At 45.5% G+C, this 144,179-nt stretch overlaps 2 protein-coding genes across 3 annotated transcripts; one reads left to right on the forward strand and one right to left on the reverse strand.

The window, feature by feature from the left end:
• The first annotated feature begins 30,912 nt into the window (after window positions 1–30,912).
• On the forward strand, window positions 30,913–87,232 carry NRDE2 (NRDE-2, necessary for RNA interference, domain containing). Of its 2 annotated transcripts, XM_049612329.1 has the most exons (16): window positions 30,913–31,181; window positions 44,760–44,868; window positions 46,911–47,141; window positions 50,066–50,215; window positions 56,033–56,483; window positions 57,325–57,730; window positions 59,861–59,994; window positions 62,369–62,489; window positions 67,828–68,003; window positions 69,996–70,382; window positions 71,136–72,064; window positions 73,178–73,316; window positions 76,379–76,450; window positions 76,903–77,127; window positions 77,994–78,191; window positions 79,221–87,232. In XM_049612329.1, exons 1-14 carry the CDS (start codon window positions 31,118–31,120, stop codon window positions 77,026–77,028), a joined length of 3,495 nt encoding a protein of 1,164 aa, XP_049468286.1. In that variant the 5' UTR covers window positions 30,913–31,117; the 3' UTR covers window positions 77,029–77,127; window positions 77,994–78,191; window positions 79,221–87,232. The 2 variants fall into 2 exon arrangements, with proteins under 2 accessions (XP_049468286.1, XP_049468285.1); XM_049612328.1 differs by having other exon boundaries at window positions 76,903–78,191.
• Window positions 78,608–92,150, reverse strand: PSMC1 (proteasome 26S subunit, ATPase 1). Its single transcript, XM_049612330.1, has 11 exons — window positions 92,071–92,150; window positions 88,259–88,312; window positions 86,890–86,986; window positions 85,295–85,419; window positions 84,862–85,047; window positions 84,580–84,708; window positions 83,652–83,748; window positions 81,264–81,453; window positions 80,614–80,765; window positions 79,910–80,064; window positions 78,608–78,959 (listed from the first exon to the last, which is right to left on the reverse strand). Exons 1-11 carry the CDS (start codon window positions 92,071–92,073, stop codon window positions 78,825–78,827), a joined length of 1,323 nt encoding a protein of 440 aa, XP_049468287.1. The 5' UTR covers window positions 92,074–92,150; the 3' UTR covers window positions 78,608–78,824.
• Between the last annotated feature and the right edge of the window lie 52,029 nt (window positions 92,151–144,179).

Genomic DNA, 144,179 nt, shown 5'->3' on the forward strand with positions numbered 1-144,179 from the left:
TAATTCCAATGCCGAAACCTAGTTTTGGAGAAGGAATGCAAATGTATAATTTACATGTTGAAATATAAGTGTATGGTTATCTATTAAATTTCAAAATTTAGTTTACTTTCATTCCTGCCACAGGAGTATTACAGTGGCCATAAATCTAAAAATAAAATTATTACCAGGGCACCTGGCTGGTTCAGTCAGAAGAACATGTGACTCTCGATCTTGAGGTCATGAATTCAAGCCCCCTGTTGGGGGCAGAGATTACATAAAATGAATAAACAAATTAAAACTTATAACTGTTGCCAATCCTGTGCCTTTCACTTAAATGTGCAATTAAAATGTTTTTCTTTGGGCAATTATTTTTGGAGGAATAAGATACCAGTGTAAAATTTAAATTGATCCAATTGGTCTCATAGAGTTCCATGTCATAAAATTTAGCTGAAAAGCTTAAATAGTACTGCTTAATAATGACATAAGTTGGCTAGAAAAGAAGTAAACTAGATCACTGTTTCTGTGAAAACTCAAGCATGAGTTGGGGTCACTGTTGGAGATTTTATAGAATGTATTTTTTTTCACTGGAGGGAGATCGGGCCAGATAGTCTCAGAGATCCCTTCTAAACTCTGAAAATCTAAGATTTTAGTAAACTTCAATCTAATACTTTATGCAATTCACCTTAATTTCAGAATGGGAGGCATTTGGGCGATGTTTAATCATTATTCTGGAATTACCTCCTGAGTTGGGGCAATGGAGAAAAATCCGTCTCCCTTTTCATTGTCATTAAAGGCATGTTGACAGTAGAGGAAAAAAAAATTGAACTCCTGTAGCCCTGAAAGTGCTTTATAAAAGCAATTATCCATTTCAAGTTTCTCTTCTGTGTCTGCTGATCTTCAGCAAGTCTTTTTTAAATAGAATGTGAGGATCATTTCCTGTCATTATTGGGTTCTGGAGTTTGACCTCTCCCCAAAAATGACCGTTCTGTGATAATTGGCCATGTGTGGTGGCCTGTACCTTGTAGGATCTGGAGGCTGATCAATGGTGAAGATTCTTCCATTTTAATTCCTAAAGAAAAACCTTGTGATCAGAATCCTTTTGGGTGGGTGCCATCTGCACAGCCTCTCGCTGTCCCCCTGCATGCATCTGGTTGAAGAGGTAAATCGTTTCCTGGCTGCCAGCACCTGCCAAGTGTCCGTAAGCACGTTAGACCCCAGGGAAGGGGTCTCATTGACCCTCGGTAAGTTGTGATCTGGTGGATTGTTTCTGGCCGATGGAAGGTGACCCTCAGCAAAACTATGGCCTACGAAAGGTTACTTTTTAACACCATTCACCCTGGTTCCCATGTTTTTCCCTCACTGGTCACCACTTTCACCTTTAGATTTTCAGTGTCTTGATTTAGTATTCTCCTCAGCACACCCTCTACTCCAGCTTGCTTTCTGGAAAGGATGTGTTATTAATATGCTAATGCAAATTTAGGTTAATACCTGATCTCTCCCAGGGATATGTGCATTTCGAACCTTTCTTCTTGTGCAATGATAGCACCAGCTGATAGCAGAGGCATTTCCCTTGTGGAAAGTATGTCACATTAAACTGTCTCCTCGCCTGCCTTCTCTTAAGGCTTTAGTCTTCACCTCTCCAACATGCCCCCCTCACCCCTCTTCCTCTCATTCATGTATTCAATATATTTGCTATATTTTTTCAATATAGCAAATACCTGTGGATTGCCAATATGTGTCATGAACTGGTCTGGGCACAGGACATACCACGGTGAGCTAAAGGAGGCACAGTCCCTACTGTAAGAGGCTTTAGAGTCTAGTGAGAGAGTTGGACAATCAAAAAATTGCATAAATAAATGTCAAGGGGTAATGTGGTAAGTGCTACAGAGACGGTGGGGGGGGAACAGAGTGCCGTGTGTCTACAATAGGGGATTCCCCTGAGCCAGGAGGTCCAGGATACATTCCCCGAGAAAGTTTGGCTGAGTGGGAGTTAATGAGACAAACGGAATGACAGGATGCATTGGTTTCCTAGGGTGGCCGTGACACCACACCAAAAACTGGGTCTCCAGAAACCTCACAAATGTCTCACAGTTCTGGAGACTGGAAGTCCAAATCAAGATGTCAGGAGGGCCATGCTCCCTCTGATGGTTCTAGGGCATCTTGCCCTTGGTTCTTGCCTCTTCTCGCTTCTGGTATTTGCTGGCAATCCTTGGTGTCCCTTGGCTTGTAGAGGCACCCTTGAGGTTGTCTTCTCCCTTTGTGCCTTCACATCATCTTCCCTGTCTCTGTGCCCAAACTGCCCCTTAAAAAATTTTTTTTAAACATTTATTGTAGAGAGACAGAGAAAGACAGAGCGTGAGCAGGGGAGGGGCAGAGAGAGAGGGAGACACAGAATCCAAGGCAGGCTCCAAGCTCCGAGCTGTCAGCACAGAGCCCAATGCGGGGCTCAAACTCACGAACCATGAGATCGTGACCTGAGCCGAAGTCAGATGTTTAACGGACTCAGCCACCCGGGGGCCCCGGCCCATATTTAATAAGAACGTCAATCATACTGTATTAAGACCTGCCCTAATGACCTCATTTCAACTTGATGACTTCTGCAGGAGACCCTGTCTTCAGTAAGGTCACATTCTGAGGTACTGGGGGGTTGAGAATTTAGCATGTCTTTCTGGGGGCCACAATTCAACCCATAACAGCATAAAGAGGAGAAGAGTATTCTAGGCAAGGGAGACAGAACATGCCAAGGTCCTTTGGCAGGAGGAAACACGGCCTGTGTGCTGTGGAGAGGGAGCGGGAAGTGTGGTATGAGAGGAAGCTGGAAAGGAAGTGAGATTAGTTGTGAGGCCTACGTAAGGGATTCTAGTCATAATGTAAAAGCAACGAAGAGTTACGGAGAATTGCAGCAGGAATAAGGCGTGGTCATATCTGCGCTCTGAAAAAAACCACCCTGGCTCCATACAGGGTGCAGAATGAGTTGACGAAGCAAGGGTGGATGTGGATGTACCAGTTAGGAATCCACGCGATAGCAGGTAGGAGAGGAGCGGACATAGAAGGGATTGGTCATAGAAAGTCACATCAGTGAGTCTCAGTGATAGATCAGATAGAGGATGGAGGAGGGAATGGTCAAGGATGATTCATCCCTAGGTTTCCAATTCATTTGCTGAATCCATGGACCGGAACACCAAGAAAGAGCCAGGTTAGGGGGCAAAATTGCAAGTTTATTTTGGACATAAGCTTGAGTGCACCTTGTGGAACTGTCCAGTAGGCATCTGTAGGTCTGGAGCTTAGAGGAAAGGTCCCAGCTGAAGATGAGAGTCCAAATCATTGTCACGGGAGTGATATTGGAGGTGCGTACCTTGAGTGAGAGTCCAGAGGGAGCAAAGAAGAGGGCCTGAGGCCCCAGCAGAAAGCTGGCCTGCACGGAAGGTGGAGGCAGAACAGCCAGAGAGAAGAGGAAAATTAGGAGAAGACAGAGTGGTCAGATCCAAAGCAGGTCCACTGAGTGTAGCAATATGGAGGTGATGGTGACCTAGAGAAAGGGGCTCTGGCTTAGTCAAGTGGAGGGGTTTGCAGACTGGAGGGGTTTGAGGAATGAGTGGTGAAGGGATGGGGGCCACAAAGAAATGAAGACGGTCTGCATAGACACTGCCATTCCAGAAACTTGGCTGTGAAATGGTGGAAGAGTGGCTGCTGAAAGCAGGGTGTGGGCGGGACTGTCTTAGCTCGGGCTTCGATAACAGTGCCATAGACATTCATTTTCTCACAGTTCCGGAGGCTGGAAGTCTAAAATCAAGGTGCCAACACGGCTGGTTTCTGGTGAGAGCTCTGCCCCTGGCCTGTTTCCTGGCTTGTAGCAGTCACCTTCTCACTGTGTCCTCACACACTGGGAAGTGAGAGAGCACAGTTTCTCTGCGTCCCTCATTATAAGGGCACTAATCCCATGATGAAGGCTTCACCCTCATGACTTTGTCTAAACGCTCTTTTTTAAATACTTTTTTTTAAGTCTTAATTTATTTTAAGTAATCTCTACACCCATCATGGGGCTCGAACTCCTGACGCTGAGATCAGGATTCGCGTGCTCTTGCAACTAAGTCAGCCAAGCACCCGTGACTTCATCTAGACTTAGTCACCTCCAAAGGCCCCGTCTCCAAACCACTGCACTGGGGGTTAGGGCTTCAATATATGAATTGCGGGGGGACAAAATTCAGTCCATAACAAGAGAAGGTTTGTTTTTTGTTTTTGTTTTGTTTTTTTTAAATGAGAGGCCTCAGCATGCTGAAAGTTGTGGCTGAGGAGGTAAGAGAATATTTGAGTGAGGGAAGGGTAGTCGAGGAGACCCTTTCTCACCTAACAGGACTCTTTAGGATTTTCCCTCCCTGGCTTTCCTGTGTTACAAAGCAAAGTGGGCTTCCCCCTCCTGTCACAGACAGTCCTCAGCACTTGGCTGACACTCCGTGCTGGGGCAGGTGTTTTTACTTCTGTGTTTGAGTCTTATCTGACAGTTGCTATAAATGCAGGAGGAAACAAAGGCCGGGTCTTGGGTAATTCAGTTTGGGTATACTCTCAGTAAGTCCTAAGAGATGTCACAGTATCAAAATAGATGGTCATTTCCATTTTTAAAAATAAAACTGTGGTTTTCGGGCATACCTTTTCTATTTTTCTTCTGAGGCAGTAAAAAAAGATATATATATTATATATATAATATATATTATATATTTTATATATATTGTATATATTATATTATATTATATTATATTTATTATATGAATGCCATGCTGTAGGCAAGTCCAACCCAGAACAAAGTCCATTTAGTCCTTTCCATCTGGATGATAATTTGTTTTGCTGTATTCATCATTTCTGGCTTCTTTTGTTTTTTAAATTCTGGATTCAATTGGTCCTTATTATAAGCATTTCTGAGATGCCTCTATGTTTTCCTGTTCTAATGTATTCCATTCTGCATTTCCTATATTAAACGTTGGGTCCCAGGTATGCATTCGTGGGCTGGCCTTCACCCGCGCCTGCCTGGGCTTGTTGAAATTGCTGATAAGGAAATGCTGAGCCCCAGCCGGTAGGCAACTCGGGAACACTCTAGTTCATACTGGTGTAAGCGGGTTTAGGACTGACTTCCATGAAAGTCTTCATTTTTGCATGCTTATTTTTGTCTTTTAAAAAGATTGCCCAAGTTGGGGTGCCTGGGTGGCTGAATCAGTTAAGCATCTGCCTCTTGGTTTCGACTCAGATCATGATCTCGTGGTTTGTGAGTTCAAGCCCCATGTTGGGCTCTGTGCTGATAGTGTGGAGCCTGCTTGGGATTCTCTGTCTCCTTCTCTTCCCCTCCCGCACGCATGCTCTCTCTGTCTCAAAAATAAAGAAACTTAAAAAAATTGCACAAGAATTTCCTGAAAATATTCTTATTGTGAAGGATTTTTGAAAATACAGAAGTATTTAGAGCAAGAAGTATTTTTTAAAAATTATCTGTATCCCTCGTCCCAGCACTCTCCCTATCAATGCCATTTGTTATTTCCTAAGTGGGATTTGCCCATTTAATATGTTTTTGCAGTCTTTCTCTTGCCCCTCCCTTCTTCCCTCCCTCTTATTCTTTTTTTTTTTTTTAACATTTATTTATTTTTGAGAGACAGAGACAGAGCGTGAGTGGAGGAGGGGCAGAGAGAGAGGGAGACACAGAATCCGAAGCAGGCTCCAGGTTCTGAGCTGTCAGCACAGAGCCCGACGCGGGGCTCGAACTCACTGACCGCGAGATCGTGACCTGAGCCGAAGTCGGCCGCTTAATCAACTGAGCCACCCATGTGCTCCCCTTTATTCTTTCTAATCACTGCAAAATATTCCATAATACAGATGTATCACTATGTAATCAATTTTCTGTTGTTTTTTTGCCGTAATTGATGGTGTTGCAGCGGACAGTGTTATCCTTGCATTTTTCTCCACATGTGAATGTATTTCTTTAGGCTAGATTCAAAGAAGTGGTGTCCTGAGTATATGCATTTAAAATTTTGGAAAATATCTCTGGTGCCCTTTCTTCCCAGTCCCCCCCCTCCCCACCCCCCCTCTAAGCATGCTGGCCTGGAACACTCCCTGTTCTGGTTTGACTAGTTTTCCCAGCTTCAGGAATGGGGCATCAGTGGTGCTGGGCGTTGGGGGGGTGGCGGTGGGGCAGCGTGGCAACCACCACTGGCATATTCCTTTCCATCAGAGAACCAAGAAAGTTGGCAAAATGTGGCAAAAGCAAAGGATCTCAGGAGAAGCACCAACACCTGTGCTGCTCCAGGAACAGGTGCTCTGGAAAGCAGAAACCCAAAATTCCGGGCTTTGAAGGAGGGCACGGCACCTGCTGCCGGCTCAGTTTGTTTAAATGGAAACTAACAAACGGCTAAAGCTTTGCCCCATGATGTAAATTGAGACAATTGGCTAACTTGTATTTGGAGAATAAACAAAATTTTATTTCTGCTCTGCATCATATGTCAACATAAGATTTCAGAGAAATTAAAAATTTAGATGTAAGTGATGGAACTGGAATGTACTAGAAGAAAGCTTTGGTGACTGTATATGCTAGAGTTTGGCCTTCATTTTTCTAAACATGACGACACCAAAGCTAGAAACCACAAAGCAAAATGAATGGATTTGACTAAAAGGAAATTACAAAAACTTTCCCATGACAAGAAAGTCTAATGTAAGCAAAAATTTAAGGCAAACAAAAAACCTGAGACAATATACTTATTAAATTTTTTAATGTTTTTTAAATTATTTATTTACTTATTTTGAGAGAGAGAGAGAGAGAGCGAGAGCATGAGCAGGAGAGGTGCAGAGAGAGAGAGGGAGAGAGAGAGAGAGAAAGAATCCTAAGCAGGCTCCACGCTGCCAGCACAGAGCCTGATGCGGGACTTGAACTCACAAACCATGAGATCATGACCTGAACTGAGGTCAAGAGTCGAACACTTAACCAAGTAAGCCACCCAGGTGCCCTGTAAGACGATATATTTAATATATTTGTCTAATATATTATGTAAGATCCCATATACATACTTATAAAGAATTCTTACAGTAAGAAAAAGACGAACTCTGCAGTAATAACAAGGGCAAAAGGTCATGATTAAGCAATGTACCAAAGAGGAAATGAGAAGAGCCATAAATATTTGTACATTAAATGGCATAATATTTCTGGAGCTGCTCAGCCTTATATATTAAACCATGTATATTAACATTTTTTTACTCCCTCTGACCCAGAAATTCCGCTTCCTAGAATTTATCCTAAGGAAATAATGATGAATGTGCACAAAGATTTAATTTATAGATGTTAATGTCAGCCTTATTTATAGTACTTTAAAAGTGGGATATAATCTACCAGCGAGAAGTGATCATGAATCATGGTACAAGATAATTTTAATGGATTTGTAGAATGTCATTGATGTCGTAGAAATGATTAACAGGCAAAGATCCTCATGGTATACTGTTAAATGAAAAAATCAGATTCTGAAGTATCGTGAACATTATGACGGCCCTACTTTGTGCTCCCTAAAATGTGCTCATTGGTGGGGGGAAAGGCCAACACTTTAATAGTAGTTATCTGGTTTGGCAGGATTTTGACTGATGTTCATTTTATTATTTTTGCTTGTCTATGGTTTCTAAACATTTCATGTGTTGTCAAAATTATTCTTGAAGAATTTCATATTTTCAATGTACTATTTCTAACTCATTAATCTTCACCTCTTTATGTCTACATATTAAATATTACCCTCTTGTGTAGAATCTTCCATTTGGGGGTAATTTTCTGGAAATCTTTAGTGATTAGAGGTCCCTTAAAAATATGAAAGAACAGGGGCTCCTGGGTGGCCCAGCTGAATAAGCGTCTGACTCTTGATTTCAGTGTCTCACTGTTTGTGAGAACAAGCCCCGTGGGCTCTGTGCTGAGAGCTTGGAGCCTGCTTGAGATTCTCTGACTCCCTGTCCTCCAATGCACGCACTCTCTCTCTCAAAATAAACATTTAAAGAATATATGAAAGGGCCCCTGGGTAGCTCAGTCAGTTAAGCAGTTAAACTTCCTACTTCGGCTCAGGTCATGATCTCACGGTTCATGAGCTCTAGTCCCGCATCAGGCTCACTGCTCTCAGGACAGAGCCTGCTTGAGACCCTCTGTCCGCCCCCCCTCTCTGCCTCTTCCTCACATTCTCTTGCCCTCAAAAAAAAAAAATATATATATATACATATATATATGTATGTGTATGTATATATATATATATACATATATATATGTATGTGTGTATATATATATATATATATATATATATATATATATATATGAAAGAACAGACTTAGAGGTAATAAAATAAACTAAAATACCTCAGACTTTGTAACAAAATTTTATTATGATTTAAGACATGAGACACACTGTATAATAAATGGTTCACAAACTTGCCCCTAGAAATACATTTTGAGAATATTTCTGGTTCATTTCTTTTTATTTTAATTTTTGAGAGAGAGAGAGAGCATGAACAGGGAGAGAGGCAGAGGGAGGGAGGGAGGGAGAGAGAGAGAGAGAGGGAGAGAGAGAATCTTAAGCAGTGTCCATGCTCAGCATGGAGCTTATGTGGGGCTCGATCCCATGACCCTGGATTGTGACCTGAGCCAAAATCAAAAATCAGGCGCTCAACTGACTGAGCCATCCAGGCACCCTGTGGCTCATTTTTAATTATGTGTGGATGAGTACTCATGTAGATATGTTAACGTTACTGTTTTAACTGCCCCAAATATTTATGGATTATATAGTAAATTAAGAAAAATGATATCACTTTCAGTTGTTAGCGCCTTTTGAACTAGGTATTAGTGTACTCACGCAGTGTATTTTTAATTCGCTTGATTCTATTTTTAATTCACCTTATTTTACTCAGAACTCTTTTCCTGCAAATTAAAATAGAACTCCCCTTGCACAATGATATTACTCAGATACCCTGAACATGATGGTTCGCTTCACATCTGATTCTCATTCTTTGGTCATAGATGCAGAACACGGTTTCCAGTGAAGACGCATTTGCCTATCAAGACTTCCAAAGAAAAAGTGCCGTACCCATAAAGGTGAATAGTCAGTTTAATTAGTTCATCACCTTGGGTTTGGTGACACTAATGGATATTTCAGATAACTAAGCTCAGGAGGATGGTTGGATACTCGCTTATTCTTTCATTCAGCGAGCTTTTATATGGCGCCTACTGTGTGCCAGGCACCGTGCAGCTTGCTACCTGCATTCCTTTCTTCCTTCATACCTCCCATGTGCTGAGTATGGTGTGGACTCTGTCAAGACAACCTGGAGAGAGGCAAATTTGCTGTCTGTTCCCGTAGGACTTGCAGTCAGGCAGAGAGAAAGACGTCTGTAGAGCTGCATGAGACAAGCTACCTGAGGGAGCAGAGGAAGGGAAAAGAATACAGTCAGAAATGGCTTATAGAGGGGAGTCTTGCTGAGTCATAGAAGATGAGGAAATAATCATCACGAAGGGGAATTCATCACTCAGCAACACAGGACACAGAGGACAGAAACGCTCGACTGGGGCAGGGGGACCATGTGAGTGATGGATGATAGGACCCTGGAGGAAAGGGATAGCAGTGGAGGAAGAGAGAAAGAATAGACAGACTGTGTAAGAAAGAGACACAGACGCAGTCTTGATGTCTGGCTTTGAGACACGGAAGAAATAAAAGGGGCAAGGAAGACTCCCAAGTCAGGACGCCTTGGAAGTCACCCGGGAGGGTGGATGTTGGCATTGTCCCTGGCCACAGGACCGGCTTGATAGGGATGAACAAACATGTGGAGGCACCCTTGAGCCCTTGGCTGAGTGTATATAGGGGGGAATCTGGACCAGAAATAGATTTGAGAGGCATCTGTATCTAAGACAGACACTTAAACGACAGCCAGAAAAGAGCCTGATGTTTTAGGCCCTTCGATGCTTATCTTAATAAATCAGTATGTTGACAGAACCACTCTTTTTTCCATTATTTCAAATTACTTATCCCATAAAGGGATATCGCCCAGAGCAGATAATCATGGTGCTACGACTTTGAATCGTATCACCAGGGGAGTCTGAAAACATAGAGTCCTGGATCCCACCCCGGGGACTGATTGAGGAGGTAGGTGAGACAGAGACATTTAATGTTCACCAGATATCCACCTGCTTAGCCCCTGGAGATAGGTGGGATCATGTGACAGGTTATGGCCAATGGATTGTGAGTAGGTCCCTGGCCAGGGATCACCTTGACTGTCTTCACCTGCCTCATCACCATCGCGGAGCCACAGAGCAGAAATAGCCTGTACCCCTGAGCCCCTGCGTAAAGTGAGATTCCCCGGAGGGTGCTCAGAGCCACAGTGGACTTTGCACGAGTGACAAACCTCTCAAGGTTAAATCACTAAGCTTTTAGGGTGTGTCTGTTACACGGCATAGCCTCGCCAGTCCTGACCAATACAGCCTGCCTTCTCTGGAACCCAGAAACCAGTTTTATAATGACGTACTCTTAGCGATTCTGCTGCAGGGGGCCACTGACCACAGTTTGTGATCAGTGACCAGAATGACCTTTTGGGATAGCCTATGTCTCATGGGTCCCTTAGAATTTTCTTTAATGAGGGGCCCCTAGGTGGCTCAGTGGGTTGAACATTCTACTCTTGATTTCAGATCAGGTCATGGTCTCATGGTTACTGGGTTTGAGCCCCTCATTGGGCTCCATGCTGACAGTGCAGAGCCTGCTTGGGATTCTTTCTCTCCTTCTCTCTCTGCCCCTCCCCCACTCCTTCCCTCTCTCTCTCCCTCCCTCTCTCTCTCTCTGAAAATCAATAAATAAACTTAAAAAAAAGATTTTTCTGGGGTGCCTGGGTGGGTCAGTTGGTTAAGCATCTGACCTCAGCTCAGGTCATGATCTCAAGGTTCATGAGTTTAAGCCCTGTGTCGGGCTCTGTGCTGACAGCTCAGAGCCTGGAGCCTGCTTCCGGTTCTGTATCTCCCTCTGTCTCTACCCCTCCCCACTCATGCTCTGTCTCTCTCTCTCAAAAATAAATACAAAGATTTTTAAAAAATTAAAAAAAAAATTTCCTTCCACAAAGGAGGCTTGGCTGGCAAACGGTGCATCTTTTGTTCAGAAATGTTACTGGTATGTGTCATTGAAGGAAGTGTGATTCATCAGTATCATTAATGTGTTGATCACGGTTTTCTGAGCATTTACTATGTGCCAGGCACATAGTACTAAGTGCTTCACATACATTATCTCATCACCCTTACCCTTGCAAGGTAGATATGATTGTACACAGGTAGGAAGTGATAGAGCAGGATTTGAACCCAGTTTTGTCCAATTCCAAACTTGTACTTAAAAAAATTTTTTTTTTTAGTAATCTCTGCATTCAACGTGGGGCTCGAACTCATGACCCCAAGATCAAGAGTCACATGCTCTTCTCACTGAGCCAGCCAGGCGCCCCTAATTCTAAACTTGTTCTTTGATTCCTATACTCTCATTTACAAATTTTACTCTCCTGATATTTTAGAGCTGGGGTCCTACAGTTGGTGGGGGGACTTCAGTGTCTCCACCAGAACAACTCGCAAAGGTTGCGGTAATGCTAAAGGCTGTGTGATATTGAACAGTAAACATTTTCTTAAGCTTCCTTTACAATTTCAGCTAAGCACTTTTCAGGCCTTGAGGACAGCTCTCTAGCATACTTTCAGCTTGCCTAACAATAAGTGAAGATTTTCAATTTCTAAGGGCTGTGAAGGAAGTTTGCTGCAGGGTTACAGTTCCTTCTCCGGGGATCCCAGAATCTAATGAATTTGAGTGTCAGTAGACCAAACTGATAGCACAAGTTACTTGTAATAAAATTTATTCGCAAGTTCCTATGCATTGACTATATGTCCAAACCCTTAAAACATAATCTCTACAGAGAAAAACAAATACCGTATGATCTCACTTATATGTGGATTCCCAAAAAGCAAAGCTGATACAAATAGAGAGTAGATAGCACGGGTTGCCAGGGGGTGGGGGGTGGAGGTGGGGGAAAAGAGATGTTGGTTCAGGGGGACAAACTTCCAGTTATAAGATGGATACGTTTTGGGGATCTAATGGACAGCATGATGACTATGGTTTGCAATGTTGCATGTGTACTTGAAAGTTGCCGAGACTAGTTCTTTTTGGTAAGTTTGTGTACTTAATTTAAGAGAAAGAGAGGGAGGGAAGTGGGGAGGGGCAGAGAGGGAAGGACAGAGAAGATCCCAAGCAGGCTCTGTGCTTTCAGTGCGGAGCCCGATGCGGAGCTCGAACTCGCTGACGGCGAGATCGTGACCTGAGCCGAAATCCAGAGTCACATGCTTAACTGACCGAGCCAGCCAGGCGCTCCCGTGTGGCGGTTATTTTTCAAGAAAGCTACAAGGGAGATAGTCTCCACGCCGTCAGTCTGTACAGTTCATCGCCTCTTGATTCGCCACAACTCGGTGTTCTTATTTGCTTGAAAGCAGAGCTGTTCTGGAGATGCTGGCCTTCAGTTAGGCCCCGTCTTGTCCCAGTCATGCAATTTTGCGTTTGCTGCCTCTCCTGGACAGACTAGCTCATGGACACAACACGTATGACCCGCTCAAGACCAGCATCCCACTGATCAGTGGATGGCAGTGCAGGATGAGAATGTTTAATCCCAACAATGACAACAACAGTAGCAAAAATACCTCAAACTCCTCAGTAAAAGAAACCGTTGTCCCAACAGACCGTGGATGTGCTGCTGAAGCTCTGTTAAGTGTCAAACGATGTGGTAGGGACGAATGTTGACAAGCATTCAAAAGGCCTTTTTCTTACCAAATAGAAAACCTTGTTGTAAAATCACTATCTACAAGGCACACAGAGGGTAATTGTGTTAGAAACCTTGTCTAAAATGCTGTCTGGGTCAGTTTTTTCCCCTTAATTTCCCTTCAGAAATGGGCAGCATGGAGGGAGAAGTTACCCCGACCTGCCATGACTGGGAAAGGGATTTACCCTGCTGTGGCCAAAAGGGTTGGTTGGTTGATACAATTTAATGCCAAGTCTCAGAGCAGTTGAAAATTATGTGCAAGCTCGTGAAACATCTCCAAGCATGATTTGCTCAGGTCCCATTTTCAAACAAAGGAGGCTGGAAGAAAAATGTCCTGCAGTTCCAAAGTGCCCCATGGAAGAACCCACGCCTGGCCTTCCGTGGGGAGCCACAGAGGAAGGAATTTACCCTGGGTGGAAAGTTCGCTGAACATGCCGCACTGACTACTTGAAAATTACTTGTTCCAAAAGCCCTTCAGAAACCAGTAATCCTATTAGCTTGGCTTCTGGAACAGTTACCTACCTGCAGCAAAAAGTAATTACAACTGTCAGCCAGCAAATAATTGCTCCGGTGTCTAAATGAATGGAGAATCTTCTCTGGAAGGAATTACTGTTCCTAAATGAGTCAGCTCAGCCATCGTCTCTGCTTTGGTTGCTGACAAATTGGGCCATCTTCCTACACCAGTGAGGAAAGGTGAAAGGGGTGAGGTAGCTTTAATTGGTAGAAACAGGAAGCTCAGAGATGTCTCAAAGCTGATCAGGTGAAGGGCTTTTCTGAGCTGTGCGAAGCCTTTCCTGAGGACATGGGCACCCTACGCAGGTTGCAGATCTGAGGATTTGGCCACTGGCTGCCCCATAAAAGCTCTGGAGCTCTGACCTTTTCCTCCTGTTCTTTGCCAGTGCTCATTAATATACAACGGAGTCCAGGAGACAGGAATCCCCGTGCTCACCTCAGCTGCGTACTAACGTCAAGAGTTGGCAAAAGTAGACTTGTTTCCAAAGGAATGAGTGGGAAGAGTCTGGCAAGGGCAGGGAGTCAATTTGTAAAAAGAAAAAAAAAAAAATCCAGTAAGTTGGAACAATGCCTTTCTGATAAGACTCAAAATCCCCAGGTGCTCAGGACTCCTAAAGGACCCACTTTTCGCCTCCTAAAAACGCAGCCTTACTTTGGTCGGTATCCCCCAGGCCACCAACAGCTGGAAGAAGTGGGGTGCGGCAGAGACTCCCCCGGACCGGCCCCAGCCATGCCATGAGCCAGCTGCACAGTCTCGGGCCAGCTCTTGGGTTTTTCAGTCCCCCATTTGGTCACGTGTAAAATGGAAGAAGCAGTTATGGTTGGGGGCTCTCCTGCTTGCAAATCCTCCTCTAGATTCGGGGCACGGTCGGGCCGTGTGGTCCGAACCCTGGCAGAATGCTGCAGGCAGCCAGCTTTGGGGAGGAGGGTTTTGAGGAGCTGTCAGGAGCTCAGCTGCAAAGGTTTTTAAAAACGCTCCTGCATGCCGAGGACCAAAGGAACTTAAGCCGGAGAGGAACTTACAGATAGATCGCTGCCAGTTCCGGAAGGAGTCGATCGTCAGGTAGAGGCCTGGCTCCACGGTGACCGTGTGCCTACAGGCTGGGACCTTGTGCAGGTGACCTGAACTTGCCTGACCTTGCCTGACCTTGATATTGTCCATCATCCTCTGCAAACGGAGAAGATGACACCCTATAGGAACATCAGACTGGGGAGCACCGTTGCTGCGAAGGGTGAAGGAGGAGCCCGCGTGCTGAGACACCGGCCTCCTGCTGGGACTGCCACCTCCCTCCCACCTAAACTGGCAGCTCACAGCCGCCTGCCTAAGTCGCAGACCATCCGTGGTTACCTAGCTGCGCACTGACCTGGTTTTTGTTCTCTCTTCAGCCCTGAGTTTAATATTAATATTGACTCATAATATCAAACACGTAACTTAACCTGCGGACCCATTTGCACCTTAGAGACCGACGATATCGGTGTAGAGTGTGTTGCTAAAGAAGACACGAATTCTTTCCTAAATAATTATGACCGGGGTTAGTTGCATACGTAACAGTAATTGAGCAAATACCAGAGATAGCTGTTTACTGATTCCTAATCCTGTGTATTTTCTGTCTCTCCACTTTAGATTTACTTTCTTATCTTGTCTTGGAAAATTGTTCATGAAAGATGTGTATTTAACCTGCCCCTATTCGGGACTGTCATTTGACGTGCATTGCTTAAAACTGCTTATCAACTCCAATATGCTTTTATAAATAATTTGTGACTCAAAGACTAGGGAAATAATTCACCTGGGTTTTTTTGTTTTGTTTTGTTTTGTTTTTTTTACAAAGCAGTTTGTTAGAAATATTTTGCAGGCAAATTCGGACCTCATAATCCCCCACCCGCTTAGATATGTTTTGTTTTGAACAAGACATCTCACGTTCATTCTGTAAGCATTCGAGTGCTGCTCTTTGCTGAGCACTGATCCCAGCACCTAAGTGCTGTAGAAACTGAGGATAAGCCCTTGACTGTTTTCTGTTTTTATTTCCCTTGGAGAGCTTGCCCTTTTTCAAGATTTTTAAAAACTTTCCAATTGACATTTCCAGCCCTGTGGACCTCCAGGCCTACACCCCCACTCAGGTAGTCTGCATCTGAAACCGAACTCCACCTCGGGGCTGGTCCTAGTCTGGGAGGCGACTTTTGCTGGGCCTGGAAGCGCGGGGTGTGGGCGAGGGTTGCGGAGAGCGGGGGAGGTGTTGCAGATGGGAGAGCTGCAGAGAATTGGGAATAAAAGCGGTGTGGTGGCGCCACCACCAGGCTTCTGTGGGCACTGCATGCAGAGGGAGAAAACCAAAGCAATTAAACCTCGTGTTGGGCAGATGAGACAGTGGGGCGACATCAGCGTCCAGAAGGGACTGGAAGGAGACTGGAGGTAGGGGGATCAGCCAGGAGGGTGATTTAATATTGCAAGTATAGTGTAATGATAGTTTTGATTAAAATGACAGACAATTGCTGTTCTTTTGGAGGAAGAGGGGGTCATGGACCCTTGAGAATAGAACGAAAGCTATGGATCTACTCCCCAGAGAAATGTGCACACGTGGACAGGGGATTATGTGTCATTTTGGGGGGTTCATGAGTCCCAGTGGGTGATGAAACAGGTAGATTTGAGACCCCCAAAGGAAATGAGAATAGCACAGTGTAGCTGGTGGAAGCCAGCAGGGAGACTTGGAAAAGGAAAGAGTTTGGAAATAAGGGAGCAGGACATGTGTCCAGAGCTGTGCAAGGCCCAGCAGTGTGGCTGGAGGGGGAGACGTGAGTCATTTCATTTGATTGCAAGAGTTTTCCTTTTGAGGGGCTCCTTGCTGGCTGAATTGGCGGAGCATGTGACTCTTGATCTTGGGGTTGTAAGTTCGAGCCCCACGTTGGGTGTGGAGATTACTTTAAAAAAAAAAAGAGTTTTCCTTTTGAAAATCAGTGAGTTTCTCAAGTTAACAAAAAAACAGAAATCAATCAAGTATTTCCCAATGTGAGTAATGGGGGCCATAAATATGCTGGTAACATTCCTAGAGGAGTTTGGGGTTGCTGTTATAAAAACTGTACGTGAAGAAATAGACACCAGGTAAATTCCCAAGTAAATTGTTTTATTAATAATGATTGTAGGGGTGGCTGGGCGTCTCAGTCAGTTAAGTCTCCGACTCTTGATTTCGGTTCAGGTCCGTGAGGTCCTGAGATGGAGCCCTGGGTCAGGCTCTGCGCTGATAGCCTGGAGCTTGCTTGGGATTCTCTCTCTGCTGCTCCCCTGCTCGCATTCTCTCTCTCTCTCTCTCTCTCAAAATAAATAAACATTAAATAACAGTCATTATAAAGCTTAAAAATGAAACATAAGTTGTAAGAATCAAGATCAGGATAGAAGCTATTTAAAATTATAGTTATTAAGGGGCACCTGGGTGACCTTAAGCTGGGTTAAGCATCCGACTTCGGCTCAGGTCATGATCTCATGGTTCGGGGGTTTGAGCCCCGAGTCGGGCCCTGTGCTGACAGCTCCTGTGCCTGGAGCCTGCTTCGGATTCTGTGTCTCCCTCTCTCTCTGCCCCTGCCCCACTTACACTCTGTCTCTCTCTCCCCCCAAGATAAATAAACATTAAGATTTTTTAAAAATTATAGTTATTAAAGTACGCTTCAGATGAGCAGATACATCAAGATGTCTAAAGTTTTCAAAGTCATTTTAATGGTGTCTTTATGCTGCGGTAGGAGAAATGTAGATCAAAATAGCACATCCCACCTGTTCCCAGTTCTCTGCCTACATCACCTTGAGCTGGCAGCTGAAGCAGCATCTTCTGACCCTGTGACCTGCACTGGAACGGGAGCTCCTTGGGGTCTGACCTCCTGGGAGCGGACGTGTAGAAGTAGACAGCTCTCCCCGAAGAGATTAGGGGAGACAATATGGTTAGTTTCCAAAATATCGAGGGCCGTGATCCATTCCATTTAGGAAATCATGACTGACATTTGGATTTGGGAAATTCACCAGTTCTCCTGACTGGGTCCAAAGTAACACACCTATTCCAGAGGCGAAGGTGGGGCCTAGCCCTGAATCTTCCCTCAGTCCCCCTCCTGTGCTGGTGCCACCTTCCCACAGGGTCTGGTGGTCGTTGGACAATCTACGCAGAGCCTCGCGTGGGTCCAGGCTGGGACCGGCCATCCTGTCTGTACCCATGAACCACCATGGAGGTGAGCACTGTTGGTGACTTTCTCCGAACCCACACCCTTTATTCACTATCACCTATGCTATGCCTATATTTTTCAAGTAACCTGATAGCTGCTACTGTAAATGAATTATCTGGGTGTTTCTGGAGACAGTGATTTATTTATCAAGGTAATTGTGGCGATTTTGGAGGCCCAAGATAACCTTTACTGCACAGAGGCTACCTAGTTTTCAGAATCCACTTGGATATTACAGGGTAACAAGTTGGAAAGAACTCCACTCCTCAGAACTTGCAGCCACTAGAATCTATTGCTTATTTGTTTTTGTAGTATTCATCTCTTATCAGAAAACATCGAATGACAGGAGAGGTGACTTCAGGATCCCAGTGTCTAGTTTTTTTTTAAATTTTTAAACATTTATTGATTATTGAGAGACAGAGAGAGACAAAGCATGAGCATAGGAGGGGCAGAGAGAGGGGAGACACAGAATCTGAAGCAGGCTCCAGGCTCTGAGCTGTCAGCACAGAGCCCGACATGGGCCTTGAACTCACAGACCACAAGATCACGACCTGAACCGAAGTCGGATGCGTAACCGACGGGACCACCGAGGTGCCCCCCAATGTCTAGTTCTATTAGCTGATGAACCATATTACTGGGTGAACCATGGCCCTGTGTAGCCTTCACTGATGTTGGTAATGAGGATGCTGAGATTCACACCATCCCTCATCATGGAGGAAGGATCAGACAATAAATTCACGAGGTCTTTAGAAGCACTATTTACAGTAAGAGTTGGAGCAAAAGAAGATTTTTTCCCCCTTGGCCCCCAAAAACAAATCCTACAGAACTGCCTTGGTCTGTTCAGCTGGAGGAACCAGGGCTGGCTTGGTGGGGACCTGTCCTGGGCGAGGGGCTCCTAGAGGGGCTCATCCAGGCGTCAGCAAAGGGATGTGTTTAAATCAAGGAAGAAGCATGGTGACAGGGTTAAGAGCCAGAGAGGCCATCCTGAACGTCAGGTCAGAGGGTCAGGAGAGGCTGTGGGCAGGGAACAGTTTGGAGGACAAGAAGCGAGGGGTCAGGCCAGACAGACGCTTGTACGACAGACGAGTGAACTGGGACCAGCCCCGTGACTGAAGAGGCAATGGGACTGGTGTTGTTTTCACTGGGGATGACCATAGGGGTGAGGGCAGACTGGCCAACTAAGATACGCCAGAACAGACTAACCAGGAAAGTTCTAGAAAACTGAGGTTCCATTATATTTCTGATACAGAAATAAAATTCTTAAAATTAGAGTTTGAAGTCTCCTCACGCTGTATTTTGTGTAACTTTGCAAAAGACTAATGAGCACGTATTAGTTACATGGCTACTACCCCCCTCGTCCCAAGCACGGGCTTCCTTCTGGTGTTTTGTGTGGTCTGATCTCAAGCGGCCTGAGTAGCTACTCAGCTCCTGGGGGTACTCAGCTTCTCGGTGTCCTGTCAACAGGCTTCCCCCCGCCCCCCATGCAGGTAACAAGCATTTCTTTCTTGCCTTCATCCTATGAATAGTATGAGTTACTGTACCTTTGAATAGTAAATCCCTTGTGTCAGATGAAAAGCTTCCCTCTCTGTGGGCACATCTGAAATACATGTAGATTTAGGGTCACGGGGCAGAGCGGGTCGAGCTAACTGGAAGAAACCTGGGCCTCGGTGGTTGTGTGTTTACCACCCCCCCCCCGCCCCCTTGCTGGTGCTGAGTCTGGACTCCCTCTGAGCCCGTCAGCTGCCTCTGTCCCCTTGCCAACAGCTTCCCCTCACTCCCCACTGTTCCTCTAGCTCTTCTGTGATTGTGGGAGCGGTTCGGCGAGGCTCCCTCTAACCTTTCCTTGCCTCAGCCTCACCTCCCTGGGAGTTTTCCAGCAGGGACCATGTTTTACATGCAGCGCCCCTCCTGGAAAGGACACAGGGTATCTAAGAGTTGAAGAAAACCCCGAGGGAGTGTGCCAGGAATCATGTCAGAGCTTACCAAAAGAGACACTGAAAAAAATCCGACACATGCACACATTTCAATCTTAGCGCAAAACATAATGATGAAGTTTTGGGGGTGGTGGTGGGATGGTCCAGAGCCGATGACCGAGAAAGAATTCTTGAAGACGTCTTCGGTGCAAAAGGTGACTTTATTAAAGCATGGGGACAGGACCCATGGGCAGGAAGAGCTGCACTGGGGTCCTGATGGGGAGCTCATTATATACCCTCGGGTTGGGAGGGGGTCAGGGATAGAGTAAGTCTCTAAGGAATTTTGGAAGCAAGGTTTCCAGGACCTTGAGGGGCTGGCTGTTGCTAGGGAAATGCCGCTTACTACTGTTTAATAAAACCTCAGTCATGAGACCCTTCAGATGTGTGGGGGGTGGGGCATAAGCTTGGAGTAGGATTGCCAGCATCTATCTTGGGGCAGGTGAGATGAGGGAAGTCGACTTACAGGATCCTCGAGGTTGGGATAATGTTAAGCCAAGGTTGTCTTTTGCCCCCAGCAAAGCGTCATCCTGGAGGCAGCTGAGCTCCTAGAGGGAGGTCACTGCCAGTTTCAAGGACTTGTCAATGGGTTGTAGGCAGTAAGGGAATTTCAGTTTTTATTTGCCTTAGTGTCCCACATCACCATGGCAAGCACTTAAACACTTTCTCTGTTCTTGGGTAGCCAGGCGTGTCCCAGTCACATCACACATATCCCACGTGGGGGGGCGGGGTGCCAGCCCGTATTTTGCCCTCAGCTTGCCCCACCCTCCCTCATCACGTAACAATCACTTCTGGCCTTTCTAAGAGTTTGTAGGGTGGTATGTCAGTACTTTCAAATCACGCCTGCCTCTTGCTAATACGCTGCATCCTAGAGATTCTTGTTTTGAGTTCTGTGGACAAAGATGGTTCACCAGGACTTTTACTCAAGGGCAGGAGAGCAGATTTTCCCCGAGCATTCTGATTCTGAAAGATTCACTTCTGGAAGGTTATTCACAAGCCTATTCATGGCACCCAGTGTCTCTGGCTGGCATATCAGAGATGCTAATTTAGTCTTCTGTCTTTATTACATGATCCTATTTAAAAGAAAAACTCTCCAGTACTGTTCATCTGATTGCTTAGGGGCTCATGCCATGTTATATAAAGTTTTACAGTAATTGAAAAACTAATGAACAGCACCCCAGGCAGTAAATAAATCACAAAGTTCATTAATTCAAAGCACCGAACATCAATTTGTAGAACACTACAGCACAGTGTAAAATAACATTACCTACAGTGTAAGAATGGGAAAGTGGGAATTAATTTTATTTTAATTTTTCATGCACTTTTGACTGCTCAAAAAAGATATTAGACATTAACATAATTTAATATATACACTGGCATTTATCAAACCACGGATTCATGAACAAATTAAGCACCGTGTGTTTTTTAAGTATTAAAGATTCAATAGTGATAATTAACTTGAATGTCAAAGAGGAAGCTATTCCCAGCATATTCAGCAGAATCGGCCATGGGTCATGCAACCCATATGCTGAAGGCTGTGGAAAGTTGCAATCAGCTGCTTGATCATCGGAAGGGAGGTTGGAAGACATAGCGCTTTCATTTGTTCTGATCAATCAGTTAGCCAGACCTGTGGGAAGCTGAAAAATCCGGCGATGAATTTGCACCCCTGATGCCACCGCTCGGTCCCACAGGGAAAGATCTGTTTCTCAGGTGTAGGCAAATGGGGAGCGTCAATCAGGAACTCCCAGGGGCAGGGTCACTCAGTCTGAACAACCTTCAGCGCCATGTGACCTTGCGCTGCTGAGGTCTTTGAATTTGACAAACCCTAATTCAAACTAAGTAGCAAGTTGGGATGATTTTTCACTAAAGGGAATGTTGTCACTCCAGGGACCGAATTCATTGATAAACCAATCGAGAACTAAAGCAGCATACTGTATACTGTGGTGTTGGGTTTTTTTCCTACTTGTAGAAGTGGATTTGTCTGAGAAATTCCATTGGGTTGGTGTTGACATTGCCCATAGGATTCCAAGTTGCTAGAAAAAGAATGTATTGTCTTTGAAATTTGTCAGTGTATTTGTGTACTCTCAGGGACTTTTGCCTTATATTATCTAGTTTAACTGGCTAAAATGATCAAATTAACAAAGGATTGCCAAATATCCACTAAGCATCCCCATAGATTCTATTGTTAATTAATATTTACTTAGGTTCATAATTTTCCTGTAGATGGATAGCTTCTGCTCAAGATTGTAACCTGCCTCACGTCAGCGGCCTCTTTCCTGGTGTACCCGGTAGAACCACTTTGGCTTATAGGTTGTAATTATTTATGCAACAAATTAGTAATCAGAAATGGAAATTTATTTAAATGATCCTCAAAGAAATAAATTTGGGATTGAACTGTCCTTTGGGAAATAGCTTTTTTCACACTTACCCGGGTGAGCCCTGAATAACCAACTGAGTACAAGTTCAGGGGATCCCTCAACCACCTAAGGTATGATAATTTGCTACAACGAAGAACTCTCAGAAAAGTGCTATAGCTATGATTATAATTTTATTGTAAAAGATATAAATCAGGACCAGCCAAATGAAGCACACATAGATGAGGTCTGGGAGCATCCTGAATGTAGAGCTTCTGTGCCCTTTCTTCATGGTACCAGGATGCACCACCCTCCCAGCACACTGATGTATTCATCAACCAGGATGTTCTATGGAGAATTGGTATCTCAAGTTTTACTGGGTTTCATTACATAGCCATGATTGATTGCATTATTGGCTATGTGATTGAACTCAACCTCCCACCCCACTCCATTCCCTAGAGGTCAGCTGGTTCAAAGCCCAGCCCTCTAATCATGTAGTTAGTCTTTCCAGCCTGTCCCCCTCCTGCCTGTGAATAACAAAGAATCTTGGAAAATTCCAAGGATTTAGTATTAGCCTCTGAGGAAGAACCAGGGACAAGGACCAAATGTTTTATTGTACACCACAAGGCATCAGGGTCCATAAGGACCTGCCCAAAGCCTCTCTCACTTCACAGCAGCCACATAGCCCTGGTTGAGGGTCCTTGAACACACCTTGCTGTTTCATAATTTAGACTTCTGCACTTGTTATCTCCTCTGCCTACATTTGTTTTCTCCTTGGTCTATCCAGGGAACTCTTCCTTCATCATTTTTCAAGACTCGGGTAAGCAGCTTTACCTCTGTGGAGCCAGGCAGAGTTAACCCCCACCTCCCCAGTCTTGTTAGTGCCCCTTGTTCATTCATGGATTATCTTCGCACTTACTCCTACAGGCCAGAATTATTTGTTGAGATGTAGTGTTGGCACTTAGTATAGTGACTTTGCTCAATAAATGTTTTGTGGAGCTTTGTCTTTATTATTTGAAATTATATTTGCCTTTTTGTTTATAAAATTTTTTTTAGGATTTTAAATTTATTTTGATAGAGAGAGCATGCAAGCAGGGGAGGGGCAGAGAAACAGAGAAAGAGAATCCCAAGCAGGCTCTGAGCTGTCAGTGCAGAGCCCTACATGGGGCTCAAACTCACACTGGGAGATCATGACCTGAGCTGAAATCAAGAGTCAGATGCTTAAGCGACTGAGCCACCCAGGCACTCTGATATCTGTCTTTTTATTTTTATTTATTTTATTTTTTTAATGTTTATTTATTTTTGAGAGACAGAGAGAGAGAGAGAGAGAGTATGAACAGGAGAGGGGCAGAGAGAGACGGAGACACAGAATCTGAAGCAGGCTTCAGGCTCTGAGCTGTCAGCACAGAGCCTGACGTGGGGCTTGGGCTCGTGAACTGCGAGACCATGACCTGGGCCAAAGTCGGAGGCTCAACCAACTGAGCCACCGAGGCGCTCCTATATTTGTCTTTTTAGAAAGTGTCCTCTTGCCCTCCTTCACTGCCATTTTGCCACCTCACTCCTCACGCTCCAGCACAAGGCAGGTCATCATTACAAACACCTCTCTTGGCCACTGGTGGGACTACCATTTACGATCTTGTGACTCACAGTCCCATCTGGTCATTCATGTTTTGGAGATCTCACGGATAAAATCAACGAGATGACAGAAGCGAGATTTGCTAAATGTCTAGAAATGGGAATGGTTAAGTATATTGTGATCCCATCCATTGGATGAAATATTATACATCTAATACATGTTTATGACATTTGTAATAAAGCAGAGAGATGCTTGCATAGAATATTAGGAGGAAAAATAATCATAACTATGATGAAAACATATGCTCATAACCTAAGACATCAGAAAAGCAGAAAAGGAAGAAAGAAAAGCCCTGTATACAAATACTCTGAAATAGTATTTGTCTTCGGGCAATGGGAATATGGGTGATTATTCTGCGTTTGCTTCATACTTCCCTGTGTTTAAAACTTTTTCTGTATCAGGCGGGTATTGCATACTCAAAATGGACAGGATAGTTCCTCTCTGGACTCCTAAATAGATGGGCAAAAGGCGAAACCGATTTAATTTAGACACTTTCACTTGCAACTAGAAATTTACAGGGGAAAAAAATCCACGCTTTTGCTCCTTGGGCAGTGATGGGAGGCAGTGAAAAGAGAGGCGTAGATGGGAACAAAGTGGAAAGGCGTAAACACCCCACTCCTGCCTCGCCCTTAAAAGATATGGGACCACAAGCCAGAGAGACAAATCATCAAGGTAAAGAAGTTGTTAAATGGAGACAAACCAGTTCTTAAAATGTCACTTTTCTAGACCAAGAAAGGCAGCTTGGCCAGGGGGGATTTAACCATTTGCTTATGTAAAACTTATTGAAAAACAGAAGGCTTATCGTTGATTTCTTTCATTATCAATATAGCTATAAAACATATACCACTTTTGGGGCGCCTGGGTGGCTTCAGTCGGTTAAGCGTTCGACTCTCGGTGTGGGCTCAGGTCACGATCTCATGGTTTCGTGGGTTTGAGACCTGCGTTGGGCTCTGCGCTGACAGTGGAGAACTTGTTTGGGATCCTCTCTCTTCCTCTCTCTCTGCCCCTGCCTTGCTCCCGTGCTGTCTCTGTCTCTCTCAAGATAAAACAAAACAAAACAAAACAAAACAAAACAAAACAAAACAACCACATTCCACTTCCTGGAAGAGCTTGCATGACAACAAAAGTAGAAAATTCTTTCAGGGCATATTGGGAAGAGGTGCTAGTTTAGAGTAAGCTACCCAAGGAAATGCATTTAACCTTTTGAAACTGGTTAAAATCACTTTTTCCCCCCTCAGGGGGCCTGACTGGCTCAGTCAGTAGAGCATACGACTCTTGATCTTGGGTTGTGAGTTCAAGCCCCACATTGGGAGTAGAGCTCACACTAAAAAGAACAAAATCACCTTTTCCCCAAGGCTCTTAGGAAATGCCCTCAGCCTGACCACGCAACCCTCCTTATAGGAGAATAAATCCAAGTGAGCTTCCTTCTAAAGGGTGTTCTAAATGGTAGCATCATTAGCACCTGTTGCTGACATCCTTCTCTAATTTTCAAAACCTCTCAAAACCCTGGGGCGCCTGGGTGGCTCAGTCGGTTAAGTGTCCGATTTCAGCTCAGGTTAGGATCTCACGGTCTGTGGGTTTGAGCCCCGCGTCGGGCTCTGTGCTGACAGTTCAGAGCCTGGAGCCTGCTTCGGATTCTGTGTTTTCCTCTCTCTCTCTGCCCCCCCCCCCAATTCACTCTCTGTCTCTCTGTCTCTCTCCCTCTCAAAAATAAATAAACATTAAGAAGAAGAAGATGAAAGGAGTTTGCTCTTACAGGTTCTAGGTAGACCAGTTTAAAAGTCTCATTCATCACTCCAACGAATTGGAACACCTCCAGACCGTGAGGTTATGACCTTGAGTGTGGAAATGATGTCATGCACTCATTCATTCTGTATTGCTTAGGGCCCGTGGTTGTGAAAGCCAGTCAACTTGAATCCATTTAACTGAAATGGAGAAGGTATTATAAGGATATTAGGTTGTTTCCCAGAATCCAAGCATAGGAATGAGGCTCCAGGGGCAACTGGAATGAGCTTCCCCAAATTTCTGGGACTCTCTTCTCCAACTCAATCTGCTTTCATCTTTCTCTACTAACAGGCAGGTATCCTCTGCCCCTCCTCCAGCTCCTGGGCTATTACATCATATGGTCTAGACACACAGAGGCCAGTTTCTTTGCTCAGCTCTAGTTCCCAAATCCCTGGGAAAGAATTTTGCTGGGCCTGGCTTGGGTCAGATCTGGGTTGAGCCCTTACCAACCGAAGCCTTGACTGAGTTGGGTCACATACCTACCGGGAAAACTCAGGTGGGGCCAAGACACCCGGCCTTATTGCACACACATGACCACTTCCCGGATTCAGGAAAAGGGCTGTGAATTAGGCAAAACAATAGGAGTCTACTACTTTTCCTATAATGTTTTTCTCCAAAAGTAGATGGAAATTACATAGGCATTATTTCACCAACAAACAAGAACTAGGCACCTACCTACTTTGTGTCCAAGTGCCTCCTGGCAGTCTATTTCTTCATATTGTGTCTCCTATGACATTGTTTCAAGACTGTTTTCTATAGCTCTCTATAGCCTCTACTCATTTTTCATTCTTCGTGGCCAGACTGGCTGCCTACTCCACTGGGATCCAATGGAACAGCATCTCTCTTCCAACTCCTGCAACTAAAACAGAGCCCCTTTCTGCAGATCTCTCCTGCACAATTCCCACCGCTCCTCCTTCACGTATCTTCTCCTCCCGCCAGCCTCAGAGAAAAGATTCGTTCTTGTCAGTGTCTGGAGGTGATCAAAATCCATGAGGCAACGCAGGCTAAACGAGAACACACTGGAACGTAAGATAGATCTAGAACAGCAACGTGCCCAGCTAGAGGGAGCAATCCCTGCCACAAAGAATAGAAGTACAAGGGGTCGAGTGGTGCACTCTCACCGTTTAGTCAAACTACATGTGAAGCCAAATCAGAATTTGAACCCATTTTTGGCTTATTCTAAGAAATCCCTGCTATAGGCACTGGAAATGCCCGAAGTCTGTAGGGCAAAATAAATAACAACAACAACAACAACAACAGTTAAAGTGAGCTGTGTCCACGTACTGTGGGGTGGAATTTCCCATGTAGAAAAGACCTTTCAAAAATTTACTTTTACGGGCACTTGGGTGGCTCAGTGAGTTGGGCATCTGACTCTTGATCTCAGCTCAGGTTAAGATCCCAGGGTCGTGGGATCAAGCCCCGCATTGGACTCTGCACTGACAGCGTGCAGCCTGCTTGGGATTCTCTCTCTCTCTGCCCCTCCCCTGCTCATAAACTCTCTCTTTATCAAAATAAGTAAAATAAACTTTAAAAAAATTAGTTTTTGGGGCGCCTGGGTGGCTCAGTCGGTTAAGCGGCCGACTTCGGCTCAGGTCATGATCTCGCGGTCTGTGAGTTCAAGCCCCGCGTCGGGCTCTGTGCTGACAGCTCAGAGCCTGGAGCCTGTTTCAGATTCTGTGTCTCCCTCTCTCTGACCCTCCCCTGTTCATGCTCTGTCTCTCTCTGTCTCAAAAATAAATAAACATTAAAAAAAATTTAAAAAAAAATTAGTTTTGTTTAATGATATAGAGTTTGCAACCATCCAGCAAACTGTGGCCAGGGGTCAAATTGACCCACTGCTGATTTTTATGGCCCATGGGTTAGGAATACTTTTTACATTTATAAGTGTTGCAAAAAAGAGAAGAATATTTTGTGACCTGTGAAAACTATATGAAATTCAAATTTCAATGTAGTTGACACAGAGACCCTAGGTCCTGCTATGTCTAATATATTTACTCTGCAACTTTTTTCAGAAAAAGTTTGGTGACCCCTGGTTTAAAAGGTGTTTAATTTATTGAAACAATGCATTCCACACCTTAGTGTGGTCTTAAACTTTTAAAAAGCCAGGTGGTGGTTACACTTCCATGAAACCACCACCACCGTGATCGAGATACAGAACATTTCCATCACCCCCAAGAGATTCTGCGTGCCTCCCATAGAATATCCCTCCGTGTGCTCCCATAGCCCTACGAAACCATTGATCTGCTACTATATATTCTGTTACTATATATTAATTTGCATTTCCTAGAATTTTGCATAAGTAGAACCATATGGTAAGTACTCCTGTGTCTGCCTGTTTTTGCACAGCATACAGATTTTGAGATTCATTCATGTTGTTGTGCCTATCAGTAATTTGTTCCCTCTTATTGTTACACATTTTAAAAAAGTAAGCTTTTTGATGTTTAGTTTAAAACTTTTGTATTATAGAACATTTCAACATTTTACCAGAAAAAAGGCCAAAATAATAGTACATGTATACGTTACTACAACAGTTATCAACTCAGGGCTAATCTTGCTTCAACCATACCTCGTCCCTTAACTTCCTCCCATATTGGAAGCCAATTTTTGGCAATGTACCATTTCACCTTTTGGTATGTATATCTAAAAGACACAGACGCTTTTAAAAATCTGTAATCACAGCACATTTATCATGCCTATACAATTTTAACAATAATTCCTTAATTTTATGAATTATCCAGCCAGTGTTCAAATTTCCAACCAATGGTTTCATAAGTGTCATGATTTTGATTTACACAGTTTGTATGAATCTGAATCCAAATAGGATATGTGCATTACTGTTGGTCAATATGCCTCTCAAGTCTCTTTTAATGTATGTCGCTCTATTTTTTTATTTTAAAGATTTTAAGTAATCTCCACACCCAACCCGGGGCCCAAACCCACAATTCTGAGATTCAGTTACACGTTCCACTGACTGAGCCAGCTAGGCACCCCTCTTTTTTTTTTTAAGTTTATTTATTTATTTTGAGAGAGAGAGAGAGAAAACAGGTGGGTGGGGAGGGGCAGAGAGAGGGAGAATCTGAAGCAGGCTCTGTACCCTGTCAGCACAGAGCCTGATGTGGGACTCAGTCTCCCAAAACTGAGATCATGAGCTGAGCCAAAATCAAGAGTTGGATGCTTAACCAACCGAGTCACCCAGGTGCCCCAGCCCCTCTTTTTTTTTTTTTAGTATTTGTTTATTTAAGTAATTACACCCAACATGGGACTCAAACTTATAACCCTGAGATCAAGAGTCACAGCCTCTTCCAACTAAGTTAGCTAGGTGCTCCCGTATGTCTCTTTGACTTGATTTTTTTCCCTTGTATTTTCTTTGTTCTAAGAACCGGATGGTTTGTTTTTATACAGTTTCAGGGTTTTGCTGATTGTGTCCCCTGGTGTTTTAACATTTTCCTCTTTTTCATTTCCTGAAAACTGGCTATTGACTATAAAGGAATAAATGTTTTTTAAGATAGATAGATAGAGAGAGAGAGAGAGAGAGAGAGAGAACTTGAATGGGGGAGGGGCAGAGAGAGACTGAGACAGAATGTGAAGCAGGCTCTAGGCTTTGAGTTGTCAGCACAGAGCCTGATATGGAGCTCAAACTGATGAACCACGAGATCATGACCTGAGCTGAAGTCTGTCACTTAACCAACTGAGCCACCCAGGTGCCCAGGAATCAATGTTTTAGTTGAAGAACAATGTTCTTAAATGTTCAAGTTCAGCTTACAAATTTTATTTGATTTATAAGCCTAGTAAATTTTAGCAATACCTTGAAGGGGTCTTGAATAATGTTTGTTTCAATTTATAAAGATAGTTAATCAAACACTGCCCAATGTAATACAGAACACTTTCCAAGTCCACTGTGGCTCACTGTTTTTGTAACCACAGTTTTGTTAGAACACAGCCGCTCCCATTTGTTTATGTGTTTATTACCTATGGCTGCTTTCCCGATACAACGGCAGAACTGAGTAATTGTGACAGAGACCCTCTGGCTCACAAAGCCCAAAATATTTACTTTCTCGCCCTTTAGGAAAAAGCTTGCTGACCTTTGCTCCGTATTTATATATTTCATATAAATTTATAAATTTAATATATTTCATTTCCTTTTCAGGTACTTCAATTACCTGTCAGGTATTAATTTTTATAAAGCTAAGCAATTACACTTACACATATAGTAAACTTTATATTCTCTTTGATGTTCTGAAACTCTGCCTAAACTTCATAAAGTTTCGACTTAAAATCAGGGGTTTGTATCAGTTACTCAATTATACACTTTGTTTTTGTTAATTAATTGCTTTTAGTAATCTCTACACCCAATGGGGGGGGTCAAACTGCAAAGCCACGCGCCCTTTGATTATACACTTTAAAGTGTTTTTTTTAGGGGCGCCTGGGTGGCTCAGTTGGTTAAGCATCCAACTCCAGATTTCAGCTCAGGTCGTGATCTCACAGTTTGTGAGTTTGAGCCCCGCATCGGGCTCCACACTAGCAGTGCAGAGCCTTCTCGGGATCCATTCTCTCTCCCTCTTCCTGACCTGCCCAGCTTCCTCTCTCTCTCTCTCTCTTTCTCAGCAAATAAATAACCCCCCCCAATTTTACATTGTTTTTTAATTTTTTTCATTAATTATTTTGAGAGAGCACGAGCAGGGGAGAGAGGCAGAGGAAGAAAGAAAGAGAGAGAGAGAGAGGGAGAATCTTAAGCAGGCTCCAGGCTCAGCATGGACTCTGGGATCATGACCTGTGCCAAAATCAAGAGTCCCGGATGTTCAACCAAGTAATCAACCCAGGCGCCCCTTTAAATTGTTCCTATAAGAGTGCTCTCTTAAGCCCAATTCTCCTATGCATTTGTAGCACCGAAAATATCTAACATGCCCAGATTCCTTCTGATTACAGAAACGTTACTATTAAGGTTTGATTTTCCTAAACCTTCCATATAACTTATCTTTCTGGAGTAGAAAGACATGGAGCACAGGGGAGGACTATCAGCATCCCGGCTCTGCAGTCATCTGCTAAGGAGGCAGATGCTGCTCCAACTAATTGAGATACCTTAGAGCCAGAGGTTTTGGTAGAACCTGAGGTGTTTTTTTATTAAAAAAATTTTTTTTAATGTTTATTTATTTTTTGAGAGAGAGAGAGAGAGAGCGCACGCAAGCAGGGGAGGGGCAGAGAGGGAGACAGAATCCGAAGCAGGTTCCAGGCTCTGGGCTGTCAGCACAGGGCCCAGTGCGGGGCTTGAACTCACAAACTGGGAGATCATGACCTGAGCCGAAGTCGCACGCTCAACCGACTGAGCCACCCAGGCACCCCAAGATGTTTTAAACGGTAAACGGAATTCTGGATATCTCACGTGGCTTTGAGTTGGATTTGCAGTCACAACTCACATAATAGCTAACTTTCATCAAGTGCTTTCCATGGGCCAGTCACAATGCCAACCAAGCACCTTACTTAAGGCTCATTTAATCTAACGAACATTTTACAGATGAGGAAACCGAACCTCAGAGTTTGATTAATTTGACCCACTGGGTGACGGTGCGAGTTCAGGGGTCAACCGGAATCCCAGCTCCTACTACTTTCTGCTCCGAACAATTCCACATCCGGTCTCTGCACTTCCGGGTTCTAACAGAAGCCTTCCAGTATCAATTACGGCGATGTGGCTCCGCCCCACCCCGCCCCGCCCCGCCCCTCCTCGCCCTGCCAGGTCCCCGGGTCAAGCCCCAGGGAGTGCGAGTGGGAAAAACCACACTTCCCAGAGTGCACCGCAACCGCGAAGGCCTCACTACCGGCGTCCGCTCGCCGGCGCCATTTCTGGAGAGGGGAACGGCGGTGCGGCCTGCAGTCATGGCGCTGTTCCCGGCCTTTGCAGGCATTGGTGAGACTTCCGGTAGCGGCAGCGCCAGGAAAGGTAAGGAAACAAAAGGGGTGAAGAAGTCACCCGGCGAGATTACAAAGAAGTTTCTCGGTCTTAGGTCTCGGTCCTTGCCTTGGATTTGTTTATCCCTTTGTATCCCAGAGTTCTCAGCGGCGCTGCAAAGCCTTCTGGGAAGGGCTCTTGGTCTCGTCCTGGCTTCTGGGTTTGAGTTGCAGAGTAATGGATGGAGAAAAAGAGACCCAGGAGAGGCCCTGGAGCTGGGACTTGCATGTTGTCATGCTTTTGGACCTCATTCTTGCACTGAGCCTCAGTTGCTTCATGTATAAAACGTAGATAATAGTACCCTACATTTCAAGGAGATTCCTGATGTAGATGCTGGGTGTTCTTACCACATCTTTCTTCCTTTCCCGTGTTACTGATTTCTGAAATGCTTATTGGGTTCATATCTTTTGTCAGACTCAGAGCTAGGGATTAGGACCCAAAGCCTAATCAAAAAAAGCCAAGTTCTTTCCACAAGGGCGCAGGTGCTGGGAGTCAGAACTGTTTATTGAGGGTCTCCTGGGTGCCAGGTGATGGTATTACATATTCGTTCTAAGCCTTAAGCATTCCCAGGAAATCTGCATTATTAACAAGTGAGGCACAGTGAATTGTAATGTAAAGTATTTAATCCTAAATCGTACACTTACGTGGCAGAGTCCAGTTGTGTCTGGCACCTCTTTTTATATCCTTTCTAGTTCACACGCTTCTTTTTTGGTAATGCTTCTCATAATTGTGAGTCATTTCTTATATAGTTAGTGTAGTTTTTGGCTAGCCTTCGCTAGACCCTAACCTCCATGTGGTCAGGGACAGTGTCTATACATGATAGCATACTTAGCCCCTAGCACAGGTCCAAAACGTGGTAGGGTATTCAATAAATGTTTGCTGAATATACAGACCAGTAATAAGTATTTCACAAAGTAACAGAAAAGGTAAGATGTTATAGATGGCACAGGTGAGCTACTGCAACATGGGAATTTCAAAGAAGGCTTTATATAGGAGCTAACTTTTGCGAGGGGTCTTCAAGAGGGTAGGATTTGAACAAATGGAGATAGTGGAAGGGCATTCCAGGGCCTTCAAAGACATGCAGGAAGGAAATCATGGGACCTATGCAGAAAACGGCAAATAGCCCAGTTTGGAAATACAGAGGCATGAAGAGGAGCCTTGGGAAAGGTGATTGAGACTGGTGGTGAGGAAGGGTAGTGACTTCAGTAACTGCCAAGGGGTTATCCTTTACTGGGGGAAGGTGAAATAGAAGGTTTAAAGGGGAGTGTCGCTCTTGTCATTTATCTTAAGATATTTATCGAATGTCTTCTGGGGGTCTTCAGCATCAGGATAATGTTTGTAAAAGAGCATTTTATGAAAAAAAGATCTAAGCATCACTTAATGAAATTAAGTGTAATTCTTTAATGTCGTCTAATTTCTAGTCTGTTCAGATTTCCCAACTTGTCTTGCAAATGGTCTTTTAATGTTGGTTCAAGTCAGGATCCAAAAAAGATACAACAGTGTATTTTTTAGATATATCTCTTAAGTCTCTTTTTAATATAAAACAGTCTCTCCTTCCCCTCTATTTTCCCTTGTGATTTCTTTGTTGAGGACACTGAGTCATCTGTCCTGTAGACATTTCCCACCAAATCCTCCTGGTGTCCTTTAGCATGCTTCTCTATCCCAGTATTTCCTGTGAGCTGGCAATTAGATCTAGAGAGTTAATTAGATTCAGGTATAGTTTTTTTAACTGAAAATACTTCGTTGGGGTATTTGCTATTGACCGAGGTGACAATTATTCTATAAACTTCCTGTCAACACTATTGGGATACCCTGAAATACAGTTCAGGCAGGAACGACAATGCTTGATGTGTTCTCTTTGCCAATTTTCAGAAAATGAGTTGGGGTCCTTACAATTTTTAGAGGTGACCAATTAGGTGTTTCTTTTTTTCCCTGCTTTCGTTACAAACTATTGAATTTTTAACACTTATATTTCAATCCATTGCAGATATTTTTTCTATTGCTCACATTGTCCCATCCGTGCTAATGGGAGTCTAATTAAGTTGGTATGTGTTTTTTTTGACATGACCCAGGTGTCTTTAATTGCTTTCTTGCTTTCTGGTCTAAAGGATGCCCAGAGCTCATCACTTATATGTTCCATTATGGCCTGGAACTGGCTGTTTCTCTACAAACCATTGTTTCTTTTAGTGGAAAATGGTTCAGGGAGGTTGAAAACACAAATTGGTGTTCGGAGTGCTAGTTGCACTGGGTTGCCACTATTTCTAGACATTTTGAGTGGTCAAAACCAGGAAGAGAAAAATACATCATGAATTCACAGTGATATTTCCGGGCCAAATTGAAGATCGTGAGATTTTTACTTAATTTCTTTTTATTATATAATATGTAATTTGTATATAAATTTGTAATTTAATATTTATATTTCTTCTTACACTGAAAATCTTAGTTCCTAATGCCATCAATACAATTATGTATATGTTAAAAATAACACTAGTATTGTGATTAATACTAAATAGTTTGGGGCGCCTGGATGGCTCAGTAGGTTAAGTGTCCACCTTTTGATTTTGGCTCAGGTCATGATCTCTGGTTCGTGGGTTCGAACCCCATGTCAGCTCCGTGCTGATGGTGCAGAGCCTTCTCTCTCCTTCTCTCTCCCTCTCTCTCACCCCATGACAGCATGCTGTCATGCTCTGTCTCTCCCTCTCTCAAGATAAATAAGCTTAAAAAATAGTTTAGTATTTCTTTGTGATTCTTTTTGTGCTTAGGACCTATCCTGCAGCAGATGTGTGGTCAAATTACTGTGTTTTAAGATCACTTGAAATAATTCTCTGTGGTGTTATCAACAGTTTGTTATACAGTTAGGTATATTTTTAATTTTTAGCGATTGCTTTTTTATTCTTTTTGAACCGATCCTGTTTTATAGTGTTGTGAAACATTTACATGGTTCTGAGGTTGAAAATGTAAACCAGGTATGTCCAGAGAAATAAAGGCTTCCATCTTTGTTCCTCCAGCCTGTTACTTTCCTTACTCTGCAAGTTAGAATTTTAATTAGTCAATGATATCCTTCCATTTTTTTTCTCCCTTAATATGAGTGACTATATTCCCTTCTCTTTCTTTAATGCCTACTGGTCTGCATTTTAGCTTGAATCCCAGAGATCACCGTACAGCATAGTATGAGATCTTCCTCATTTCTTTTGATGCACAGAACATCATAGTGTGATGTCACATGGTTTATTCAAACAATCCTCTATTAAGGACATTTAGACTGTTCTGGTCTTCTTTTGCACATAGAAGCACTGGACTTCCTTTTATATTTGGATTTCAGTTGACACACAGTGTTACCTTAGTTTCAGATGTACAACATGGTGATTCAACAACTCCATACCTTACGCTATGCTCACTGCACGTGTAGCCATCATCTGTCACAGTGCAACACTATGACGATCCCATTGACTACATTCTCTATGCTGTGCCTTTTCTTGCTGTGATTTATTCATCCCAAAACTGTAAGCCTGTATCTCCCACTCCCCTTCACCCATTTTGCCCATCCTCCCATCTCCCCTTTGGCAACATCAGATCTTTGTATTTAGAAGCTTGATTCTGCTTTTTGTTTGTTTTCTTTTTATTTTTTAAAAAAATTTTAAAAATGTTTTGTTTAGAGAGAGTGCAAGCAGGGGAGGGGCAGAGAGAGAGAGGCAGACAGAGGATCCAAAGCAAGCTCCGTGCTGACAGTAGCGAGCCCGATGTGGGGCTCGAACTCACAAATGGCGAGATCACGACCTGAGCCAAAGTCTGACGCTCCACTGACTGAGCCACCCAGGAGCCCCTGCTTTTTGTTTGTTTATTCATTTGTTTTGTAGATTCTACATAGAAGTGAAATCGTGTGGTATTTTTGTTTCTCTGACTTCACTTAGCATGATAGCCCTTTCGGTCCATTTATGTTGTCCCAAATGGCAAGATCTCATCCTTCTTTATGGCCATCCTTTTTTAAGCCTCAGAACCAGGATCTGAGCTCAGGCAGTCTAGCTTCAAAACCCGTGCTCTTTTTTTCTTAATTTATTCTTCTATTTTTGAGAGAGAAAGCGGAAGTGGGGCAGGGGCAGAGAGATGGGGGGACAGAGGATCCGAAGCGGGCTCTGCACTGACAGCAGCGAGCCCGATGCAGGGCTCAAACTCATGAACCGTGAGATCATGGCTTGAGCCACCCAGGCACCCCCAAAACACGTGCTCTTAAATACTCCTCTTGGCTGCTGCTCTTTAGAATCCTAGCTCTGACTTCGTCACTCTTGTTCGGAGCTCTCTACTGTTTGTCTGTGGCTGTTAGGAGAAGCCCAAACTCTGACACCTTTTGAAGGCCCCTAACCTCTCCAGCTTCCTTTTGCCCCCACTTGCTCTCCTCCCAGGGGTCCAGACATAATAGCTTGCTGTTTCCCAGAGCCCTGTGTTTGCACTTTCGGGCCTTTGTAGCAGCCATTTCCTCTGCCCAGACTCTCCCTAGAAGATTACCCTCATCCTTCAGGTCTTGACGGACATGTTCTCCCAGGCAGCTTTCTCTGACCCATACCTGGTTGGGACCATGTGCTCTCCTTGTACCCCGTGTATTTTCTTTATCTTGACATTTGTCACAGTGTGTGTGACTGCCAGTGTGTCAGTACCCTGAGAGTCGGGTTGGTTTTGTCTTGTTTGCTTTGTGTTCCTAGCTTCTAGAAATAAAAAATAAAAATAAAATATGCTGAATGAAAGGAAAGAGAGACTTAGAGATTAAGTATTTTGTTAAGAGTTGCCCAACCGGTAAACGGTAAGGCCAGTATTTGAACACAGCTCCTTCTGACTCAAAACCTTGTGTTCTGAGTCACACTGTGATACTAGAATGTTGGGGGTTGAGTTGTTTAAACATTACTTTTGGGATCCCTGGGTTCTCTTCAAATTGTAGGTTAACTCTGTAGAAGGGCTGACTTTGGTTAGGTTCTCTGTAATCACCTTAAACTCAGTGCTTAGCCATGTTTGCTGGAGCTTTCTGAACAAATGTTTCCTCCCTCAGTTTCCTTGTCAGAAAATAAAGGTTTCGATCAAAATGAAGAGCTTGACTCAGTCTTACTAAAGGGACAATCCCCTTCCCTAATATATATGTTCGTTTGTTATACTCAGCCTTAGAAATGCCTTTTTGAATGATTCCTGGAGGGGTGGTGCTCACCTGAGTTCACTTAAACCAGTGAATCAGTGCTATTTTATTACAATAGAATGGGGAGGGGGTGAACTTGGATATTTCATCCAGTTGTGATTCAAAAAATGTTAAAAAAAATTTTAAATCTTTTCGTGGTGATTTCCTCATCCCTGTATCCAGTGGAATTGAATTAAAGCATTTTCACTAGTGATGGAGAGATACCATTATATAATAAACTTGTGATAAAAAGAATGTCAACTTAGTGATGATTCATTATATAATTTTCTGTAAAATTACACATGCTGTGGTTCTTCTAGATACCTGCCTGGGTTTTGTTCGGCAATAGTTGTTGTTTTTTTTTTTTTTTTTTTTTTTTAATTTGTTTATCTGGGGGGAGAGAGTGCGTGCATTTGATTAGGGTAGAGTCACAGAGAGGAAGAGAGAGAGAATCCCAAGCAGGCTCTGTGATGTCGGTGCAGAGCCGGACACGGGGCTCAAACTCACAAACTGTGAGAACATGACCTGAGCTGAAATCAAGAGTCAGATGCTTTACCGACTGAGCCAGCCAGGCTCTAAAGCTCCTAAAGTGGTTTTTTGCCTGATGCTTCCATGCTTCCTTTCTTAGGAGAGAGAGAGAGAGTGTGTGTGTGTGTGTGTGTGTGTGTGTGTGTGTGTGTGTATGTATGTATGTATAGCAGAGTGCTCATTTCCAGGCAGGTTCAACCTATGCTTATTTACTAGCCTGCAGGGACAAAAGGTTGGTCAGCCAGTCAGCTTCTCCATTTAAACCCGAGCATGTTGTATCCTGCTCAACCTGTCCGTAATATGTTACATCCTGCATGGTGTTGATGTAACTATCTAAATACATAATATTTGTTGATATAATTATCTAAATACATATTTGACTTCTGTCAAAGGAACTTGTAAATTGTGAGGATGTAAGTAAATATAGAAAAAGACTGCATTCTGATTAATAAAGCATTGTTTAATCTCAGATAACTTTCTCCAGGATTCCATATAACCAAAATTTAATTTCACAATGCACATGTGTTATGTGAACAGTAAGGTTATGATTAAGTATAAATACCATATGAGCAGAGAGACCTGGCCTGCCTTAGTCACACTCTACCCCGAAAGCCTAGGACTGTGCCTGGCCACATAGTGGGTATTCGGTACTTTATTCTTTAATGATTCAATCTCCATTTGCAGTGAAGACTGGAAGAATTAAAATGGTTGTACTTTATACCTAGATAATGGCATGCTTTTGACAATCTCAAATTGCTTCAGTTCAGTATATTAGGTGCTGGGGATACAAAGATAGGAAGATACGGCTCAGATCCTCACTCATTTTGTTTTTTCAACAAATATTTATTGATCCCAGTTGCTTTGTGCCAAGGCCCTGTGCTAGGGGTTGGGAATACAGGAGTGAGTAGTCATGACCTCTGCCCTCATGTTGCATTTAGCTTGGAAAGGAAGGAATAGGAGGAGGGTGGGAGCTGAAAACTCAGATGTAAGAGTTGTAAACCAATTTCCTTATTTGGCAAAATATTTTTGTCTTTTTCTTTTTTTCATTCTCTGTACTATCACAGGAATCATTACCAATCCAGTCTCTGTAAAGATTTTCTTTAGACAGCCTTTTTTTTTTTTCTTTTAATGTTTGTTTATTTGGGGGGGGGCGGGAAGAGCAGAGAGAGAGGGGGGGACTAGAGGATTCAAAATGGGCTCAGTGCTGACAGCAGAGAGCGCGTTGCGGGGCTCCAACTTCGAACTGTGAGATCATGACCCGAGCTGGAGTCAGGTGCTTAACCAACTGAGCCACCCAGGCGCCCCTGGTCCCTGTAAGGATTTGAGCTGTGGACCTTAGAATGAAGTGGGAAGATGGCCCCGCAGGTAATGAGATCACAGGATGAAAATCGCCACGGTAGCCCCGTGTACCAGTTGCAGGGAGACTTCAGGAAAGCCAGCTCCTTCGTTGAGGAAGTGAAGAGTTGCACCACGGTGCATGGTGGAGAGAACTGGGCAGAGTGCAGGTCGAGGCTTGGGTGTGTGCCTTTGGCCAGAGGACTGGACTTCTTCGGACCTCCCATGTTGTTCTGTAAATGAGGGAGTGGTGCCCGGGCTGTGCTCTGGAGAGCTTTCTCAGACCTGCCCCCTCCCTCTGAACCCCAGGAAGCATCCCTGCTTTTGCTGTTCTGCAGGTTGGGCTTCTCGGGAAGATTTTGTTTGAGTGGCGTTTTCTTTAGCTAAAAAAAAGTTTTAAAATCCCTCAACTGATAATCTCCAAAATTCCTGCATGCCTAACATCCAGTGATGATTACTTCTAATATTCCATGCATGTTCACTGCTAATGTGCTACCAGGACCAAAAAAAAAAAAAAAAAAAAAAAAAAAAAAAAAAAAAGCAGTAGCAGTAACTTGTCAGGTAGAAATACCATTTGCCCCAACAAAAGGTCATTTGATTGAGATGAAGGTCACAGAGAAGGTCAGTTATGATTTGGGTTAGAACCCCAAGCGTTTTAGTTCTGTAAACATTACTTTTTTTTCCCACAGTGGTCTCATTTGGCAAAGCCTTGATTGTTTCCTTAAAAACCCTTTTTCTTATTTTTGGAGGACTTCTGAAGGACTTTGGAGAGTTACACACTTTATGTTGTTTTGACCTCTGTGTTTCTTTACATTTCCTCCACGCTGTCCTCACTGTCTCAAATATTTATGTAAAATATGTAATATGTATATGTATGTAAAATATATGTTGAGAGCATCTCTCTTTGCATATTGCTTGTTCCGTCTTTTCTTGCTTTTCCTTTGTTCATGACACAATGCGGTTGTTTTGGCAATAATCATGATCTCAGTGAGCTACAGAAACTTTTCGCATACCTCTTGCCAGGGATCAGATCCAGACCGCAGAAGGAAAAGGAAACAGTAGGAAAGAGACTGCACGAACAGCTGTGTAGCCCTCAGTGGGTATGACCTTACAAATTACCTAATTCCTTTGAGCTTTAGTTTCCTTCTGTACAATATAGATTGTAATACCTCCCAAAGAAGATTGTTTTGATGCTTAAAAGGTATAACAAGAATGTAAAGTGCTTTACCTGGTGTTTAGCCTACAGTAGGCACTTAAAGAGTTACAATCCTTCTCTTTCCATTTTGTTTTAATGTCCCTTTCCTCCTTAGGAATTTTCCTCCCTCCCTCCCTGTCTCCCCTCTTTTCCACAAATATTTATTAAACGCCTCCTGATGTTATGCGAGGCATTGCTCATGGTCCCATGGATACAGCAGTTGAGTAAAACAAAGTACCTGTCATCACGGGGCACACATTCTGTTCCTTCTTCCTAAGATGCAGTAACCATCAGGGACTAGAACAAAGAATATGTAAAGCACTCTGCCAACCCAATACTAAAAAGACAACCCAATTAAAAAATGGGCAAAGTATTTGACTATTTCTGTTCAAATATTAGCCAATAAACACATGAAAAGATGCTTAACATCATTAGTCACCAGAGAAATGGAAACCAGCAGCACAATGAGAAAAGACATCACACCTACTAGGATGACTATAATCTAAAACACAGACGGTAACAAGTTGCCAAGGATTTGGAGAAATTAGAATCCTTCTACATTGTTAATGGGAACGTAAACTGGTGCAGCCAATTTGGAAACCAGTCTGGCATTTCCTTAAAATGCTAAGCATGAGTTACCACATGACCCGGCAATTCTGGGTGTCTAGCCAAGAGAAATGAAAACATATGTCCATATAAAAACTTGTACATGAATGTTTATAGCTGCATTGTTCATAATAACCAAAAAAGGGAAACAACCCAAGTGTCCATTAGCTGATCAGTGGACAAAATGTGATCTACCCATAAAATGGAATATTATTTGGCGATAAAAAGGAATGGGTACTAATACATGCTACAGTATGGATGAACCTTGAAAACATTATGCAAAGTAGAAGAAGCCAGTTACAAAAGACTGTATGCTGTATGATCTCATATTAAATGTCTTGGGGGCGCCTGGGTGACTCAGTCGGTTAAGCATCTGACTCTTAATTTCAGCTTGGGTCATGATCTCGTAGTCGTGAGATCGAGCCCTGTGTTGGACTCTGTGCTGAGTGTGGAGCCTGCTTAAGATTCTCTCCCTCCCTCTCCCCCTCCCCCTCCCTTTCCCCCTCTGTTTGTCTCAAATTAAAAAAAAAAAAAATCATATTGTCTCAAACAGGCAAATTTGTAGAGACAGATTAGTGGTTGCCTGGGGGTGGGAGAGCCAGAGATGAGTGATGGTGACTGCCAATAGGTCTGGGGTTTCTTTTTGGGATGATGAAAATGTTCTAAAATTATGGTGATAATTGAACAATTTATATATATATATATACACACACATACACACACACACATATATATGTGTATATACATGTATATATGTGTGTGTGTATATACATATATACATAATACATATCTATGTGTATATATGTACATATATATGCATATACATGTATACACATACACAAGCATATATATATACACATATATATACACACATATATATGTATATATATATATAAAATCTAAAACACAGATATTTTTTACTTAAAATATATAAGTAAACCCTATGCCCAACACGGAGCTGGAATTCATGACCCTGGGATTAAGAGTTGCACACTCCAGGGGCACCTGGGCGGCTCAGTCAGTTAAGTGTCTGACTTTGGCTCAGGTCATGATCTCACGGTTTGTGAGTTTGAGCCCCGCGTTGGACTCTGTGCTGACAGCTCAGAGCCTGGAGCCTGCTTCGGATTCTGTGTCTCCCCCTTTCTTTGTCCCTCCCATGCTCATGCTCTGTCTCCCTCTGTCTCTCAATAATAAATAAATGTTAAAAAAAATTTTTTTTAAAAAGAGTTGCACACTCCACCGACTCAGCCAGCCAGGTGCCCTGCACAGTTCTAAATATAGTAAAACCTTGGTTTGCAAGTATAATTTGTTCCGGAAACATGGTTGTAATCCAAAGCACTTGTGTAGCAAAGTGAATCTCTTCATGAGAAATCATGGAAACTCAGATGATTCCACAACCCCAAAATATTCACATAAATGATACAGTACCATAATATAATACAAAATAATAAAGAAAACATATAAAGAAAAATAAGTTAACCTGTACTTACCTTTGAAAACCTTTGTGGCTGGTGTGAGGGAGACAAGAGAGGAGGATTATTGTGTAGGACGACTTTCACTATCACTAATGGAATCACTGCTGTCTGTTGGCTCAGTGGAATCTTTTTCTGCATGGGGCCATTGTATACACTCACACGGAAGTTGACTACGGTATTAATAAACTCTTGTCATATACTGTATTTAATGTAACTGGCAATAAAGCAGCAGAGGAAAGCATCTATATCTGCAAGGAGCCTGACCTAGAATGAAGCTAAGCACTCCTAGGCTTACTCTTGAATGGAAAAGCAGAGGACTGTCCGTAGGTGCTTTGAAGTGACAAAAAATACACTAGTACCAGTCGTGGGCACCTTCCAACGTTCTGAAAAATCACTGATTTCTTCCAGACACCATGGCCTGAGACTGAGCGTGGGAGATCACCCACAATCCCTCAGTGAGAGAGAGAGAGAGAGAGGAACCATTGGCTCAGTTGTGATCATGTGACATTCTGAATCACGTACTACTTGTATTGCAAGACACCGTTTGTTTATCAGGTTAAAATTTACTAGAAATGTTTGCTTGTAGGAAACAACCAACAAAACTAAAAGGCAACCAATGGAATGGGAAAAGATATTTGCAAATGACATATCGGACAAAGGGCTAGTATCCAAAATCTATAAAGCGCTCACCAAACTCCACACCCGAAAAACGAATAATCCAGTGAAGAAATGGGCAGAAAACATGAATAGACACTTCTCTAAAGAAGACATCCGGATGGCCAACAGGCACATGAAAAGATGCTCAACGTCGCTCCTCATCAGGGAAATACAAATCAAAACCACACTCAGATATCACCTCACGCCAGTCAGAGTGGCCAAAATGAACAAATCAGGAGACTATAGATGCTGGAGAGGATGTGGAGAAACGGGAACCCTCTTGCACTGTTGGTGGGAATGCAAATTGGTGCAGCCACTCTGGAAAATGGTGTGGAGGTTCCTCAGAAAATTACAAATAGACCTACCCTAAGACCCAGCAGTAGCACTGCTAGGAATTTACCCAAGGAATACAGGAGTACTGATGCAGAGGGGCACTTGTACCCCAATGTTTATAGCAGCACTCTCAACAATAGCCAAATTGTGGAAAGAGCCTAAATGTCCATCAACTGATGAATGGATAAAGAAATTGTGGTTTATATACACAATGGAGTACTATGTAGCAATGAGAAAGAATGAAATACGGCCCTTTGTAGCAACGTGGATGGAACTGGAGAGTGTGATGCTAAGTGAAATAAGCCATACAGAGAAAGACAGATACCATATGTTTTCACTCTTATGTGGATCCTGAGAAACTTAACAGAAACCCATGGGGGAGGGGAAGGAAAAAAAAAAAAAAAGGTTAGAGTGGGAGAGAGCCAAAGCATAAGAGACTCTTAAAAACTGAGAACAAACTGAGGGCTGATGGGGGGTGGGAGGGAGGGGAGGGTGGGTGATGGGTATTGAGGAGGGCACCTTTTGGGATGAGCACTGGGTGTTGTATGGAAACCAACAGTTTATTCCAATTTATTTTTTTTGACAATAAATTTCAAAAAAAAAATGTTTGCTTGTCTTGCGGAACACTCGCACAAGTAACTTGCAATCCAATATTTTACTGTATACTAAAAACCATTGAATTGTACATTTAAAAAGAATATTTATTTTGAGAGAGAGAATGTGAGCTGGGGGAGGGGCAGAGAGACAGAACCCCAAGCAGGCTCCCCACTGTCAGCGCAGAGCCCGACACAGGGCTTGGATCCACGAACCATGAGATCATGACCTGAGCCGAAATCAAGAATCAGACGCTTAACTGACCGAGCCACCCAGGCGCCCCTTGCATTGTACATTTTAAATGGTGACCCTTATGGTATATAGATGATGTTATATCTATATGTATGACTGTTAGGAAGTGCATCTCCTAACTTAGCCATCTCACGGGTTCTTTCTCCTGAGCGCATGAACATGCTCTGGCCTTGTCCTAGAACAAAACAGGACAAAATACAAACCCCCCCAGGAGCCCCCTTGCTGCCACCACCCCAGGGTTTTTTTTTTTTTTTTTTTTTCCTTCACAGCTAAGGCTCCTAAAAGGTTAGAAAATTAGTAATTAAGAAATAGTTCATTCCAGAGGACTTCAAAATTAATGGAGAAAAAATTTTGGACATTTAATCTCACCACCCCCAGAGATAATCATTATTAACATTTTATTTAATTTTAGCATTGGAAAAGTTGACACCTTGTGTTTTTATTTTCAAAGAGGAGTACTGTTTTTTTGTTTTGTTTTTGTTTTTTAAATGTTTATTTTTGAGAGAGGGACAGAGAGAGTGTGAGTGGGGAAGGGGCAGAGAGGGGGACACAGAATCCGAAGCAGGCTTCAGGCTCCCAGCTGTCAGCACAGACCCCGATGCGGGGCTCGAACCCACGAGCGGTGAGATCATGACCTGAGCCGAAGCCAGACGCTTAACCAACTGAGCCACCCAGGTACCCCAAAGAGGAGTACTGTTTTAAGGAAAGGTTTATAAGTTAACTTACTAAGAGCAGAATATATTTATTTTTATTTGTATTAAAAAATTTTTTTTAACGTTTATTTATTTTTGAGAGAAAGAAAGAGACAGAGTATGAGCCGGGGAGGGGCCAAGAGAGAGGGAGACACAGAATCCGAAGCCGGCTCCAGGCTCTGAGCTGTCAGCACAGAGCCGAAGCGGGGCTCGAACTCGCAAACTGTGGATCATGACCTGAGCCAGAGTCGGACGCTTAACCGACTGAGCCACCCAGGTGCCCCAAAAACAGAATGTTTTTTAAAGAAAAATATCTTAATCTTCTGTAACAGTATTAAGCATGGCAGGCTTTTGTGCATGCTTTGATTTTTAAACTTTTTGGAATTGTCTGAATCAAATGCCAGGTCATTAAAACCCAGTGCTTTGGAAGCGTTCCTGCTCATTGAAGTGTGGATGGAATCCATAAAGCCTTGTTGCTTTTTAAGCCACGCTTGTTATGTGGCTTTTGCTTAAGCCACAGCCTGCTATCACAAGAGGATTTCAGTCTTAAATATTTTAGAGTGTGTTAAAGCCCCATGCCCTGGGAAATAAAAATTTCATGGATTCCCTTCGGCTTCTGAGGACTGTTCACAATGTCTGGCTGACACTGGCTGTGAATTAGGACGTCAGCTGGTAAGATGGATTGCCTGCTCTAGAAATCCCATCGAGCTCATTTCATTGATCTTTTTTCTTTCGCCTGTGCAGAATTAGACTGGCTGAGCAACCCAAGCTTTTGTGCTGGAGCCATAACCTCTCTGAGCCAACAAACTGAAGGGGCCACAGCCCTGGTTTCTGAAGGGTCACCTCTGACAAGGTAGGTTTTTATGAAAGATGGATTTTCAGTTTTTGTCAGTGTGTAGTCTGTAGCTTAGTTTGAATAATGCTTCTCCGTAAACCCTGTGATAAAAGAGCGAATTAGAACTCTTTTCACTTCAATGAGGTGATCTTTGACTGTTTTTCCTTACCTCATTCCTAAATTCTTTCTATTTTTCCCCCTGCGTTACAGTGGCAAGTGCGTGACAGTTACTGCCAATAATTAAGCCCCAAGGGAAACGGCATCATTGTGATTCTTTAAGTAACTTGACTAACCTCATTAGTAACCTTTAGAATATTGTCACTCAGATATCTCTTCAGTTGCATTTTTAGCAGTTTTGGAAAAACAGAAGATGCTGGTGTGGTAGAATGTAGGATAAAATCTCCTGGAAACTTTGGGGAAAGCAGAATGGCACATATCTGGACTAAGCTTTGAAAGAAATTGTTGAGGTGTCTGGGTGGCTCAGTCGGTTAAGCGTCCGACTTCAGCTGAGGTAATGATCTTACAGTACGTGGGTTCGAGCCCTGCGTCGGACTCTGTGCTGACAGCTCAGAGCCTGGAGCCTGCTTTGGATTCTCTCTCTGTCTCTCACTCTGTCTCTGTCTCTGTCTCTCTCTGCCCCTCCCCCGTTTGCTCGTGCTCCCTCTCTCTCTCCCCCTCAAAAATAAACATTAAAAAAAGTTTTAAATTTAAAAAAAAAGAAAGAAATTGTTGTAGATCATTGAATTGAGAAATGAGTTCTCTTGCAAATATGGACTAGATGGTCTCATTAATTAAGATGATGAACCCTGGGAAGCCAGGACTCTAAAAGTACAAGAAGCCTTTGGAAATTGAGAATAGTTGATGCATGAGGCAGTTGTTTGTAGGTGTTTCAGTAATGCAGAAGAACTCCTTGGAGCTTTTAAACGCAAGGACCAGAATGAAATCTTTTTTTTTGGCATTAAGTGATGAAGTTTTGGGGTGATGGTGGGGTGGTCTGGAGCTGACAGCCAAGAACGAACTCTTGAAGACATCTTTGGTGCATAAAGCTGATTTTATTAAAGCATGGGGACAGGACCCACGGGCAGGAAGAGCTGCACTGGGGTCCTGATGGGGAGCTCATTGTATACCCTCGGGTTGGGAGGGGGTCAGGGATAGAGTAAGTCTCTAAGGAATTTTGGAAGCAAGGTTTCCAGGACCTTGAGGGGCTGGCTGTTGCTAGGGAAATGCCGCTTACTACCGTTTAATAAAACCTCAGTCATGAGACCCTTCAGATGTATGGGGGTGGGGCATAAGCTTGGAGTAGGATTGCCAGCATCTATCTTGGGGCAGGTGGGATGAGGGAAGTCGACTTACAGGATCCTCGAGGTTGGGATAATGTTAAGCCAAGGTTGTCTTTTGCCCCCAGCAAAGCGTCATCCTGGAGGCAGCTGAGCTCCTAGAGGGAGGTCACCCTGCCAGTTTCAAGGACTTGTCAATGGGTTGCAGGCAGTAAGGGAATTTCAGTTTTCATTTGCCTTAGTGTCCCACATCACCATGGCAAGCACTTAAACACTTTCTCTGTTCTTGGGTAGCCAGGCGTGTCCCAGGCACATCACACATATCCCACGTGGGGGGGCGGGGTGCCAGCCCGTATTCTGCCCTCAGCTTGCCCCACCCTCCCTCATCATTAAGGACATATTGCCTTAATATGTAGGACTGAAAATAAACCTTTTGTAATGTCATTTAAAAAATACTATATTTGATAAAATGACTGGTAGATTACTTTCCTTTAAAAATGTATAGATGTGGGGCACCTGGGTGGCTCCATCAGTTGAGCGTCCAGCTGCGGCTCAGGTCATGATCTTGCGGTTCATGAGTTTGAGCCCCACATCTAGGTTTAGAAACTGTTGAAATTAGAATTTCTTCACCTACTGTTGTTTTAGGTCCAACTCTTAAGTCCTTAAGGGGAGCTGTGACCCAGGAAGGCACTGCAGAGTTCCCTTTTACATATTTGCTTATTGACATAGTCTTCTTTCTAACTCTCTTTTGAAAATTATTCTGATGTTGATTTTCCCCAACAGGAGCCCTCTGAAATCAGAGCCTTCGGATGAAAGTGACACTAACAAAAAGCCCAAACAAACAAGCAGAAAAAAGAAGAAAGAGAAAAAGAAGAAAAGGAAGCATCACCACAAGAAAACTAGGAGAAAACACGGGCAGTCCAGTAGCAGTGGGTCTGAGCCAGATAGTGATTCTGAAAAGGATAAAACTTCCAGAAGCATTAGAGACGGTAAAAAGGAATCCGAGAAACCAAAGTAGGTTTTCTGTTCGTAAATACCTATGACTTCAAAGTTTGAATTTTTCCCTTCAGTTGTTGCCACAAATTAGACGTTTGAATGCCTGGTTAGCCACTTAGTCAAATGGAGTCCAAAAGACTCCAAAGAGAGCTCTACCATTAGGTTAGCATTTAGAAGAAAAGTTTCATTAAAAAAAATTAGAGTCGTGATTTTATTTGAGAAAAGTTATTGAGACACAGTAATGGTTGTGTCAAAATCTGATTCAGACAAAAAGTCTTTGGGGTTTTTGAAAGATGGCGGAGGGGCCACGCACAGCCTGGGAATATGAGCCACTTTCCTGCGTCGCGTAGGGTCCCATCTGGGAGGGGCTGTTGGCCCCCACACTTCCGATCGCTCGCATCACCCCCACGTGTGCTCGCACACACACACACACACACACACACACACACACACACACACACTCTTTGGTTGAGGTTAATGTAGCACTTCATCGCTGCCTTTGTCCTTTTCTCCACATTTATTTAGAACCCCTGTTGAAAGTGTGGACCAGCTCGTGACCACAGTGTCTCCCTTCCTGGGGGCTTTACTCCTCCCCACATTTTGCTCCACTGTCTGCCGTGAGCGTGTTGCTCACATTGTCCCACAGCGCGGCGGCTGCACAGGTGCTCACAGCTCCTCTCTGCCTTGTCTCCTGGCCTCCCGCACAGGGAGGTACTTTTCCCTGTGGTGCCTGCGACAGGTGGCGTGTGGTGAAACTACCTGAATGATTTCTCACTTCACTTTTTTCTTTCCTTTGTTCATATGGGCTAGAAGAGAGAAAATTTAAGACATACTTAAAAAAAAAAAATGCAGTGCTCTTAAGAAGTTTTGACTCTTAGGATGATTTGCTTTCATCATATGCTTAGAAGTCTCACTGATGGTCAGTGAGAGCTCTGTGTTGGAGTAAGTCTGGACTCTGGCCCATAGAGTTGCCATCAGACAGGCAGACGCTGCCATCTTCCTGGGTCCTTCTGCCATCAGACCGTGGAGAACGTTGCAGGCCTCCGTGGCTCAGAAGACACAGATTGATTTAGCTCTCTCTGTGTCTCAGGTGCTATACCTGTAATCCACGTTTGCTCTAGGAGGGAAGAATAAGGGAATCCAGCAAAAGGGCTCTGAATTTGACTGAATTTCTGTGGGCAGGAATCACTCCCGTCTTGCTTGCCATTGTGTTCTCTCAGCGCTTGGCACAGGGCCTGGTACGTAGTAAGCGCTCAATACAGTTTTGTTACGTGAATGAGTGAATTACTGATATTTTTGCTTTCAGTATGTCTTCAAAGAAAAATACATTAATCATCGTTTCTTCTGAAAACTCACCGTTAGCTACCTGTCCTTTTTTTTCCTACCATCGAGGAAAGTGAATTTTAAAGGATTTCTTGAACCCACACAGGAACTACTGTTCGAACTTGAAAGGTAGTTATTTTCAGCCTGTGCTTAATCACATCGGAGGTGATCTTTACAGCCTCTTGATACTTCTGTGATCCAAATGGCATTTTTAAGTTCACTGATACTTTGCAGAATATCCCCATTAAGATCAAAATCGATTGTTGCTCTCTTATTTTCTCCATCTGAACTTCTGTAGCTTCTCCCTGGGAAGATGGCCTGGAGGAACTGTTTCCATAGAGACAAGGAATAAGATACTGATGCGTTGTGAGAGTATTTCCAGGATGTGGGGAAAGTAGCTTCTCAGGGGTATAGTATACCACACGGGACTCTATTTCGGGGTGATCAAGGGGCCACTTCCCCCAAGGCGACAGCTTCGCCTGGACCTTTGTTTCCTAGGGTGACCTCTTCATCTTCAGGTGAGGCAGACCCTTCCCTGCTCACAGCCGAGTCCTCATCCTCCTTCTTGACCTCAGTACCTGATAGGGGATGGATCAGACCTTGTCTCCTCCCCGGGAGTGGTCTGCAGCACCCCCCCCCCCCCCTTTCCATTTCTTTCTGGAATGCATACACCTCATTCCTTCCCTTTGCTGCCCCTTCCGGTGTTTGTCAACAGAAAACCCTCCGGGTGTTCCAGAGGGGACTATGTTAAAAATCGCTGTGTGTTGTGACCCGAGATGCTGTCATTCAGGAAATACTGATTGAAACCTACTCTGTGTCCCTGAAATGCCATTCCTTTGTATTCCCAGCCAAGAATGATTTAGAAGCCTTTAGAGTCGTTATTTCTCTCTGGGCAGAGCCAGACAGCAAAGAGAGCAAAGGTAATGCTGTTGCGACTCTGCCCTGGCAGCCTCTTGTGTGTCAGCAGCATTATGAGCTGATCTTCAGAGCAGGGAGGATGTTAGATGCCAGAAAGACTTGCCCTCGCTCTCATTTGATTCCATGCGCATCTTGGCAGGAAGTCTGCCCACTCTCTAGTTGGTTCTGGGGGTACCGAAGGGTCTCGTCTCACAGTGGACTCTCTCTGCCCTTTTGTAAGGGGGGTCAGCACACAAGGCCGAGGCACCGTCCACAGAGCCCAGCTGTCCAAACAAGACAGCCCGAGCCTCAGTGATGTCTGAGACTGACCCATTGAGAGCTGCAGCTTTGCTGTTGTTGCCAAGATTCGGCTAGAATAACCGGAGCGCTTTTGGATGAGTTAGGCTAAGCAAGGGCAGCCCACTTGTTTACCACATATGCTCGAAATTCTAGTTACAGTCATTTAATGGAATACTTGAACAGCTATGTCAGGTTAATTTCTGAGGTAGGCTGACTTCTTGGTAAGATGCCACTTAGCGTTGACAGTTTTTGCTTTATATTTTAAAGTTTTTTCCATCTTTGTGACACATGCACCTTTCAGTTTATGCATTTAAGCACTTTGATGCCGTGCGGCGTTTGAAATGTTTACCTTCCATACTTCTGAAAAGGTGGGCCGTGTAACTAGATGTCCCTTTTGTGCTTCACTTTCCTCTGCCCCACAGCCGAGAAGGGAACGCCGTCGCTGATACTGGGCACCACTGCATCTGGCTTGAGGACGTTCAGGCTCTCACAGGGGAAACCTTCAGAACAGATAAGAAACCGGACCCTGCAAACTGGGAGTACAAGTCTCTCTACCGAGGAGATATAGCAAGGTATCGGTCATGGTGTCTTTCCTGATTTTCACTGGTGGGAAGTAACTTGTCTCCCCCCGCCCCCCTTGAGCCCTCTCTGCATCGTCTCTGTCTGCTCCCATCCCTTCTAGATTCCGGGGGGTGGCCCCCATTGCCGAGGTATTGACATATGTGTCTTATCTCTCACATTCTGAAATGAAAGCTTAAACCTTGAGGTCAGGATCCAGGTCTCCTTTGTAATAGGTTTTTAGTAAATATTTGTTGAACGAGTTACTCTACAAATACCTTGAAGTAAGTAATTGTGACAAACTATCCAGAAACCATTTGGTCTGATCTGTATGCCATTTTTTTTTTTTTTTTAATGTTTGTTTTTGAGAGAGCGAGAGACAGAGGGTGAGCAGGGGAGGGGCAGAGAGAGAGGGAGACACAATCCGAAGCAGGCTCCAGGCTCTGAGCTGTCAGCACAGAGCCCGACGCGGGGCTCGGACCCACAAACCATGAGATTGTGACCTGAGCTGAAGTTGGACTCTGAACTGATTGAGCCACCCAGGTGCCCCTGATCTATAAGTTATGGAGACTGTTATTTCTCTCTCCCCGACGTAAGCCGTTTAAAAAAAAAGACATTAAATAGTAACGACTTTTTCAAAACGTTTGCAGTGTACATCACCAGATAAAAAATGGGTGATGGTATTTGCTTCAGTAATTAGTTCATTAAACTTTTCTAGCCTGCCAATCAAAAATATTTAAATGCTTCTTAAATCCCTTAGACACTTAGTAGTTGTAGGACACTGTCGGGACACAAAGAACAGTGACACCCAATCTCTGTTCCCAAACAGCTTACAGGTAATGAAAATTGAAGGTAGAGAATATTGGAATATAAAGCCAAGGGGAGACCATTATCGTTCTTTATAAGCTGATTACTTTTTAAACTAAACGTCTGTTTCCATTACTTTGCTGCACCTCCCAATTTTCATGGTTGCCATTCATCATGACGTTATTCCTCACCACATAAGTGATTCCAACAAAGATTTCCTTTATGATGTGTTTATATCCATAAGATTTTAGTGCATATTTATAGCTGCATACTGTCATGTCTGAGAGGCATGACGTTCATATATTCATATATTTGTATTCATATATTTTTGAGTTATTTTCCTGCTCCTCAAAGTCTTGTTAGATTTTCCACGCCACAGATGTGGGAGGACCCAGCCAAAGATGGGGAGGCCAGCACGCACCGGCCCAGCCTGCTCTTTCACTCCCGTTAGCCTGTCTGACTCTCCAGCTGCTGTGTAAGGAGGGCCGCACTCTTCTTTTCCGAACGAGGAAAGCAACCTCAGACAGGTTACGTAGCCTCCGGAGATCATACTGCCTAGAAGCGGCTTTTTTGGGAACCTGTGTTCCTCGAACCAGTAATGTTCTTTTGCTGTCCCCAAGTAAAGATGGGCCTGGTTGTCTGGTAGGGTGTGTTCTAGATTGGGAAATGGACTTTGCCGTTTACTAATAATGGAATCCCAAGTGAATCCCTTACCCTGTCTGAGCCTCTGTGTCTTCATTTGTTAACTCCTGCTGGGTCTTGCACTCAGATATCAGAGATAATGGATATGAATTAGAAATCGGTTTGCAAAAATAAAGAGGCATTATTTATTAATAGATGAAAAGGGAAGAGTATTCACAGTGAGTGGCTCTTAAATCTGTGCTAATGAACGGCCCAGATCTTAGGAAGAGAGTAATGAGACAAGTATATTCATTTGAATTGCAAAGATACTATGGGAAGGGCTTGGGCATTGGTGTTATTTTCCAGTTAATTCCTAAAGTTTAGGGGAGGTAAGTCTTGACCGGATTAATGGCTGTACAGCTGTTAAATGTCCAGATCTCGGAAGGTATTGATCCCACAGCATTGTGAGTTGGTCAGAGAACGGGGTGTTTAGTCAGGCTGTGAATTTTCACACTTAGGGGCAGTGACAACTCAGGAGCATTGAGAGGACTTGGCTAGCACTGTCCTGTGAGGACCAGATGAGGGCTTGTGGGTATTTGGCTTGTGACAGCAGCATGGTCACTGTCTTTTAAGCTTTGCTGGACCGTCTTTGGAAGGTGGGTTGGCAACGTTCTGTGTAACTTGGGAAGGCAGAGCCAGGACCAATGAGTGGAAGTTCCAGAAAGATTGGGCTCAGTATCAGAGCAAATTTTCTCATCGTGGGAGCATCCCAGCAGTGACCTGGTGTGTGTTAGAGTATTGTAGTGAACGGGACCTAGGGTTTGTGTATAAGAGTCAGAATTACCTTCGGAAAATGCCTTAGGACTAACATCCTGGCTGTCAGTGAAGTTCAGCTCAGTTTTAATCCATTTTTGGAATGGATTGTTTCTTTGGCTGTATACCAGATGAAATAGTTGGCTTATGTTTAAGAGCCAAGTCTTATAAAATAATAATAACTTAAACTTATCTAGTCCTTATTATATGGCTAAGGACTTCAAATTTATAAACTTTTTTGATCGTCCCTGCTGTTCTATGACATGGGTACCATTATTTCCGTTTCACAGATGAGGAAACTGAGGCACAGACAGGTTTTTGGTTTTTGTTTGAAATAGCTTGGTCAGGGTCATCTTGTTAGTAAATGGTGGGGTTGGAATGTGGACCCAGGTGACTGCCACCATGAGAGCCATGTGTGAATTGAAGTCACTGAAAGAAAGGCAAATTTATTATTGCACAGCTCACTCTGGGACTCAGAGCCACTCAGTGGATTCAGGGCAGAATTATATGCTTGATTTAAATATATTCTTTTCCCATACCCTGTCCCTTTTTCTTTTCTTTCTTCCCTTCTCTTCCCTTCCCATCCCTTCCCTTTTCCTTATAGCTGAATTCATTTAAATTAAATGTCCATTGATATCCTTCACTGAATCTCCAATAATTCCTTCTGGAATTATTCAGGTAAGACCAGCTGACTATTTGATAAGGATTTTACAGGAAACATGCCTTCCTTTGGAGGAATATTGCATTAAATTACATCCTAGGTTTTGCCCAATTAAGATTCTATGACAAGTGATAAATTAGATAAAACCCAAATAGAAGGACGTTAACTTAAATGAGGGCTTACCCCTCCAGTGGGCCAATTTAAAGCTTTACAATAAAAATGATATTTGCTAAAACTAATGGTGTGGCAAAGTGCTTAAAGTAGGGAGGAAAGCCTGAAGCCATAATATCAACTATTTTTAACATTTATTTATTTTTGAGAGACAGAGCATGAGCAGGGGAGGGGCAGAGAGAGAAGAAGACACAGAATCCGAAGCAGGCTCCAGGCTCTGAGCTGTCAGCACAGAGCCCTACACGGGCCTCGAACCCACAAGCCTTGAGATGATGACCTGAGCCGAAGTCGGACGCTTAACCGACTGAGCCTCCCAGATGCCCCTAATATCAACTATTTTTTTTATAAATTATTATTATTATTTTTACATTTATTTTGTTTTTGAGAGACAGAGACAGAATGTGAGCAGGGGAGGGGCAGAGAGAGAGGGAGACACAGAATCAGAAGCAGGCTCCAGGCTCCGAGCTGTCAGCACAGAGCCCGACACAGGGCTCGAACCCACGAACTGTGAGATCATGACCTGAGCCAAAGTCGGATGCTTAACCGACAGAGCCTCCCAGATGCCCCTAACATCAACTATTTTTAAAACTATTTTCACATATCTGAAAGTAGGCACTTGATATATATCAGTAAGATTCTTTTTTTTCTCCTTTATCATTTTCATCTGTTATAAAGTGCAGCTCTTAAAATCGGTTTTACAAAATGCACTTTAACGTCAGAAAACTCTGTAAACATTTTTCAAGAGATTATGTGAATGTCGTAATACCGTTCATTTTTAGTGAAAACAAAATAGTCATGAAGGGGAGACCTTAAAATTGTTTTGACCACTATATGGACTAGGCTGGGGAGAGACCGTCAGGAAGTAACCTAGGAGGAGCCAGGGGAGACGATAAAGAGAACGGGCGTGTGTGAGCGGTGAGGGAGGCTTCACAGGCACCTGTTGACTATGGGGAGGCAAAGGAGCTGCTGGGCCTCGACCAGGAGATGGTGGAGACAGATTTTTCTGGAAGAGGACAGTAGACAGCGGCAGCTCTCTCCTCCTCATGCCGCTCCCCACAGCATTATGTTAACGAAAATTAAAAAAAAAAAAAAAAAATACAGCACCAGTTGAAAGAAGCTCGTATTCCCACCCTCTGTGTTCTGCCATTAACATCTTGCTGCCCTTGCCTGATCACATATTTATCTGTTCATCCGTCCTCTAACCCACCTTGTTCATTTGATGCCAGCATCAGTATGCTGCCCCCTCCATGCTTCAGAATGCATGTCATTAACTAGCATTCAAGATTTGTTTCATTTTTTTCTTTTGACTTAAAATTTGCATACAGTGTAACACACAAATCTTCATGATACACCTGTATAACCCAGCCCCCTATGAAAATATAGAACATTAATGTGACCCCGGAATGTCTCCTCATGCTCTTTTCCATTCAGTCCACTCCCCATCTCCCCAGGGGCAGTTGCTGTTCTGATTTTTTCCCCATCATTAACTAGTGTTGCCTGTTCTGGAATTCCGTCTAAATGAAATCATGGAGTCTGCACCCTTTCGTGTCTGGCTCCTTTCACTCAGTGTGATGTTTCGGAGATTCAGCCACATTGTGGCATTTATCAGTACTTCGTTGCTTTTCGCTGCCGGTCGTCTTCTGTTGTGTGGCCATACCGTTGTTTATCTGTTCTTTCATTGCTGAGCGTCTGGACTCTGCAGTATTTGGCTGTTATGAATAGAGCCACTGAGAATATTTGAGCACAAGTCTTTGTGTAGAAATGCAGTTTCCTTTTTCTTGGGTGAATACCTAAAATAGAATCGCTGGGTCACAGTTGGTAAGTCTAAGTTTAGTTTACAGACCTTTCCCCGAAGTGATTGTACCAACTCACATTCTCACTAACAGCACATGAGAGTCAGTGTTTAATTTTAGCAGTTCTGATGGGTATGCTGTGTATCTCGTAGTTTTAACTTGCGTTTCCGTCATGACTAATGGTGTTGAGCAGTTCTGCGTGTGCTTATTGGCCATTCGTGTCCTCTTTGGTGAATTCCTTCCAGATCTTTTGCCCATTTTTCACTTGACTGTTTGTATAACATGCGTACAGAAAAGTGCACACTTTCCCTTAGCTTTTGTGCAGATACTCGGTGGTCCTGTGTTTGTAATTCTGGGGACACCTACATGTCCCATAAAAGCATTTTAGAACCCAGACTTTTTTCCCCTAGAGTAGAAACTAGCCAAATGTAACTTTGTCCAACATACTTTTGTTTCAGGACTAAAACTACAATTTTAGCCCTCTCCATTTTCTTCTTAAGTGGAGATGCAGGACCACATTGAAGAAAAGGGACTGGTCTAGGAGACAGATGACACATTATCACTCAGGGTTTCAGTGTCCTTAGCAATAGTGTAAAAGGGGATGAGGATTTCTCCCTTGCCTGGGTATGTATGATTGTGATGATCGATGACAAAACGTGTGGGGCAGTACTTTACAAAGCTCCAGGAAAATAGAAATTACTAGAATCTGGAGGACAGGCATGATCTTAAATTCATGAGATGTTAACAAAGAATTGAAGTGTTTAGGGGAATAAGTCAAACACAGAAAAAGTTAATTGCTAATTCTCATATTTCTCTAAATAGAAACAGTTTGAAGGTGAGGTGAATTTGAATACATGCAGTTAACTTGTCTAACGAGAGCTGAGGTCTGCTGAGCTGAGCCTTCGCCTGTGCAGAGGCCGTGCACATAACGCCCTCGGTGTCTTCTTTTCTTTTTCAAATATAAGATACAAGAGGAAAGGAGACTCCTGCCTTGGCATTAACCCTAAGAAGCAGTGCATATCCTGGGAGGGGGCTGCCACAGAAAAGAAGCACTCACACAAGCATGTCGAGCGCTATTTCACGAAGAAGAGCGTGGGACTGATGAACATTGACGGAGTCGCCGTTGGCGGTAAAACCGAACCTCCCTCATCTGAGCCGGTCTCATTTATCCCAGTGAAGGGCTCCGATGATGTGGCTCCTCCTGTTACGACCTGGTTGAACCCTCTGGGGATTTATGATCAGTCCACCACGCAGTGGTTACAAGGACAGGGTCCTTCAGAGCAAGAATCAAAGCAGCCAGACTCACAGACAGACAGAGAGCATGCCCTGCTCAAGGCCAAGGTGGAGGAGTTTAACAGGAGAGTTCGGGAGAATCCCTGGGATATTCAGCTGTGGATGGCATTTGTTGCTTTTCAGGTAAGTGTCGCCGTCCCAGTTCTCTTACCGGAGTGACTGTCCTAGTTTGGGGAAAACAGATTTGCTGTGCTGAGGTTTTCGAGCCCCTGGGAGGAACCCTGGCACTGGGTGTTTGAGGATGATTAGACTGGAGCCCTCGCCCTGAACTTGGTCAGACTGAATAAATGCAGTGTGGGGTAGCGCGTGCTTCCGGGCAGAACTTGGGGGTAGGATGAGGGAGTGACCTGCTACTAGGGAGTGAGAAAGGGCTTCCAGAAGAAGGTGAAATCTGACCCGAATCTGGAAAGAAGAGTAGACGTTCACCAGGCAGGGAGATGTACCCGTGAGGTATAGACAGCGTGCAAAACACGCAGAATCCAGGGGGAGAAGGTGGTGTTCGCACCATTCCCTGGTCAGAGCTGTGCTGCTCCCGTCCCAAAGTACATGGCTTTGTGTTCGTCCTACTTCTCTGTTGCTGAACCACGTGTACAATTATCCTGTTTTGCCTCACATTTGGCTGTTTTATTGGTAAAGTTGGCTCTTGGGAAGCAGTTTCCAAGATACTGAACCCTGGCTATTGATACGTGATCGAAGTTTGAAATGGCAGAACGTAGACAGGGAAATAAATGCAAGATCAAACGTATCAGGTGGCACAGGTGCCCCAGTAGCAGAGTTTCCACTCAAAACAAAAACAAAACAAAACACTGATAAATGCTTATCAAGAAAGCAGGACTAATGATTGATTCTGAGAGGTGACGGGCGGTGCGGCCCGGAAGGGCTGTGAGCGTCTCTGTCCCGGCGGTGAGCGTTTGAGGCTCCCCACTGCCGTTCGTATTTGTTAACTTGATGTTTTTGTCTGGAGGACGAGGTCATGAAGAGCCCTGGCCTGTATGCCATCGAGGAAGGAGAGCAGGAAAAGCGGAAGCGGTCTCTGAGGCTCGTTCTGGAGAAGAAGCTGGCCATCCTGGAACGGGCCATCGAAAGCAACCAGAGCAGCGTGGACCTGAAACTCGCCAAGCTGAAGCTCTGCTCCGAGTTCTGGGAGCCCTCCGCCCTGGCCAAAGAGTGGCAGAAACTGATCTTTCTGCATCCCAACGATACAGCCCTGTGGCAGAAATACCTTTTATTTTGCCAGAGCCAGTTTAGCACCTTTACGGTGTCAAAAATTCACGGTCTGTACGGCAAGTGCTTGAGCACCTTGTCTGCCGTGAAGGATGGCAGCATCTTATCGCACCCCGCCCTGCCGGGGACCGAGGACGCCATGTTTGGTAAGAAGCCGAGGACCAGATCCCTTTGTCCGGGGGGAGCTCTCCTTTCTTTCGGCTTTCATCAGAAATGAACATTTAGTTTTGCTTTACTTTAGAAGTGTCGACACGGATAGAACTGATTTAAACAAAAAAGTATTGGAATTCCTTGTGATTACCACAGATGTTCCCCTTTCCAGCTTCTTGGTCGGGGGTGGGGGTGGTGGGGTGGGCATTAGAGCCAGTAAAGTTAGAGAAGTATCACTGGTCTGGAAGTTCCAGCCTTTTTGCTTATTAACCGAGGAAACCTAGAGAAGTCTGGAATGTTCTGGCTGTCCGTGACCTTCTCTGTGGAGGTGCTGGTCTGGCCGTCTCCCCCGTTCTAGGATCTCAGGCTGTGGTGTTCAGGGGGAAGCCCAAGTTGACTGGAGGTCGTTGTGTAAAGGCAGTTCTTTTTTTTTTTTTTTCTTTTTTAATCTTTATTTGAGAGAGAGAGAGAGGAACAGAGGGAGAGGGAGACACAGAATCTGAAGCAGGCTCCAGGCTCTGAGCTGTCAGCACAGAGCCCGACGCGAGGCTCAAACCCAAGAACTGCCGAGTTCATGGAATTCATGACCTGAGCTGAAGTTGGATGCTTAACCGACTGAGCCACCCAGGCGCTCCCCTCTTTTTAATGTTTATTTTTGAGAGAGAGAGACAGAGTGTGAGTGGGGGGAGGGGCAGATAGGGGGGAGACAGAATCGGAAGCAGGCTCCAGGCTCCGAGCTGTCAGCCCAGAGCCCAACACAGGGCTTGAACCCACAAACTGCGAGATCATGACCTGAGCCGAAGTCGGACGCTAAACCGACTGAGCCACCCAGGCGCCCCTGCATAGCAGCAGCTCTTACTTTACTGTTAACAGTTCTGGTGTGTCCCACAGGAGGCTAGAATATAAACTACATCCACTAGTGAGCTACTGAAGGCAGCATGTGAAGCAGGAGCTGGAGAATATCACTCTTGACTCGAACCCTGGGTTTGCCCTTCCCTGGTGACCTTGCCTGTTCCTGAACCTGGTTGAGTGCCAGTTTCTCCCTCAGCACCAGTGGTACAGTACTTGTTTGGGAGGGTTATTGAGCACATTACCTGCACATTGCCTGAGACAGCTCAGTGTGTGGCACACAGCAGGCATTTATTTGATCAAAACCTTGCTATTTCTGTTACCTTCCAAAGATAGAAATATATTGCTCCAGAAATAGTAAGCACTTGCCACGCTGACATAGAGTCTCATGTTTGATACTGTTCGCGGTATATGCTCATATAGCTTAATAGTATCTAGTAAATGGAGTTGTACCACAGTTGAGACAAACCAACGTCTTCGAACATGGAACCCTGATTTGCTTACAGCTGACTCTGTAGAGATGATGAACGCTGCCGATGGTTACTGCCATCTAGCTTTCAGCACACTTCTCTGCTTTCTGATGACAATCTACATCATCCTTTCCCGAGAATTTTTCGTGGCATAATGAGCTTTGAATATTTGATTAACTGGTCAGACCAACCTTTTGCCTTCTTTTCCTATAACATATGTAGTTTTTGTCAGTATTTGTATTCCACAATGATTTCAAAAAAAAATTGGGATAAATGTACATCATTTGATTACAGTACCATTGTGAATCCTTTTAATAAGGACATGTGTTATTACGGCTTTGAAATTACCACAATAACTAAATTTGGAGAAAAGATATTCTTGGCGTGGAAATGCACATTTTTGTTTATTTTTTATTTATTTTTAGAAAGAGTGTGGGTGAGTGTGCACAAGGAGGGTAGGGGGCGGGGGGAGAGGGGAAGAGGGGCAGGGGGAAGGGCATAGGGTGACGAGAGAGAGAGAGAGAGAAAGAGAGAGAGAGAAGTGGAGGGAGAGAGAGAGAGGGAGGGAGGGAAGGAGGAAGAGAGGGAGGGAGGGAAGGAGAGAATATCTCAAGCAGGTTCCATGCTGAGCACAGAGCCCGATGTGGGGCCCGATCCCATGACCCTGGGATCATGACCTGAGCCAAAATCAAGAGTCGGAGACAACCGACTGAGCTACCCAGGAGCCCCAGAATGCATGCTTTAGAAGCTGTGTTCTTTCCCTTTGATGCTGTTAACCAGGAGTCTCCCTTCTCTCCCCGTTTTCAGGTCTCTTTCTTCAGCAATGCCACTTCCTGCGGCAGGCTGGTCACTCTGAGAAGGCGGTCTCTCTGTTCCAGGCCATGGTCGACTTCACCTTCTTCAAACCCGACAGTGTGAAAGACCTGCCCACCAAAGGACAGGTGGGGGTTCTGGTTGCGTGACCCACCTCCCTCTCTCCTCCCTCTCCCGTTCTTCTCTCTTCTGGGGGCAAGTGTGGATCCTGGGACATGGTACTGGTATTTTTCAAATATCCTGTCCTCCTTTGTATCAGTCTTGCTGAGAATTACTTTTCAGAGTGTTGTGGTGATCCAAGGAAAATTCCATAATGAAGGTGGTGAAACATGGAGAGATGAAGGATTCCCCCCCCATATAAAGACTCACCATGTCCCCCCTTTTTTCTTAGGAGCTTTGTTTCAGTGCTCATTGTCCTTACCAGGCAGAGAAACAATTGTTACGCCTCTGAAGTCACATCTTACTCTGTCCTACCTTCGTGCATTTGAAATTTGGTCTTACGTCATTTCCCCAGTTAACATTTCCACCACCTAAGATCTTCGTGGGAATTGCAAACGCTGTTACTTGGTGGTGGTTTATCAACACACGTCCTAATGGGGGACCTGTTATCATTTAGGTGACACATGAACGTTGCCCATATTTGTGATGTTGAAGCAGTAAAAACATCCTACCACAGAGCCGTATAAGAAAGCCTTCCTTTCCCTTTTTCCTTGGAAGAAATCTCAGTTTCCTGCTTTGCGAAGGGGCTCTGGTGGAAGATGGGTAGGATAGCTGAATTTATGGTGAACTTAAACAGAGGTCTTGAGAGGCTGAGGTCTCCATCTTGTGGAATGTCCGTGAATTGCATTTGAAGACTATTTTTATCATCATTATTTTGATCTGTTTTTTCCTAGGCAAAATTGGGTTAAAGAATATTGCTTAATATTAGTATAACTGATTAGCAGTATGATAAGCCAGATAACAACATTATTTTAAGACATGCTTTGCTATTTTAGGAATATGGCGTGCCGTAGACATGAGTCTTAGCTGACTACGGGGCACAGGGTGTGTGCTTGTGGGGGCAGGATCGGAATGGCCCTCATCGCCGCCCTTTGCTGACACTCGCTGTCTGTGATGAGGACAGCGACTTGTGGGGAGGGCCCTGCCCGGGACTGTGAAGCATCAAGAGCCACTCGCCCAGAGTGTCCACTGTTGCACACTCTGGAGATTTTAAATATTAGTAGCACATGTAGTCTCAAAGCACTTGCAAGGCAACTTTGAAATAAGGCTTTTTCTTTGATGACGTACCATATCTTTATAACTGAGAGACATCGTTACCATACACGGCATAACATCAAAGAAGCAGAGTCTGGTCTGTTTCAATGGGATGAATAAATTGGTTATAACCGTCACAGTTAAAAAAAAAGATACACTTCTTTTTCTTGAGTGACTTTCTTCGATCCCTCCTGGAAGAACAAGACCCGTGGAGAGGGGGGTGGTCTTCCCAGCTCCCCTTCCCGAGGCGGCTGACGGGCCCTCGGTGCGGGGACCCAGCCCTCTTCCCGGTGTGTGTGGTGCTCCTCCAGGCTCAGGCTGGACAGTCCTGCAGCTCCTGGGCCATGGACCACCTCGTCCTCTTCAAAATGTTTCTTATAAAAGCTTCTATTGAGCAAGTCGTTGGTTCACTTTTAAAGTCCTTATTGTCAGCTGATGAGACGATTGCTCTCCTGTTCGTGGCTGTGATCACTTCTCTTCCACGGGGAATTACTGCACTGAACTGGGGTCCACACACAGCGGACCTAATGCCCCTAACGCATGAGAGCTGAGGTGTGATCCCAGGGCCTGGCTTTAACATGCAGGCCATTTTCTTCACCGGATGCCTGCCACGTGCCATTCTCTGCCGACAAGCGTTTATTGAGTCCCTACTATGTATTGGGCACTGTGCCAGTTAGGAACACAGAGTTGAGAGGTCATGCCATCAGGAGCTCCCAGGCTGTCCTGTTGAAACTGAATCAATCCCCTTCCCCACAGAAGGTCTGGAAAGCAACATGATTTCAGGTATTCAGGGGCCCAGTGGCTTTAAGGGAACTGGCAGGGTCACTGTCCCCAGTTAGACTGTTCTACAGCAGGGTCAGAGCTGGGAAACCGTTCCTCTCCCACTCCGCTGGAGGCCCTTCTCGGTGACCACGGCTGGTCTTTTTGTCACTGGTTCTCAGAAGTGGTAGCTTGTCACTTTTTGCCGTATTGTGTTCGTTGTAAGTCACTGGGTCCAGCCCATGCTCAGGGGTGTGAATGCCACAGGGCAGGGGTCAGGGTCCTGGGGGGCTATTTTGGAGGCTGCCCACCACACTACGTAATTATTTTTTTCTTATTTTGGGGATGTATCCCATATCTACTAGGACGACTGATGGCGAGCAAGATTTCTGCCATAAGCCCCTCTTACGCCAGTCAGAACGCGCTCTGCTCAGTGACTCAGCAGTTTTGTACAACTTAGGCTAACCTCCATATTTTCAACCTGAACAGGTGGAATTCTTTGAGCCCTTCTGGGACAGTGGGGAGCCCCGGGTTGGCGAGAAGGGCGCCCGAGGCTGGAGAGCGTGGATGCACCAGCAGGAGCGGGGCGGCTGGGTGGTCATCAGTCCAGGTAAGGCGCCTCTCAGGATGCGTATGCCTCCGCCTTTTTCTTCTGGAATGTGTTTTTGTATCTTCATGATTATTTCTTTATATGTGTAAGCTGTTTATTAGTCCTGAAGAACATTGTATGTCAAAAATACATTAAGTGGTTGCGTTTGGAGAATAGACTGTCCCCTCACCCTTAGGGTCTTTCACTCAACCCCCCAGGCCTTTGGAGGGTTCGAGTTTCTTTCCAAGGGCAGTAATTTTCATTTTTCCTTTTATAAGGTTGCTCCTGAAGAAGTAATCTTGTTACTAATCCCCCCTCTCCCTGCCCCATTTAGTGTGTACGTCAGTCAGTCTTTCTCTTTCCTTGGCAGTGGACAGACCAACAAATCCTTTGACAAACACTTGCCTGTTTAGGAATACTATGAAATACTAACTGGCATTTGTGTAACTCATTCTAAGTGACCCCAAAGCACGTTCCAGATTTACACCCTAAGACACCACTGTCCAATAGAAACATAATTCAAGCCACAAAAATAACTTTACATTTTCTAAGAGCCACATTGAAAAGGTAAAATGGTGGGGCGCCTGGGTGGCTCAGTCGGTTAAGCGTCCAACTTTTGCTTTCGGCTCAGGTCATGGCCTCATGGTTTCGTGGGTTTGAGCCCCTCATCGGGCTCCATGCTGACAGTGAGAAGCCTGCTTGGGATTTCTCTCTCCCTCCCCCTCTCTCAAAAAAATAAATAAATAAACATAAAAAACTAAAAATAATAATAAAAAGGTAAAATGGTGAAATTAATGGGGATATATTTTGTTTAACCCAGTGTGTCAAAACCTTAATATTTCAACATGTAACTAATAATTTAAACATTGAGATAGTTTGCATTTTTTTTTTCATACAAGCTCTTTGAAGTCTGGTGTGTATCTTACACTTTCTAGCACATTTCAGTTCAGACTTGCCACTTCCAAGGGCCCCGTAGCCGCATGTGCACGGCTGTCATACTGGCCAGTGCAGCTCTCAGCTCCTTGGGATTTCACACCCTGGTTTTGTTGAAAGTGCAAGGGGGCCCCTCCTCACACACGTCACCCTTCTGGCCGCGGCGTCTTCACCTGAGGAACGAAAACTCTGGATTAGCCTCGGTCAGTGTGGCTGTGCAGCGCTCCAGGCTGGGCGGCCTGTCTGGCCCTTCAGGTGCCCGGAGCAGCTTTGCTGGGGGCAGTGCCGTCAGGGAAGGTCACGCTCGCTTGGCTCAGCTCCTTTGACTCTCCCGGAGTGTTCTCTCCCAAAGAGAACTGGAAACCTTCTTCAGGCTCGCCAGGGGTTCCTATATGAAGAAAAATGACCTGCAGGGCAAAATGTTTGTAGGTGTAACCCTCTTAAGCCAGTGAGTCTGCAAGACCCATGAAGGACCAGAAAATGGAAGTCTTTCTGGTGGTAACTTCTCTTTGAGTTACCAGCTCAGCATGCCTCTCTGTGTTTCGGCTGCTTTTTTGTTTTTGTTTTAATGGGCAAGACTCTTAAAGTGCATGGAATTTATGTTCTAAGGTTTACCATGTTCTGTGAGAAGAAAGAATTCTCACAGCAGTGTCCAGGGACCAAGTTAGCATTACTTCTCTGAAAAGTGCTCAAAGGCCCAACAGTTACTCATAATCAGATGTGGAGTTTGTTTTCCCAGAAAGATAATGCAAGTGGTAAAACCTTGATTTTTAATGTCAAGTTACGGACATAAGTTGGCGTTTCTGTTACGGAGAATCTTCTATTGAGTTAAATGAATTTAGTGGGACCCTTCCAGAAAACCAACAGGATCAGAAGAAAGGCTGACCGTTTCTTGTTTCCAGAAAAATGAAATGATAACTATTCTTTGTTTTTGCTTTATTTTTAAGTTTTCTTGTCCATCTTGACAAGGTCAGCATTTAGAGTGTAGTTGGTATTTATCATTGATTCTGAGGTGTTTTTTCTTCATACATCACAGCTCATTTCTTCTCTCTCACCCTCACTTTCTGTTAGTCTGTGTTGTTACGTATTTATATATGTCTTTCCAAAACCATGTAATCTTTTGAATTTCTAATGTAATAAGTTCAGGTATCTAAGTCTGATGTGTGACTCACAGGTGATTTCTCTTAATGGTGAGAAGTTTTCAGTGTGGTTAAAGGATTACCTTAAATGTAAGTCTTTAGAAGAAGGTGATAGTTAAATTTTACCTTTCTTTGATAACTCAGAAGAGTGTTTAGATAGAATATTGAGTTTATTTTATTTATTTATTAAAAAAATTTTTTTTTAACATTTTTATTTCTGAGAGACAGCATGAGTGGGGGAGGGACAGAGAGAGAGGGAGACACAGAATCCCAAGCAGGCTCCAGGCTCCGAGCCGTCAGCACAGAGCCCAATGCGGGGCTCGAACCCACAAACTGTGAGATCATGACCTGAGCCAAAGTCGGACGCTCAACCGACTGAGCCATAGATAGAATATTGAGTTTAAAATGCAAATGTAGAGGGGCGCCTGGGTGGCTTAGTTGGTTGAGCATCTGACTTGGGCTCAGGTCATGATCTCACGGTTTGTGAGTTCAAGCCCCACATTGGGCTCTGTGCTGATAGTGTAGAGCCTGTTTGGGATTCTCTCTCTCTCTCTCTCTCTCTCTCTCTCTCTCTCTCTCTCCCTCCCTCCCTCCCTCCCTCCCTCCCTCCCTCCCCATCCTCCACTCGCACTCTTTCTCTCAGAATAAATAAATAAACTTTAAAATGCTAATGTACACGTCATGCCTTTAAATTCTCTGGAGTTCTTGTTACTCATTTATTTTGAAATAGAGATTCACAGGAAGTTGGAAAATACACAGGGAGGTTTTGTGCCCCCTCCCCCCGCCCTAGGGCCCACCAGCGACTGTGCAGTCGCACAGCCTGGAAATGACCCTGGAAATGTCTCCTGTGTGCGTGCGCGCGTGTGTGAGTGCCCGTGCGCACCCGCGCATCTCATGGCTTGACGAGCTCTCATTTGCTTGCGTGCTTGGTGCTGTGCAGCCTAATCGCAGGCATGGCTTCCTATAACCACCCTTGCTGTCGGAGAACGATTCGTCACCACCGGGCTCCCTGATGCTGTGCCTGGTAGCCATGTCTGCCCCCACGCCCACCTCGGAGGACCACTGATCTGCCCTCCACCTCTGTTATTATGTTGTCACGTTATTTTACATGTTAGATATGTGGAATCATAGGGTGTGTGACTTTTTAAAACAATTTCCTGTTGTAAAATACATACAAAGTTTACCACTTAAACAACATTTTTAAATATACGGCTCAGTGGCATTAACTACATGCACACTCTTGTGCAACTGTCTTCACCTCTGTCCATCTCCTCAACCTCCTCATCTTGCCCAGCTGGCACTCTGTACCCATTAGGCAGTGACTCCCCATTCCTCTCCCCACCCTACCCCACCCCTGCCCCCACGGCCACCATGCTACTTCCTGTCTCTGAATTCGACTATCTTAGGAACCTCAGATAAGTGGGATCAGACAGTACTTGTTGTGTTGTGACTGGCTTATTCCACTTAGCATAATGTCTTCCAGGTTTGTCCAACGTGTAGCATGTGTTAGTACCTCCTTTTTTTTTTTTTAATTAAAAAAATTTTTTTTTACTGTTTGTTTTTGAGAGAGAGAGACAGGACATGAGCAGGGGAGGGGCAGAGAGAGAGGGAGACACTGAACTCAAATCAGGCTCTAGGCTCAGAGCTGTCAGCACAGAGCCCAATGAGGGGCTCAAACTCACAAACCGTGAGATCATGACCGGAGCTGAAGTCAGACGCTCAACCGACTGAGCCACCCAGGCGGCCCTCAGTACCCCCTTTTTAAGTCTGAATGGCATCCACATTTTATTTATCCGTTCACCTGTCCACGGACACTTGGGTTGCTTCACCTTTTGCAGCTGTGAACATGCAGTACACGTGTCTCTGAGAACCTGCTTAGAGTTCTTCTGCACGTGTGCCCAGAAGTGGCAATGCTGGATCATGCGGTAGTTTTAAAAACTTCTCCGAGGCACCGCTATGTTGTTCTCCAGAGCACTGCACCATCTTCTGTTCTCCCCAACCTGTGCACAAGGGTTCCAGTTTCTTCACATCCTCACCAACATTTGTGTTCTGTGTGACTTCTTAAGATTGACTTTTTTTTTCACCTAGCATCATTCTCCTGAGATCCGTCTGAATTGTTGCACGCGTCCATAGTGTATTCACATTTACTGTGAATAGTAGGTGTAGACGAATCAGCTCGTTTCACCTACTACTGCGGGACATTTGGAGCGTTTGCAGGGCTTGGCCACTGTGGATAAAGCTGCCGTGGGTGTTAGTGTGCAGGTGTTAGTGTGTACGTAGATTTTCATTTTTCTGGGATCAGCACCAAAGATTGTAGTTGCCAGGTCTTTGAATAAGTGCGTGTCTAGTTTTATAAGAAACTGCCAACTGTTTTCTGCGTGGCTGTACCAATGTATATATCCTGTTTGTTTATTTTTAAATACTGAACTTTTCTCCTCTTCCATTCTGCATGTTCAGGATTAGGAAACAAAATGAAAGTACAGGATAATCTTGAATTACCTTTTTTTGAGAAGTGGACACCGGTTGTAGTCATAAGGCCACTGGCTGAAAATTCTGGTGGCTTTAGAAAGGCTGAACCAGGGCTGTCATTAAATATCATTTAGCGTTCTAGAACTGTGTTGTCCAAATACGTAGGCACTAGCCACACGTGACCATTTTATTTATTCTGAGAGAGAGCGAGCGAGCAGGGAAGGGGCAGAGAGAGAGAGAGAGTGGGGAAAGGGAGAATCCCAGGCAGGTTCCACGCTGTCAGCGGCAGAGCCCGATGTGGGGCTCAAACCCATGAACCGTGAGATCATGACCTGAACCGAAACCAAGAGCCAGACGGTTCCAGACACATAACCGACTGAGCCACCCAGGTGCCCCCACATGTGGCCATTTTAATTAAAATGAAATAAAAAATTTAGTTCTGGTATCAGCTACATTTCAGGGGCCCAGTAAGTCACGTGGCTGGTTGCTACCATATTAGACACATGGGTACATATTATGTCATTATCACAGAAAGTCCTCTTGGGCAGTGCTGTTCTATAATGTGCGTATTCCCATTTTAATTGCTATGATAGCACTAAAAATCATCTGATTTCATTGGCTAATCTTCCAGGGAGTTTTGGGGATTTGATGGATGATAGCAGAGTCCCTCGGTGCCTCTGAGTCCCTGAGTGTCCCAGAAGGCTGGGCCTGGGTCTTACTCATCATGGCATTCCAGGGCCCCCCACAGCAGCTGGCGTAGCAGAGCGGTTGGGTGTCCGTGGCTGGTGAGGGGGGCTAAAAGTCCCGTTCTTGTCTAGATGATGATGATGATGAGCCAGAAGATGAGGACCAGGAAATAAGAGAGAAGAGTCTGCCCAGGTGGCAGATCTGGCTTGCCACCGAGCGGTCCCGAGACCAGAGGCACTGGCGGCCGTGGCGCCCTGATAAGACCAAGAAGCAAACCGAGGAAGACTGTGAGGATCCAGAGAGACAGGCAGGTCCCCCGGCCCAGGAGGGAGGCCGGCCTTGGGGTCTCTGCCTTCTCCCCGTTCCCCTGGGGTCTGGTCACCTGAAAGAAGCTTGCTGAGCTCACTGTCTGAGCACGCGCCTGGCTTGGGAGATGTTAGCTTTTGCTCCTGTTTCTGTCTGTGGGAACCTCCTGGGCCACTGGTGACGTGGGAGCTTGGAGGAACTTGACCAGGTAGTTCCTGTCCCCAGGTAAGGAGGGCAGGCTTCCCCGGAGACTGTCTTCCAGGTTATTCAGTTACTTTTTCACACAGAAGCCTGAGGACTCAGGGTTTTAAAACGTGGTATCGCCGTCCTAGATTCTTTAACCGTGTCCACTTTCCCCGCAGCACTCTGGGATCCTCAGAGGTACAGCAGATAGGTTTGATTCCAGAAGACAAGAGGACCTGGATGGAGAGGCCGTGTCGGGACAATCAGTGTACCGCTTGTCTTGCTGGGGAGGGAAGTAGCATTTACCGAGTCCCGGCTTACGTCTTGACTTACCGAGTCCTTGACTTACGTCTCACGTTATCTCACTTACTATCATCGAATGCCTTGGTCTGTGCTGCGCTGCGTCTAGTGACCAGCAGCTCTGACGATTTTACATTAAAGGAAGAGATTCTATTTTGAGACCTGAAACTGACCCAGTTTCGTAAGACACCAACTATACTGCGTGGCTCACAGCATGTTCTAGGTGCAGACCTGGGGGGTGTTTGCAGTGGCGAGGCTTGTTGGCTTCGGCCTGGTTTGTGGTCTGTGACCCTCACAACCTACCTGCCTTGAGGGTGGGGATTTTTGCCTGCTGCCGGGTCACAGTGCGTGGACGGTGCTTTTCTTGGGGTGAGTGCTCAGCTAATGTTCCTGGATGGTGAGTGAATATTTGAAGCCACATCTGCTCCAGGCAGAGGAGTCAGCATGGGTGCCTGGAATGTTTGGGGTGTGACGAATGGGGTGGCCGGACTGCAGTTAGGATCAGGAAAGTGGGGAGCTCTGCGCAGGAAGGAGGGGCTGACTTCAGGGAAACCTCCACTCCACTCTCGGATGTTTGGTGAATGGCCCATCGCCAGGCGAGTCCCTTTTCCGGCTGAAGCTGATTGTATCGGGAGGAGTAGGGTCTTGGTGTTTGGGTTTTATGGCGCTCAGGGTCACCCTTCCAGAAGTTCATTCTCAAGGCTCAGAATTCCAGCCATTTTCTGGAAGTTCGTCTCTGGACCAAACTGCTGCTGTGAGCCGTTCCTTGTCCCTTAGCTTTTCCTCCAGTCAGAGCCTGGAGTAGAACAGCTTTCTGATTAACTGACGGTTCTGACGAGTAGAACCCCAGGGCGTCCAGTTTTATTATGCTCGTGCTTTGGTTTCCTCTTTGCTGAGAACCACAGGGACCAAGCAGGTCAGCAGCGCCCTCACACAAAGGCTGGTCTCCGTGGCCTTACCTTTTCAAGTTACTGCATGAAATCATTTGTGGACATTTGCAGTTAGCATTCTCTCTTCCAGTTGCTCTTACCTCGTGGTCCATGGCTGCTGCCTTTCCTTCCTGCCTTGCTACTTTTTATCTCCTTTTGGGCATATTTTTCATTTCCGAAAACAATTTTGTACAAGGAAATCACCAAATAATAAGATTATTTTCTATCTTAATAAACAGTGTTAACTGTCGTTAACTTAGAGTAACCACAAAAGCAGATATGTGTGCTTTCAGAAGTGAGTATGATTCCAGATTTTCTGTGAATCCATTAGGCTCCTTTGGAAGGTTTTGGCGTAAGCCTGCCAACAGTTCCCTCCAGCTCTCTGGAGCCCTGTGAGGCCTCTGACTTTTTTGTATCTTTCAGGAAACCTAGCTCTTGTCCGTTTAAAATTTAATTTGAATGATATCGAGTCATTAGCACATCCACGTAAAAAGAGCTGTGGGGAAAGTCATGAAGCCCTGTTTGTCACAGTAGACAAACCGAGCTCCCGAGCAGGCCCCTTCATCTTGTCTCTCTTGCAGGTGCTGTTTGATGACATTGCCCAGTCTATGATCCGTCTTTCCAGCCAGGATCTTCAGTTTCAGCTGGTTGCGGCCTTTCTGCAGTTCCTGGGCGTGCCTTCTGGCCTCAGCCCTCCAGCCTCCTGCCTCTACCTGGCCGTGGATGAGAACAGCATCTTCGATGACGGGCTTTGTGACGAAATGCCACTGACTTTTCTCAACCTTTCCTCTTCCGGTGTCAGCTGTGTTGGCTGCTCAGACCCACTGGGCCGCCGGCGCTGGACCCGGGGTCACAATCGAGAGGGCGAGGAGTTCATCCGCAACATCTTTCACCTTGTGATGCCTTTGTTTTCAGGCCGGGAGAGGTCTCAGCTCTGCTTCTCTTGGTTACGGTACGAGATCGAGAAGGTAACTCTGGCCTCCTCCACCCCACGTGGGGGCTTCGTACATGATCACGGGGCTCTTGGTGTTCCTCGGAGCACTGGGCCACACCACCTCCTTGTTCGGGGACCCCAGAGGCTCCTGGTGTGTGGCTGCCCCTGCTGAGGGGCCGCGGGGGGTGGGGGGCAGGAGGAAGAGGGGTGCAGCTTGCCAGTGACTGGGGCCGTTTGTGTTCGCACTTCTGCTGTCAGATGTCTGGGATTATAGGAGCAGTTAGTGTGAACAGCCAGGCCTAAGCGTAAGCGGGGGTTAGAGGATTTCGGGGTTTATTAAAATAGATAGAATAAGCTACTTGACCCTGCTCCTCATATCCGTTTGCTAGAAATTTGTCTAGGGTGAGCTCTTCTGCCCTCTGCCGGTCACCAGTCAGTAGTGAATCTTAACACCCACAGTTCTGACACAGTTCTGACAGGATCTGAGCTACCGATCCACACACCAGGTTGTATGTGTCTGATAAGATGTGGTGGCCACCTCTCACGGGAGGAGACTACTCGGGGTGTACGAGCCTTGTTTATAGAGGTTTGGATGCAGTCGTGTGGGGGCGCCTGTGGCCTCGGTACAATCCTGAATTGCTTCCCAGCTCAGAGAGCCTCAGGGTTTACCAAACACGTGAGAAAGGCGGGAAGTGTCGACACCTGTGTGGCTTTCTAACATTGACGGTACAGAGGGGTTGCCGTAAAATTCCAGGGCACTCGGGAGTCCTTTTCTTTTTACTTCTAGGTCATTTGGTGTCTGCACACTAAAAACAAGAAGAGGCTAAAGTCACAGGGAAAGAACTGCAAGAAACTAGCCAAAAATCTCCTGAAGGAGCCAGAAAACCGCAACAGTTTCTGCCTCTGGAAGCAGTACGCACATCTGGAGTGGCTGCTTGGCAACACCGAGGACGCCAGGAAGGTGTTCGATACGGCGCTCAGCATGGCGGGGGGCAGAGACCTGAGGGACCGTGAGCTGTGTGAGCTCGGCCTCCTCTACGCCGGGCTGGAGGCGGAGCTGTTGCCGGACCCGAGAGGGGCCGCCACGGCGCGAGCCGTTCACGTACTGACCAGGCTGACGGAGCAGGGGCCCTGCGGGCCCTACTCCGGGCAGGCGCTGGCCGTTCACATCTTGAAAGCTCGGAAGGCGTACGAACACGCGCTGCAGGACTGTTTGGGCGACAGCTGTGTGTCCGCTCCGGCTCCCAGCGACTCCTTCGACCGCCTGACTAGCCTGGTGAAATGCTTCATGCTCTTTCAGTACTTGACCGTAGGGATCGATGCGGCCGTGCGGGTGTACGAGCAGGTGCTCGCAAAACTGAAGGGCTCTGTTCCCCCAGGGGGCTCCGGCCCGGAGGACGGTGCCCGCGCCCAGGGCCCCCACGGCGCGCTGGAGGCCGTGACGCTGATGCACACGAGCCTGCTCAGGTTCCACACGAAAGTCAGCCTTTACCCCCTGGCTCCTCTGCGCCAGGCTCTCTCCGAGGCGTTAAGGTTGTACCCAGGCAACCAGGTGCTTTGGCGGGCGTACGTGCAGATTCAGAGCAGGTCCCACGCAGCCAGTGAGACCAGAAGATTTTTCGACGCGGTCACCAGGTCTACCAAACTCTTGGAGCCTTGGTTGTTTGCGATCGAGGCCGAGAAAATGAGGAAGAGACTGGTGGAGAGTGTTCAGAGGTGAGTACAGACATCTTGTTCGTGTGTCCACAGACCTTTGGGGCACGCCTGCCGGGTCCCCACTGCCCTGCTGGGCCCCAGGGATCCGGAAGTGAGTATGGGCCGGTGCTGGAGCGCCCGCCGTGGATGTTCCGGGTGATGGCGGATGACCTGTGGAAAGAGGAATAAGAGCCTTGCGAGTGGCCACAGCTTTCATTAGGGGCCTTCGTGGCTGCCTCCCTAGGCCGTGCTTTTTGGGATCCTGAACCTTGCTTATGGCGTGTGGGCGGTGACGGTCAGGCTTTCGGCTGTCCGAGGAGCTGTGCTAAGAGCACATGGACCAAGAGCCCGGGCCTGGAGTAGGACTCTGGATTCAGATCCCAATTCCTCCACTTACCAGCCGTGTGGCCTTGGGCAAGTCCAGTCACCTCTAACGGGCTCCCCTTTTGTAACGTGGGAACAGTTGAGAGCCTGCCTCTTAGGGCTGCTCGGAGGGGCCGCTGAGGTGAGTGCTGAGCCCAGAGGGAGCCGGAAAGAATTACCAGTCTCTGTTGTTGTTCCAGATGGTAATAGTATCAGGCTTAACTGTTACCTCTTGAAACAGTGTTTGTGTCTGAAGGTCGGGCGGTGGTCTTGGGGACACCTTAGCTTAGGCATTATTGTTCCTTCCAGATCTTTGCTGTCGCTTCACCCTGACCTCGTAGAAGCTGGCTACTCAGAGTTGCCTCTGAACAGTGTTTCACTTCGTTTTTTATTTCTTCCGTTGGGATTTTAGTCACTCTATTTTCCTTAAATGGAAAGGACTTTCCTCCTCATAAGGTAGAATTTGCATTCCGCTGATCAGAGGGTAGGCTTTCTTTGGAAAACAGAGAGCAAGGAGTTTGCGGGTGACGTCTAGGCAGACTCTGGTGTAGAAAACACACAACCCTGGACGCTGCCTTCCTCTGGCCTCGGAGGGGCCACATCACGTCTGTACTCTGCACCCCTAGCGCCCCCAAACCTGGGACAGCACCATCCCTGACACACTCTGGTCCTGCCGATGCTGATGTCTGCCATCACTAACGTACCTCTTCTTCCTGTGGCGCCGTGGGTGCGAGAAGTGGCCTCGGAGTCACGTGAGCCTGTGTCTTGCAGGGTAGATGGTAGAGAGGTCCACGCCACAATTCCCGAGACCGGCTTGACACATCGCATCAGAGCCCTGTTTGAAAATGCGTTGCGGAGCGACAACGGCAGCCAGTGCCCCTTACTGTGGAGGATGTACCTGAATTTTTTGGTAAGAAAATATGTAGCGTTTTTGTTTGTTTGTTTGTTTTTTAAAAAATTTTTTTTAACGTTTATTTATTTTTGAGACAGAGAGAGACGGAGCATGAACGGGGGAGGGTCAGAGAGAGGGAGACACAGAATCTGAAACAGGCTCCAGGCTCTGAGCTGTCAGCACAGAGCCCGAGGCGGGGCTCGAACTCACGGACCGCGAGATCATGACCTGAGCTGAAGTCGGCCGCTTAACCGACTGAGCCACCCAGGCGCCCCTAGAGTTTTTGTTTTTATGCCGAGCTTTGCTTCGTCACAAGTGGGAAGGTAGAGGCGTCCGGTCGCCACCTCCTGGCAAGGCTGGCAGGGGCTTGCTTTTGCCCTCACGCCTCCGTGGCCTCGCTTAATCCTCGCGGGAACCCCGGTGACTAACGTCCGGTGTCTCAGGACTGGGGAAGAGGTCTCGGGTTGTGGATCTCTTGGAGTTGACTTTGTTGATCAGCAACTTGGAAGTGGTCTGAGCTTTGGAAAGAGACCTTAGTTCTTTGCCATCTGTGCATAAGAGTTCCCAGATCCTGATTCTGTTCTGTCGTTAAAGGTAAGATTCACCCTAGAATGTCGCTTTTACAACGACCTCTCCAGAGAAGCTTTGTCTCACTGAAAAGTACCGTGGTGATTGAACATGGTGCAGTGCCCTTTAATTTTGCTGCTGTGCGTGTGGGGGCTGCTGGGTGGGTCCTGGGCCTCAAGCGTCTGTGAGTCAACTTTGCCTTTGGTTCGGGACCTGGCCTCAGAACGGGCCTCACTTGCCACAACACGTCTACTGCCACGTTGCATGGCGGTTTAGAAACCTAGGCTTCTGGGCCACTTCAGTGTTTGAGCTGAAGGCTACTAAACCAAGTGATCTGTAACGAACGTCGTAGCTTTCAGAAGCCAGGAGTGATCTTCCTTATCTCTGTTTCCACTGGGTAACTTAAGACAAAGTTTGTGGACTTTTCCACTTGACATAGGACAGAGTCGGGTGTAAAGAGCAAGTAAGTTACGGATTAGGAGAGCTCTGGGCCTCCCCCCGTCTTCGCAAATTTCAGAATTCATGTGGGTGTGCCCCCCTCTCCCCCCGACCTCTGAAAGGCCCGAGCGGCAGGGAGGACGCGTGATCCCGGGACAGCCGCCTCCTGGCCCACCGGGGACAAATAGGCACTTCCTTGTGGGCGGAAGTCAGCATCAAGATGAACTACCGCAAAAGTTTGTGTGTTTTTGTGACATTTAAAAAACCCCAGAGCTCAGATTCGGTATTTTGACACCCGTGTGTGACGTGGAAACCTCCAGAAGTCCAGGTGCTGGTGTGGTGTTCACGGCGCACTCGTGGTGGCGGCCAAGGCAGAGGTCAGAACGGGTTCCAGGCGCATCTCTGCTCCCGTGGGTGGAGCCACAGGAGCCACTCAGCCGAAGGAGAGGAGACGCTCCCTAACATTTCCAGCGCCGTTACCACGCGACCCTTGGTCAGCAGGTGAAAGACCTTGAAGCGTGAGAAGCGATGGCTCACGCGTTTGCCAGTTCTAACGTCTCCCGTCTTGGTCGGTAGAGATGGGTGGTGCGAGGTGGACCGGGTGTATTTTTTACAAAGATCTTCCATGAGCCAGATTCGGATTTTGGACAAAAAAACTTGTTGACTTGGGAGAAAAGAATGGGGGCCCTTGGGGGATTTCTCCTTCTGGAAAGGTTAGCACTGGACTGAGGGGGAGTTAGAGCCGAGTTAGAGCAGGACTTCTCACAGCTCCTGAGGCATCCGGGACGGTTCCCAGGGCTCTGATAACCCGGGAGAAAAATCAGAATAGGGCCAGAATGCTGGGGTGCAGGCCGTGTGTGCAGGGAGAGGCCGAAGGGAGCCGACTCCATAGGGAGGGCTGGTGCTTTGGCTGGTTGTGTCTTTGTGCCTTTCCGGATGCGTGTGCGCACGTGCGGATTTACTCCCTTATTTTCTTTGGGAGAACGATGGAAAGAATTACAGTTTGTTGTTGGCCGTGGCGAGTATGGGAGAAGAAAGGAATTGGGGAAACAGTTAACTCTTCCCACTGAGGTTTGGACTTAGGTTAAAACCTGTTTGGGGGGCCCTTCCAAATGTGCTGTTCTCCCTACACAGTAACCAGCGCTTTCCCACTGAACCTTGTTGTTTTGGCTAAAATTACAGTTTGTTCTTTTTTTTTTTTTAATTTTTTTTTTTTTTTAAGTTTATCTGTTTATTTGGAGAGAGTGAGGGAGCACAAGTTGGGGAGGGATAGAGAATCCCAAGCAGGCTCTGTATTGAGCATGCAGAGCCTGACGTAGGACTTGAATTCACAAACTGTGGGAGATCATGACCTGAGCTGAAGTCAGACACTTAACCAACTGAGCCACCCAGGCACCACCCCTCGTTCTTTTTTAAACAATTTTTAAGTGAACTCTACTCCCAACATGGTGCTCAAACTCACAGCCCCAAGGTCAAGAGACGCACATGCCATCGACTTAGCCAGCCAGGCGCCCCGAAATTGCCATCACTTTCAAGATTCTTCGGGTGTTTAGATCATGTACCTGCACAATTGGGAAAGAAACTAGAGTGTATAAAGCCATCCGCTGGTGCCGTGGGCTCGATGAAGTCAGTCTTACTAACAGAAAAGGGAGCAGTGGCACCCAAGCCGGTGGTCACCGGATTGCATTCTACCCTCTGCTGCCATTTCTTCTTTCCCATTGACCGCTAGCAGAAGTTAGAACATATTGAGAGGCCAGCATGTACGAGAGCCTCTTTGGTTCACCGCGCTGGTGCTGAGTACGTAAGCCTCCGGAGAGACCGTCGGAATCCCAGATCCACCCGAGCACCACACCCCTGCCCTCTGCTCCTCCACCAGCCGTGTCCTCTACAGTTCTGTGCTTGTCCCGTCCTGGTGCTGCGGGTCACGGAACACATGCTATGGTGGCGGTACCAGCCCTTCCCCACGGGCTGGCCCACTGCAGCCGAGCCCCCAGGTGGATTAGTACAGGGTAGTTTCTGTAGCCCTAGACACTCTGCTTCAAGTAATCATTTCTGTGATTTGCCCCCTGCCTCAGGTTTCCTTAGGAAACAAAGAAAGGAGCAAAGGCGTGTTCTACAAAGCACTTCAGAATTGTCCCTGGGCGAAGGTAAGTTCCAGAGCCCCCGAGATCTGCACATTCCCAGGGACCTTCCCGCCAAGCCTCAGTGCCCGCCCCTCTCCCGTGTCCTTGTGGACAGGGCCCATGCCAGACCCTTTCATGGTGCAGCTGTCCCCCGTGGAGCCTCAGCTGATGGGCGATTGTTTCCTTTCCTTGCGCGTTGCTGTGGGCAAGGGGGTCCGTCATTTGCCCAAAGCTCAGCCCAGATGCTGAAAGCATTGGGGTCTGTGTCCCCAAGCCCGGTCAGGAGGTGTCAAACACGGGGACAGAGATGTCCACCTAGTCCTGACCCCACTTCGGGAAGAGAAGGCTTTGCTGGAGTTCACCCCTTCCACCCCACTTCTGTGAGTTGGGCGTCCTGCCCGGTGAGGCCGAAGGGGAGCGCAGGCTGTGGGGGGCGGCGTGGGGGCAGCTGGCTAGCGCTGGACCCCTGGCCCTAGGTGCTGTACCTGGACGCTGTGGAGCACTTCCCCGAAGAGATGCAGGAGGTCCTGGACCTGATGACGGAGAAGGAGCTCCGGGTGCGCCTGCCCGTCGAGGAGCTGGCGCTTCTGCTGGAGGACTAGACCAGGAGGGAACGGGCCCTGCCTTCCGGGCCTCTCGCCTGCCCCCCCCCCCCAACCCCCCCACCGGAGCCGGGATGCGCAGGACGGGGACGCATGCGTGTGAGCATGTGTCACGAGACCTCCGCTTTTCAAGTTTAATTCTTAGTAATTTGGGTCTGGGTTATCAGTCTTTTACCTCTTGCACATTGTTTGGATGTGTAAAGGACACAGAACCATAGTTTACATGTTGTATCTGTGAATGTGTGTACGTAGGGGAGAATCCTGCCAAGTGAAAACTAAACCCGTCGTGGCTGGCGTGCGGGAGGTCTGTTCCACTCCTCTGCCCGGCCGTGAACGTTCCCCACTGGCATCCTTGGTGGTCCTGCCGTCGTGGTAGGAAAGGTCTGGTTTCTGAGCACTCGGACCTCTCCCCGCAGCTGGTGAGCAGGAGAGCAGCTTTTGCCCTTAAGAGCCGTTTAAAACTTGGTGTTCTGGCCTCGCTCCTGTTTTAAGTTTCTCATTATTTGCTAGGCTCTTGATGCCACCTCCCTTCTGTGGACCAGGAGCATCACCTGGGGGCTTGTTAGAGATGCAGCCTCCGGGCCCACCTCAGCCCTTCTGAGTCAGGGCCTGCACTTGAACAGGACCCCCTGGGGACTTAGGTGCACCAAGTGTGGGGGCGCTGCCCAAAGGACCCCTGCCTGGGGGCTGTGACACAGAGGCCCAGACCCAGACCTGCCAGGCCACATTCTTGTTGTGATTTCTGAGGGTATGAATGGAATGAAACGTAAATATCCACATTCAGACCACTTTCTTCTGAAAAGGACACGCCCTTGCAGTCATTATTAAGGACACTGAGCTAGGAGGAAATTGCTCTATCTTCCCTGAGGTCCTGCTCTAAGAGAAACACGGACAGTTGCTGAGTTGCTGACTCTATCGTGCTCTCTAGAATGGCTGAAGTTGTATTTCTTTGGCATCTCATCCAGAGAAGCCCGTGTCATGGAAGAGAATCTTGCCTAGAAACCAGCGGACACTGGTGGGGGAGAAGGGCGGCGGGTCAGGGCACCCGAGGAAGGTGGCTGGCCAGCCAAGTGGATGCTTGCCTCGATCTGCCCCGCTTCCTTCGCGGCTTCAAGACTGAACTGTTCAGAGAGGGGAGAAGTGCCGGAAATGGATGAAGAAAGGTAAGGGGGAGCTCTAACAGGTTTTGAGAACCCTTGAGGGGGATGAGGTTTCTGAACCTAAGAACGAGCAGGCAGGGCAGATTCCTGTTGGGAACCTTGCTTAGTAACGCCAATACCTTCCTGCCCCAAGAATGCTAGAACCCTCATGCTCCACAGACCTTCCAGAAGGGAAAGCGGAGTTTCCTTCTGAAGCCAGAACCACAGAGTTGACCCCTGTTGCTTAAACAGCAGAGAACGCTGGCTTTGCGGCTGCTGTTGTCCAGCCCTGCCGCCGGCTCTGGGGAGGAGAGCAGGGCAGGAGGCGTTCAGGTCTACACTCCTGGCCGTCGCCCAGAAGCCTCCCTAACGCCTCGGTCCACCTAATGCCGGACCGGCTGCTGAGCGGCTGGCGTGGAGGCTCCAGAAACGGGACGAACTGAGGAGGTGCTCACTTTATTGGGGGGAGAACACTGCATGTGGCCAACACATGAAGGCAGCCTGGCAGGCACCCAACACACTGCGCTCAAAAAGGGACACGGGAGGTTTTGCTAAGAAGGATCAACAGGAACGTGTGTTCCTCTGGGCGGCTTCCCAGCCTCATCCCTCCGAGGAGTCGGGACACCCCGACCGTTTCCTTGAAGGCAGATGTGGTCACTACAAGTAGAGCCCTTCAGGGGTGCCTTCTTGTTTTTTATAAAGAACGTTTTCTTTCGATTTTTTGAAGTCTTCATTTGTTACTTTCATTCTGCGTTCTCTCAAGGCCATCAGACCAGCTTCTGTACAGATCGCCTGTGAGAAAACAGTATGTTCAGAAAATGAAATACTTTGTGTTCTAATGATTCAGAGAGCTACTTTGAAATAAGGTGTAAGACGCCCACACTAAAACTGCCTCAACCATTTGGGAAAAGATGAGATCTTGTGAATGTCTGAAGCCTTCTAATGATTTTCTCAGGGGATCTGAGGTGGCTTTGAGGAGGAGGACTGGCTCGGGGTCTACCCGGCGGAGTGGCTTGGGAGGGAAGCTCTACCAACGCCCCACTGTCGTTACAGGGAGCCACGTTCTGGGCCACAGCTCCCGTTACACCAGGAAACTTCGCGGCAACAGAGCACACGTCCAGTTCATCTACCTACACTGAGGAGACAGCATGCGTTCTGGCTAAATGGAAATCTCCCCATTTACTGCATTTATTGTCTCGCAACACTTGCCAAAAGTAAAACAACCCACGCAACATGATGTGATAAAACCACAATCTCAGCACTAAGTTTCTATCTGGTTATGACCCTCAGGATATTTCAAATGGTGCAGCAAAAAAGAAAGTGAACAAAAAGACAAAGCAAAGAGGTAAAACGGTAACACTTGGTGAACTGAGGTGATGGGTATGTGGGCATTTACTATTGTTGCAACTTTTCTGAAGACTTCAAATTTCCCCAAATACAAAGTTGGTGCAAAATTTAAAAACTCTCTTTGAATTGAAGTTACCGACAAAGACACTAACCTAGTTCTACAGATGCCAACGATACGCAGTTCAGTGCAGGCACCAGCGTGAAAAGGCCCCACACACGCCGTCCCTACCTGACTGTGGCACTTACCCCTACCTGACAGAAACCCAGGTCCTCACATACAAAGCAGGCTGGACCCACACTCAGTGCTGCCGAGCCTCGCCCTAATTCTGGTCGTCTGGGAAGAAACGTCCTCACACACACACAACTAAGAGGTACAGTCCAGCCCAGGTTCTCACCTTGATGTCGGCCCCAGAGAGGTCATCTTTAGCCATGATCAAGTCGTCCAGGGTCACATCATCGGCCAGCGTCATCCTGCTCGTGTGGATCTGAAAGATGCGCCTCTTGGTCTTTTCATCGGGCAGGGGGAACTCAATTTTCCTGTCAATGCGGCCTGCGGGTATAAAAGGTTTCCAGTCACACCCCTGTGGCTCCCCCCAGGCTCTGCTGTGGCTCGGGGAGCCTGTCTCCTCACACCTGCAGTTTCAGAGGGAAACTTCCCTTGTGGGAAGGGTCCAAATCTTGAAAAGTGAACACTGCTCTTTGTAAATATCCACGTGTGAAATCATCCCGTTTAAAAGAAATCCTCTCTCCTCTGGTACCTTCAGAAACACACAAACTAGCCACTGCTGCTTTTGGTGCTACCCGAATGCGAAATTAACTGGAGCTACCATAGGAGCTATTTCTTCAGAAAAAAGAATATTCATTACGGGAAAGAGAAACGGTCACAACTTAAGACTGCGATGGAAAGGGCCACACTACACCTACTACATCATGTTCTTAGCCATTACCTCAGTGGAACGCAGCTTTTGGGAAGTTATTCTACACTTCAGTAATGTATTTGCCTTGATGTGTATCATTTTTAAATCCCCTGAAAGTGCACTTAAACACGAACACATAGAAACACACTCATCCTCCGTGATGGGACAAAAGCAAATCTGACCTGGTCTGATAAGTGCTGGATCCAAAGTTTCTATTCGGTTTGTGGCCATGATAACTTTCACGTCACCCCTTGAATCAAATCCATCCAACTGGTTCAACAGTTCCAACATTGTTCGCTGGATTTCTCTTTCACCACCAGAATTTGAATCGTATCTTTGAAAAAGAAGAGAAGGGATGAAAACCGAACTGATCTCCTGCTGAAGGGGAATTATAAAAACACCTCTGATGCCCTCAATTCTAGCAACAAAATCAGCACAGCCTCCCAACCACCACATAATCTTACTTAAACTGTAGATGTTTTCGTGCCTGAGATGGCATCATTAATTCAGATTGCACGTTCGGTATCTGAGCCCCTGACCCAACTATGAGCTCCTGGAAAGCCTTGTGACAATGGCTGTGTCCCCAGAGTGCAGATGATGCCTGGCTCAGAGTGGAAACTCAAGGCATGGCTGCACACTAATCTCCAGACGGTCACGACTCCCAGGTGGTTGTCACCTGGCACCCCGGAGCAGAGCCTAAAGCATCCACAGCCACATACAGTAGGAGCCAAGGCAAACCCATGTGCTGGCCACACAGGCAGTGCTCCGTGATCATTCTCAGACAAGAGCTACAAGGTCTTTACCTCTAAATGACACAAAGAGAAAAATGTACCTTTTTGTTCCAATGGCATCAATTTCATCAATAAACACGATGGATGGTGCGTGTTCTTCTGCAACTCGAAATAACTCCCGAACGAGTTTGGGCCCATCACCTAGGTACTTCTGAATAAGTTCAGAGCCAACCACTCTTAGGAAAGTGGCTGAGGTTTGGTTTGCTACTGCTTTGGCTAATAAGGTTTTACCTATTTTAGGTTAGAAAAAGAAAGACAAAGTGAAAAAACCCTCAAGTGCTGTCTTAACTTGAAAACCCTGTCACTACCACCTAAAACGGGCATAAAAAACGGGCAGATCCCTCCGATGAAAAGGCATGCCACCATTCCAGTGTCTTGACATTATGTTCTCCAAGGCAGATAAGAGGAAATTCAGAACGTTCTGATTATTTTTAACCACCTTCCTAAAGTCATCATCATAGTGTCAGAAAATACACTTTACTGGGTTATTCGAACTTGCATAGAAATTGCAAGTTATTAACCCAACGCATGCCACCAGGGTTTGAGATCCAAACTCTACTCTGTGAAACAATCAGTGATGGAAAAACGGCCTGAGAACCCTAGGTCTGACCTAAGGAAACACTCTTTAGCACCAGGCCTGCAGCCCCCGGGGCCACCCGAGGAGTCGTGGCTGTGCTGGCTGGGCTTCCCCGAGGCTCAGCTGAGACGGGGCCAGCTCCCACTGAAACCCACAAATGATAGCTCTTCAGACTTTTCTCAGCCTCTGTTGTGTCCTTGTGAGGAACTTCCTCTCACCAATCTCAGGGAAGATCTCAAACATTTCCAGTCCTGCCCCGTTCCTTGAGATTTCTATTTCAGGTCAAAACCAAGAGATCTGGCAGCCATTTTGTGAACTTTAGGGCTGGAAGACCTTGGCCCCTTTGACGGTGAGTGAGGACAGGGGCACAGGGCCAAGCAGGAGCATCAGGACACGGTGGCAGTTAGAGCAGGGCTGGTAAAGGACCAACCTTAGGCCCGCAGGGGAAGGGGAGGAGGCTGCCGGGGAGTAACACAGAAGACTTAGTTCAAGTGGGAAGAAGGACGAGGCGCTAAGCTTTACTACAAGATGTGGCCACGACATCCTTGTGGTGAGACAGACAGAGGGCTGGGTGTGAAGGCTTAAAGTGCGGAGATTCCCCAAGAGAACCGACTAAGGCTGCTGAACAGAAGACAAAAAGGACCTAAGTGGGTGGCATCTTTCAGTCCAGAAGCGGCCAAGGCCAGCTGCTGTGGCACTGCAGTAGCCAGAGGGCTCACCGAACCGGCTTCTTCCTCCTCCTGGCAGGCCCACCACCCTGTACTTCACCCCAGCTCCTCAGATCGGTCCCCAGCAGTGCACATGCACCAAAGGAGGCCTCTCTTCCAGCCTCAGCCCTGTCGCCAGCTCACTCCCAGAGCGACCGCGGCCTTGGGCTAGTAGTCACTGGCCTCTCTGACACTTGATTTCCTGGGCTGTGAGAGGACAGGCTGCAGAAGCTCCATGCCTCCGGAGCTCGTCTCCACTTGTCTCCCAGTCCCTCCACTGTGGGCAGTCCCCAGTCCTCTCAGGATCCTCCTGGGAACGTGGTTTCAATTCACTCAAATAACTGTGCTTCCTCTGGAATTTACACAGCGATGTACTGCTAAGTCCTGGACTGTACAACTTACTCAGGTCAACTAGTCGCACGGTGAACCAAATATATGTATTTTTATCTTCATCTATGTGTTCAATATTATATTCATTCAGTACCAATGGACCAGAGAATGAACCTAATCTGAACAGCACAGAATAGGTTTTAAATCAGCGGTTCTCCACCATGGTTCTGATGTCTGGCTACACACTCCAGATGCAGATCGGGATTTTCAGGGATGGGACCAAATATTGGTATTTTTTAAAGCTCCAGGGTGATCCTAGTGTACAGCCAAGGTTGAGCATCCTGGTTTATTTCCTGTCTTATAAAGTATATTTAATAGACTCACACTAATCTTGAATTATGAATACTTGAAAGCCTTATGTTTTACAGCATATAAATGAGGTATACAAGAGGAGTTCTAAGAAGCTGTAAATGCATTCACACTGAGCAGGCATTTGGGGTGGGGGCTGCCTACTGGTGTTCGTTTTTTGTTGCAATTCCTACTACTGTTTTTAACACGTTAAGTCTGTTAAGTCTACAATTTCAAGTCTAAGATAATTCAGTTTCTAAGCATCTACTATACAGATAAATATACTTTTGTGTAATAGGTATGTTTCCGTATTTATTCCAAAAACGTCCAAAATGCCGCTTAGAAAACTTTGTTTTAAACTAAGGAATTGTGGCATCCTTACTCAAGAATTAATTATAACAAGCTAATACTGCAGCTCAGGAGATCAGCTGAGTGCCCAGAGAGTGTCAAACACAGAGCATACGTACCTGTGCCAGGTGGTCCATAGAGAATGACCCCTTTTGGGGGCTTTATACCCATCTCTTCATAATATTCAGGATGAGTGAGAGGAAGCTCCACGGATTCCTAGAGAAAACAAACACTGGTAAAAATAAAACGCTTTCCTACTAAAATTATCAGATCCATTAACCGGCGTCAAGAATATAGCTCACTTTCATCAAAAATAAGCTAAAACCTCACTTACTACTGTTAGAGACACTGTGGGTGACTTCATCTAGCAGCAAGGACACATTGAAGAGGACATCTGTCCCGCCTGAGCTGCCGCCCCCTGCCTATTGCTCCCAATTTCCCTCTAACTTTCCAGAAGCAACATTTAAGCCTTGAGCAACATTTAATAAGCTCTTCCTGAGCAAAAGAACTTCAAGTGAAAATACACCCTTTCCATTTAAACTACAGACAGGAGCTGGGATGATTTTCTGATTGCTGTTACACCGACAGACACGCTGGCTAGAGATCGAGCTGTCTGAGAGGTGCCGGGTGGAGACCGGGGACAGCTGTGCATGACCTCCCTATAGACGAGACGCCGTGCAGGTGGCTGGCCCACAGCCAACCTGAATGACCACTGCACTTCCCCCGACTCACACTGTCCCCACATCACTGGAGGTTTCCAGATGGCCACAGCTGAAGTTAACACAGATGGAAACATTATATATTCACACACACAATAAACACTGCATATAAAAAGGATTAAGCTGCAGCTGCTGAAGCAACAATCACCCAATTTATTTCCATTACCTAACTCGGTATTAACAACTACAAAAGAGCACACTGGCAAGCTCTGTTACTGCTTGATCAGTACAGAAAAAACAAAATATGCAAAATAACTCTAAGCACCCTAAATGAGGCAGCGGTAAGAAATCTGAAGTCTAAAAACCCAGAGCCGGTGCCTAGACCTACCTTAATTTCCTGGATTTGGTTGTCCAACCCCCCAATATCAGCATAGGTTTCCTGGGGGGCCTTTTCTACTTTCATCACCGTGACCAAGGGATCCGTGTCATCCATGAGCACCCCTATGACGGCATGTACCTACAGAGAACGTTAAGTTTTACTGCAGGGACGTGAGGTTTGCACAATCCATTTACAACAGTGCAATGCCAATCACCAGAACGGCACGAATGGGCGGATCCGAGAGGAAGGAGGAAGCATCCCTAATTAGGGGCTTCGAGACCGGCAACTTGCCTTGTGGTTGAGCAGGACCGAACAGCCTGGCTCCAGCAGGTCCTTGTCTACAAAGGAGAGAATGCTGACGTAGTGTTCTGAGCCCACAGACGTGGACACGATGGCGTGATTGTCATCAATGATCTCTTCCAACGTTCCTACCGACATCGGGGTCCCCCTCAGATCATCCACCTTTGATCTCTCCTCCTATGTAAGAGTATGCCATGAAGGAAAAGCGGGTTAGACCTAAAAAGTAGACAATGCTGACAGTTTTACTAGAGTTACTAGATTTTACTACGTTTACAAAGCAGGTGGTGCTTTAAAAGCAGCTAATTTATGATTCGTAAGAGCCTGCACAGGTCAACTGCTTGAATTTCACTTATTCACTGAATTCTATTTAATAACTAAAACCGTCAATTTGTAAAATCAAAGTTACAGTAATTTCTCCGTTTACCTCTTGCTTTTCTTCTAAAGGCTTCATTTGTTCCTGATTTCTAATGAATTCTTCCTCCATGAGAAGATAGTCTTTAATTCTCTCTAACTTCAGTAATTTTAAGCGGCACTGAGTGTGAGGTGTCACTGTAATTAAAAAAGTTTTACTGTATGTGGAGCTTGACGTTCGCAATGAATTAAGTCCACCCATAAGAAAAAAAGGTTAAGACTTAAATAAGCTAATAAGCAGGTGCCTAAATGCAAAGGGAAGAGAGACTTTGGCAGTTCTAAGCAAGCAGGTAAAAACGGGACGAGTTCCATGACCAGACAGCTAATACAAAATGACATACACTAAGTGAACTGTCTTTATATATAAGAAAAAGAGAACTCAAGGACCCAAAAGATAGTTTGCTTCGGTGTTTTATTCCCCATAGGTGCTAATAAAAATAGCTACAAGTGCTGTTCAGTCAGAATACATGCTGCATGCTAGCTAGAACAAAAGCATCCACTTGTAGGAGGACCGTGAGATATCAGTGGTATTAACATAGGCGGCAAACATTTTTTCCACACTCTTCTGCGTTCTTCTGGCTTGAAGTCCCCTGCTGCACAGGAATCTTAGCATATATAGACAAAAATGCCAATCTTTTCTTTTGTGGTTCCTAGGTTTCTTCAAAATGTCTCTCCTTCCCTGAGGTTAAATATATTCCTGAATTTTTGTTCATTTACTTATTTTCACGTCTGTACTACATCTGGCAAAAAGGGATCTAATTTCATTTTCCCTCAACAGCAAATAAAATATGCCAGCCATTTATGTTAAATACTTCATCCTCTTCCCACAGAACTCAGACATCACCTTACCATACAGTAATGACCCATGTGACCTGACTTCCTATGCTCTTCTGGCAATCGGAGGACCTAGACTTTACCGATACCATATTGACTCATTATTCATTTTTTCAAATTGTCAGATTCCTTTCCTTCTTAACCAACCAACATTTATTGAAATTATTTCATCTAAGCAGGAAGAGACTTGTTTAGATGGGGATGGGAGGGTTATGTAAGACGAAGTGATGAGAAGAAGGCAGCCATGGGAAGGAGAGGGGGGAAGAACGTTTTTAAGCAAACGGCAAAAGCCCTAATGTGGATAAGAGTCAAAGAACACAAGGCAGGGCCGTGTGAACGACAGCAAGGGGAGTGACGGGCTGAGGACAGAGGTGGGCTGGGTCAGGTCACCTGATCTGAATCTCAGTCTATGTTCAGTATGAAGCCACTGAAACAGCTGGTGTTCAGGAATCCCAAGATGGACATTCCAACACAGTGGCGTTCCATTTCTTCGGGGAATAAGCGTGTTTTCTAAGTTATTCAAGCTCAATCTGACTTTTCTAATCTCAAACTACACTCTTCATACCTCAGAGGAGCTGGCTGTTTAAGTGAGACATGGTTGTATGCCGTCTGCACGCCGCTAACACCAAAACACAGCTTTTACCGCAGCCCAGAGGAGGGCCACACCCGCGAGCAGAGCTGCAGCCACCCCGTTTCCTGACTCCACATTCCGACCTCTACGCTACACACACAGACGGCTCTCATGGAACCGACACAGCAGGGAGGAACCATTACCCAGTGGCAGCTTGCTGGCGGCATCTGGTCCCTTTGTTTTCTTCTTCTTTTTCCCTACTCTGGTTGGTACAGGAGGTTCGTACTTCTTTTTCTTGTCCTTGAATTTTTAGAACAGCAGGAAAAAACAAAAACCACACAGATCATATCAAAACACAAACTTCTGTAAGGCCATCATCTATTTCTCGGGGCTGTAATTTTCCTTATCTTTCAGAATGCTATTAAAAACTCCTTTTACAAATAAAGCTAGGTTTACACTTCTGCAATTGGTGAATGTAACTGATCTTTTTATTTTTTTATTTTTAAAAGTTTATTTATTTTGAGTGAATCCGTATCAGAGGCAGAGAGAGAGAGAGAGAGAGAGGGAGAGAGAGAGGGAGAGAGAGAGAACCCCAAGCAGGCTCTCTACTGTCAGGGCGGAGCCTGATGTGGGGTTCAATCTCACGGACTGTGAGATCATGACCCGAGCTGAAATCAAGAGTCAGACGCTTAACTGACACCTCTTGATCTTTCTTTTTACAATACACAATGATAGACTATTCAATAAGGACTAGAGGTCAGAATTCAGAATTATATACCAAAAGTTTGAGCTGAAATAATGAGACAATTCTTCTTCACATCTGAGGATATTAAACACTAATTTACTGGCAATTTATTTCAACACTCTGTAGTGTTATTTTACACATTTAAAAATCATTAATTCAGGGTGGGGGGCCTGAGTGGTTCAGTTGGTTAAACAAGCATTCCACTCTTGGTATCGGCTCAGGTCACGATCTCACAGTTTGCGGGTTTGAGGCCTGTGTCACGCTCTATGCTGCTGGTGCGAAGCCTGCCTGGGATTCTATCTCCCTTTCTCTCTGCCTGTCCTACAACCACACTCCCTCTCAAAATAAATTAAAAAAAAAATCATTAGTTCAGGGCACCTGGGTGGCTCAGTCATTTGAGCATCTGACTCTTGATTTCGGCTCAGATCATGATCCCAGTGTCGTGGGATCAAGTCCTGTGTCAGGCTCTGTACTGAGTGTGGAGCCTGCTTAAGATTCTCATTCTCGTGTTCTCTCTCTCTCTCTCTCTCTCTCTCTCACTCTCCCCCCCCTCACCTCCCCTCTCCTCCCACTCACCCCCCCTCTCTCTCTAAAATGAAAATTAAAAAATAAAAATCATTAATTCATAATTACTTACTTGACAGGTCAATAATCTTCTACAACATGAAACGGATACTGTATGTGAGGCCAGGCTGGTTAAAAAACTGCAGGATTACTTATTTTGCATTTTGACACTCACGAGTCCCCAAAGAACTTCTCAGCTGACAGCCAAGATATGTTGCACAAGATATGTTTACTCACATCACAGACACATCTGGCTTATTTACCTTGTCATCCTTCTTGCCACCTCCAGGGCCATGACCACCACTCTGACTTTGACCCTGAAAAAAGAAATCAGAGGTATAAATTCAGAATGTGATCACTTCAAAAGAACATCCTTATTTTCCCATGATTCCATGACACCATTTAACAATTCTGGACTTAAGATGTACCTTGCAGTCAACATGTACATTTAGCATCGTAGAAATTTCTTTTCTTCCTGAAAAGCTGTTAGTGGATCAATGGTGTGCCCTACCCTGCAACTGTTTGCATCTTAAATCAAGGACAAGTCTACTAAGAAACTGATGTATCATAATGAGGCTGGGATTCTAAGACCACCCCTTTTTTGAGGGGAAAGTAGAGCTTGACATTCTTTAATATAAAACTACTTGAGTGAGTATATTTCATGAAATTAGGTCATCAAAGCTAAGTCATTTTACCTATTTAACAATCGTTTATCAATCGTTTACTCCTTACTAAGATCACACCAAGACCCAGGAGACTCTCCTTTCAAAAGCAACTTATATACTTCCCATCTCTAAAGCCTGGGGCTCTCAGGCAGGTCTTTCTTCCCAACCTGAAAAGCTAAATCACCCTAAGGTATCAAGAACTCAAGTGTATTAATACACTCGTGGGACTTGGGGATTTTAAAACAGACCCCTCGGCTACAAGGGATGGCTTAATAAAGAACAGTATCTCAAAGCTGGTGGCATTTTAAACAATAGTGAACTTACTTGAATAGAGGAGCCCGCAGTCCCCTCAAATCACTTCCACGTAAGCACCTCTAAATTAATACACCACCAGTTTAATTATCAAGACAGAACAATGTATCATTGTTACCTAGAAGAGTTAGGGTCAAATACAGTTCCCCACCTGCAGGATTCTTAAAATTCTGTGCTTTATTCTGAAGAAGGTAATTGCAGGCTCTGAAAAACTGTGGTTCACAGAGTTAGTTATACCGCAGTAGGCTGTCCAAAGTACAGGCCTTTAATACTTACTTACTTACACCTCCTAAAGAAATGTGCTGTTGGCTGGGGCAGCTAATGTTTGTGGGGTGCTTACTATGTGCCTAAGTCTGTACCAGACATTTTCCTTTACTACTTCATTAATTCCACACCACCCTTCAAGGTAGGGTTTATCATTCCCACTTTTTAGACGAGGAACTGCGATGAGCCTAAGACAATGGGCTATGGAATCAGATGCATCTAGCTTTAAACTCCATCACGCAGGTCACCTCCCTGAGCCTCAGCATTCTTAACCAGAAAGTGGGGATGATTCTAGCTCCCCTTACTGAAGATGAGGTAAGGCACATAAACCACTCAGCATGTGCATGACTCACAGTAACTCCTCAGCAATACAATATCACCAGTGAACGAGAAACATTAGGGTCAGGATTTTAATTACCAGCCTGGTTACAAAATCTGGGCTCTGAAATAAATCTATCTGGTTCAGTTCTTCACTCTCATTTAACCCATCTCTGTTTTTATCCAGAACTCTGACCTCGACTCACATTCCCACAGCATTTTCTCCCCTCACCAATCCAGCTATTCCTTTGTAAAACAAGGAGCTGATCCTTTAATTTTCCTCAAAAACCTTCAGCTGCTCCCCAGCATTTATGGTGTAATGTCCAAACTCTAGAGTGGCAGACGTGGCCCCTGCCAAACTGGCTGCAGCTAACCTTTCCCAGGTTCATCTACCACTCGTGATCCCGCAAGTCTGGCCCCACAGGAGGGCATCTTCCTGTACAGGTCATAAACCTCTTCATTTCTGGGGCATCTTACAAGATGTTTCTCAGTCTCAAATAACAATAACAAATATACCCATTTCAAGCCCTTACTCTATGCCAAACTGTGCATTCTCAGGGTATCATCTAGTTTACTTCTTACAGACTCTATGAAGTTGGCACAATCATAACCCCTGGTTTACAGGTACGGAAACCAAGGCCCAGAGATGGTAAGTGACTTGCCTATTATCACAAAGCTTGTCAGAGATGTAGCCAGGAATCACGAAGGTCTATTGGACACCAATATCTTACTAGATGGCCTCTAGCAGAGACTGGCAGGGTTTGTGTAATAGCACAGCCACTTAATGTGTCTCTGTTTCCTCCTTGGTAAAGTGAAGATGATAATAATTACTGTAAGGATAAGAAGAAAATGCTGGAATATAACCCTATGTTTATTGCAGCATTATTTACAGTAGCCAAGATATGGAAGCAAGCTAAGGGTCCATCAGTAAACGAATGGATAAAGATGGTGTGGCGTGTAAATGCACACAAACACAATGGACATTACTCAGCCATTAAAAAAAAAAAAAAAAACTTTCCATCTGTGACATTAACGGACCCAGAGGGTGTTAAGTTAAAGGACGTCAGACAGAGAAAGACAAATACAACACGATTTCACTTGTACGTGGCATCAAAAAACAAAGCAGAAACAGATCCATAAACACAGAGAACTGGTGGCTGCCAGAGGAAAGGGACAGTGGGTGATGGGGAATGGAAGGCACAGGCTTCCAGTTATAAAAGGTATAAATCCCGGGGATAAAAGGTAAAAGGTACGGCACATAAAGCACATAAATATACAGACAGTGGCACTGGGATAGCACTGCACTGTAAAGGGACAGATGGCAGCTACAGTGAGAGCACAGCAGAGAACAGACTCGTCCAATCACTGGGTTGTCCACCTGAAACTAATTTAACTGTGCCAGCAGCTCTACTTCAATAACAATGACAGTGACAAGGAGAATAATGCTGGAGAAGTACCTAGCACATGCTTAGAACATTACCCCCGAAGTCCTTATAAGACCTAGAAGACTATGTGGTCTGCGTTCTTGATGTTCAGGATACAGGCTAAACACACTGCCATCTCAGGCCCTTTGCGCTTACCTATTCCTTCTGCCTGGAGCCCCTTCCCCTCAGATGTCTGCATAGGCTACTCTCATTTTGTTTAGACCCCTGCTCAAATCTCACCTCCTCAGAGGGGCCTTTGCTAACACCCTATGTAAAATAGCCATCCCATCCCTTTCTATAAACAACCATATAGCACTGGCCACTCACCCATCTCTCTCTCCCGTTCCCTGCCATCATATTGCAAGTCTGCTTTTCGATGTGTGTGTGTGTGTGTGTGTGTGTGTGTGTGTGTGTTCGCCTTGTCTACAATGTAAGCTCCATGAAGGCAGAGACTTCGCCAATCACGCTCACTTCTTGTGCCCTCACCGCTTAGAGCAGAACTTGGCCAAAAGAAAAGTTGCAGGTGCTCAATAAACACCTGCCTACTGAACTAACGAACAACTGCTAGCGGGAGCCTCCCCTCCGAGGTGCACCAGTCACAAAGACGTCAGTCTTGAATGCCTTCCCCAAGTGCCCCCACTCCCCGCGGTCGTCCACCGCCGCGCTCTCTCCTCCTCGGCCGGAACGAATCCCTCCCTCTTCGGCGGTCGCGCAGCCCTTCACCTGAGCGGCTCAGAAAGCACTGGTCCCAGGTGCTCAGGGAGGCTCCCGCCGGAACTCCCCGCGCCGGTCAGCGGGGCCCCGGGCGACGGAGGAGCGAAGCCGGGCGCCCTGACCCGCTCCGCCGCCCCACTAGCAGCCCTCCCGGGGGACCCTGCGCGCCAGGGGCCCCAGGAACCCGGTCCGGGCCCGCTGGTCGGCCCCGGCGGACCTGAGCACTGTCTCCGGGAGCCCCCGACCCCCGAGGAGAGCGGGCCGGCGGGCAGGAAGGCGGGCGGGCCGAGTGCCTCGGGGAGCCGCCTCGCCCTCTCGTCTCGGGTCGCTTCGACCCCGTCGCACCGCCACCACCGGCCGAAACCCTTAGTCACTCACCATCTTGCTCCGGCCGCTTGAACCGCCGCTACCGGATATGCATCTGCCAAGGCGGCCGACTGAAGCGGAAGTTGCCTAGTGACGCTACGGAAGCCGAGAGGAGCCAAATCCCTCCCTGACGGAGTCGCTCTCCAAGGGCTTGGTGGGGCAACGAAATAACTTAGAAGCAAAACGTGAATCTTGTAAAATATTTTACTTGAAAAAACAATTTTAAATCGAAGTTGTTAGGCTGTTGTCAACAGTTTAAGACGACGACGTAGACTTTGAAAGAAGTAAGACAGTTGTGAAAATATAAAATATTTAAAATCTGCAAAAATCTTAACTGAGAAGAATTTCACGTGTTGCTCCAAGAACTGGAATGGAATTATAACGGCGAAGGTGACATAAACTTTTGGATCACATTTAAGCTATTATTTGGTCTCTGGAATAGACGTGATCATCTGAGAGTATTTCCTTGTCTAATGAGTTACCTGGATGCGTTTTCTTTTTTCCTTTGATGCTTTGTGGCTTGTGATGATGTCACATGTTGTCTTAAAATAACTAGTCTTGCACCTGGTTGGTAACGTTGATCATTTAGTACACCCACCAGGACATTAGAAAGATAGCAGAAAGACAAATAAAGAAACTGATCCCGTTCACAATTGCACCAAGAAGCATAAAATACCTAGGGATAAATCTAACCAAAGATGTAAAAGATCTGTATGCTGAAAACTATAGAAAGCTTATGAAGGTAATTGAAGAAGATATAAAGAAATGGAAAGACATTCCCTGCTCATGGATTGGAAGAATAAATATTGTCAAAATGTCAATACTACCCAAAGCTATCTACACATTCAATGCAATCCCAATCAAAATTGCACCCGCATTCTTCTCGAAACTAGAACAAGCAACCCTAAAATTCATATGGAACCACAACAGGCCCCGAATAGCCAAAGTAATTTTGAAGAAGAAGACCAAAGCAGGAGGCATCACAATCCCAGACTTTAGCCTCTACTACAAAGCTGTAATCATCAAGACAGCATGGTATTGGCACAAAAACAGACACATAGACCAATGGAATAGAATAGAAACCCCAGAACTAGACCCACAAAAGTATGGCCAACTAATCTTTGACAAATCAGGAAAGAACATCCAATGGAAAAAAGACAGTCTCTTTAACAAATGGTGCTGGGAGAACTGGACAGTAACATGCAGAAGGTTGAAACTAGACCACTTTCTCACACCGTTCACAAAAATAAACTCAAAATGGATAAAGGACCTGAATGTGAGACAGGAAACCATCAAAACCCTAGAGGAGAGAGCAGGAAAAGACCTCTCTGACCTCAGCCGTAGCAATCTCTTACTCGACACATCCCCAAAGGCAAGGGAATTAAAAGCAAAAATGAATTACTGGGACCTTATGAAGATAAAAAGCTTCTGCACAGCAAAGGAAACAACCAACAAAACTAAAAGGCAACCAACAGAATGGGAAAAGATATTTGCAAATGACATATCGGACAAAGGGCTAGTATCCAAAATCTATAAAGAGCTCACCAAACTCCACACCCGAAAAACAAATAACCCAGTGAAGAAATGGGCAGAAAACATGAATAGACATTCTCTAAAGAAGACATCCGGATGGCCAACAGGCACATGAAAAGATGCTCAACGTCGCTCCTCATCAGGGAAATACAAATCAAAACCACACTCAGATATCACCTCACGCCAGTCAGAGTGGCCAAAATGAACAAATCAGGAGACTATAGATTCTGGAGAGGATGTGGAGAAACGGGAACCCTCTTGCACTGTTGGTGGGAATGCAAATTGGTGCAGCCACTCTGGAAAACAGTGTGGAGGTTCCTCAGAAAATTACAAATAGACCTACCCTATGACCCAGCAATAGCACTGCTAGGAATTTACCCAAGGGATACAGGAGTACTGATGCAGAGGGGCACTTGTACCCCAATGTTTATAGCAGCACTCTCAACAATAGCCAAATTATGGAAAGAGCCTAAATGTCCATCAACTGATGAATGGATAAAGAAATTGTGGTTTATATACACAATGGAGTACTACATGGCAATGAGAAAGAACAAAATATGGCCCTTTGTAGCAACGTGGATGGAACTGGAGAGTGTGATGCTAAGTGAAATAAACCATACAGAGAAAGACAGATACCATATGTTTTCACTCTTATGTGGATCCTGAGAAACTTAACAGAAACCCATGGAGGAGGGGAAGGAAAAAAAAAAAAAAGAGGTTAGAGTGGGAGAGAGCCAAAGCATAAGAGACTCTTAAAAACTGAGAACAAACTGAGGGCTGATGGGGGGTGGGAGGGACGGGAGGGTGGGTGATGGGTATTGAGGAGGCCACCTGTTGGGATGAGCACTGGGTGTTGTATGGAAACCAATTTGACAATAAATTTCATATATTGGAAAAAAAAAAAAAGAAAGATAGCAAGCATCCCTTTGGCCTCTGGAAACTTCCACAACTGGTGCTCAAAATGTTGCCTGTTGCTGAACTGGAGAGATGGAATTCATTCTTGTTTTTTGTTTTTTTCTCTGCTCCTGATTAATTTAGGCATTTTAGTTGTGAAATGCTAAAAATATTTCACTAACACCCAACAGGTACAAAAATAGGAAAATCACTCTTTCCTTTTCATCATCATCTATAAAAACTATGTCTTGACAACTGTTGATCTCCGCTAACAAATCTGGCATCTACATGATATGTGAAACAGTATGATGGGTGAGGGGCAAGACAACTCCCCCTCCACGAATGCTGAGAGAAACGCCAGAGTTGTATGGAATGTCTAAGCAATCTGTGTATAACCCGAAGAAGTGTAGAGGTCCTGAGGTGGTGTCACATTCAAAGAAGCACAGGCTGATAATACTTAAGAAAACTTAAATTCTGGAGGACTTGCCATTAAGAAGCCCCTTAATGCACAGAAAACACATTCATCTCTTTTCTCCCTCCTGCTGGCCCCGTCACTATTCTCCACTCCAGTGACAGCCAGCTCTGTAACCCCAACTCTTGCAGCTTCCAACCTCCCCAAGCACCACGTGCTCCAGTCTTTCCACCCCCTCCCTGCTTCTTAGCTATTCATTTTGTAGATAAACGTAACTTCTCTACTCTCCTTAGTGTTAATTCCCTTTTTCCAATTTCTTGGATTTCCCCTGGAAAGGGGGCACAGAAACTGACCCGGTCAGGGAATATCCATTTGCCTTAGGGAAAAAAAAAAAAAAGGGTGGGGCTGGGAAGAAGATGAGAGATTATGAAGAATCACATCAGTGACTTTTGCCTTGCTCACAGAAGTAATATTTTGTTTGTAGTTAGCCTAGGCTGTGTTTAGGACATCCAGGAATTGAAACACGATATTGGATATCACAATAGCATATACATATAAATGTGTACAGTTGTATATGGACTTATACTTCTGCTTGTGTTTGAGTAGGTGTGCATATCTATTATCTTCTCTGTATCTCTGCACACACACATGCACACACACACACATTGATGCCCTGCAAGTATCCAAGGCCAAACTTAGTGTCTTCCCCTAGGACCTCACATATATTTTATCCTGGCTAATGACACCATTCAGAGACCTAAGCCGGAAGCCTCCCCTCCAACCTCTCCCATTCCCCAGCCACCTCAGTGGTCAAGTCTTACAGTTTTGCTTCTGTCATGCTTCATCATCTCGTCCCTCTTTCCATCCCCACCTTGTCACCCCATGTCACAATTCATTCAACAAATAATTACTGAGCACACTATGTGCCAGGCTCTCCTCTACGGTCTGAGGATACTGTGGTGAACAAACAGACAAAAATCCTTTTCCTAATGGATTTTACAATAAACAAGTAAATGAGTATATAGCATGCTACATGAAGATAAATGCTTTGGGGGAAATTAAATAGGAAGGAAGACTAGAGATCGTGCAGCAGTGGTGGTAGGTGCTTCTGACTTTAAATAGGATGTTATCTGAACAAAAACTTAAGGAATTAGAGAGTTAGCTATTCAGGTATCTGGAGGAAAGCTTTCCAGGCAGAGGGAATAGCGAGTGCAAAGGCCCTGAGGTGAGAGCGGCAAGTGATAGGGACTGGAGACACCATGGTGAAGAACTGAAAAACGGACACATAACTCCCAATGGAGGCTTAAGGGGGGTTAGAGTCAAAGCAATATAACCCAATAGGGAATTAATAATAAATTTGAATCATTAATAAATGTATTATTAATAAATTATTACCCAATAGGGAAGAGAGCAACAGATTTTGGCATCAGAACACTTGGGTCTGAAACTGGGCTCCATCGCTTACTGCTGTCTCGGTTTCCTATTGTTGCTCTAAGAAATTACTACGAATTTAGTGTAGTCTTTTCTGGAAACTCTAGGGAGAATCCATTTCCTTGCCTTTTTCAGCTTCAAGAGGCCACCTGCATTCCTCAGCTTGTAGCCCTTCTTCCGTCCTAAAGCTGGTAACATTGCCCCTGCTTCTGTCCTCACATCTCTCTCTGACTCCACATCCGCCTCCCTCTTTCACTTTTAAGGACTTTGGCAATCACATCAGGCCCACCCAGGTAATCCAGGATAATCTCCCTATCTTTAGATCAATTGATTAGTACCCATAATTCCATGCGTGACCCACCCCCTGGAGCGAGTTTACCACTTAACTTACCATATTCACAGGTTACAGAGATTAGGATGTGGACATCTTTGGGGAGTCCTTACTCTGCCAGACACACTAGCTGTCCAAACGTGGGCATGTCACTTCCCTGTCTGTGCCTCAGTTTCCCCATATGTTCAAGAAGATAATATTAGTACCTCAGATCCATTCCTTCTCCTCTCCAGGCCACCGTGTCAGCCAGGTCACGTCAATGAGCAGCTCTGGTGGGAGACTGGAAGGGAGTGGAGGGAGGAGTCAGAAATGTCTCTCTCTCTCTCTTTCAGCCTCCAGTGGCGGGGGCAGCGGCTGCCTGGCCACGGTGGCTTCAGTGCTCACCGGTCAGGACAACCATAGCTCCGGCTCCCACAGAGTGACAGGGCCCTGGGCCTGGAGTTCCCTTTGTCCTTCCGCCCCAGTGCCCACAGGGACTTCCTGCTGTTGCTAATTTCCAAGATGCCTCCTTATCTGTGTTGGTTATTTTACAGAAAGAGAGCATGTGGGAACGGGGGCGGGGGCAGAGAGAGAGAAAGAGAGACAGAGAGAGGGAGAGAGAGAAGGAGAGAGAGAAAGAGAGAGAGAGAGAGAGAGAGAGAGAGAGAGAGTCTTCAACAGGCTTCACGCTCAGCGCAGAGCCCGAGGAGGGGCTCGATCCCACAACCCTGGGACCATGACCTGAGCCAAAATCAAGAGTGAGGCAGTCAACCAACTGAGCCACCCAGGTGTCCCTAAGCTTCTTAATATGTAACGTAGGGATATTCTTTGCAAAAACTGCTGAGATATGAATTATAGACTGTATCTGGGAAGAAGTGATCAAAGGCAGTTAAGATCAATTTGGAACAATTAATGTGTCCATTTTTTCACAATTTGTCTCGTTTCAAAACAAGGCAAATTAATCTTTGTTTCTCTTTGATTTTCAATAATGCAATGTAACAGAGCTAAAACTAAAAGTTCTCTGTGAAGCAAGGATTATGAGAAAATGTATGGCATTCCTTTGGTAAACGTGTGCATGTGTGCATTTTTCAAATTTTCTGGCACATAGAATTTCAGAAATAGGAAGCAGAAAATACAAAACATTTTAAAAGAAGGTGAGGCTTGACTGTGACTATAGTCGGAATCAATATTTCATATGACTAGATAAATTGGTTTCCATAACCTCATAAAAGAACATCCACTGAATCTGAAAGAAGCCATGTTAAAATTCGATCTGTGGGTTTTTGTTTTTATCTAAAGTATCTTGCAATATTGAGTAGTCTCAGAAAACATTGTAACTACACTGAAAAGAGAGTCATAAACCAATCTTACTTTAGCTGTTCTAAGTTATGTTTCATCCTAGGAGCAAGTATTGAGATTAACTGGAAAAAATTGCTAATATTTAAACACATTTTAAAGAGCTGTTTTCAGCTTCGGCATCTCTTAACACTGTTGGTTTGCTTTATTCTCCAGGGACACTCTGTCAGGAGTGATACATTTTATATCTAACTTGTTTTATGAGAGGGGACAGGCCATCAAATGAGACTTCATCTCACTCCCACTTGGCCACCATCCCTGATGGTCTGTGGGGCCTCCTTCCCAATGCCAAACTTCACCCCCTGCAGAAATAGGTATATGATGGGGAAACCCTAAGCCCCAAGTATTTATGGTGCTTTGATTTTAGTCCTCAAAGGAGCTTTCCCCAAAGCCATGTTCTCAGTCATTTCTGTGTGGGTCCCCCTGCCCCAGACATGGCAAGATACAGGTGGGTGAATGGGGTGGGCTTCCTTCTGTTAGGAGGGAGAAGAACTTTGGGAATGCAGGTTCAGCCTCGGAGAGAGCAGATTTTAGCATGGAGAAAACATGGCCACTAGGGAACGAGAAATAGATTCCCAAATCCTAGCGGTTTGCATACCTTGCTTTGAAGACCTCTGCATGTGTATATAATAAATGCATGTACGGGGATTTGTTTACAAAAATAAATAAATACACAAATAGGACTTGATGCTCAACTCTTTTTCAAAAATCTTTACTGATGGCCGAGCCAGCAAGAAAGTTTGGAGAGGTGGCCTGCAGAAAAGAGGACATAGGTGCAGCATCTAAGGCAGCGACACCACCAGCCTCCATATTTGTTTCTCTACCCACCTCTCCTCTTCCCTCCAGGCCCCTTGGCCTCCCTCTCCTCCCCTCCGCCCTCTCCTTTCTTCCATGCCTGCATTCGCTGAGTGCCTGGGGCACTGTGCTAGGCACTGGGGCTGCAAGGATGGGCGCGTTTCCTGCAGGGTTTCCTTCTGGGTGAAGTCCACTTCGTGGACTGAGAACACCTGTCAGCCACACTGGCTGCCTTTGCTCTTGGTTCACGCGGCTCCCCCTGGAGGTGGCGCGGTGGGATAACAGTCTGGAAATGGTTCTTGAGTTTTACGAGCAAGCTTCAAGGGGTCAGGAAAGATCTTAGGATATAGAAGGTAGATGCGGAAATGCAGAGAGCAAGATAGAGTCACTTGTCAAGCAGGCAGCCAAGGGTGTTGCCCCTAAGACCTGATCCCTGATGCATTTCTGTACCTGCCGGGGCTCTCGTGTTCGCTCCGTCAGCGCACGCGTGGAGTAAGCGGTCTACATCAGACAGACTTTGTTGACAGAAATCTGCCCTAAGTTTTTGAAGCTCAGCACAAGTATATTCTCCATCTTCTGTTACTTCGTGGGTTAACCTTGACTGTGATTAAATTGAACACTCTTTCTTGTGATAATAGGTCTGCTCTGATAATCCTCCTGGCCAAACCCCTCCCTGGGTTACTATAGTTTCCTGGATCCTCAGGATGGAAGGTCCCAAGGGTGTTTTGTCCTTTATATTTGAATTATTCATCGATTGGAACGTCCTCATTCCTCTATTAGTAATAGAGGACTACTTTTTACCCCTTTGTTGGTCCTGGTCTGGCTGCAAGATGGGTTTTGGGTTGTTTTGTTTTGTTTTTTTTTAGAGAGAGAGCAGAGGAGAGGGGTGGAGGGAGAGAAAGAGAATCCCAAGCAGGCTCCATCCACGCTGAGCGTGGAGCCCACCTCGGGGCTCGATCCCACAGCCCTGGGGTCATGACCTGAGCCAAAATCAAGAATCAGCTGCTCAACCGACTGAGCCACCCCGGCACTCCTGCCAGATGGCTTTCACTGGTAAGATGGTGAAGTCTGCAGTAGACGCTCTTGACAGTAAGGGCTTTATGTTTTTAGGATCCCGGGGTCCTGGTAGTGAGTTTCTTTCTGACTTCTAACTCTGTGGGTACCATGGGTCTTCTACACAAAGTATGGTGTCCAGCATCTGGGCCCTTCCCGCTTTTGTAAGGCATTTACCTAGTGCCCACACATTCCTTCCAATTTTGTACCCTTGCAGCTGCGATACACAATTTCCTAACTATGTAGAGCTCTATGCCCCACTTATACCTGGGATATGTGTACATATTTTTCCACGGTTTTTGTTCACGTCTTTCTGCCAAGCTACAGATTATTTTGGCCACTAGTGGCATGTATTTTTGCAATGTTTCCAAACGGCTTCATTTTTCCTAACCCTCCAACTGCCCTTCTGAAGTCGTGTCTCTTGGGTTCAGCTTTGGCTGGTTCCGCCTCCGGCCCTGCTTGCAAAGGGGTAAAGCCCAGGATAAGCCTTCACTGCCAGCTGCTCCCTGCATAGAACTGGTTTTGGTTTCCTCTGCCTTTGCTGATACCTTAGGATCTCACCCCAAGCAAGATGCCTGGAAAGTCTATATTCACACAAATCTACTCCCCAATTTATTATTGATTACTTCTGCTAAAGCCAATTCAGGCAATACTCAAGGAGCCTTTTCTGATTCTTCTAAATTTTCTAACACGCAGTGAGTCAATGACACAGAATCCTGCCTACCGTGCAAACTGTCGTGAGCACGCTACGAGGGCGCACACACGAGTGTGTCTTTCCACAACGTCAAGTTGATTCCATCCTAAAGCAAGGCTGCCATACTTGTAAAGCAGGTCCAGGATTCCAAATTCAATGACATTTCACTATGCATTTAAGTTGACATCATACGTGTCACACAAAGCAAAGCACAAGACAAAGTCACATAGCACACAAGATACAAGAGGTAAGAAGTTAATGAACCCAATGCGCTCAGTCTTCGAGCACACGGTTGTTGGGGTGAGGCCTCCATCCGGCCCAGGGCCGCTCTTTGGCCCCCGCTGCTTTTTATGTCGAAGCAGTGGAGGATCTCCAGTATGTTCGGAGATCAATGGGCAGGGCCTTTGGTGGCCGTCGTCTTTTTGATGTGGTCAGATGTGAAAACTCACCCTCTGGAGAGTCTGATAGTTTGCTCCAAAGTCTTCTCTTTTAAAAGACATTTAATTTGTCTTGAGCCTTTCCAGGTCTTCTCTGGTTCTGCTGGTCATCACTTCTGGCTGTTGTCACCTGTGCTGGTCTGGGCGCTATCTGGTCCAGTAGCTGCAACACCCGTGGCTGCAGACGTCACTGCTTGACGTGAGCGAGACCATCTTGGTCTCTGCAGGAGCGTGATGGTTAAGGGCACAGACTGAAGTCAGGTCGCTTGGATTTGACCCCAGCTTGCCACTCACATAGTATATCAGTGTTTGGCCCCAGGCATGACTTTTCCCATCTGTAAAATGGGTGTACTAACACACCCTATCCACAGAACGACTTGACATTTGTAAAGTATTTACAACAGTGCCTGCCCCATGTGTTAAGTACGACATATGTTTGTTAAATACTTTTTTAAATGAAGCGTTTGGGCAAAATGACCTGAGGTTTGATCATCTGTCACCCAAAACACCCCCCAGCTTTAGTGCCCAGGCTGCTTGTCACTATGGGTATGTCTTCTGTGCTTGGTCACTGAAGGAGAAGTGAACAGCGGCCAGTTGACTGAGAGGCCCGTGGGTGCATGCAGTTCAGAGAGTCGCCGGCAGAAGGAGCCATGCAACCAAATTCTGTGCAGCGGCCGGTTTCTCCTGTCCGGACTAGAAGTTCCTTCGGGAGCTGGTCTCAGGTGCTGGGCTTCCAAATGACCCTGGGCGCTCTCCCCCTGCACCCTCTATTCACTCCCTCTCTCCCCCCCCGCCCCCCCCCCCCCCCCCCCGGGCTGGCCAGTCCTCTTTCCTACGATGGCCTTTTTGGCCTGGCTGGGGAGCCTGCTAATTGGCCTCTATTAAACCCTGGCCCCTGAAGGGGAACAGAATTTGTCACCCTGAAACATGCCCCTCTGGCATAAGAATTATTTAAAGCTGGTTAATTTCAAAAAAACGTTAAAGTTTATTTATTTATATTTATTTAGAGAGACAGGGAGGGAGAGCACAAGTTGGGGAGGAACAGAGAGAGGGAATCCGAAGCAGGCTCTGCACTGTCAGTGCAGAGCCCGCCGTGGGGCTCAAACTCACAAACTGTGAGATCACGACCTGAGCCGAAATCAAGACTCAGACACTTAAACAGCTTAACGGACTGAGCCACCCGGGCGCCCCCAAAGCTGGTTATTTTTAAGAAACCGCAGACACAGGAGCAACTCTCACAAGTGGGTAGAAGTTACCCTTTTGTAAGAGACGTTTACAAATACAAGGGAAATCTCCATTTGTAAGGGCATCTCCCTCATACCCAGAAGAGGTACAGAGCACATCTCTAGGAACTCTTGTCAAACGAGAAGGCAAAGACTTAGATCTGCATAACAAGCATGCCCTTGCTTTCTGTGCTTCCCTGGTAACCTCCCATTTTGTCTTTAGCTGAAGATGATATCTAAGGGGGTGGCTTGGGCCACTTCAGCGAGATACTCGGTTTTCTCCCCAGTATATAGGAGGTACACATGTTATTAAACTTTTGTTTATTTTTCTCCTGTTAATCAGTCTTTTTATTACAGGGGTGTCTCAGCCAAGAACCTAGAAGGGTATAGGGAAAATTATTTTCTCTCCCCCACACCCTTTAGGCACTTCTGGAATCTACTTCACTGGCATCACTGTGCCACTCTCTGTCCCTCTCTGTTCAGGCTCCATCAGGATGACCCCCCCATACCAGAGGAAGGCCTGCCTGAGCTCCTCTTGGTGTTGGAACCAAGTCACCACATTGTCATTGGACCCCTGGTCCCACCCACCCCCTCCTCCCCCACTCCTCAACTTCATTTCTGTCTTGAGCTCTGGATCATCAGAGATGAACTAAAGCTGAAGACTTCAGATTCCACCTGCACTTTTACTGGGTGCCCAGTGGCTCCCATCTTAGACATGTGCCCAGATGATGCACAGCAATGCTTTGACTTCCATGTGTTAACCGAAACAGGACTCAGTTGTTGCCTTAACTACTTTCATTTTGACCTCAGTCTGTGTTTTCTAACTGTTTAAGTTCTTCCCAGCTTACCTTTTAACTCAGGCAGAAGACCAGGCGGGCAAAGCATCCCATGGTGGGAACCGAAACTACCCCTCCAGCAATAACAACTGTCCTCACACCAGCAAGACCCTGCGTGATTGACCCCAAGACAATGACCAACCTGACCTCTACTGCCCAGCTGCATGGACCCACTGACCTTGGCCCCACAGTTTTCTTACATAACCCAACAAGTATTTTCAGCACTCTGGAGACATTGGGACACTAGTCCACTGTCTTCCCAGTGTCGGCCTCACCGAAATCAATCCCTTTCTTGTTTTGCCACCGTTTGTCTCTCTGCTTCTGGATTTTATCTGTGGCAAGTGGATGAACCTGGTCTGTTTGGGCCCCACTAACAACACTGCACTCAGTTGTGCAAGTTACCACTGGCAGAAGCTGGCAAAGCACCTGCAAGATCTCTCGGTTTGATTTCTAACAGTTGCATGTGAATTCATAATTATTTCAAAATTAAAAGTTTAATTTTTAGAAAAGTAGATCACTACCACTGATCAAGTCATTACTATGTGAACCCACTTCGCACACTTCCATCTCAAGTCTGAGATCTGAGGAAAAGGTATCGTCACCCCTATTTTATGAGGAAACTGAGGTTCAGAGAAGTTAGGCAGACTTGCCTAGGAAGTGGAGTGGGTCGAGATTTGAATCACTCAAAAGCCCAAGCACCTCCCTAGGTGGGGTCAGTGGGTAGGAGAAAGAACCCATGTATTTAAAGAAAGATGAATAGAAACAAACAATCCAGAGGACAGGAAAGAGTGAAAAAATAAAAGGAATAGAGGCTCAGAGGCCTGGGATAGAATCTAGTGTTACAACATACACAGAAATGCAGTCCTACAAGGAAAGGGGGATAAAAGAGGCCAAAAAATTGTGGAAATGAATTGTCAATAACACGTCCAGTTTGGCGAAAACATTAACTCAGAGATCCAAGAAGTTCGATGAACTCCAGGTAAGATGGTCACAAATTAAGAGAGAAGGTGGAAGCGGCCGTGGACGCGTCTTCACAGAGGTGCTGGCCGCAGTCACGGGATCTTCCAAGGTGGGGGACGTGGAGGAAGGAGCCAGTCAGCCCAGGACTGACTCTGGGGAATGGCTGTCAGTAGAGAGGAGTCAGGGGGGCATGAGGAGGGGCAGCGAGAGGGCAAGAGGGGAGTCCTGGTAGTGTATATGTCAAGGAAGCGATGGGAAGAGAATTCTCAAGGGGGTCAATGGTGTCAGGTGCACAGAGCAGCATTGAGGAATAGGACAGGGAACCCAAAGGCCACCGGATATGGTCCTTAAGGAGATCCCTGGGGCACGGTCCACCAATGCCTCCGACCCTACCAATGGGAGTGTCACCTTCCTTGGGGCAATTTGGCAATATGTCAATGTTTTACAAATGCTAACTTCGACCCACCTCATTCTAATTCTAGGAGTTTATCCTGCAAAAATTACTGAGCATGGGCACATGGGTTTCTGTTCCTTTGTTGCAATAAAAATAACAGCTGACTTGTGTTAAGTGATTACCAGGTGCTGAGTGCTTTGCAGGCAGTATCTCATCTACCTCAGTGAGGAAATGCTAGTTTTACACCCATTTTACAGATGAGGAAACTGACACAGGAAGAGGTTAAGTAACTTATCAAAGGCACAAAGTTAAAGCTCAGATCTTTCTGACACGGAACCCCTGCTCCTGAATGTGAAAGCAGCATAAAGTCCAAAAGTAAAGGCTCGTATACATAATGGCATATCTAACAACCAAAATATCACCTTGTCATAGCTTTTTTCCCTCCCGAAGTTCAGCTCCATGAGAGTGGAGACTTCATCTGACTTGTTTTAGTGCCTAAAACAGTGCTTGGCACATAAAAGATGTTCAGTAAATACTCGTTGGATGAGGGAAATAAACCTATATAATAGAATGTTATAGATTATGAAAATTCATCTCTTTCAAAGAATAGTTAATGACATGAGAAAAATATTCATGATCAATGATTGTGATACTATTTTACATAGAGAAGGAAAATATAACACTAAATATATTGTATGGTCTCAATTTTGCTCACTTACTTATTATACATTTAAAAAAAAGCTTGGGGCACCTGGGTGGGTCAGTCGGTTGAGCGTCTGGGTTGAGCATCCAACTTTGGCTCAGGTCATGACCTCGCGGTTCGTGAGTTCGAGCCCCGCATCAGGCTCTGTGCTGACAGCTTGGAGCCTGGAGCTGGCTTTGGATTCTGTGTCTTGCTCTCTCTCTGCCCCTCCCCTGCTCATGCTCTGTCTCTCTCTGTCTCAAAAATAAATAAAACATTAAAAAAATTTTATACATAAAAAAAAAAGCTTAAAAAAACACACCAAACTTTTAACTGGGGTTGTATCTATCTGGTGGTAGAAAAATAGCATGCTTATATTTTCTTAGTTATATTTTTTTCTCTACTTTTTAATTTCCTATAATGAACATGTTACTTTCAGAGGTACAAAAAAAAGAAACATTATGTATGATGAGCAGGGGTAGGAGAATGGAGGGCATGGAAGTCACAGCAGGATGGAACGTTCTGGAGAAATAAACTCTGGGGACATGGAGTAGTGGCTGATTCAGCAGTCCTGCTGAAAAAATGAGATGAGTCAGACAGGAACAGAAACAGAAGCTGGGTCAGATGATGTGGCTTTTTCAAGGTGATGAGGATCCTGTGAACCTAAGAGTAAGAGGGAAAGAAGCCTGAAGAGCCAAGTTTGAAAACACTGGAGGGGTGTGGAATGATTGCAGTTTAGATGTCTCTGTACTTGGCCAGACACAGTGGAGAACAGCAGAGCTGTTCACAGCTGAGCAGGACACCCCACTCCTTCAACCAGTAAACACGGAAGCCCCACCAGGCACCTGAGGCAGGGACACAGTGATACAGGGATACAGGGGTGAGTAGTAGATGTGGCAACCAAAAGACAGTGTCTGGGCATTATAAACCTCTGTCCCCAATAATAACCATCTAACTCTTGTGGGATAAGCGCTCAGAGAATAGGGTGAATAGATATGGCCAGGGTAGAGATCAGATATGAGGGTCAGGGACAAGATGTCCTGGGGTGGATGCTGTTGTGGGAGAGGAAGAACTTTTCCTCTACCCTCTTAGATTCAGTCAGTGGGGGCATGCAAATTAAACTGCCATTGTAACAGGAGACAAAAGGCTTATTTGTATGCATACCAAAAGGAGCTAACAAAAGAAATAGGTAGCTCAATAAATATGTAAAGTTAGAGGCTTATAGACCTAATTAGTGGGACAAAAGTGGGGGGAGAACAAACAGATTTCTTTGGGAAAGACAAATGGATTTTTAGGAAAACAAATGGGAGATGATATTTCTATACAGGTATGTGTAGTCTTTCCATCTTCTTCAGGACTGTGAAACTCCCCCCACCGAGAGGGATTTAGTGTAGGTTTATCTTCAGTCTCTCTCCTGGAAGTAGACTTGTCCCAAAGAGGGAATTCATGGAAGCCTCATTTCCTAGAAGTTGCTGCTGTTCATCAGATAAGGGAGGCTGAGAAGGCTTCTTGCTGCCATCTGTTGAATGTCAAATGTTTTCAGCTTAAAATAATCTTTACCCTAACTCTGGGGTTCTGAGTGGGGCCCGATAGTGTTTTTAAGACAGGTGGGAGCCAGGCAGAGATGTCTCCAAGCAAAAGTGGTGGGGTCCCCAGCAGCTGGTGGAGGTGCACAACAGCTGGATGGAAAGTTGTAGAATGTGGACTTAGGGTACATCCCAACCCAAAGGCTCTCTGAATTTTCTGGGGATAAAAAGGCAAAGAAAATACAGGCTGGGAGCCAGAATGTCTAAGTTGGACTGACTGCCCATCAGCTGTATGGTTTCTGAGCCCCAATTTCTCTCATCTTTAGTTGGGGGTGATTTACCAAAGACCAAGAGCACCTGGGTCCAGGGGTCCCAAACAGACCAGGTTTGGTCACTTGCCCTAGTAAATCTAGAGGCAGAGGGAGAGAAAGAGAGGGAGAAAGAGAGAGAGAGAGAGAGAGAGAGAGAGAGAGAGATTGATTGGGGGCAGTGGTAAAACAAGACAGGGCTTTATTTCAGTGGGTCCATCATGTGGAAGACAGTGGACTAGTGTCCTAAAGCATGTCTCCAGAGTGCTGAAAATACTTGTTAGGTTATGTAAGAAAACTGTGGGGCCAAGGTCGGTGGGTCCATGCAGCTGGGCAGTAGAGGTCAGGTTGGTCATTGTCTTGGGGTCAATCACGCAGGGTCTTGATGGCATGAAGACAGTTGTTATTGCTAGAGGGGGTAGTTTCGGTTCCCACCATGGGATGCTTTGCCCGCCTGGTCTTCTGCCCGAGTTAAAAGATAAACTGGGATGTAATCAGTTCAAAAGTATAGACTGAGGTCAAGACGGAGGTCTTTCAGTATCACGACCAGGATACTGGCATTGATGGAGGCGACACACAGGACATGCCCATCACCACCAGCATCCTGTTTACAGCCACACTCATTTTGCGCTCAGCCCCACCCCCTCCTCAACCCCTAGCAATCACGAATCTGTTCTGATTTCCATAATTTTGTCATTTCAAGAGTGCTAAGAGAATTATACAGACTAACCTTGGGGATTTTTTTTTCACTCAGCATGATTAGTTTCCTAGGACTACTGTGGAAACCAGGTACCACAAACTGGGTGGCTTAACATACCAGAAATGTACTGCCTCACAATTTTGAAGGTGAGAAGTCCAAACTCAAGGTGTTGGAGGGACCTCACTCTCAGAAAAGCTTTGGGAGAATCTGTTCCATGCCCGCCACCCCTCCCCCCGCCCCATCGTCCTCTGGTGTGTCTCTTGGCTGTGGCTACACAACTTCTGTCTCTGTGTCTCTGTCTTCCTGGGGCCATCTTTTTATAAGGACACCAGTCATATTGGATTAGAGGCCCACCCTAGTCCAGCATGACCTCATTTTAATTATATCTGCAATGACTATTTCCAAGTAAGACCACATCCTAAGGTACTGGGAGTTAAGGCTTAAACATACCTTTTATGGGAGGGAACACAATTCAACCTGTAACAACATAATTCCCTAGAGACTCATTATTAGCTTATCTTAAAAAAAGAAACAGCTCCCCGCCCCTGCCAATATAGAATTATCTGTTCATACATGTCTTTCTTCTAACACATTGTGAGCTATAGGTCTTTCCTGTCTCTGTGCCCCAGCACTACTTCTGGCATACAGTAGGCACTCAGTAAATATCTGTGGATGAGGCATGGCTGAGGCCCCCCAGATCCATTGTGTCTGTATCATGCCCACCAAGCTCGGGAATGCCCTTCATCAGCTGCCAATCCCAATGTCACTGCTGGTGGTGGCATTAGCGATGTGTGCAGGTGTGAGCCCCTTTGTCCCTCCCTCCTTCTTTCCATTTCCCCTTTGACTGCCTCCAGGCCTCTGTCTTTCCTCTCCTCTCCAGTCTGACCAGTCTCTGAAAGCAAGGACTGGAATGGAATAGAAAGTAGAAAGAAAAAAAAAATATGGGCAAGAATCCATTTTTTAGAAATATAATGAATAATTATGAAAATGATCAGAAGTTTACGGCATAATGGCATTCTGTTTTACAAGTGAAGCAAGCATGAATCTGATGTTGATTGTTTGGAGGTGTCTCCTTCGAGTAATTACTGTGGCAGGCTATACTAGAGTTTGATACTAAATCTCTCACTTCTCAGTTGGTTTTCATGGCACAATCAGGTCATTCTTGTTAAAGCTCTGGCCCTGGGGTGTTCGCTGGGCACGTCCTCAGCACATCCTCCAGGGGCCAGGCATTTGCAGGAGGTGTGAGCAGCTCCCTGGAGCCCTGGTCATCGACTTCCCAAAGTCCTGCACTGTTAGCACGATATGCGGTTCTGCTGGTGCCTCTGGATGGCAGCATCTGACAATCAGACATCAGCAAGAGACTGAGGACAGACCTAATGACCCAACATACCAGGAAGAGGCTACAGGGGAACAATGGTTGAGTGGGGATGGGTTCTATAAGGGCTGAACTCATTAGTAAAATGGTAGCATGACTTCCTGCAGCCTGGGACTGGTGGGTACTTGGATAACAAACACGGGCATAATGAGGACCCCTCTGAGCCCCTCCTCAGGGCTTTGTGGTCCAGGCTGCTGGCAGGATGGATCTTCCCAGGACTTCACTCAATGAGAGCAGAGGTTCAGAGCATGGCATTCCTGAGCCACCTTGGTTCACAGCCCAGCCCCTCGACCTCACAGCTGGGTGAACTTGGGCAAGTCACCTGACCTCTTTGAGCTTCAATTTCCTTCTCTGTAAAATTGGGTTTTAACCGAGATGACGTATTGGAAGCCCATACTGTAGAGTTTAGCACATAAACGTCACTTACTACACATTTTCCAGGATTCCACCTGGCTCATTTACTCTCATCTACTCTCATTTACTCTCATCTACTCTAAATCAACCTGATTTCTGGTCTCAGAGATCTACTTACTGTTTCCCAAAGAACTGTGCTTGTTCATTCGTTTGTACAGGGAAGTGGAATAAGATATTAGTAGCAGTTCCAGAAGTTGGGAGAAACCCTAAAATGGAAGGTAGACGAGTTCTTCCACCTGCTAAGAGAGATGTCAGATACATCCCTTAGGGCTCAATCCTATAAACTCCCACCAGCAGCCATAAGGGCACCTATCATGGAAGAGTAGACATTGGAAAGAGGAGGGCACCCATGGAAACAGAAAGCACTCTAGATTTTCCCTTCCACCTTCCAAGTGAAGTGAGCAAAACTCAAGTAGATAGAGACAGGTGGTTCCTGTGAAAACAGGGACTGTGTCTTATTCCCTGGCCACAGGTCTGCTAAATTGCAGACATGTCTGGGCACCAGGTTGTAACATGGGAGAGAGTAATTTTGGTGGGAACTTGACATGTGTGCCTGGAGTTGGGGAACCCACATGGGAGCATGCCTGGGGCAGCTCACTATGGCAATTGGAAAGAGATGACAGTCACGGGTAGCCTGTATACCTCATGCTCGTCACAGCACAAGTGGCTACCACAGAAAGTAGCTGGCTTGATCCTTCAGTGGATCCTGACCAAGAAGCTGTGTGCCAGCATGAGGAAGCCCTGGCAGGAACAGTCTTCATGGCAGACTCCCAGGGGGGTTGTGAGAGGTCAGCTGGAGAATGCAAAGCCAAAGTCAGGGGACAGGGCATGGTGGAGGTATCCACAGGGAGCCTCAGCAGAAGCCCAGTGTGCTTCATGAAATAGCTGGCATTTTGACCAGTGGATGTCAGCCAAAAGAGGATGACAAATAGCCCCAGCTAAGGCTCACTTCTCAAAATAAGATAATATCACTCCCTAGGGGAGCATCTGTAAGCATGAAGATGCTTACAGTCATTGTCACAATGACTGGGTGGGGTTGCCCTGGCATTTAGTGGGCAGGGATTCTGGACATCTTGTGTGGCATGACACAGTCCAGCTTAAAGAAGAATGGCCCTTCTAAAATGCAGCACACTCTGGAATCACAAAAGACCCCAAAGAGCCAAAGCAATCATGGGAAAGAGGGACAAAGCTGGAGGGAATCACTCTTCCTGATTTCAAAGTATATTACAAAGCTATAATATTCAAAACAGTATGGTGTTGGCATAAAAGCAGACACATGGGTCAATGGAGCAGAATAGAAAGCCCAGAAATGAACCCACACATATATGGTCTATTAGTTTTGATTCAGCAAAGCAACCAGGAATACACAATGGGGAAAGACAGTCTAATAAATGGTGTTGGGAAAACTGGACAGACACACGCAGAAGAAAATTCACTAAAAATGGAGTAAAGATTTGAATGCAAAAGAAAAACAAAAAGGATTTGAATGCAAGACCTGAAACCTGAAACTCCTAGAAGAAATGATTGAGGGTAAGCTCCTTGAAACTGGTCTTAGAAATGACTATTTGGATTTGATACCAAAAACAAAGGCCATAAAGCAAAACAAAGCAAGTAAAAGGACTACATCAAACAAAAAAGTTTCTGCACAGTGAAGAAAGCCATCAACAAAATGAAAAGGCAGCCTACTGAATGGGAGAAAATATTTGCAAACAATCTCTGATTAAAAGGTTAATATCTAAAATATATAAAGAACTTACACAACTCAATAGCAAAAAAACAAAACCAAACAAAACAAAAACAAGCAATCCAATTAAAAATGAGCAAATTATCTGAACAGACATTTTTCCAAAGAAGACACACAGAGGGCCACAAACAGATGCTCAACATCACGCATCATCAGGGAAATGAAAATCAAAACCACAACGAGGTATCACTGCTAAAAGGGATAGTATCAAAAAGACAAGAGGTAACAAATGCTGGTGAGGATGTGGAGAAAAGGGAAGCCTCGTGCACCGCTGGTGGGAACATAAACTGGTGCAGCCACTATAGAGAACAGCACAGAGGTTCCTCAAAAATTTAAAAATAGAGCTACCATATGATCTGGCAATCCTACTTCTGGGTATTTGTCTGAAGGAAATGAAAACACTAATTTAAAAAGATATCTGCCCCCCTCCCAGCCAAGACACAGAAGCAACCTAAGTGTCCACTGATGGATGAGGGGGTAAAGAAAATGTGTTTATAGTATGATGTGCGCATGCACACACACACATACACACACACACACACGGGAATATTATTCAGCCATAAAAAAGAAGGAACTCTTGGCATTTGGAATAACATGGATAGACTTGGAGGGTATTATGCTGAGTGAAATAAGTCAGACAGAAAGAGACAAATGCAATATGCTCTCACTTATATGTGGAATCTTAAAAATAATAAACCACCTGAACCCATACATACAGAGAAAAGCTTGGGGGTTGCCAGAGGCAGGGGGTGGGTAAGGGGGCCGTGAAAAGGGTGAAGGGGGTCAAAGGTACAAACTTCAATTATAAAATAAGTAAGTCCTAAGGAGGTAATGCACAGCATGGTGATTCTAGTCAACAATACCGTATTTATATCGGAAAGTTGCTAAGAGAGTAGATCCTAAAAGTTCTCATGACAAGAAAACAATTTTGTCTTTACTGTGTGATCATTTCATAATATATACAAATACTCATTATGTTGCACACCTGAAACTGATGTTATATGTCAACTCTGTCTCCATAAAAGAATAATATGCAACACACGCCCTTGAGGAGCTCAGATTTGATAACAGACTTTTGCGCATCCCTGTAATCCCCCCTCCCAGGTGGTGTCAGCAGCAGAGTGGGAGGAGGGACGGCAAAAAAGGAAAGTCCCTGCCCCTTCCCACTGCTGGGGGGGAGGGGTCTTGAGCTGTGAACTGGGTCTGAGTTAGGGGAATGGGGGGTGCTTTAGACTGGAGCAGGCTTTTTAATCAGAGTGACTCTTCCGAAAATAGGACCGTTCTTAATACTAGAAATGACCAAAAATGCTGGGATCTGCCTAAGATATCCAGGGGTGGGAAGGAGGCTTTTTCAAGGCATGGGCCAAAGCACAGGTTTGGGGGAAATTAAAACCATTTCTGGTTTGAACTCTTCCTGAATTTTAGTAAACCAGCTGTTCATTCACTCACTCATTCGGTATGCACTGAGCAATTACTCTGGGCTGGGCACTGGGCCTGGGGATGGGTGGACACAGTTCCTATTCTTGTGGAACATACGTTCTAGTTGATTTGCTTTTCATTCCTCTGTGCCTTTGCACAGGCTGTTCCCTCTGCCCAGAGTTCCTGGCTCTTTTCATCCGGATGCTCCCGATGAGATTCTTCCAGACTCAGGTCAGGCTTCACTGCCAGAGTGGCATCAGGAGCCCCTCCTTCCCATTCCCTCAGGACCCATACCAGCTGTTCCAGTCACTGGCTCATGTGCCAGCTCCTCTCCCAGCCTCGTTACCCCCGGCACCTCAATGAAAACGCGTTCTGGATGATGGAAGAAAACTCTGCAATGACTGTAAGGTCATTGGGAAAAATCTGCCTCCCTTTAGTTACTAAGCATGCCATTCTCTACTTCGAAACCCTGGGCCTCACCTTTCCCATCTGTGAAGTGGGTTTACAACCCTTGCGTTCTCAGGTGCAGTGAGGATGGAAGGAATGGAACTGGCTGGATGGGCAGCCCGTTCTGGGGGCTAGGCTGCTGGGTGCTTCACCCCAGGGGGTGCAGGATGCAAGGGCCTTGACGGGCCCTTCCTAAACAATGACGATGGCTTCTGAATTATCCATCACATTGCAAACTCAGGACTCAGGACTCTGATGAGCTTGTAGGCATTTTCTAGAGCTTGCAGATTTCTGGAGTGACTCCTCAGAGGGGATTATTATCATTATTACTATTTATCACCTCGCTAGTTGCTTCTGCCATAATTTCCTGCTTTTCAGCCAAATTGGACCAGTTCTTGTTTCTTGTACCTGTCCTGGGCTTCTCACCTCCTTGCCTTTACTCATACTTCTAACTCCGCCACTAGCTGTTGAACTCTTACTCAACCTGCAAGACCCACCTAGATGCCACCTGCCAATAAAGCTTTTCCTGATTCCCTCCCCCTGCCCCCAAAGCTGTGCTCCTGCACTCCTCTCTTAGGACTTTTTTATTCGTTGACTTAATTAGGGAGGTTGTACATGTCACATCTCTTTTCTGCGCCTGGAAGCTCCTGGAGTAGGGACCATAACTGTTTTGTGTGTGCGTCCTGCGACCTGTACCTGACTCAGTGGCTTGTGTACAGGGGAAATTCGCACTTACAGGAGAATGAAGCTGAGATCATGGGGGACACGGGTGAGTCCTGGGGCAGAAGCCAAGCTGACCACTGCCCCAAGTCTGCTTGGGTCTGGCTTTACCTGAACTTACCCACATCATGGCAGCAAAGCCACCCACCAATGCATGCCCATCCATTCCCATAGGCTCCCCAACAACTCGCAGGAGAAATCAGCTGTGTGCCTGGGGAAGCCCTCGTGGAGGTAAGATTAGCTACAATTTGTTAACAAGAGCGTTCCCCAAATGTCAAAACTGGGCTTTCTCTGTCTCAGCAAAGCCTTCTTGACAGAGCAAAGTCCTTGGGAAGGCGGCAGTCCCTGCGGCTTTGCAACAGCTGAAAAGCCAGCTGCTGGAAAAATTCCAGCCAAATGGCTGCCAGCAGCGGATTGACTAATTCGTGGAATCCAGTTTGCAATATTAATGGTAAACATCCTTCCCCAGGTGTGTCAGTTCAACCCACTAGACAGAGAGCAGTGGAATTAGGAGCTGATTTCAAAGCTGAGAGGCTGGGAGCCAGCTTGCAGGGTGGAGGTGGAGGTGGAGGCAGTGGGGGGGGGCGGGGGGTGCTGTTCCGGCAGGGGGCTCGGGCTCCAGGCCCTCCAGGTTCCATCTCCTTTCATCCTGGAGTGGTCACAGGGCTCCACGGCTTGGTTTGTGCCCACTGGATTTCAAGTTGTTGTCATGGAGCATTTATTGGGCACCTACTGTATGCATGGCACACTGGCTCAGGAATTAAAGAACCTGGCTCTCCCATGTATGAGATGGCAACCAATTTTGCCTGTCTGGACTTCGTTTCCCTCACTGTAAAGTGGGGATGATGGTGACAGTGATATGAAAGCTTCTGTTTGATGAGCACTTTTAATGTGCCAGGCTCTGTGCCAAAGCTTTCCGGCTATACCTTACCCAGTCCTCCTAAGATAGAACCCACTAACAGCGCCATTTTATAGATGGAAAAGAAAAAACAAGGCTTTGACTGTGGACTGGTTTGGGTAGTGTCTCCTCTGTCCCCCGTCCCCCATTCATGTCCTTCCTGGAACTTCAGAACATGACCTTATTTGGTTATTTGGAAATAGGTGCATTGCAGATGTCATTAGTTAAATTGGGTGTGTTAAGACTGGAGTTTATATTGGAGTAAGGTTGGCCCTTACTCCAGTATGACTAGTGTCCTTATAAAAAGAGGATTTTTAGCCTCACAGATCTGGAGGTTAGATTTTGGTTGTTTTAAGCCATCTAGTTTGTGGTAATTTGTTATGGCATCTTTAGGAAACCAACACAGAGACGCAGAGAGGTTAAATAAGTTGCCCAAGGGCACACAGCTGGGAAACAGAAACCCTGGGATTCCAAAGCAGACTCTGATTCCAGAGCCCCTGTGAGGAGCAATGAGTCTTTCTTAAATGAGTCAGTTGTGTAAATCTGCTCCTGGAATACAGCAAGAGCTAAGGAAATTCTAGTTGTTATTAGAGCTGTTGCTATTAGTTATATGTTATCATGGGCTCTTTCCCTCCTCTGCACACTTCACAGGGTTGAGGGAGGGTCAGGAAGATAATGAACGCTTGGAAATTTTTCAAGATCCAGACAACTGTAAATTATATTATTGTTTTGTTTTGTTTTTAGTTCTGTTTGTAATTTTTTTAAATATGAAATTTATTGTCAAATTGGTTTCCATACAACACCCAGTGCTTATCACAACAGGTGCCCTCCTCAATACCCATCACCCACCCTCCTCTCCCTCCCACCCCCCATCAACCCTCAGTTTGTTCTCAGTTTTTAAGAGTCTCTTATGTTTTGGCTCCCTCCCTCTCTAACCTTTTTTTTTCCTTCCCCTCTCCCATGATCTTCTGTTAAGTTTCTCAGGATCCACATAAGAGTGAAAACATATGGTATCTGTCTTTCCTGTATGACTTATTTCACTTAGAATAACACTCTCCAGTTCCATCCACGTTGCTACAAAAGGCCATATTTCATTCTTTCTCATTGCCACGTAGTATTCCATTGTGTATATAAACCGCAATTTCTTTATCCATTCACCAGTTGATGGACATTTAGGCTCTTTCCATAATTTGGCTATTGTTGAGAGTGCCGCTATAAACATTAGGGTACAAGTGCCCCTATGCATCAGCACTCCTGTATCCCTTGGGTAAATTTCTAGCAGTGCTATTTCTGGGTCATAGGGTAGATCTATTTTTAATTTTTCAAGCAACCTCCACACTGTTTTCCAGAGTGGCTGCACCAGTTTGCATTCCCACCAACAGTGCAAGAGGGTTTCCGTTTCTCCACATCCTCGCCAGCATCTATAGTCTCCTGATTTGTTCATTTTAGCCACTCCGACTGGTGTGAGGTGGTATCTCAGTGTGGTTTTGATTTGTATTTGCCTGATGAGGAACGACGTTGAGCATCTTTTCATGTGCCTGTTGGCCATCCAGATGTCTTCTTTAGAGAAATGTCTCTTCATGTTTTCTGTCCATTTCTTCACTGGATTATTTGTTTTTCGGGTATGGAGTTTGGTGAGCTCTTTACAGATTTTGGATACGTCTGATATGTATCTGACGTCATTTGTCTGATATGTCATTTGCAAATATCTTTTCCTATTCCATTGGTTGCCTTTTAGTTTTGTTGATTGTTTCCCTTGCAGTGCAGAAGCTTTTTATCTTCATGAGGTCCCAATAGTTCATTTTTGCTTTTAATTCCCTTGCCTTTGGAGATGTGTCAAGTAAGAAATTGCTGCGGCTGAGGTCAGAGAGGTTTTTTCCTGCTCTCTCCTCTAGGGTTTTGATGGTTTCCTGTCTCACATTCAGGCCCTTTATCCATTTTGAATTTATTTTTGTGAATGGTGTAAGAAAGTGGTCTAGTTTCATTCTTCTGCATGTTGCTGTCCAGTTCTCCCAACACCATTTGTTAAAGAGACTGTTTTTTTTCCATTGGATATTCTTTCCTGCTTTGTCAAAGATGAGTTGGCCATACTTTTGTGGGTCTAGTTCTGGGGTTTCTATTCTATTCCATTGGTCTATGTGTCTGTTTTTGTGCCAATACCATGCTGTCTTGATGATTACAGCTTTGTAGTAGAGGCTAAAATCTGGGATTGTGATGCCTCCCGCTTTGGTCTTCTTCTTCAATATTATTTTGGCTATTCGGGGCCTTTTGTGGTTCCATATGAATTTTAGGATTGCTTGTTCTAGCTTCGAGAAGAATGCTGGTGCAATTTTGATTGGGATTGCATTGAATGTGTAGATAGCTTTGGGTAGTATTGACATTTTGACAATATTCTTCCAATCCATGAGCACAGAATGTTTTTCCTTTTCTTTATATCTTCTTCAATTTCCTTCATAAGCTTTCTATAGTTTTCAGCATACAGATCTTTTACATCTTTGGTTAGATTTATTCCTAGGTATTTTATGCTTCTTGGTGCAATTGTGAATGGGATCAGTTTCTTTATTTGTCTTTCTGTTGCTTCATTATTAGTGTATAAGAATGCAACTGATTTCTGTACATTGATTTTGTATCCTGCGACTTTGCTGAATTCATGTATCAGTTCTAGCAGACTTTTGGTGGAGTCTATCGGGTTTTCCATGTATAATATCATGTCATCTGCAAAAAGGGAAAGCTTGACTTCATCTTTGCCAATTTTGATGCCTTTGATTTCCTTTTGTTGTCTGATGGCTGATGCTAGCACTTCCAACACTATGTTAAACAACAGTGGTGAGAGTGGACATTCCTGTCGTGTTCCTGATCTCAGGGGGAAAGCTCTCAGTTTTTCCGCATTGAGGTATATTATTGTTAATATTATCAGAGACAACGAGGTCCAGAAATTCACAGCCCACCCAAGCATGTTTTGTCAAAGCGACACCAGTTCATTGCAATGGGAGGGAGGTGGGCGACAAACCACACACTGTTTTCTTCTAGAGAGAACTTGAGCTTCTCCTCATCTGTGTGCCCAAATGCTGCCACCTGCAGGGACAGAGGGAGAGGGAATGGCTCCCCAAGGCCACCCCTTCTGCCACATGACCATGCAGTTCCTCTCACCTCTGTGGGTGGTGCATGCTTCCCTGGCCTTTGGGTTGGCGGTGTCACTTGCTACCCAGTGGAATGAGATGGAAATGACGGTGTGCTGAATCTTTCGCATTTCTACCTGCTCGCTTGTGCCTCTGTCATCAGCACAGGAAGAGTGTCCTGGGGAAGCTTGCTGATTCCAGGAGGACAATGAGAGACACCTGGAGCACAGCCACTGCCAGGGAGCACAGCCTGGCTCAGCCAACCCCCAGCCATGCACGCCTGAGGGAAATCAGTGCTCATCGTTGTACTCCATTGAAGTTTTGAGATTGTTTGTTATGTAGCGTTATTACAGCCAAAGCAAACTGATACAACCTCCCATCCCCCTGGGGACTTCCTCCTTTATAAATCTAGGTGTGCAAACGATGGTCACCTGGAGCTTTGACACACGGTGAGACTCAGATAGCAGTGATGGTGTGCCCTTGAGCTTCCCTGGGGATTTGAGGATTAACGATATGGTCACGTGAATGACACCTAATGACTGTATGACCTTAGCTTCCTTAAACTCCCTGACTCAGATTTCCATCTGTAAAATGGCAATGGAAGTCTGTAGGATTGCTTGGAGTATTAAATGAAATAAAATAGGGATAGCACAGCACCTGACACACAGTAGGTCTCAGTAGTTCTGTAGCAAGTGAAATGGTTAGACCTCACACTGATTAGGCTTCAGTACAGGGGTGTGGAGGTCTGTCTGTCTGTCTGTCTGCCAGCTGCCTGCCGCAACTGCACAAGGGCTGGGGGCCTGAGGGAGGCTTATTTGCCTATGAACCTGGACGCCCTTCATTCATGTCCTTGGAGAGTCTGGGCCCTTCCCCTTGCCCATGCTTCATGATGCAGCTTGTTCTGTGTGACACTGAGAGGTTAAAGAACAGTTAGGCGTTGGGGGTGGGGCTGGATTTGAGACCCTGATGCAGCACCGGGGAAAGGCATGATCTCAGGCAAGTTAAACTCTTAGGGCCTCTGTTTCCTCATCTGGGAAGTATAGGCCATTATTCCTGCCACACCATTCAGTACAGGGGAGGGTCAGACGTCCTCATGTCCTCACCTGTGGCAGTGTTTAGGATGGCGCCTCCTATCACTAACATCTGTGGGCTAGGCCAGACCAGGCGCCCTCATCCTGGGGTCTTACCTAACCCCATACACCTGAACTCACCTGCCGGTCCCACCCATGGAAGCACATCCCTCTGGTGGCTCCATGTGGCAAGAAGGAAGAGGGAGTGTGAACCACGTTTTGCTTCAAACACCCACCCTTCTCAACAGAGGGTTCTCTCTGAAATGCCTCTGGCACAGAAACAGCCCATCACCACCTCCGTTCTCTCCCGTTTGTGCCTCCCTCCCTCCCTCCGCACACTGACCCTATGACCCCTGTTGGGATTCATCCAGAGTTGATTCCAGAGCTCAGCGCCTGACCTCAAAACTCACAATGAAATAGAGGGAATTAGGTGCAAACACAGAAATAAGAAATTATAAGAAATAAGAAATAAGAAAACAGTTGTCTGACTGCCATTTTACCAAACACTATGGGCCTGACATCAGGCTAAGCAATTTCTCTGCTTCATCTCACTGAATCCCCCCCAACAGCCCATGAGACGGGGACATGGGTGGTGTCATATCTACTTCTACAGATGAGGAAACAGAGGCTCTGTGCAAAGCCCTCCAGAGGACTGATGGAAGCGGGGAGGGAGCAGAGGGGAGGAGGGTCGCTTCTGGTAGATGGTGGTAGTGGTGGGGCTGGGAAGCCCTCAGAAAGAGAGCATGCTTAAAGTGCCTTTGAGGATGACGAGTTAGGAGGGGTGGAAGAGAGAAACAGGGAGACGGAGACAGACAGAGAGATACAGAGGTACAGACAGAGAGATGAGAGACAGAGAGACAGATGGAGAGATAGAGACAGACAAGAGACAGAGAGAGGGACAGAGAGGGGACCAGGAAAAAGCAGAATGGCACACAGATGATTCTCACAGGCCACAGCCCTAAGTGGCTTTCCATCTGAAGGGGAATTTAGCAGCTGAGGTAGGAGCAGTTGTCTTTATGCCATTCAGCTCAAACAAGAGATTCTTTGGGGCTGTAGTAATAATGATAACAGTTCATAAAGTGCCTTTTTATTATTAATGATATGATAATTTTAACAGTAGTAATAACAGCAGCCACCTCTGCTGGGTGCCCGCTTCCTGCCAGGCACTGTGTCAGGTGCTCTCATTATGTTCAGTGCTCACAGCAATTTAGAGGGTAGGTCTTTTCACCCCCTGCCCACCCCGGCCACAAATGAGGAAATTGAAGCCTAGATGGTCATACAAATGGCCTAAGTGACACAGCAATGAGCGGCAGAATCAGGACTTGAGCACAGGTTTCCTAATGCTCAGAAAAGGGTGACAAAGGGTAGTCAGAGTTTGAGCAGGTACAGACCATGCCCCCCACCTCCGCTGCTTCCCACTCCTCCTTGGGGCTCCAGGTCAGGGCTGGCAGGCTGCCTGGGCCAGGGACTGGGGCTGACAGTGATCCCCTTGAAGGTCCAGCTGACTCTGCACTTGTGTTCAGGAGTTGGCTATGTTCTGTCTCCGCCCACTTCTCCCACCCACCTCCCAGGGCTCCCACCTGCCTCCTCCCGGCTCCATCCTCCAGGGACCACTACTGGGAGCCTTTATTGAACCTTTAACAGCATCTGGAATGGGGCCATACTCATAGCTCTGCTCTGAGTCCTCCCTGCAATGGGCCTGTGATTTTCCCCATCCATCCATCCATCCATCCATCCAATCATCCAACCATCCATCCATCCAACCATCCATCCATCCATCCATCCAACCACCCATCCATCCATCCAACCATCCATCCATCCATCCATTCATCCATCCAACCATCCATCCATCCATCCATCCAACCATCCATCCATCCATCCATCCATCCAACCATCCATCCATCCATCCAACCATCCATCCATCCATCCATACATCCAACCATCCATCCATCCATCCATCCATCCAACCATGCATCCATCCAACCATGCATCCATCCATCCATCCATTCATCCATCCATGCATCCATCCAACCATCCATCCATCCATCCATCCATCCATCCAACCATGCATCCATCCAACCATCCATCCATCCATCCATCCAACCATCCATCCATCCAACCATCCATCCATCCATCCATCCATCTATCCATCCAACCATCCATGCATCCATCCATCCATCCATCCATCTATCCATCCATCCATCCATCTATCCATCCATCCATCCATCCATCCACCCTAAATATGTTTATGGAGTACATACTGTGTGTCAGGTGCTCTGCTAGATACTGGCTTCACTGCAGTGAACAAGACAAAGAACCCACCCTCACCAGACCTCATGTTCTAGTGGGGAGACACGATGGAGAGGTAAGCCCATCGATATGTGCAGGGCCAGATATGATCAGTTGGTTCTCAGCGCCATTCTCTCACTTCCTCTTCCCAGTAATGACAGAAAGAATAAGGATGATGACAGCAGAAATAATAGCCACCACTTACTGATGGCTCATGGTGTGCTGGGCATTTCGCATGCCTTAGCTCATTGTACCATCATGACAGCCGTACATGGTGGTGCTGTTATTATCCCCATTTTATAGTTGCAGAGAAGCTTTATAACTAGTCCAGTATCACACTGTTGGCAAGTCAAGGATGGGAAGAAATTCAAACTCAGGGTCTTTGGACCCCCAAAACCTTCCAACACATCCTCTCCCCAACCTTTGTGTGACTCATCCCTCCAACATATTTTTATACATACCCTCAAATTCCTTTTTTTTTTGAGGGGGGTTGGGGGGAAGGGCAGAGGGAGAGGGAGAGAGAAAATCTTAAGAAGGCTCCATGCCCAGGGCGGAGCCCCACATGGGGTTCAATCTTACGACTGTGAGACCACGACCTGAGCCGAAATCAAGAGTTGGACATTAACTGATGAGCCACCCAGGCACCCCATATACCCTCAACTTCTAATGCACCCACTATTTACAAGAAGCTTAGTGGGTGCTGGGCAGCTCCTGGATACTATATGTACCAAGGATGTCTCATGTTAGATATCTTATAGGCAGGGGAGCTGAGTCTCAGAGGCTAAATAACTTGTCTCTGGTTACACTAATAGTAAAGAATGGAGCTGGGATTTTAGCTTTGGTCTTCTTGGCTCCAAAACCCTTGCTCTTTCACCATTTCACAGTGATCTGTCACCCAGCAAACTCCTACACATCCATCAAGACCCAGTCTAAGTGTAACCTCTTTGTGAAACCATTCTTGACTCTCTGAGGCATGGTTTTTCCACTTCTGTATTCTCATAATCCCTTTAATGTAATGTTAGTTTGTGGTTATTTGTTTACTTCTGTGTCTTTTTCCCTAGGCAGGGGGCTCCCCAAAGGTATGGCATGCCTGGCTGTGCTCCATTAACAATAATCTTGCCTCTTCCTCCAGAGACTGGGGCTCTGTGCATTTAATTTCACTTCTGATTTTAAACTAATTTAACCTGTTAGCTAATTGTCTATTTGTTTCTGCCATTTACTACTAATCTAGTTAGTGTGGAACAGGAATTCAGTCCCAGTGGAGCTAATGGAACAAGCATTCTCAAGGTCAAGCCCAGCCCTTAGCAGTATTGTGGACTCTGCCTTTAATTGTTTCTTCTCCCCTTCTCTGTGGGTACCTCAGTCTCTCTGGCTGTATCTTTCCCTTCTTATTAGAGACACTGGCTGATAAACATTCACCCCAAGTTAAAGTCCCTGGAACTCTGTTCTTCAGGGGCCTGCATTCAATCCAAGGATACCAAAGAGTGGAATTTCACTTGCACTTGGGGTAGCATTGCGGTGTGACTTTTGGGACCTCTCCTCTGTAAAACATATTAAAAATTATATTTTATGTGGTGCCTGGGTGGCTCAGTCAGTTAAGCATCTGACTTCGGCTCAGGTCATGATTGCACAGTTCATGAATTTGAGCCCCACATCGGGCTCTCTGCTGTCAGCACAGAGCCCACTCGGATCCTCTGTCTCCCTCTCTCTCTGCCCCTCCCCTGCTCACTCTCTGTCAAAAATAAATAAACATTAAAGCTTTTCAAAAAATTATATGGTATAAAGTCAAATATAGTCCAGGGTGATTTATATTTTTTTCCTTCCCTCCCTCTTTCCTTCTTCCCTCCCTTCCCCCCTCCCTCCGTCCCTTCCCCCCCTTCCTTCCATCCTTCCTGCCTCCCTTCCTTCCTTCCTTTTTTTTTTTTTTGACATGAGATGCATCCTTATTGTAGAAGATCTGAGTTGGCAGAAGTCTCTAACCAGAATGTTTGGCCTCTCTCTCTCTTCTTTTTTAATGTTTACTTATTTTTGAGACAGAGAGAGACAGAGCATGAACGGGGGAGGGGCAGAGAGAGAGGGAGACACAGAACCTGAAGCAGGCTCCAGGCTCCGAGCTGTCTGCACAGAGCCTGACGTGGGGCTCGAACTCACGGACCGGGAGATCATGACCTAAGCCAAAGCCAGATGTTTAACCGACTGAGCCACCAGGCGTCCCTGGCCTCTCTATTTACTGTGTGTACAGGGGCTGTGGTTTCCCACATACAGCTAGCCATGTCCCCCCTCAGCCTCAGACATATGTATCTCCTTCAGCAATGATCCACTCCTTCCTCTGGCCCTGGGACTGCCACTGGCCACAAAACAGACACAGGTCTTCAGGATGACATCCCATCATGTAGTTCCTGGGCAGTGTCTCCTAATCCCCCCAGGCTCCCTTCCCAGTCTGTGGCTCCTGCAGAGCCCTCTGGGGGTCTGCCCGCTTGGTGGAGGTGTTATTGGGACACCTCAGACATTGACTATTCCCCCAAATCCACAACCTCTGTCTAATTGTGACAAAACACCAGACAAGCCCAGGCTGACGGACATTCTGCAAAATATCTGACCAGTATTCTTCAAAACGGTCAAGGACCTAAAAAGCAAGGAAAGACTGAAAGACTGTCATAGATCAGAGCAGACTAGGGAGACATGATGACCACAGGCAGTGTGATTTCCTGGACTGGATTCTGGAACAGAGAAAGAACATCAGGGGAAAAACTAGTGAAACCCGAATAGGATGGTTTAGTTAACAGTAAAGTACCAATGTTAATGTCTTAGTTTTGACACTTGTACCAGGGTTGGGTAAGAGGTTGCCACTCAAGGAAGGTGGCTGAGGGGTATATGGGAACTCTGAACTATCTGGGCAACTTTTCTTTTTTTTTTTTTTAATTTTTTAATGTTTATTTACCTTTGAGACATAGAGAGACAGAGCATGAACGGGGGAGGGTCAGAGAGAGAGGGAGACACAGAATCTGAAACAGGCTCCAGGCTCTGAGCAGTCAGCACAGAGCCCAACGCGGGGCTCGAACCCATGGACAGTGAGATCGTGACCTGAGCCGAAGTCAGACGCTCAACTGGCTGAGCCACCCAGGCGCCCCTCTGGGCAACTTTTCTTTCTTTCTTTCTTTTTAAAATTTTTAAAATGTTTATTTATTTATTTTGAGACAGATAGAGCATGAGCAGGGGAGGGGCAGAGAGAGAGGGAGACACAGAATCCGAAGCAGGCTCCAGGCTCTGAGCTGTCAGCACAGAGCCCGACGCGGGCTCGAACCCATGAACTACGAGATCATGACCTGAGCTGAAGTTGGACGCTTAACTGACTGAGCCACCCAGGCGCCCCTGGGCAACTTTTCTATAAATCTAAAATTATTCCAAAGTAGAACATTTATTTTTAAAAATATCACAAAACATCCACAGGTAGGACATTTTTTTTTTGACCTTGGATTCTATCCTTTCCAAAGGAAGTATTGTATACCAAAAGCTAATCTTGTATTCATTGAATGTCAGCTCCTTTTGATGACTCTGGGCAGCTTGTGGTGTTTGGGGGCAGGGAGGAGCCCTATGACCCCATTCACACAACCCCTATGGGGGGTATGTGATCATGAAAGCAAGTCTCACGCCAAATTCTGCCAAGCATGCAGGCCTTTATTAGTAAACTACCTAGATCGTCTCACAAATGGTTGGAATTTCAGGAAAAGTGTCTCTTTTTCAGGGACACAGATCTACCCCAGGCACAAAAACTTTGAGCAACAAATATGCTTATGGCAGGGTAGGCAAGCCCTGTGGTCAAACCAGAGGTCCAGAGGTTTCCTGATCATAAGGGCTGGCCAGCGTTCACCCTTTAATCACCCAAGGGGTCTCGATACCTCATCTATAACTCCATTAACCAAAGTATGCTTCTGTCATCGCTTATGCAAATCAGGTAACCCTAAGGAGTTGTTACAGGTTTGGATGAACTTGTGGATGTAGCCTTGTCCACTACACTTCTCATCCCATAGCGTTTACAATATTACAGGGAGACAGTGTCTGCATAGAAAGCATCCCTGTGGAGCCTGGGTGGCTTAGTCGGTTAAGCCTCTGACTTTGGCTCAGGTCTCTGTCTCTGTCTCTCTCTCTCAACAATACATAAACAAACAAACAAAATTTTTTTAATGTCTCTTAAAAAAAAAGAAAAAGAAAGCATCCCTTACTTACACAGGTTGAAACCTGCTTTGCTTCTTTTTTTTTTTCCATAACCTTGAGTACAAGTTAATAATATCAACAGAGCTCTAGAGTTCCGCAGAGCGGAAGTGAAAGCCACTTGGGTGCATGTGAGCAAACCCTGGAGAATGTTTACAGGATGGATGAGGAAAAGGTGTCTTGAGGAGGCACCATGCCCAGAGAAGTAGGGACAAAATGGCAGACACAATCTCAGGGAGCCTGGGGCCCACAGAGTTGATACTTCCGGGAGATGGAGTAAGTTCTGTGCAGAAGCGTCCCTCGGATCTGGTGATATGGAGGCTGTTGGTGAGCATATCTCGTGGTGTTGGTGACCACAGTGGTGTGCCAGACGCAAAGCCTGAGCGTGGTAGGATGGGAGGGGACGGGTAGAGAAAGGAATGGCCACGCGAGATCTTGCTTGGGCAAGAGTGGCTCTGAAGGGAAGGAGAGAGACTCGGTGGCCAATCAAAGGGATTTCTTTTGTTTCTTGTTTCTTGTTTACTTTGTTTTATGGGGACTGGACTTGCATGTGGTGCAGGTTAAATACGGTGTGTGGTCAAGTGTTTAAAGCTTTGGACTCAGCCAGACCTACCTCTTCGTTCCTCTCACTTTGGGCACCTTTATGTCTGTAACCTGGCACATGTCATCCCTCTGAGTCACCCCAACTGAGTTCTTTGGTTGTAAAACAGGAATCCTAAGTGTCTCTATGGCACATGCCCCCAGTGTTTATAGCAGCGCTATCGACAACGGCCAAAGTATGGCAAGAGCCCAAATGTCCATCGGCTAAAGAATGGATAAAGAAGGTGTGCTATATAGATACAATGGAATATTACTCAGCAATCAAAAAGAATGAACTTGCCATTTGCAACAACATGGATGGAGCTAGAATGTATGATGCTAAGTGAAATAAGTCAGCCAGAGAAAGACAAATACCATATGATTTCACTCACATGTGGAATTTAAGAAACAAAACAGATGAACACGGGGAACGGAAGGGAAAAAAAGATAAAAACAAAGAGGGAGGCAAACCATAAGAGACTATTCAATACAGAGAACAAACTGAGGGCTGCTGGAGGGGTGTTAGGTCAGGGAATGGGCTCAATGGGAGATGGGCATTAAGAAGGGCACTTGTTGGGATGAGCAGTGGCCATTATAGGTAAGTGGTGAATCACTAAGTTTGACTCCTGAAACCATTATTACACCATATGGTAACTAACTTGGATTTAAATGAAATAAGAAAAAACCAGTTCCTACGTTCCTGGTTATTATGAAGACTGCATAAAATGATGTACATAATACACTTAGCACAATGCCTGGCAACTCAGTGTCGGCAGTCATCCCAGACAGAGCCAATCAAAGAAACCAAATGTGCACGAGAGAAAGGGATAACGATGAAGCCAGTCCTCAGCCAAGCCCCTAGACAGCCTCGCGTCTAACACAGAGGGCCTGACTACCTTGTGCTGACTGTTGGTCTATCTGTCTTGTTGAATGTTTGATGAGGAGTGTGGTCAGAGAATGTGAAGGGCAGAAGCTGGGACTTCATCAAGCTCACGGAACAGGCAGGTTTGGGACTGGCACACTACTAAGTAGTTATTTAATAAATGTCTATTTGTAGGGTGGCATCTGGTCTAAGAGAGGTGGAAAGGTTATAACATCTGCCAGTCAATCTCTTCTTTACTAGGCAGTGGAACCAAAGGGCGCTTTGTGGCGGAAATGCCCCCAACCGACTGCACTAACAGTGACAGTGGGAACTGCCCCGCAGTGAGCCCGTCAATGCTGCTTAGGCTAAGACACTTATCAAGTAACTGGATTATGATTGTCCAGTGAGTGGTATCCACCCCCCACCCCAGCCCACCCATTATAGCTTCTACTCATGGAATAATTGAGGGCTCTAACTAAGAGTCCTCTTATGTAAGGCTTTGAAGATGGAACTGGTTGGGGGAACGTTTCTTAAATTTTTCCTTGAGAGCTTCTAGGTAAGAGGCAATTTCTGTAGAAATGAAGAACAATTGTCTCTACAACTTTCGGCACAGAGAATGGATACTTGAAACGTCCAACAAGAAGCTGTCTGTCACTTTACACAAGGGGTTGTGAATCAACTCCCACCACTAATCTGAGAAGAAAGTCAAATAGGAAATAGGAAATTTTTTAAAATGTTTATTTATTTTGAGACAGAGAGCATGCAGAAGTGGGAGAGAGGGAAAGAGAGAGAGAGAATCCCAAGCAGGCTCCACACTCAGCACAGAGTCCAACGCGGGGCTTGACCTCATGACCTAGGGATCACGACCTGAGCTGAAATCAAGAGTCAGACGCTCAACTGACTGAGCCACCCAGGTGCCCCAAGGAAATGTTTTGAATCAACACACGTGGTTGTAACTGGATATTCCCACCCCCAATAACTCCGTATTTGAGAAATGTCTTTGACTTTTAATATGTAATGGCATCCTTACTAGGAGTAATTTGAAGAACTCTTTTCCTTTGTGAAGCTAACTAGAGATATTTATTAGATTCAGTGATGGTGGGAGGGAGGGGAGGGTGGGTGATGGGTATCGAAGAGGGCATCTTTTGGGACGAGCACTGGGTGTTGTATGGAAACCAATTTGACAATAAATTTCATATATTTAAAAAAATAGATTCAGCGATAGGCTGAGTCTCATTGAAGGGGTATCGTTCAAAAGGGAAGGACAAGGAAGAAAACCTTGGGTTGTAAGTAACTTGTTCTGTGAGTGTTCTGCAAGACAAGCAAACATTTCTTTTCTCTTTTTTTACAATTTTTAAAATATTTTATTTATTTTTGAGAGAGAGAGAGAGGGAGAGTGAGCAGGGGGAGGATCAGAGAGAGAGGGAGACACAGAATCCGAAGCAGATTGCAGGCTCTGAGCTGTCAGCACAGAGCCCGACACGGGGCTCGAACCCACGAACCGTGAGATCAGGACCTGAGCCAAAGCTGGACGCTTAACCGACTGAGCCACCCAGGTGCCCCAGAGAGGAAACATTTCTCATACATTTTAACTTGATAAACAAGTGATGTCTTGCCATACACGTAGTACGCGACGCCGAATATCACACGATCACAACTGAGCCAATGGTTCTTGAAGTTCACTTTGATACACAAGTGCTTTGGGTTACAAGCATGTTTCCAGAATGAATTCTGCTTGCAAATTTTTGCAAGGTTTTACTGTACTACAATTCACAAACTTTACAATTTTACTGTATTACAATTCACAGAAGGTTAGAGGAACTGATAGTTCCCCAGAATAATCCAGGAGAGGATGAGAATATGAGGTGGGAAGGTGTATTAGTCAGGTGTCCAGAGAAACAGAACCCATAGGAGATAGATGGATGAATGATAGACATAATACAAAGAGATTTAGTATGAGGAACTGACACATGTGATTCTGGAGGCTGGGACGTCCCCCAGCCTGTCGTCTGCAAGCTGGAGAACCAGCTAGAAGGCTAGAGAACCAGGGACTCTGAGGGGAGGAGACTGATGCCCCAGCTCCAGTAGCCAGGCAGACAGCAAATTCCACCTTCCTCCACCTTTTTGTTCTACTGGGACCTTCAAGGGATAGGATGATGCCCACCCACACTCGGGAGGTCAATCTGCTTTACTCAGTCTGTGGATTCAAATGCTAACCTCTTCCAGGAACACCCTCACAGACACACCCGGAAAGGTTGTTTAACCAGATATCGGGGCATCCGGTGGCCCCATCAAGCTGACACATAAAATTAACCATCACAGAAGGCAGGAGGGAGAGAACAGACAGAAAAAATAGTATTATGTGTTTTTGGGTGGGGGGACACATATCAGGAATCACAAACGCATTCGTTCATACAGGAAGGCATTTAAGGAGCCGTTAAAAAAAAAGAGAATTCTAGGGCACCTGGGTGTCTCAGTCAGCTGAGTGTCCAACCCTTGATTTTGGCTCAGATCATGATCCCAGGGTCATGGGGTCGAGCCCTACGTTGGGCTCCACACTGAGCATGGAACCTGCTTAAGATTCTCCCTCTCTCTCCTTTTCTCTCCCCCCCCTCCAGCCCTTCTCCCCTGCTTGTGCTCTCTCCCTCTAAAAAAAGAAGAAGAAAAAGAAAGAGAGAGAATGCTAATTAGATTACTAAGAATCTCAGAACCAGATGACTACAAACATTAGCCCCTCTAGAATTCACAGCAACCTTGGGAGTAAGGAGGGGAGAGCTTTGAACTGATCTCATCTAGATCTTAAGAGGCCAGAGGAATTCACATTAACATTGATCTAAGCATCTGAGGCCAAGTTTTTGACAAGTTCCATAGTGTAGAATAAAGTCTAAAGTCCACGAATCTCAAAAGAGTGGACTACGCTTCATTCATCTTTCTACCTCTAATGCCCAGGACAGTAGCTGACAGGTGGTAGAACTCACTAAACGTTTTCTAAATGAGTGAGTGATTGCATGAACACAGCAGTGCACAGATCTGGTGCGAAAATGCTTGGATGAGCCACCATAAAACCCCAACAGTAAAGCTGGCATCCCTGTTTAGAGCCTCTTTCAGTTCCATTAACTCATATTTAATAAATAATTTAAAATACACTGGATACCCTGGATACTTGGAGAGGCATCCATTTTAGGAGCACTAATTAGGAGAGGCAGTGGAGAGTGGCTGGTCCAATAGGTAGAGTGACAGCTCAGAAAGTTTCCAGGGGCTCCTGGGTGGTTCAGTAGGTTAAGCGTCTGACTCTTGATTTCGGCTCAAGTCATGATCTCACAGTTTGTGAGTTTGAGCCCCACGTCAGGCTTGGGATTCTCTCTCTCTCCCTCTCTCTCTGCCCCTCCCCTGCTCTCTCTCTCTCCCTCAAAATAAATGAATAAAACTTAAAAAAAGAGAGATAGAGAGACAGAGAGCTTTCAGGATGACTGTTAAGGCAAGAGGGAGACAGTCAAATGTCCATAAACACAGCATGTAGTCTTCAAGAACAGAGCAAAAGTTAATCTTTTCATTGTGCGCTTACTTCGAGTCAGGAATTTCTGGTCATATTACAGTCTTTAAGCTGCGTGGCTCAGCTGTAAGGTTAGGTTCATTATTTTGTTTCACTGATGGGGATGCTAAAAGTCAGGGAAATTAACAGACTTGCCAATATTCAAATCCGAATCTGTCTGATTTTTCCACCCCTTAGTACTGAACTTGTTTTATTTTATATTTTTATTTTAATTTTTGAATATTTAAAAACAACAGATAACTACAAAGAAGCAACTGAGAGTGAACCATATTGCAACTCAGAATTAATTACCTTTAGCATCGTAGTATATTTGTTTCCAGGGATGGTTGGTCTGTTTGTTTGTGTTTTGGTCTCTTAAGAAAAATCCCTCTACTGGATTTATAAAAATGAGCCGTTAGCATTTACCAGTTTTGTATCTAATTTAGCAGTCTTGTTCTGGCAGCCTTTCTTTCTCAGTGTGTGTGTGTGTGTGTGTGTGTGTATACACACACGATATATCTCCTATTGTCGCTTCAGGAAGGTTTGTTGTCCTCCATTGTCTGTCTCCTCTTGTTTGTTTTCACTGAGTTAAAGACATCTTTGGGGAGCCTGGTGGCTCAGTCAGTTAAGCGACCGACTCTTGATTTCGGCTCAGGTCAGGATCTCACGGTTCGTGGGTTCGAGCCCCGCACCGGGCTCTGCGCTGTCAGCATGGAACCCGCTTGGGATTCTCTCTCTTCCTCTCTTTCTACCTCTCCCTCTCGCTTTCTGTCTCAAAAAATAAACTAAAAAAAAAAAAAGAAATCTAATATTTTTGTGCACTGTATGTTTGTAGGAGACATAGGATTTTCCTGTTTTGAAAATTATATTTCAACACATGGGCCACACCAAGAAGAGCGTGTGAGGGGCCGCAGTAGGAGACAATGGACGGGTGTCTGATTTGAATCTTGTACTCACACTGTTCCCTCTAGGCGGGGAGGACAAATCCACCTCTCTCCTCAGCCAGGCTAAAATTTTCCAAACCAATCTTGCAAAATATAGTAGCTCAGGGTAAATTTAAGTATATATAAAAAACACTATATAGTAAGTTATAATGGATACATGTAGAGCTTCATGAAAATCTCTCTTGTAACAATTATGGAAGCTGTTGAAAAATACTCATGACCGAGTGTCATCCGAGACCAACTGAGCCAGAATCTCTGGAGACAGGAATGGGGCATCATGTTCTTTTAAAGCTCTCAAATGATTCTGGAGAATGCCCTGTTCCAGGGGAAAGACTGGACTGGGGAGCTGTAGACAGCAGCTTCCCTCTCCACAGAGGACAGAGTTTTCTCTCTTCTTTCCTTCCCCTCAGCCTCCCCCCTCAGGCTGTGTTAGGGAAGGGAAGGATCAGAGGCCATCTCCTTAGGGCTCTCCTCCGATTTACTTGGCGTCCATTTGGAGACAGAAACCACACTGGCAGTTTGAACGGGGAAAATTGAACAGAAATCATTGTTACGTGATGAAAGGTGGCTAACTACTCAAGGCAGGGAAAGAGGGCTCTCGGGTGTGGAGGCAGTGGCTGAACCCCTAGAGCTGAGGGGGTGGTCAAGGGAGGTCCCTGGAAACTGGGAGGAGTGCTCATCCCTCCCTCAAAGCTGACATCGAGTCCTCCCAAGTGAGAGTGTGCCATTTGGTGAGCCCAAAGTAGAGAGGGATTTCAGGGCTTAGGATGGTTTCTGATTTTTTTTTTCTTTAGGCTCTGAGGGGTTTAATGCATGAGATGATTAATTTAGTGTGTGAACTTGGCCAGGCCAAGGTACCCCAATATTTGGTCAAATACCAGTCTGGATGTTTCTATGAAAGTATTTTAAAGAGGAGATTAACATTTATTTATTTATTTTTATTTATTTATTTTTAAATGTTTATTTTATTTTGAGAAAGAGTGTGAGTGGGGTAAGAGCAGAGAGGGAGAGAGGGAGAGAGGGAGAGAGAGAGAATCCTAAGCAGGCTTCATGCTGTCAGCATAGAGCCTGACACAGGACTCGATCTCAAGAACCATCAGATCATGACCTGAGCCGAAATCAAGAGTTGGGCCCTTAACCGACTGAGTCATCCAGGTGCCCCAATGAGATGAACATTTAAATGGGTGGACTTTGAGTAAAGCAGATTTCCCTCTAGGGTGTGGGTGGGCCTCATCTAATCAGTTGAAGACACAGAGAAAGTAACTGGTGTCACTGGAGGAAGAGGCAATTCTGTCTCTGGACTGTCTTCGGACAAGAGCTCCAACATCATCTCCTCCCTGGGTCTCTAGACTGCTGGTCTAACCCTGCAGATCTGAACGTGTCAGCCCCCACAATTGCATGAGCCAATTCCTTAAGATAAATCTCTGTCTTGTGTATCTACCACGCCACTGGTTCCTTCTCTGCAGATCCCTGGCTGACACAACAGGCTGCTGCCTGTCCATCTTGCCCAGGTTGGTGCCTCTCAGCTCAGCACTCCTCTGTCCCACTCTTTCTCCTCTGGCAGTATGAGGCATTGATGCTGGTTACTGCTCTCTACCCCACTAGGTAGAGCGTAAGTAGCTCCGTGGAAGTTTAAAGAGCCCTTGCAGTTAGTGAATATCCCGGAGGGGCCAGGGTAACCAGGAAGAGCCAGAGACTCCAGTAAAGGGAGAAGAGTGGGAGCAGATGGTCCTTAGAGGAGGGAGAATTAGGAACAAGCAGTTTCCCCTAGCTCTTGCCTCTCACTCCTGACTTCCCTTGTACAGGGGGAGATGCTCACAAACAGTCTCTCTCCTTAGAATCCTTGATCTCCCTTCTTCCTTTCTTACCTCCTTATGCCTTCAGCAGAGAGCTTTTTGCTTCTTGTATCCATTCTCCCAGCCCTAGCCCTCAGCTACCTCTTCCATGCAGACCTCCCTGACTTTCCCAGTCTACATGGACTCCCACCCCTTCCTGATCACCCTGGGAATTTGTTTTTATAGTTTGTTTCAGCCCTTAGTTATGTAATGTGTTCTCGCAGTGTTCACTGTGTTCCTGAAGTCAGGGACTGCCCTGGGATTTGTTCCGCACTTTCAAACAGCGCGCACACAGGGCAGGCTTTGATATTTATTGAATATTGAACTGACTTAAAGAGCCTGTGAGACAGCAGGGGTGAATGCTGGGACAAGTGGGTGGGGTGGTGCCCAAGTTCACACACGGGTCAGAGAATGCCAGGAATCAATCATGGGGACAGATGCACCATGCAGGTTTTCGGGCATCTCAGTGGCCATCAACCTAACCAGCCTGGATGCAAAAATCTCTGCTGTAGTTATCTCCAGTGTCCATAAATCCTTCTCACCACATCTGAGGCTGGTCCTGTATCCTCTTTAAGGCTATGCCTTTCTTCAGCCCCCTCCCCCGATCCCCCAAAGCAGTGGTTCTCAAATGTTAATATGCAGAAAAACTGATTTTCATTGGGGGAAGGCAGGAAATGCATATTAAAAATGCAGATTCCCTGGCCTATAGAGATTCTGATTGAGAAGGTCTGGGAATAGCCTGAAAATCTGCATTAAAAAAAAATCTCCCATGGTGATTCTGAGGATTTTGAAGAAGGTGGTACATATTGGATGGACAGCTTCTGCTGCTGATAGGTCATTCTGTAATGACTTAAATCCAAGGGCAGCTTCTGGGAAGACTAAACAAAATTCACTCATCAAATGCCCTAGGAATACATAGAAATCTACCAAGGACAGCTATGAGGTGATTAAAAAAAAATCCCTTAAAAAAAGTGCTACCTTCTGCATAAATCCGGGATGCTAAATCATTACCTTCATCTAATAGCTTACTGGAAGCATAGTTTTCAGCGTAGTTATTTTGCATCCGGGCAATTCAAAATAATTAGAAATGGCCCTGAGATGCAGAAAAGAGATTCAGGGCTGGGAGGCATTGGGATCTGGCCACAGCAGCATAGCCTGATACGGATACAGGCAGGACCCCGGGGGGTGGGGAGTCTCCTACCCGTCCTTCAGAGCTCATGCTCAGGACAGCACTCTTCACTGGAAAAAACTGCCTGGAGGACTTGTTAAAACACAGATGGCCTGGCCCTACCCTCAGAGCTTCTGATCCCTGAAGTTGGGTGGGGGCCTGAGAATCTGCATTTCCAACAACTTCCCAGGTGCAGGGGCTGCTGGTGCCCTTGGGGGGCACTCTCAGAACCACTGATTTATTTTTACAAACTTGTTTTTAATGCTTATTTATTTTTGAGAGAGACGGAGCTGAGCAGGGGAAGGGCAGAGAGAGAGGGAGACACAGAATCCGAAGCAGGCTCTAGGCTCTGGGCTGCCAGCACAGAGCCTGACGCGGGGCTGGAACTCACATACCATGAGATCATGACCTGAGCCGAAGCTTAACCGGCTGAGTGACCCAGGTGCCCCAGAGAGAGAGAGAATCTTAAGCAGGTTCGACACTCAGCATGGAGTCCAATGTGAGGCCTGAACTAACGATCTTGAGATCATGACCTGAGCCAAAATCAAGAGTCGGACGCTTAACCAACTGAGCCACCCAAGCGTCCCTTGTTTTGTTTCTTTTTAACTTTTTACTTTGAGATAATTTTACACTTCCAGTCCAGTTGTAAAAATAGTACAAGGGTTTCCATATATACCTTTCACCCAACTTCTCCTCCTGTTAACTTCATAACCACAGGACCATTGTCAAAACTAAGACGTTCACCTTAGTACAATACTATGAACTAGACTACAAAATGTACTGGGTTCCACGAATGTCCTTGTCAGGTGCTAGAATCTGGGGTCCTATTTAGTTGTCATGACTCCTTATGCTTCCCTGTAATCTGTAACAGTTCCTTTTTACTTCTCCTTCACGAGCTTCAGACTTTTGAAGAATTCTCGTCCCTGTTTTGTAGAACGTCCCTCGGTTTGAGTCTGATGTTTTCTTTTGATTAGACTGCAGTTGGTGTGACGGATGCCTCAGAGATGCCGTGCCCTTCACGATGTGTCATTTCCGTGGCACGTGGCGTTAGTATGTACTATTGTGGTTGCTCATTCTGTTCACTTGATTCATCTGGTGTCTGCCAGAATTCTCCACTGCAAAGTTCCTATTGCTTCTTTTTGTAATTGCTAAATATTTGGTGGAGATCCTTTTAGACTATGAATATCCTGATTCTGCTTCAACTCTTACCTCATTAATTTTAGCATCAACAGTCGATCTTGTCTGTGGCAGTGCTTAGTTTCGTGTTCTTTTTTTTTAGGTCTTTTTTAAAAAAGTTTTTATTTTTGAGAGACAGAGAGAGCATGAGCAGGGGAGGGACAAACAGAGAGGGAGACAGAGGATCCGAAGCGGGCTCTGTGCTGACAGCAGACAGCCTGATGCGGGGCTTGAACTCACAAACTGCGAGATCATGACCCGAGCCGAAGTCAGATGCTTAGCCAACTGAACTACCCAGGTGCCCCTCTCCTTCATTTTTGAAAGATAAGTTTGATGGATATAGAACTCTGGATTGAAAGACTTCCTTTTTTAAATTTCAGCATTTTCAAGCTGTCACACTATAGTCTTATGACTTGCACAGTTTCTGATGAGAGATCTGCTACAATTCTTACGTTGTTCTTGTGAGCGTAATGTCCTTTTTTTCTCCAACTGTGCTTTTTTACTTTCTTTTCCTTTTGTTTCTGTAATTTGAGTGTGGTATGTGTGTGTGTGGGGGGGGGTATATTTACATAAATCACCTGCTAGGCATTCTGGGAGTGTCTTGGATCTTAGTTTCTGTCACTAATTTGAGGGAAATTCTCAGCTATTATTTCTTTGCATATTTCTTCTGCTCTGTTCTCTTTTCTCCTTCTTGGATTCCAGTTACTTGTGTGCAAGTCCATTTTTTTATTAAAATTTTTTTTAAAATATTTATTTATATTTGAAAGAGAGAGAGAGTGGGGAGGGGTACTGAGAGAAGGAGACATAATCTGAAGCAGGCTCCAGGCTGTGAGCCATCAGCACAGAACCCAACGCAGGGCTCGAACTCACGAACTATGAGGTCATGACCTGAGCCAAAGTCAGACGCTCAACCGACTGAGCCACCCGGGCACCCCAGTCATAGTTATTTAAAATTTCCTACCAGGGTGTTTCCAACATCTGTTTCAAGTCTGAGTCTGGGTCCAATTATTGCTTTGTTTCTAGAGAATGTTTTTGAATTGTGTGTCTCATAATTTTTTGTCATTGAAAGCTGACATCTTGTCAGCAGAGACTGGGGTAAAGAGTCTGTATGCCTACATATGAGCATGCCTTTCCTACTAATAAACAGTGTGGATATTCGAATTCATCTACTCAGGACTTGGGCCGGATTTGAGGTTTATTGATGCTGTAGTTACCCTCTGTGCTTCATGTTCCTGAAGCTGTATCTTTTTTTTTTAAGTTTTCTTAATTATTTTGAGAGAGAGAGAGAGAAAGAGTGCAGGAGCAGGGGAGGGGCAGAGAGAGAGAGAGAGAGAGAGAGAGAGAGAGAGAACCCTGAGCAGGCCCCAAGCTGACAGTCTTGGGCCCGATGCAGAACATGAACCCACGAACCATGAGGTCATGACCTGAGCCAAATCAACAGTCAGACACCTGTCAGAGCCACCCAGGTGCCACCCACCCCCCCGCCCCCAGCAGCAATGTCTTAGGCGTGGGTGTAACTGGATTTGCCAAAGCCATGTCCATTGGCGTGAGCTTTAGGTCTTGCACTGTGTCTCAGAGAGGGTTTCTCTCATCTTCTCAGCTGTATTCTGCTGTTAATTGTTTCAGTTTTGTTTGTTTGTTTTTGTTTTTGTTTTTGAGAGAGAACACAAGTGGGGGAGAGGGGCCAACAGAGAGAGAATCTTAAGTAGGCTTCATGCTCAGCTCAGAGCCCATCTCGGCGCTTGATCCCATGATCCTGGGATCATGACCTTAACTGCAATCAAGGGTTGAACACTCAACCCACTGAGCCACCCCGCTGTTAATTGTTAATTGTTACCTGCACTGGTTAGCTCGGTAGAGAGGATGCTGGGAGTGTTTCTGTGGTCCTGATTCAGCCTCAGTTTTAGGTGGACACTGTGTCCTTGGCTGTCAGGGGTGTGGTCTTCTCCCCTCTCCTGCCTGTTCCCTGGCTGTAGCTTTTGGTGCTGCATAGTCCTGCCTTTCCCCCCAGGAGTAGGGATTCTTGACCCCTGCCGCAGTGATTTTTCACCAGTGCCCAAAATAAGCAGATCTCATTGCCCTCCCTTCCCCTCATTGATGTTTTTGTTCCTTAGAAAAGACATGAGAGCAAAGTCCTGGTAGACTTTCTTCTCCCACATGGCTGCCGTGCCCCTCCCCCAGGATTGCACCATAGTGGGCATTTTCTTGGAGCTCAGGCTGGACTTTGCTGTGAGCACCCCGTGAAGTCTAGGAGGAGAAGACCTACAAGAAATGGTGTGTTCCCAATTTCTGTGGCTGTCAGAGGCTTCACGCTGCCCCCCACCCCCACCCCAGGCTGCACTCATCAATTCACAATTATCCACAATTCATGCTTGCTCTAAACTCTTCCGCCCCAGGTAACTGAGCCCTTGTGATTCCTCCCTCTCTGTAGATGCCTGTTTCTCCTCATACTTTGGGCCTGCCGGTTGCCCTGCAACCTCAGCTCACTGATGGTTTCCCCCAAAGATGGTGAATGTGAAACTAATAGAGCTCTTTTTCATTGTTTGTCCAGGAGTGACGCTCCCTCTAGCTCTCCCCATCTAGGAACAGAGGGAGCACAAGTCATCAAGCCATTAAATTTTCCTGAGCCTCGCTCTCCTCACCAGCAAAATGGAAATGGTGATGCCTCCTTCACAGGACTGTTGTCACAATTAACGGACTCATGGAACACATGGAAAGTCTTCACGAAGTATGAAAGATTATGTCAGGTAAAGTACTGTTCTCATTAGATCCTCATTATTAATAAGATATAGTAATTTCTTGAGCCCGAGATAATAAGCTCCCAAGTGGGGGGGGGTCTCAACCTTGGCTGCACATCAAAATCACTCATGAAAATTGTGCAAAGTGTACTTCTGGGGTTCCAGTATCAGAATATTTTTCGGTTAGGTCTGGGATAGGACCTGGGGATCTGTCATGTTAATAGAGGTCCCCACATGATGCTGATGTTCTCAGGGGGGAGAACTCCCATCTCATCTTGGCATGCTTCCTTCCCACATCATTAGCAACCAGTGTGTACCCAGGAAGCAGTAGCTAAATGTTTTTGAGAAGATGCCAAGATAATCTATCAAAGTAATTGGGTCACTTTTCTGTATCAAAAAACTGAATATTCCAGTACACTCTTCTGTTTAAATGAGGGGTGGGAATGTCCTCGTTGTGCCCCATGTGTTAGGTACATGGCTACAGATAACGCCATTCCTGTGGGATCACAGAGAGTATGGCTTGTTTTGGAGGAAACTCCAAGAGGGCTGATCTTCAGTTGTAGTGGGGAGTCTGAGAAAATAAGGGAAAAGTCCACGTCCTGTGCTAAGCCTTTCCAGAGAAACGTTCTTGTCCAACCATGCTAGCCCAGGAATGGAGACTTCTGTTGCAGGCAGCCTGGATCCACTGATCCCTGAGAGAGGGGCCAGACCTGTAAATCAGAAGAAATGATGTGACTCCAAGGGCAATGTTCTCTGGCCTCCTCCTTTTAACGTTCAAAATTCATCTGGAAATGGGTGGAGGTTTAAGATTGGGTGTTCTTTCTTCAGGTCTAGAATTAAGAGCCTGAAATGCAGAAGAGGTAGGCTGTAATCTTCCTTCTACTATGTCCTGGTGCGATTTTGAGATCACTTAATAAAAACAAGAACCACCATACGGAGCCATTCACTATGGCTCAGGGAGTATCTTAAGCCCTTTATTTATAAGGGTGCCTGTCTCACATTTCCATCAAAGTACCCTAAGGTGGGAAAACAGTAAATTAACTTTCAGGAGGCTGGCAGTTCAGTCCAATGCAGCCTTAAAATTTCCTAGAGGTCTTCTGTTTTATCATAAAAATTAATGTGAATTACATATTTTGTTCTGTATTTTTTTAATGTTTTATCAAAAAAAATGTCCTAGCTTTACGAGATACAACTGATGTATAACATTGTGTGAGTTAAGGCGTACAACGTGATCATTTGCTCCATGTATATATTATGAACTGATCACTGCAATAGAATTAGTTAACTCCTCCACCCCCTCACATAATTACCATCCTTTTTTGTGTGGTGAAAACATTTAAGATCTCCTGTTTTAACAACTTTTAAGTATATAACACTTGTAAACTATAGTCACCGTGCTGTACGTCAGATCCCCAGAACTTATCTACCTTATTCTTGGAAGTTTGCCCTTTAACCAACATCCTCCTATTCCCCCTACCCCTCAGCCTCTGGAAACCACCAATCTACTTTTCTGTTTTTGAGTTTGGCTTTTTCGGGTTCCACCTGTAAGTGAAATCATATAATATTTGTCTTTCTCTGACGTATTTCACTAGTTTAATGTCCACTCACATTGTCACAAACGGAGGGATTTCCTTCTTTCTCATGGCTGAATAATATTCCACTTATCAACAGATCTAATAAACTATATATATGTAAACTATATATATATATATATATGCCATATATAAGGTAGTTATTGTAAATAATGCTGCAATGAATATGGGCTTCAGACATCTCTTCACGAAAATAACTTTGTTTCCTTTGGATATATATAATCAGAAATAGAATTGTTGGATCCCATGGTAATTCTATTTTAAAATTTTTTGAGGAACCTCTGTACCGTTTTCCATAGCAGCTGTACCAATTTATATTCACACTAGCAGTGCATAAGGGTTTCCCTTTCTCCACATCCTGTCCAGCATTTGTTATCTCTTGTCTTTTTGATAATAGATATCCTAGCAGGTAGGATATCTCATTGTGGTTTTGAGTTGCATTTCCCTAGTGATTAGTGATGGTGAGCACTTTCCCGTATGTTGGCCATCTGTATGTCTTCTTTGAAAACATGTTTTCTCATGGTCCTTTGCCCACTTTTATTTTTTTAAGTAATCTTTACACCCAACATGGGGCTCAAACCATGATCAAGAGTCGCATGCTGCACCAACCGAGCCAGCCAGGTGCCCCCCTTTGCCCATTTTTAAATCAGATTGTTTGCCTCTTTGCTAGTGAGTTGTATGAATTCCTTGTATTTTTGGGGTAGATGGATGGCAAATGTTTTTTCCCATTATGCATGTTGCCTTTTCATTTCGTTGTTTCCTTTGCTGTGCAGAAGCTTTTTAGTTTGACGTAGTCCCACTTGTTTATTTGTAGTTTTGTGGCTTGTCCTGTTGGTGTCATACCCCCCAAAATTGTTGCCAAGACCAATGTCAAGGAGCTTTTCCCCTATGTCTCCTTCTGGGAGTTTTGTGGGTTCAGGTCTTACATTTAAGCCTTTCATCCATTTTTAGTTAATTTTTGTGAGTGGTGTAAGACAGGAATCTAATTTCATTCTTTTACATGTGAATATCTAATTGTCCCAGTGTCATTTAAAGACTGTCCTTTCTCCCTTGAGTATTCTTTGCACGTTATCAAAGATTATATATGCACAGGTTTATTTCTGGGCTCCCAATTCTGCTCCATTGTTCTATGTGTTTGTTTTAATGCCGTTAGCATACTGTTGATTACTATAACTTTGTAATATAGTTTGAACTCAGAAGTGTGATGCCTCCAGCTTTGTTCTTCTTTCTCGGGATTGCTTTGGCTATTTGGAATCTTTTGTGGTTTCCTACAAATTTTAGGGTTGTTATTTTCTATTTCAGTGAAAAATGCCATTAGAAATTCAATAGGGGAGCATTGACTCTATAGGCAGCTTTGGGTAGTAAGGACATTTTTAGCAGTATTAATTCTTCTATTCCATCAACATGGAATATTTTTCCATTTGTGTCTTATTCAATTTCTATCATCAGAGTCTCAGAGTTTCCAGTGCACAGATCTTTCACCTCTTTGGCTAAATTCATTCCTAAGTATTTTATTGTTTTTGATGTTCTTGTAAATGGAATTTTATTTCTTTTTCAGACATTTCATTGTTTACGTACAGAAACACAGTTGATTTCTATGTTAATTTTGTATCCTGCAGCCTTAGTGAATTCACTGACTAGTTGTGTGTGTGTGTGTGTGTGTGTGTGTGTGTGTGTGTGGTCTTGGATTTTCTACATATAAGATTGTATAATTTTGCATCTTCCTTTCTGATTGGGATGCTTTTTTTGTCTTGCCGGATTGTTCTGGCTAAGACTTCCAGGACTATGTCAAATAACAACAGTGAGAATGGGCAACCTTGTGTTGCTTCTGGTCTTAGAGGATTAGCTTTCAACCTTTCACTGTTGAGTACGATGTTAGCTGAGGGTTTATCGTATGTGGCCTTTATTATGTTGAGGTATATTTCTTCCAGTCCCAATTTGTTAAGGTGTTTTTACAAGGAAAGGATGTTGTGTTTTGTCAGGTGTTTTTCCTACAGCTATTGGGAAGATCTTTTGATTTTTATCTTTTATTCTCTTAATAGGGTGTATCACATTTACTGATTTGCAAATGTTGAACCATCCTTGCATCTCAGGGATAAATGCCACTTGATCACAAAAGAATGTATTAAATTAATTAAAATAAACTTCCTTTTCTTCCCAAATCTTGGAATAAAATGGGCTCTTCTAGAAGCCAATCTTGTTTATTCTTTGGCTTCTGGAGTGCCGTAATACATCACCTTCACCTTCAGGGACTTAGGTACCACACAAGAGCCCAGACCCAGATCATGCCATTTATCTGCTGATGCTGTAATGCACATACAACTATTCCCACACTGCACATGAAGAGAGACTAGGCTTTGAAACACGACGTTACATTAAAGTTCTTAGAGCTGAAACTCAAACCCAGTCTGTGTAATTTTAAAGCTTATTCTCCAATCTACTGTCAATCTGAACCTCAGTTACTTTTTATGTAAAGTGTGATTATTTATTACTTGTATTTCAGAAAAGGCTAACGGTCGTTTGAAGATAAGTGCCCTGCTTACTTCACAACGTGATAATGAAGGTAAAAATATTACCATTGCAGATGGATAAGCCTTAAAAGCCATGAAGTTCTAGCAATATACAAGATATTATAGCTTTCCCCAAACATTTTACCATGTTGAATTGTACAAGCTAACTCAGCTAATCATGAGGTGAAAGGACTCAGTGGAACAGAAATGAAGTTATTGTAGTCTTTTGGTTTAATATAAAACCATCACCAAGAGTGATGCCATTTAATAACCGAGAACCACTAATAAAGCACAGTGTGGCAAGCACTGGATACTTTATCCTGTCGGGGCTTATCCTGTCGGGGCAGGAACAAAACAAAATCCTTCACTGTTGGATTTAATGTCCTCCTCACCCTCGTCCCCAGCCCCCCAGCATGTGGACAGCCAGTGCCTGCTGCCTGGGCAGCTCCTTAGGGGCCACAGAGCCCTGCCTGAGCATCACCCCGTTTGATCTGATGTTCTTACCATTTGCACGTCACAGGTGCAGGGGAACTGGGGCACAGGGAGACTTGCCCACTCTGTGTCACATTGGAACTGGTATTCGTGGGCTGGTGTTCAAGCCCAAGAACTATTCTTCCCCAGGTGGCTAGCCTGACCTCAGAAACTACTGCACTTTGTTACTTTTTTTATATACAAAATTTTTAAGATAAAAAAATGTTTATTTCATTAAAAAAATTTTAATATTTATTTTTGAGAGAGAGAGAGAGAGAGAGAGAAAGAGGGAAAGAACGAGCAGGGGAGGGGCAGAGAGAGAGGGAGACAGAATCTGAAACAGGTTCCAGGCTCTGAGCTGTCAGCACAGAGCCTGATGCGGGGCTCAAAGCCACAAACCACAAGATCATAACCTGAGCCAAAGTTGGACGCTTAACTGACTGAGCCACCCAGACGCCCTATGTACTTTGTTACTTTTATGTAGCCCCCAGTGTGGGATGTGCACCAATAATCTAGGTGAATGTGGAATGATTTTAGGGGCCCTCAGAGGTGGGATGCATTCACACAGAAGCACAGAATGAGGAAGTTATCCCCTTTTCCATTGTCTCCTAGTCATCGTTCCATCACAACGTCTGTCTGGTGCTGGCATCTTTCGCACCTCTCCCACACATGCCAATCTGCGCTTCTAACCGAGGGAAAAGGTCCCAGGGTTCGAGTCTTCGCTAGGATACAGGATCTGGATAGAATCTAATGATAATTTTATCTTCACTTTATTGGTTTTTTACAAAGACTGTATTTTCTATTTATAACAAGTGATATGAGCCCTCCATTTAGTGAGACAAACTTCTTCTTAAAACAAAACTGGTCAAAACACAGTTGATTAAAAATATTAAGAAGATATTACTTCAGGTGGTATGGGAATATGGGAAAGCTTGTGCAAGTAGTGTAGGATGAGGGTCCCCTGAGACACCACATGTCTTGGGTCCATGGCCTCCCATGAAAGGCCAGTTCACGATCACAGCACCACAGACAACTGAGGACAGGCTAGCTGCGAGCCCAGCCACGGATGAAGTCCGAGAGCTTCATGGACGTCGAGTCAGTGGGTCCCTTCATCACCTTGGGGAGTCTCTGGGTTCCCGGACAGAGGCGTCCAGGCCAACCTTCTGCCGATGGTCACTCTCCTCCTGGCCAGTAAACTGCCAGGGCAGCCGAGCATGACTTCTGATGACGAGGCCACATGACACAGTCCAGAGAGAAGGGGACAGAGAGAATCGGTGAGGAGGCTAGAGACGTGCAGAGTGGGGACAGAGGTGACAAGAGAAAACAGCAATAAACATTCTAACTCTAGTGAGGACGGAAGGACCGCCTTGGAAACGTGAAGAAAAACCCATGAAGCTCATTACGCCCACGGACGTCCACGTGTGTGCTCCCTCTCACACCTGCGTGTGCAGCCACACCTCATT

Source organism: Panthera uncia (genome assembly GCF_023721935.1).
Source record: "Panthera uncia isolate 11264 chromosome B3 unlocalized genomic scaffold, Puncia_PCG_1.0 HiC_scaffold_1, whole genome shotgun sequence".
Taxonomy (NCBI): domain Eukaryota; kingdom Metazoa; phylum Chordata; class Mammalia; order Carnivora; family Felidae; genus Panthera; species Panthera uncia.

Excerpts from the sequence above, each read along its gene's own strand:
- NRDE2 (XM_049612328.1), top strand. The coding sequence starts at position 31,118 with ATGGCGCTGTTCCCGGCCTTTGCAGGCATTGGTGAGACTTCCGGTAGC. Across the intron at positions 44,869-46,910 it reads GAAGGGTCACCTCTGACAAG|GAGCCCTCTGAAATCAGAGC; the intron begins GTAGGTTTTTAT and ends TTTCCCCAACAG. Across the intron at positions 57,731-59,860 it reads GACCGAGGACGCCATGTTTG|GTCTCTTTCTTCAGCAATGC; the intron begins GTAAGAAGCCGA and ends CCCCGTTTTCAG.
- PSMC1 (XM_049612330.1), bottom strand. Across the intron at positions 81,454-83,651 it reads CTATGGACCACCTGGCACAG|GTAAAACCTTATTAGCCAAA; the intron begins GTACGTATGCTC and ends AACCTAAAATAG. Across the intron at positions 80,766-81,263 it reads GATGCCATTGGAACAAAAAG|ATACGATTCAAATTCTGGTG; the intron begins GTACATTTTTCT and ends TCTTTTTCAAAG.